At 48.4% G+C, this 121896-nt stretch overlaps 2 protein-coding genes across 7 annotated transcripts; both read right to left on the minus strand.

Moving 5' to 3' along the window:
* Window positions 1-20677: 20677 nt before the first annotated feature.
* On the minus strand, window positions 20678-33453 carry LOC134983612 (zinc finger protein OZF-like). Of its 4 annotated transcripts, none has more exons than XM_063949285.1 (5): window positions 33277-33453; window positions 31892-32029; window positions 29987-30175; window positions 25514-25604; window positions 20678-21910 (listed from the first exon to the last, which is right to left on the minus strand). In XM_063949285.1, the coding sequence occupies exons 2-5, from the start codon at window positions 31967-31969 to the stop codon at window positions 20850-20852; spliced, it is 1419 nt and encodes a 472-aa protein (XP_063805355.1). In that variant the 5' UTR covers window positions 31970-32029; window positions 33277-33453; the 3' UTR covers window positions 20678-20849. The 4 variants fall into 4 exon arrangements, with proteins under 4 accessions (XP_063805355.1, XP_063805354.1, XP_063805357.1 ...); XM_063949284.1 differs by having other exon boundaries at window positions 31892-32032; XM_063949287.1 differs by lacking the exon at window positions 33277-33453 and adding an exon at window positions 32289-33234.
* Window positions 33454-54933: 21480 nt separating this feature from the next.
* Window positions 54934-120312, minus strand: LOC134983613 (oocyte zinc finger protein XlCOF8.4-like). 3 transcript variants are annotated; one of them, XM_063949290.1, is made up of 6 exons: window positions 120198-120312; window positions 112282-112446; window positions 111407-111710; window positions 92332-92387; window positions 92086-92197; window positions 54934-56471 (listed from the first exon to the last, which is right to left on the minus strand). In XM_063949290.1, exons 2-6 carry the CDS (start codon window positions 112357-112359, stop codon window positions 55663-55665), a joined length of 1359 nt encoding a protein of 452 aa, XP_063805360.1. In that variant the 5' UTR covers window positions 112360-112446; window positions 120198-120312; the 3' UTR covers window positions 54934-55662. The 3 variants fall into 3 exon arrangements, with proteins under 3 accessions (XP_063805360.1, XP_063805358.1, XP_063805359.1); XM_063949288.1 differs by having other exon boundaries at window positions 54934-56474; window positions 120198-120310; XM_063949289.1 differs by lacking the exon at window positions 120198-120312 and adding an exon at window positions 119940-120009 and having other exon boundaries at window positions 54934-56474.
* Between the last annotated feature and the right edge of the window lie 1584 nt (window positions 120313-121896).

Consider the following 121896-nt stretch of genomic DNA (forward strand, 5'->3'; position numbering starts at 1 on the left):
ACAACGGGTGTCCATTTTGATTCATTCCAAAATCCCATTTACACTGCACTCGATTCACACGGACAACGACGGCGGCTATATTATTTTGACGGGCACACTGGGACATGTGGAATGCACGATTGCCCCTGTTTATGCCCCTAATACTGGACAACCCTCTTTCGTCAACTCTTTTTTCGCAGACTTAACGAAAGTCAGAGAAGGTTATTTATAACTAGGGGGGGGGGGGGACTTTAACACCGTCCCGGACGCCTCCCTAGATAAATCTTCTGGCCCGTCCCGTCCTCAGAACGACTCGCATTCCTTAAATAAACATGTCCGTGAATCTGGCCTCTTTGATGTCTGGCGGGCCCTCAACCCAACAGCTAAAGATTACACCTTTTTCTCAATCCTGCACCAATCATACTCCCGAATCGATCTCTTTTTCTGCGGCACATTAGTCTTGAAACGCATAACGGATTCCTCTATTATCACCAACCCCTATCATTACAGCCACCTTTGACATTCTCGACACCCCGACAACCCGCCCCAACTGGCGATTAAATGAGACACTTTTGAAGATCCCTAAATTTCAAGAAAGGATTAGTCAAGCCATCGCTGACTATTTTTCCTCTTGTACCCCACTGATCTGGGAAGCTCACAAGGCTGTTATTAGAGGCCACATCATTTTTTTTTGCTCAGTATTTACTACTGAAAGAGAGGGGAAGGGGCCACAGTTAAGTTGCAGGGATATTCAGGAAAATGAAACAAGTACATTTACAGAGGAGAAGGTCCTAACAGAACTCTCAAAGCTGAAAGTGGACAAATCTATGGGGCCAGATGGGATACATCCAAGGATATTAAAAGAACTTAAAGAGGTGCTGGTAGCACCATTGACAGAATTATTCAACCAGTCATTAGCTACAGGAGAAATTCCAGGGGACTGGAAAAGAGTAAACGTAGTCCCACTGCACAAAAGAGGAAGAAAGGAAGAGGCAAACAACTACAGGCCAGTGAGTCTTACATCAGTAGTAGGGAAATTGATGGAAACACTCTTAAAAGAAAGAGTTGTAGATTATCTCAAATCCGGCAATTTACTGGATCCCAAACAGCATGGATTCACTGGGGGGAGATCATGTCAAACAAATCTTATTGACTTTTTTGATTGCGTGACTAAAGTGATAGATAAAGGTGGAACCATGGATATAGCTTATCTAGACTTTAGTAAGGCTTTTGACACAGTTCCACATCGCAGACTGCTAAATAAACTTGAAAGTTTGGGATTGGATATTAGGATTATTGAATGGATAACATCTTGGTTGAAGGATAGAAAACAGAGAGTTGTGGTAAATGGAGTGCATTCACAGGAGGAGATGTTACCAGTGGAGTACCCCAGGGATCTGTACTTGGACCAGTGCTTTTTAATATCTTTATTGGTGACATTACAAATGGCATTAAAGGGAAAGTATGCCTTTTTGCAGATGACACAAAGGTATGCAGCAGGGTAGACACACCAGGTGGGGTAAAACAAATGATTGAGGATCTAGGTAGACTAGAGGAATGGTCAAGAGTCTGGCAATTACAGTTTAATGCCAAAAAATGCAAAATCATGCACTTGGGTCTCAAAAATCCTAAAGCTAAATACAGTATTAATGGCACTATACTGGAAACTACTGAGGAGGAAAGGGATCTAGGAGTCACTATTTCAGATGACTTAAAAGCAGGTAAGCAATGTAACAAGGCAATGAGGAAGGCTAATCAGATGCTTGGCTGCATTGGGAGAGGAATCAGCAGCAGAAAGAAAGAAGTAATAATGCCACTGTATAGGTCATTGGTACGGCCTCATCTAGAATACTGTATTCAGTTCTGGAGGCCATATCTTCAAAAGGATATTAATACATTAGAAACTGTACAAAGGAGGGCAACTAAAATGGTGCATGGCCTATATCACAAAACATACCCAGAAAGACTAAGAAATCTCAATATGTATAGTTTGGAGCAGAGAAGGGAAAGGGGGGACATGATAGAAACTTTCAAATATATGAAGGGTTTTAACAAAGTCCAGGAGGGAAACATTCTCCAAATGAAGAGAAGCAATAGGACACGAGGACATGCACTGAGACTGGAGGGGGGGAGGTTCAGGGGAAATTTGCGGAAAAATTATTTCACAGAAAGGGTAGTGGACAAGTGGAATAGCCTCCCATCAGAGGTGGTAGAGGCTAAGACAGTAGAGCAATTTAAACATGCATGGGATAGACATAAGGATATCCTTACAAAGAAATAAGGATCAAATAAGGTTAGTGATAAAAAAAATAAAAAAAAATAAGGGGCAGACTAGATGGGCCAAGTGGTTCTTATCTGCCGACAAATTCTATATTAGCTACGCGTCATACAGGAACAGGGAAGACAAGCAGAAACTATCGTCCCTTACAGATGAGGTACACAACCTGGAATCCCTACATAAGCAAAGGCCCTCCCGCTCTCTCTACACACAACTCACTTCCACCAGGGCAGCGCTGAAAGCCTTGCTGGCCAAAAAAACTGAGTGCTCACTCCGCTGGCTAAGACAAAAATTCTACAAAAAAAGCAATAAAGCTGATACGCTGTTGGCCAGCAGACTGAGAGCCCGGAAGGCACTCACTGCCATTACGGCCATTAAGGACAACAATGGCTCCCTCCAGTACAATCCAGCCTCTATTAATTCTCTTTTCAAGGCTTACTACGAGCGGCTTTACAATTTACCTGACCCCTCAACTTCTCTGGCGCCGACTCATCCCACGATCCCTGATTATTTAGCATCCTCTGACATACCCTGCATCGACTCAAATACCTCTTCAGACCTTGATAAACCTATTGCCCCCAAGGAAATTGCTCTTGCCATCAAATCTCAGAAGCTGTCCAAAGCCCCAGGCCCAGACGGCTTCCCGATTTCCTATTACAAAACTTTTCAACCTGCGCTACTCCCCCACCTCACAACAGAATTCAATCTTATACTAGAAGGGTCTCCCTACCACTCCCACACAACTAAGGCTGTTATTACAGTGATCCCAAAACCCGATAAGGACCCCCAATTTATCTCTAACTACCGTCCTATATCACTTCTGAACTCTGACTTTAAAATCTTCGCTAAAGTGTTGGCATGGCCCATAGACTGAACCCTATTTTCCCCTCGCTCATACACCTTGACCAGGTGGGCTTTCAAAGTAAAATTTTCCAGGCTATTCAGGCATTATACCAAAATCCCTCAGCGTCGGTACACTCTAACGGCTTGTTGTCAGACACCTTTAAAATCTCAAATGGAACCCGCCAGGGTTGTCCACTATCTTCTCTCATATTCGCACTTGTCATCGAGCCCCTCGCAAGATGCATCCGTGCTAATCCCGGTATCTCCGGGATCTGTGTCAATAGCGCCCAATACACCATATCCCTTTTTGCCGCCGATATCCTTTTGACTTTGACAAACCCAACTATTTCTCTCCCGAACCTCTTCCGAGAACTATTTATGGCAACCTTTCGGGATACAAGATTAATTAAGACCTTTCCCTACACATCCCTAAACCTACAAAATCCCAACTGTAAAGGAATTTTAATTTCAATTGGCGCAAACATTCGCTCAAATATCTTGGGGTCTTCATTACTAACTCCTACAGTTCTCTCTACTGAGCTAACTATCCCCCGCTAATTGCTTCTATTCTTAAGGATATCCGTCAATGGGAATCATACTTCCTCTCTTGGGTGGGACGTATCAATGCAATAAAAATGATCGCCCTCCCCAAACTCCTATACTTATTCCAGACGCTTCCGATCTCGATCCCTCTCCAGACTCTTACTACCCTCCAATCTTCTCTATGTAAATTTATCTGGAACCATAAGAAACCAAGACTAAGACGAGATATCTTAGCTAAACATTCTCAGAATGGCAGTCTAAGCCTCCCCATCCTCCGGCGATATTACGACGCAACTAGGTTGAGCCAAATGATCCAATAGATTAAGGAAAAGGGGTTTTTTTTTGCCCTGAGGAAGCGAGTGTGAAACGTGCACGTTGGCGTTTCGGAGCGGCGGTAGCACGCCAGCTCGTTCACTATGTGTCAAAGTTTAATAAGTTAAAACGATCCGCAAACATGCGTGTGTGTGGGAGAATCAATGTAATTTAAGAGTACTAAGATATAGAATGCACTACACAGAAGGGATTGAGAATTAAGGCTGTAAAGCGGGTTTAGGCAACCTAGGAGCGGCGTGAGCACGCCAGCTCGTGGAGAGGGTGTAAAACAGGATTGATATAGTTTATTATAATTCACAAATGAATAGCGGTATCCTCCAGCTTGGTCGAGATTGTATGACTTAATTGACTGCAATGGGGAGAGCCCGCATATGGTAATGCGAGATAGTGAACTATTTATATCTATCAGAAGCGTACCCGTGCTAACGCTGATAAGAAATAAATGTATGACATGCACTACTGAACAAGCTATTTCTGAAGAAACAATATATAAAGTATAATTAAGGAATAGAAATACAGTTGTGACGAGTGTCCGCTGTTACAATGCTCATGAAACATTGTTCCTTTGTGAGACTCCCAAGTTAAATCCATGAGAGAGAGACGTTTTTTAGGATTATTAATCCAAGTGTATTTTGCTGATCATTATATCATATGAAAGGACTGAGCACTAAAATATTAAAACGGGATTGGGCGATTTAGGAGCTGCGTGAGTATGTCAGCCCATGAAGAGGGTGCAAAACGGGATTGACACAGTTCATAATAATTAATTAATTATACCATCTGTTCAACAGGGGTATCTTCTAGCTGGGTCACAGAGACTGTATGACCCTAAATTGATATAGTGAATCATTCATATTAGTCAGAATTGTACCCCTATAAAACTATATAAACGCCAGAATTGCACCGTTGATATGTGAAATATGAGTGCATCCCGCAGTAATATGTCAGTCTAATATGATAATGCAAACGCCAGAATTGCTCCTTCAAAGAATATAAGCTCATTCTGGAGCAATACGCTAGTTTATAAAAAATATATATTTTCCATATAACGGCTGGAAGTTTCACTAGAAAATTGTTTCACGTATTAAGTGCCAACGCTGATGCAATAATAACGTGATACATCAGCATATGTGCATGTCATGCATTATTGATCAAGCTATTCCTGATGAGCATTACATAAGGCACAATTAAGGAATAGGGACATAGATGTGACAAGTGTTTGCTGCTATAATGTACAATAAACATTGTTTTTTAGTGAGATCCTTACGTTAAATCTAAGAGAGAGAGCCGTATTTCAGGCATATTTATTTAAGTGTGTTTTGCTGAATAAAACTAATATTTCATACAGTCTTATCCTGTGTAGTGCATAGGGTAATCACAAATCAGAATTGAGATTATTGATATGCTTATATCCCGAAGTACTATATTGGTACAATAGATAGTTCCAATTCAAATTCCTTTCTAACAATCTACAAAATAAATAGATACAGTGTACAACTTATTTCTGTCTAATGATAAGAAGTAACTATAGTTGCAATCCTGGTATTGGCAACAGAATAGTGGTTTAAAAACTATACTATAAGAATTATCAGCCAACTCCACTTTTAACTATATGAGGGTTTAATAATAAAATTACACTGTATCATTTATGGGATTAATGACAGATCTATTGTATCTTAATACACCCTATATGATTAGTTAACCCTAAATAGGGATCTAATTCAATTAAAATACATTAAGGAAATGATCACACACACATAACAACTTTATAAATAAAGACACACAAGAGTACTTAAAAAAATTTTTTTTATTCATATGGTCTGTAAGTGTTTGTCTTATAATTTTTCACACCATTGGGCGATTTTAACTGTATGTTAATAAAAGTTACATTTTAATTATACTTACCTTTCCTTCTAAAGTGCGCCAACAAAGAGACAATCCTTTCCTTTCTATTGTTTTGAGCCAAATGATCGCCTGGCATGCTCCAAAACACACTAAACGGTGGGTAGACCTGGAAAGTGATCTCCTGGGAATCCCGTTGATTTCATACTTACCTTGGCTCTCTAGCAAGCTACGCCCACAACCCCGCCACCCTTCACCCACAATAGGATTGACACTCAGCCATTAGCAGAAATTGAACAAAAAAACTAAAACTGTCCACTCATCCCTCCCCTCTGACCCGCATCTGGTGTAATTCAACATTTCCCCTGGGGCTCTCCTCCCAAATGACCCGCCCCTAAGATTTCTGCAGGCGTCACCAGAATTCACCACTTCACTGGGACACATGCCATTAAATCATTTTCTGATTTACAAAACACATATAATCTACCCAACTCTCTGTTATACCAATATCTTCAAATCCGTCACTTCATTTCCTGTCTTCGTCTATCCTTTCCATTGCCGGTTCCCTCCCCTCTCGAGAGATTCTGCATATATAACTCAACTGATAAGGGCGCTATTTCTTTTCTCTACAAATCTATCCTCATCCCTGAATCTCCCTCTCTTGAGCCGCACAAGCTAGCATGGGAGGCGGATTTCGGGCAAAACTTTGACGGGGAGGGGTGGAGCGCAATTCGTTCCGCAATTTCACACTGCTCCATCAGCGTAGCGATTCGTGAAAACTCGTACAAAATATATTTGAGATGGTACTTGGTACCGGATCGGCTACACAGGATCTATCCGGATATCTCCGACCTTTGCTGGAGGAACTGTGGCCATGTGGGTACCTTTTACGACGTCTGGTGGACCTGCCCGGTAATCGTTAAGTATTGGGCGATGGTCCGCACACTCTTCTTTCAACTAATTGATTTGCCCGCACCTCTCTCTCCTGCTAACCTTCTTCTCTGCGCCCCGCCCGACGCTATTTCTAAAGATTCGGAAAAATTGATCCTTTTTATCTCCTGTGCAGCTAAATATCAAATAGCGTGTAATTGGAAGTTTCTTCACTCCCCCCATCACCCGGCTCCATAGCAGCACAGGCAAACATGGACGAGATCGTCAATATTGGCCTGCACGCACAAGCGACAGGGCACCAGCGGTGAACGAGAGCGGGGCCGCGCATCGTTCATCGCAGGTGCCTCCACACTGAAAAATATGAACGGTATCTCGTTCATTAATGAACGAGATCGTTCATATCTTTCACTAATATCGCCCAGTGTGTAGGGCCCATAATTTTCAATGGATTGACTCGAAATGTCACTTAGTAAGGAGAAACGGGCTGATAAATTCTTTTCCATATGGTTACCTCAGGTGAAATCTCTCCCCACATCCCTAAAAAACACCTTGCGAAATGCTATATCATTAACTTCCTGGTACAATCTTGAAATGCTCGCAACTGGCGCTCGACCTTTCTAACCTACTCTGGTTTCGAAATATACGCCTCTTTCAGAATTTTATACTGATGTTTAGGTTTTATGTATATTTTTGCTTGACCCATACAACATTGTACAGGCTCATCGTAAAATTCTTTCCTATTACTGTAGTCCTGCTAATGTTTGAAATTCGAATAGATTTTCAATGTAAAAATGTCTTGACGACTTTGTTTTGTAAACGTGCAGTTGTTCAATAAAATATTGTTTAAAATGTTTTTTATTGTGAAACGTCATATCTATAAGCAGTATTGCACACTGAAGTCATCATCTTCACTTCCTTCACGATCCCATTATAGAGCTAAACAGTGGCCACTGGAGATGCATGATCTTCTATGACTACAAGAGTGGTCTGTGACAGCAGGAGAGTTTTGACCAACTGCAAACTACTTTTGGGCAGAAAGAATAATCCCGAACCACTGTGTTTTAGAGGTTTGCAGAATCTGTTTGTGGGAGATGGTCCCTGGAAGACAAGGAGCGCTGCAGCCAAAGCCGTCTTAACAACAGTGTGGGCCCCTGGGCACAGCAATGCACTGGGGCCTCTACCCATCCTCCAGTGGCAGATTTGATGTCCCACGGGTGGTAGGGGGTGTACAGCTACTGGGGGCAAATAAAGAGGGGGCACAGCTACTGGGGGCAAATCAACTGGGGGGCACAGCTACTGGGAGCATAACTGGCCACGCCCTCCACTATGAAGCCTCCCCCCCAGCACACTAAAGGTTTTGCCACGGGGGGGGGGGGGGGGGGGGGCGCCAATGGAAACTCTCGCCCTGGGCGCCACAAGGGGTAGAACCGGCCTTGGTACTATCTTCCGCCCAGCATATAGGACCTAGAGCAGTAATTTCTGCTAATTACTCCTTTACTGCACAGATGGGGAGGGAGGAAGAACACTAAACTGTAGAAGGTGGCATTGGGCTCAATGAAGGAGCCCTGGTACATGACTTCCATGGTGGTATGGGGTGTTTAAAATGTAACGGAAGGGTCGATAGTGGAGTGGGCTTAATATTCAGAATTTTCTGTTGTGAGAGCAGCTTGCATCATACGTTCATGGAATAAGATTTCTTAGCTTTGAATGGGATAAAAAATAAGAGAGTCTCACCTGTCAGGAGGTACTGGGGACTTGGGGATCAGAGTTCAGTAACCAGAGCAATCCACCAACAAATATATAAAACTGCATATTAGGCGTGTGGAGCTGGAGCAGGTACCAGCTGCTTGAAGGCTGATATGTCTGGTTCTGGGCATAGTAGAGACAAGCTGCCAGTGTCCACCGAAAGGGGAGAGTCACAGATTTTGAAATATACCCACATAAATACAGAGCCTGAGATATCTGGCTGGGAAGAGCAATTAACAGGCTTGGATGGGGACCACTGCTTTGAAGTCGGATATCTTTGGTCAGAGGCGTCACTAGCAGAGCCGGATTAAGGGGGGGGCCCAGGGGATACGTACCCCGGGCCCCCCTTTCCAAAAGGGCCCCCTGCTACACCGCAGATCGGATCTCTCTTCCAATCCGATCTGCGGTGCTGTGCTCCGCTCCCCGGCTCCCTTAGAACAGATTGACATGCGGACGAGCGTACGCATGTCAATCTGCGGTCTCCTCTCCCTCCCTGCTGTGTTGGAGGTACACTGAGCGCATCGCGCGTCTCTCCTGTGTCCCTCCCTGGCTCTCCCCCAGCCGGTTTAAGGAAGTGCCGCTCGTGAGCTCTGATTGGCTCACGAACCGGCACTTCATGTATGAGACCAGCCGGGGGAGAGCCAGGGAGGGACACAGGAGAGATGCGTGATGCGCTCAGTGTCCCTCCAACTCATGGGGGGGGGGGGGGAGCAGGCACTGGGGGCATATACCTGGCACTGTGGGGGGCAGATCTGGCACTGGGGGGCAGATGTGGGGGGCAGATCTGGCACTGGGGGGCATATACCTGGCACTGTGGGGGGGAAGATCTGGCACTGGGGGCATATACCTGGCACTGTGGGCGGCAGATCTGGCACTGGGGGCATATACCTGGCACTGTGGGGGGCAGATCTGGCACTGGGTTTCAAGCAAAACAAGAGTAGCCCTAGACCTACTTACCCTTTGCGACGGATCCAGCGATGTAGGTCCTGTATTTGACGTCAGACATCCGCCCTCAAAAAGCCTGGACACACCTGCGTACGCTGGACCACTCCCGGAAAACGGTCAGTTGATGCCCCCAACACTCCTTCCTCCTGTCAATCTTCTTGCGGTCACCGCTGCAACCGCTTTCCTCATCATTGCCCGGCGACGGCAACACCGCGCATGCGCAGTTCCGACCTGATCGCACCACTGCGAGGAAGTGCAGCGTCCAATCAGGTCGGAATGACCCCCTATATTCCCTACCACATATACATGAACACACATTCACACTAGGGTTTATTTTTGGTTGGAAGCCAATTAACCTGCCAGTATATTTTTGGATTGTGGGAAGATACAGGAGAACCTGATGAAAACCCACGCAAGCACAGGGAGAATATACAAACTCCACACAGTTAGGACCGTGGTGGGAATTGAACACACGACCTCTGTGCTGTTAGGCAGTAATGCTAACCATTACACCATCCGTGCTGCATCTTGTATCCATATTACAAGGAGGCCAACAAAGCCTGCAAATACGTAAAAAGCCAGATCCACATTAAAAATAAAAAACACTGAAAAAGCCAAATCCACATAAAATATATTGCAAAAGGTAGATCCACATTAACAAAAAAATACTTAAAAAACCAGATCCACATGAACAAAAAAAATCTTGTAAAAGCCAGATGCACTTAAAAAAATGAACAGTTACAGTACTGTACTCACCACTGGCTGAAGACTTATTGTTATGCGGGTCCCTCACCGTGGAGCTCACAGACGGGCAGGCTGCGGGAGACCAAGCAACAGGAACGCGAAGCTGCAATGCATTAGGCTATCGGGATGGTGATAACCAGGCAGAGCTGTGGGCGGCCAGGAGCCATTTTTAATGTGGCGCCTATTTGCGAACCAATAAGAGCTCGCAGTCCGGCACTGCTCCTAAAAAGCTGCCGGTCCACGAGCTTAGAATGGCTGGAGGTCGGCGCCTCATTTGAAGGGTTATCAGTCAGCGCTATTATCCATAGCTGCCCATCCCCTGCCTGACCGGTTGTGTCTATGTTCCCTTCATGATCAGGACTAGGAAGTGACAGCAGATAATTTCTGCCCTTCAAGCACCTAAAATGTTTTATCCATTTCTCCGTTAATTTGAGGTTATTTAATTTTATGTATGCACCATTGGACCCTCGCGGCCTCGCTTCGCTCGCCACGCTTCAGGTTCGGTGTCTCGCTCCGCTTCGCTCGCCACGCTTCAGTCTCGGTGTATCTCTCCGCTTCGCTCGCCGCGCTTCAGGCTCGGTGTCTCGATCCGCTTCACTCGTCACAGGTAACTATTCCAAATAGTTTGTGACATGGACCCAGGGGGTTATGGGAAAGGTCCTCTCCACGAAGGGTAACTAGACACTACCCTGCCTGACCGCATGCCAGCCCCTTTCTCACCACGTTCCCAGCCACCTCCTCGAGGTGTTCCCAGCCCAGGTCGCCAGGCACCAATACCTGGTCGCCATGGCGTCTTGGTCCCCAGAATTTTTCATGCCATGCAATACACACTTATAAAATATAATCTAATTGACCTTTTAATATTCAAATAAACATTTATTGAACTGCATTTAGTAGATCAGATTATCAGTATTAATGTACAGCAGTCACATAGACTGCACAGGACTCAGGAGCTTACAGTTACATCAACTTACTTAGCTCCAGATGAACAGACAGGCCAGCCCTTCCCCTGCTGCTTCTTGAGGGTGTGAGCTGCGCCGCAGGACACAGCTACTCCCAGTCTCAGTTTGTCCCGCAGAGTCCCCGCCCGCTCCTCCCAGCCAGAAGCCACTGCAGTGCAGAGAGAGAGAGAGACTCGCGAGATGATGTCATCATCTCGCGAGTGTTCTCCGTCCATAGCTCCACAGCGGCGGCTGCAAGACACTCAGTCAGTGTGACCGAGATGCAGTGCAGTGCCAGACAGACCCCAGTGACAATAACCCCGGCGGCGGCGGCGCACCTGTAGCACGCTGTCCGCAGCACGGGGGTGTTTGTTTAGCAGTTAAACATAGCGGGTGACGGGCGTGACTGCGGCCCGCTATAGGAGGAGGGGGTGCAGATGGGAGAGCGGCTCTATTTGGTGTCATCCCATTGAAGGGTGACACCAGGGTGCGGGCCGCACCCCCCAAATAACGCCACTGTCTCTGGTTCCCTATGGACGATTTTCAAAAATCTGGTACCTCTGGAAAGAGGGGACCCTCAGCTATCAGCCAAGTGCCTTTATCCTCCTGGAGCCTTGGGCAAGAGCCCATTGAGCCCATACGAAAAGACGGCCCTGGCTGCAGCTGACCTGTATCCGCCATCACATGATAAAGTTGCTGGCGTGTGGGCTATAGTTGAGGTGGACGCCAAGGTGACTATTGCCCAGTTAGAGAAGGAGATAGGCATCTCATCGGGATACATCCGCTTAATACTCCACGAAAAGTTTGGCCTGCGCAGTTTCTGCACGTTGGGTGTCCCATCAACTAACTCAAGAGCAAGAAGGAAGCTCGGGTAACTTGGTGTGGCAACATGTTGGCTAGTTTGATGGTGGTCACTCAAATTTTATCTGGGAGATCATCAGTGGCGATGATTCCCGGATCCACAGTTTTGACCACAAGACCACACAACAGATAACCCAGTGGACCCCAGTTGGAGGTGTGCCACCACAGAGGTTCTGATGTGAGTGCAGAGTGGTCAAGGAGATGGTGGCTATTTTTATGGCCAAGACTGGTCATGTAGCTACCATATCACTCGTGCAGCAGCCCACCGTTATTGGTGAGTGGTATACAAACCACTGCCGGCCTCTAGTGCTGAAAGCCATTTCCAGGCACTGTCCAAGAACTCGCACTCATGGTGTCGTTCTCCATCACGACAATGCACATGCCTACAAGCCCAGGAAAGTGGTGGATTTTGTGGCCCATGAACACATCGAGGAGCTTGGTCATCCGCCGTACCGTCCAGATCTGGCCCCCTGTGACTTCTTTGTGTTCCCATAAACGAAGCGCAAGATGTGTGGAATTTGTTTTGAGTCACCGGAAGCTGCAGTGGAGACTTTCAACCAGCATGTAGAAGACATACCTTCTTCGGACTGGTCCAGCTGCTTCACCATGTGGTTTAAACGCATTCAACTTTGCATAGACTCCACTGATGAATACCCCATAGCTCCCGGGAACTGACACAGATAAGATGAGAGCTGCCATCACTGGACATCCACAGCAAGTAACATATATCAAGCCCAGCTCCATCACTTGCCCACAGACAGAGATAGCTGAAGCCGCGCCTCCACCCCCCCTACCTCAGGCCGTGAACATCTCCGCTTTGCTTGCATACTGCTATCAGGCTACCTTCCACTTGCCTGCACCTCTTGTCATCTGTCTGTTGCCCCTCCCCAATAGATTGTTAGCTCTTCAGAGCAGGGCCCTCTTTCCTCTTGTTATCTAAGCCCTCGTCTCAGCATATTTCACTCACAGCTCTCCCCTACTCAACGACCATCTTTATCCTGCTGGTAAAGGCTCATCTCCATCTATAACCACCAGCCTCTAGTAGTACGATGAGCACTCCATCAATACTTACATCTTAGCTGTATTATGTCCTGAGAATATGTGGTGCTCTATGTTACCTGTATTTCTGTTATTTATTTACTGTAATGCAATGTTTTGTCCCCTGTACTGTCCTTTGTACGGCGCTGCGAAACACATGTGGCGCCTTATAAATAAAATGTAATAATAATAATAATAATAGCTGTTCCAAAGTCCTTAACCCATCACACTACCTATGGTGGAGTATGAACTGCTTATGATGCACCCAGTATATTTCACCAGAGTACTCGAGTACACTGTTGGTCTTCACAGCCTAACATTACAGAAGAAGGACATTATGGCAAGAGCTGGGATGCTGGCCATATTGGTGATAAAGGATAACTCATCATGGCATATCCTCTTGCCCAGTACAATAGTTTTCATTTATAGTCACTGACTGTAGTGATACTGCTTTATTTTAAAATGTGAAGCTTTTGTTCCTAAATGTCACCAGGTGGGTTCTTTAGGGACTATTACACTCTCCATCACATCCCCCTACAGAGCAATGGTCATCTTAGCTCTTCAATGCACCTAGTTTGCCAGGCAAACATAGAAGTTAAATCGGGTTCTAGCCTAAGACTTGGCCAGTCACCAATTACGGGCCGGAAGTGTCTGTCAAACGTGGGGCCGCTCTCAACCAAAAAGACACTGATGGACCCTTCTCCGCAGGGTACCTGCTGCCATAACATCGGGGAGTCCAGCAGACGCCCACCCATAAGCAAGAACCTAATCCAGCAAGGTAGTGTTATGGAAGCCACACTTCCGTGGGAATTGCACCATATTTATAATATTAAGCCCAGCCATCTGGTCCCTGTTCTATCTTCTACCACGTACAGGTTGACTAGGAGTCACTCATCCAGTTGGGTTGGACCAGAACTGTGCCTGTATGTGGATACTGAAGTCTCAGACTTTGCTTTCTCAGTGGACATGTTTGAAAGTTGGCGGACACTGAGAGTGGTCGCTGCCTTGCTGGCAGAGGAGGGTAGAAGGTACATTATCACAGTAAAAGCAACCAAGATATGTGTACGTCACAACGGCTACATCAGTGACCATGTGACTCCAACGCAAATTGGCGTCACAAGCAGGAATCCTGTGAGCTGGCCAGTCTGTGCTGGACATCTGCTGCCTGATGTAGAGTATAACATAGCAGACACACTAACTGCTTACATACCATCAGTAGGAAGGGGGTTCCAGCGCAATCAGAAACATCCAATGATTGTCACCACTATCAGTGCAGTTTCTGCACCAAGGGTCAACGCATCCACTGGAAAAGCGCCTCCGGCCTGCGTATGTAGCTTCTGTTTCCAAGGCTATGATGGACGCATGCCTCTGGACATGCCCTTACTGTACCTGGCTTATGTTTGCCTGCATCCCCGTGACGTCTTCTGCCCAGAAACGCCCATTTTATACGTCCAGCTCCGCTTGGCTACCCCATGCTGCAGAATTGTGCTGCTCCCTTGGTCTATGTAAGAATACTGGACATTACATATATATATATATATACTAGGTGCTTCATCGCGCCTTACGGGCGCTCTTCACACCGTCGCAAGGGGCTATGCCCCCTTAACTCTTGCATGCCTTTCTGGGGTTCAATATTTGTATTATATGAAGTATTACCTGCATTCCTTTGTTAGTGGTTAAATATTGCACAATGAAAGGGCGTGCGATGGTGAAGGAGGCGCAGCCCCTTGTGACACCGTGAACAGCACCTGCAGGCACGATGTACAGAATGTAGCGGGTGCGGGGGGGACTGCGGAAGGGGGAGGATGTCTGTAGATGCTGCAGGTGGAGGGGGGCGGAAGCGGGGGGGCGGAAGCGGGGGGGGGGGCCGGATGGGGAAGGGTCGGCAGGTGCTGCGGGTGGGGGAGGGGCAGAGGAGTGGGGGGTGCAGATGGGGGAGGGGTCCGGTGGCACTGCAGGTGGGGGAGGGGCAGGGGTGCCACGGGTGGGAGAGGGGCAGGTGTGGGGATGTTGCAGATGGGTGAAGGGTTCCGGAGGTGCTGTGGGATGGGAAGGGGCGGGGGTGCCGGGGGTGGGGTAGGGGTCCGCAGGTGCCGTGGGTAGGGGAGGGGCAGGTACGGGTGGTGCGATGGATGGGGAAGGAGGTCCGGAGGTGCTGCAGGTGGTGGAAGGGCAGGTACAGGGGTGCCATGGGTGGGGGAGGGGTGTCTGCAGATGCTGCGGGTGGAGGGGGGCAGGTGTGGGGGGAGAAATATATGGGGGTGGATGGTGGAGGAGGTCTGGAGGTGCTGTGGGTGGTTAAGGAGCGGAGGAGTGGGAGCCGCGGGTGGTGTAGGGGGTCTGGAGGCACAGCGTGTGGGGGAGGGGTGGAGTGCCGCATGTGGTGGAGGGAAAGGTGAGGAGGTGTGGTTTATTGGGGTAGGGTCTGGAGGCGCTGCGGGTACTGTACCTGCCAAAAAGGTAGTTGGAGGGTATGCAGTAACAGGGACAGGGTCAGAACAGGGGTGACGGGGCGAGGACAGGGGTGACAGGGTCAGAACAGGAGTGATGGGGTCAGGACAGGGGCGACGGGGCCAGGACAGAAATGACAGGGACAGGATAGGGGTGACAGGGCCAAGGTAGGGGCGACAGGACCAGGACAGGGGTGACAGGGCCAGTATAGGGTTGACAGGGCAAGCACAGGGGTGACAGGGCCAGGATAAGGGTGAAAGGGCCAGGATAAGGGTGAAAGGGCCAGGATAAGGGTGACAGTGCAAGGCCAGGGGTGACAGAGCAAGGCCAGGGGTGACAGGGACATGACAGAACACAGGGCACGGGAGAGATTGGTATTAGGGACAGAACAGTGGTGACAGACAGATGTGTATTACCGGAGTCACTGCTGCTGGCTGCTGCTGTTCCACTCCAACCTGTTGGGATCTGCTGCTGGTGGAGACTTGGCATGGCTGACTCTCTTAGGCTGGAGTCCTGCTTCCTCTGCCCGCCCGCATCCCTCCCCCCACTCCTCAGTCACACACCGCTGACCTCGCGCAGCTGCCGGGCACTGTGGTAAGGGGAGACTGGGAGTGATTGGTTAGCCCCCAGGAGACGCTGCGGCTGGAGGGAGGAGGGGGACATAGCATGCACGTGGCACGGACCTCGTGGCTGCCAGGCACTGTGGTAAGGGGAGACTGGCAGTGACTGGTTAGCTCCCAGGAGACACTGCGGCTGGAGGGAGGAGGGGGTCGGAGCCTGCAAACAGCTCGGACTTCTGCAGCGCTACCCGCCGGCTAAAGTGTGTGAAGGAGCTGGGCGCACCTCACTGCGAGTGGCAGCGCTGCAGCTAACGGTGGGGTTGCCGAGGCTGGAGATAACAGAGGCAGTACGGAACCTGCATAGCGGCAGGTACCCCACAAAACTGCAGCTAAGAAGTGTGGAGTGTGCCAGAAAGTGAGCCTCCTCCGCACCATAGAGATCCTGCTGAGTTTGCCGATATGGGGGGTCAAGCACACAGTGAGCCGGTGCCCATCTGTCTTTACGGCATACCCCCTCACACACCCCCATACCTCCCAACTGTCCCGGTTTTCGCTGGACAGTCCCATTTTTGGGGGTCTGTCCCGCTGTCCCACCCGGGGGTCGCAGTGTCCCGCGGTGGGGGGGGGGGGGGGGGGCAGTTGGAAAGCTCCTGTACTCGCTGTTCTACTTAGCAGAGCAGCGGTGAATGGTGGAGACGGAGAGGGGGCATTAGGGGGTACGGATTAAAGGTGGGTTCCAGCAGCAGAGCCGGATTAAGGGGGGGGGGCAGGGGGTACGTACCGTTGGCCCCACAGTTTTAGGGGGCCCCCCGGCTGGAATAGCTCTGTCCCAGCTCTGAAACTCCCCTGTCCTGCCAGCAGCAGCTGCAGCATTGTGCTACAGTCAGCGCACGCTGCTGCATATTGGCAGGTCTGCGGTGTTGCAGGGAGGCAGCAGTCTCCCTGCTTTCTTCTGCCTGTGCGGGTGTGTAGGGGGAAGCGACCACCTCCTCTGGATTTACCCCTAGCTGAGGGGCCAAAATTCCAGTAAAAAAAAAAAAAAATCAGGAATTTGCATATGTGGGCGTGGCCTCGCGGGCGCAATTAGGCCACGCCCCCAACCCCACAGTAGGCACAGCAATGAGATAGGGCTACCCTGTCTCAAGTGCCCTGGCCCCCCCACACTCATAATCAGCCCCTGGGGGCATGCCAGCAGCTCACAGAGCGCTGGGCATGCTCCCTCACTGACGAAAACGGGGACCCTCCTGTGAAGCCACGCCCCCTTTTCGCTTGTGTGTCCCTCCTTCAGCCTGAAGAAAGCTGGGAGGTATACACCCATGCCTGTGCCATGCCCATACCATCTGCTTCTGCTCCTGGTCTCCTATAGATTTGCCCAGACCTGTGATTCATTTGACTAACTCCGCCCAGTGTTGTGACTCCGCCCAGCGTTAGCATAATATGCATGATCTGACCGCCGGTCAACGTGCCGATGATGGTACACGGCAGCGGAATACCGGCGGGGAAGGGGCGAGCGCAAGAAGCTCCATGCGGGGGTTCATACACACATACAGGGTAAAAACAAAACACTGCTACACACTAAGTAACCACATCCCCTAATTTGTATAGCCATCACTCCTTACCACTTGTTGTCAGGTCATGTGTCTCTCACCCCAGTGACCATGAAGTATGGACATATACTAATACGTCAGGTGGAACGCAGCGTGCAGACCGGAACTGTGCATATATTACAGGTGGAGCAGACTCCAGTGCCCTTTTTGTTTAGTGTTATTGCCTCATATACTGTATAACACATATGGAGCAGACTATGGTGTCTCCTGCCTGTATAATGTTATTCCCTCGTACACGGTATAATACATATGGAGCAGACTCTGGTGTCTCCTGCCTGTATAATGTTATTTCCTCATATACGGTATACTACACATGGAGCAGACTCTGGTGTCTCCTGCCTCTATGCGTTATTCCCTCATACACAGTATAATACACATGGAGCAGACTCTGGTGTCTCCTGCCTGTATAATGTTATTTCCTCATATACGGTATAATACACATGGAGCAGACTCTGGTGTCTCCTGCCTCTATGCGTTATGCCCTCATACACAGTATAATACACATGGAGCAGACTATGGTGTCTCCTGCCTGTATAATATTATTCCCTTATATACAGTATAATACATATGGAGCAGACTCTGGTGTCTCCTGTCTGTGTAATGTTATTTTATCATATGCTGTATAATACACATGGAGCAGACTCTGGTGTCTCCTGCCTGTATGCGTTATTCCCTCATACACAGTATAATACATATGGAGTAGACTCTGGTGTCTCCTGCCTGTATAATGTTATTCCCTCATATACGATATAATACATATGGAGTAGACTCTGGTGTCTCCTGTCTGTATAATGTTATTTTATCATACGCTGTATAATACATATGTAGCAGACTCTGGTGTCTCCTGCCTGTATAATGTTATTTTATCATACATGGTATAATACCTATGGAGCAGACTGGTGTTTCCTGTCTCTCTAATGTTATTCCCTCATACACGGTGTAATACATATGGAGTAGACTCTGGTGTCTCCTGCCTGTATAATGTTATTCCCTCATATACGATATAATACATATGGAGTAGACTCTGGTGTTTCCTGTCTGTATAATGTTATTTTATCATACGCTGTATAATACATATGGAGCAGACTCTGGTGTCTCCTGCCTGTATAATGGCCCTCATTCCGAGTTGATCGCTCGCAAGGCGATTTTAGCAGAGTTACACACGCTAAGCCGCCGCCTACTGGGAGTGAATCTTAGCTTCTTAAAATTGCGACCGAAGTATGCGCAATAGTGCGATCACAAACGACTTAGCAGTTTTAGAGTAGCTTCAGACTTACTCTGCCTGTGCGATCAGTTCAGTGTTTTTCGTTCCTGGTTGACGTCATAAACACACCCAGCGTTCGCCCAGGCACTCCCACCGTTTCTCCGGCCACTCCTGCGTTTTTTCCGGAAACGGTAGCGTTTTCAGCTACACGCCCATAAAACGCCGTGCTTCCGCCCAGTAACACCCATTTCCTGTCAATCACAATGCGATCGCCGGAGCGATGAAAAAGCCGTGAGTAAAATTACTTTTATCATAGCAAAATTACTTGGCGCAGTCGCAGTGCGAACATTGCGCATGCGCACTAAGCGGATTCTCACTGCGATGCGATGAAAAACACCGAGCGAACAACTCGGAATGAGGGCCATTGTTATTTTATCATACATGGTATAATACCTATGGAGCAGACTGGTGTCTGTCTGTGTAATGTTATTTTATCATATGCTGTATAATACATATGAAGTAGACTCTGGTGTCTACTGTCTGTGTAATATTATTCCCTCATACGCAGTATAATACATATGGAGCAGACTCTGTGTCTCCTGTCTGTGTCACGTTATACCCTCATACACAGTATTATACATATGGAGCACACTCTGGTGTCTACTGTCTGTAATGTTATTCCCTCATTCCTGATATAATACATATGGAGCAGACTCTGGTATCTCCTGTCGGCGTAATGTTATTCCCTTATACATTGTATTATGCAGATGGAGCAGACTCTGGTGTCTCCTGCCTGTATAATGTTATTCCCTCATACGCAGTATAATACATATGGAGCAGACTCTGGTGTCTCCTGCATGTATAATGTTATTCCCTCATACCCGGTATAATACATATGGAGCAGACTCCGGTGTCTCCTGTCTCTCTAATGTTATTCCCTCATACGCAGTATAATACGTATAACAGCCGACTTTGGAGTCTCCTGTCTGTGTCACGTTATACCCTGAAACACGGTATTATACATATGGAGCAGACTCTGGTGTCTCCTGTCTGTGTCACGTTATACCCTCATACACGGTATAATACATATGGAGCAGACTCTGGTATCTCCTGTCGGCGTAATGTTATTCCCTTATACATTGTATTATGCAGATGGAGCAGACTCTGGTGTTTTCTGTCTTTGTAATGTTATTTCCTCATACACGGTATAATATATATGGAGCAGACTCCGGTGTCCCCGCCCTGTCTATATAATGTTATTTCCTCATACACTGTAAAATACATATGGAGCAGACCCCAGTGTCCTGTCTCTGTAATGTTATTTTGTAGGCACTCCAAGCCCGGGGCCTGTGTTGTTGGATGCAGACCACCTGGACTCATCTGACAGCCAATCTGAGTAAGCTCCTTCCTCTGCGGACTGGCAAACAAAAACCTGTGAGTGCACTTACGCCTCGATGAACGCGCAGTCAATTGGATTGACCTCTATGAGCGCCCTTTTCTCTTTATCGTGTACAGATTTGTGTTAGATAAATATAACACCAGTCGGCTTCACCCTTATATTATATACCCAATACATTATAGCAGGACGTCAGAGCCTGCTCAGTTAGTAATAGAATAACAGGGCACACCTGTATAACAGATCACCAGAGCCTGCTCCACCTGTAATACATTCAATAACTTGATACCAGTCTGTTCCATCTGTAATATAACAATAGGCTACCAGAGTCTGCTCCTCCTTTATTCTAACAAGACAGGGGCTCCGAAGAGGCCTATTCATCAATATTTGCGGCTTATTCCCAGAAAACACCCATTTTCCGGCGGGCTTGTAACGGCAAATATTTAGTAAAATTGCGGCAGCAGAGTTAACACTGTCAGGATAACATTATTACTTTAATAATATTAATACCAAAAACAGACTAGTACAACAAAAATACACAAGGTGCCAACTGAAAGCATTTCCATCCAGGTAAAGATGCTGAAAGATATATCGGAGGGTCCCGATAATAGGAGTTCATCGTCCAGGACAGGAGATACAACCAGTCCTCACCGGTGGTGATGGGTGTGGATCCTCTGATGTCTAACGATGTCGGATTTCAGCTTGAAGCATTTCCCACAGTAGGAGCAGATGAACGGCTTGGCGCCGGTGTGAATGGTTTGATGTTTAAATAGAATGGATCTCTGCGTAAAACATTTCCCACAATCGGAACAGGCAAACGGTTTCTCCCCAGTGTGAATCCTCTGATGGTCGAGCAGGCTGGCTTTCTGGGTGAAACACTTCCCACAGTCCGAGCAGGCGAACGGCCTCTCCCCCTTGTGAATGCGCTGATGCGCCACCAGATTGGGTTTATGTGTGAAGCAGGACCCGCACTCCGAACAAATAAAGGGCTTCTCCCCGGTGTGGATTCGCTGGTGTTTGACCAGGTCCGGCTTGCGTATGAAACATTTGCCGCAATCGGAGCAGGTGAAAGGCTTTTCGCCGCTGTGGATTCGCTGGTGCTTACTGAGGTCCGACTTCCGGGTGAAGCATTTGCCGCAGTCGGCGCAGGCGAAGGGCTTCTCGCGGGTGTGGAATTTCTGGTGTGCCACCAGAGTTGACTTCTGGGTAAAACATTTCCCGCACTCGGAGCAGGAATAGGGCTTCTCGTTGGTGTGGATCCGTTGGTGCACCACCAGGTCGGATTTCTGCGTAAAACATTTCCCACACACGAAGCAGGGAAAAGGTTTCTCCCCGGTGTGGATCCTCTGATGGCGAATGAGCGTGGCTTTCTGTGCAAAGCTTTTCCCACATGTACAGCATGGAAACTGCTTCTCCGCCGTGTGACTGTTCTGCTGTGATATAACACTGACATTATGGGCAAAGCACTTATCATAGTCGGGGCATGGAAAGAATGTCCCACCTATAGTATCTGTACTATGCGTCACCATATCTGGTTTATCAGAACACTCCTCCGGATTAGAGGGATCAGGTGATGTCGTGGCAGTGTGATGTTCTGGACGTATCTCTTGATCAACGGTGGTCCCTGCTGGAGGACCTTGCAAGACGGGGTTATCTTCTATTTCACAGCCAGGTCTCTCTGTGGTATTCCATTGCTGGTGCTCATGACCTGCAAATACAGTAACGGTATAAAGTGAGAGACATATATTGGAGAAAAAGATGGATGAGGTGCACGCTACATTTTTTAGAAACAAGGAATGTTCTGTTTTTACTGAAATTGTGCCTCTTCTAGATGGGCGTCTTTGATTTATAATGGACAGAGGACCCCGGAGCTGGGGTGGTGAGCGAGGTGAGGAATATTACCGCAGGGTGGTGAGGGAGGCGGTATTACAGCGTGTATGGATGCTGACGGTCACCATCTCAGCCCTTACACATTCACAATCATGGATGTACACCCGGGAAGGAGTTTAAATCGGCATTTGCATAAGCTCGCAAAAACCACCATCGGCCGGCTGCATGACCTATGGGGTCACGCAAGGCTTCCGCTGCAGTCCCTACATAGAGCTCATGAAAGCTCATTCTTCTGACAGAGACCTTGGCATTGGCCCGCCCGAAAATCAGAGGCAACACGCCTCCGTTTTGGGAAACGGCGGTCGTCACTCAATCACTGATAGTTTGCAGATGTAGTGCGTCCAATGACGCAGGACCTGTACTGCACATGCACTATACGGGTCCAGTACGTGAGCCGCAATACTGTCGGGCCCTGCATCAGCTTATTGTTTACTCTGGGAGTAACTTGTTGTCCTGTTTCCAATTATCTCACTGTCCGTACAGACGTTCCAGTTATTCTACCGTCTCTCTCACTGTCCGTACAGACGTTCCAGTTATTCTACCATCTCTCTCACCATGCGTACAAACATTCCAGTTATTCTACCGTCTCTCTCACCATCCGTACAGACGTTCCAGTTATTCTACCACCTCTCTCACTGTCCGTACAAGCGTTCCAGTTATTCTACCGTCTCTCTCACCATCTGTACAGACGTTCCAATTAATCTAGCGTCTCTCTCAGCGTCCATACAGACATTCTAGTTATTCTACCGTCTCTCTCACCGTCCATACAGACGTTCCAGTTATTCTACCACCTCTCTCACTGTCCGTACAAGCGTTCCAGTTATTCTACCGTCTCTCTCACCATCTGTACAGACGTTCCAATTAATCTAGCGTCTCTCTCAGCGTCCATACAGACATTCTAGTTATTCTACCGTCTCTCTCACCGTCCGTACAGACGTTCCAGTTATTCTACCGTCTCTCTCACCGTCCGTACAGACGTTCCAATTATTCTAGCGTCTCTCTCAGCGTCCGTACAGACGTTCCAGTTATTCTACCACCTCTCTCACCGTCCGTACAGACGTTGCAGTTAAAGACAGAAAGAAAGACAGAAAGAAAGAGAAAAAGAAAGAGAGAGAAAGAGAAAAAGAAAGAGAGAGAAAGAGAAAAAGAAAGAGAGAGAGAGAGAGAGAGAGAGAGAGAGAGAGAGAGAGAGAGAAAGAGAAAAAGAAAGAGAGAGAGAGAGAGAGAGAGAGAGAGAGAGAAAGAGAGAAAAAGAAAGAGAGAGAGAGAGAAAGAGAGAAAAAGAAAGAGAGAGAGAGAGAAAGAAAGAAAGAGAGAGAAAGAGAAAGAGAAAAAGAAAGAGAGAGAAAGAGAAAAAGAAAGAGAGAGAGAAAGAGAAAAAGAAAGAGAAAAAGAAAGAGAGAGAGAGAGAGAGAGAGAGAGAGAGAAAGAAAGAAAGAAAGAAAGAAAGAAAGAAAGAAAGAAAGAAAGAAAGAAAGAAAGAAAGAAAGAAAGAAAGAAAGAAAGAAAGAAAAAAAGAGAAAGAGAAAGAAAGAGCAAGGAAAGAAAGTTCTAAACTAAATAGAACATTTATAAAACACTGATGGTTTCTTAGGTGTTTCGCTAAAACACTAGTAATATGAACACGCCATATGTTGAGTTACCTCAGCCCGTCCCCTGCTCCTCCTCTCCCCCACTATAAGTACCCTGTGTGCCAGAGCAGTGGTCCTCTTCTCCCGGTGGTCAGTGCCTTTGTGACGGTGGGAGCTGTGTGTGTGGGTAGGGGGTGGAGGATTGCGGTGGGAGGGGGTTCAACGACTGCGCACAGCAGGAATGGGACACATAACCATCAATTTTTATGAAGATAACTACAGGGATTGGGCCGCTCGGGGCACAGTAATGACAGGGATTGGGCCGCTCTGGGCACACTAATGACAGGGATTGGGCCGCTCTGGGCACACTAATGACAGGGATTGGGTCGCTCTGGGCACACTAATGACAGGGATTGGGCCGCTCGGGGCACAGTAATGACAGGGATTGGGCAGCTCGGGGCACACTAATGACAGGGATTGGGTCGCTCTGGGCACACTAATGACAGGGATTGGGCCGCTCTGGGCACACTAATGACAGGGATTGGGCCGCTCTGGGCACACTAATGAAAGGGATTGGGCCGCTCGGGGCACACTAATGACAGGGATTGGGCCGCTCTGGGCACACTAATGACAGGGATTGGGCCGCTCGGGGCACACTAATGACAGGGATTGGGCCGCTCTGGGCACACTAATGACAGGAATTGGGCCGCTCTGGGCACACTAATGACAGGGATTGGGCCGCTCTGGGCACACTAATGACAGGGACTGGGACGCTCCAGGCACACTTATGACAGGGATTGGGCCGCTCCGGGCACACTAATGACAGGGATTGGGCCGCTCTGGGCACACTAATGACAGGGACTGGGACGCTCCGGGCACACTAATGAAAGGGATTGGGCCGCTCGGGGCACACTAATGACAGGGATTGGGCCGCTCTGGGCACACTAATGACAGGGATTGGGCCGCTCGGGGCACACTAATGACAGGGATTGGGCCGCTCTGGGCACACTAATGACAGGGATTGGGCCGCTCTGGGCATACTAATGACGGGGATTGGGCCGCTCTGGGCACACTAATGACAGGGATTGGGCCGCTCGGGGCACACTAATGACAGGGATTGGGCCGCTCTGGGCACACTAATGACAGGGATTGGGCCGCTCGGGGCACACTAATGACAGGGATTGGGCCGCTCTGGGCACACTAATGACAGGGATTGGGCCGCTTGGGGCACACTAATGACAGGGATTGGGCCGCTCTGGGCACACTAATGACAGGGATTGGGCCGCTCGGGGCACACTAATGACAGGGATTGGGCCGCTCTGGGCACACTAATGACAGGGATTGGGCCGCTCTGGATACACTAATGACAGGGATTGGGCCGCTCGGGGCACACTAATGACAGGGATTGGGCCACTCTGGGCACACTAATGACAGGGATTGGGCCGCTCGGGGCACACTAATGACAGGGATTGGGCCGCTCTGGGCACACTAATGACAGGGATTGGGCCGCTCGGGGCACACTATTGACAGGGATTGGGCCGCTCTGGGCACACTAATGACAGGGATTGGGCCGCTCTGGGCACACTAATGACAGGAATTGGGCCGCTCTGGGCACACTAATGACAGGGATTGGGCCGCTCTGGGCACACTAATGACAGGGACTGGGACGCTCCAGGCACACTTATGACAGGGATTGGGCCGCTCTGGGCACACTAATGACAGGGATTGGGCCGCTCTGGGCACACTAATGACAGGGACTGGGACGCTCCGGGCACACTGACAGGCATATTAGTCTGCACTGACAGATGAGGGTGTAAAACTAGAGACTGCTGCACTTGATTATTACTCACCTGTGCTGATACCTGTAGGGATTTCCTCCTCCTTACACGGCTGATCACCCATCACACACGTCTGAACACTCGCTTCTCTCGAGTTTTCATCCTTAACGAAACACAAAAGAATTAAACTATATACATTCTGAGAATACCCGGTTTAATAAATGTAGGAAGGCAAATCAGATACATACTGCTTTATTGCATAGTCTTTCTTATATTGGCTCGATGTGCTTTTTTTTAATCACTACATTGACCTGGGTGTTCCCCGATTACTCGTAATGCGGTCAAAAGGCAGTACAGTGATGTAAAAGCAAAAGTTTGTGCCCCCTTCCTTTGAATTGCTAATAAAAAAAACATTATATGTGTTCCAATTTTTATTTTCACTTATATGGAACATGAAAAGCAAGATAAGAGAGGAGACAGAAGTACAGCAAGCACAGTGACTCGTGCCAAACGGGTTCACTACGGCTGGCCGGCGGTCGGGCTCCCGACGACCAGCATACCGGCGCCGGGAGCCCAACCGCCGGCTGACCGACAGTGTGGCGAGCGCAAATGAGCCCCTTGCGGGCTCGCCACGCTACGGGCACGGTGGCGCGCCACACTATTTTATTCTCCCTCTATGGGGGTCGTGGACCTTCATGAGGAAAAATAAGTGTAGGTATGCTGGCGGTCGGGCTCCCGGCGCCGGTATACTGAGCGCCGGGAGCCCGACCGCCGGCATACAGAAGACCACCTGTGCCGAACACCACCACACATAGTAACTGCAGTCTACCATCTCCCATCAGACTCTGTAAATCATGCCCGCAACAGCAGTTGTCATCACTAGTGGATGCACAGGATACATATACCAGAAGAGATAAAGGCCGAGTCTCCTGAGGCTGAATAAATCAGCATCAGGGAATAGTGTCCAAGATGAATCGGCTGCAGCATCAGACTCAATCAAATGTCAGCATCAGGGAGTAGTGTACAGGTCGAAAATGGCTGCAGCATCAGAATCAATCAAATTTCAGCATCACGGAATAGTGAACAGGATGAAACGGCTGCAGCATCAGACTCACTCAAATTTCAGCATCACGGAATAGTGTACAGGATGAAACGGCTGCAGCATCAGACTCAATCAAATGTCAGCATGAGGGCACAGGACGAAACGACTGCAGTATCAGACTCACTTAAATGTCAGCATCAGGGAAAAGTGTACAGGATGAAACGGCTGCAGCATCAGACTCAATCAAATGTCAGCATCAGAGAAAAGTGTACAGGATGAAACGACTGCAGCATCAGACTCACTCAAATGTCAGCATCAGGGAAAAGTGTACAGGATGAAACGGCTGCAGCATCAGACTCACTCAAATGTCAGCATCAGGGAATAGTGAACAGGATGAAACGGCTGCAGCATCAGACTCACTCAAATGTCAGCATCAGGGAAAAGTGTACAGGATGAAACGGCTGCAGCATCAGACTCACTCAAATGTCAGCATCAGGGAATAGTGTACAGGACGAAACAGCTGCTGCATCATATCAATCAAATGTCAGCATCAGGGAATAATGTACAGGACGAAACAGCTGCTGCATCAGACTCAATCAAATGTCAGCATCAGGGAATAGTGTACAGGATGAAACGGCTGCAGCATCAGACTCACTCAAATGTCAGCATCAGGGAAAAGTGTACAGGATGAAACGGCTGCAGCATCAGACTCACTCAAATGTCAGCATCAGGGAATAGTGAACAGGATAAAATGGCTGCAGCATCAGACTCACTCAAATGTCAGCATCAGGGAATAGTGTACAGGATGAAACGGCTGCAGCATCAAACTCAATCCAATGTCAGCATCAGGGAATAGTGTACAGGACGAAACAGCTGCTGCATCATATCAATCAAATGTCAGCATCAGGGAATAATGTACAGGACGAAACAGCTGCTGCATCAGACTCAATCAAATGTCAGCATCAGGGAATAGTGTACAGGATGAAACGGCTGCAGCATCAGACTCACTCAAATGTCAGCATCAGGGAAAAGTGTACAGGATGAAACAGCTGCAGCATCAGACTCACTCAAATGTCAGCATCAGGGAATAGTGAACAGGATGAAATGGTTGCAGCATCAGACTCACTCAAATGTCAGCATCAGGGAAAAGTGAACAGGATGAAACGGCTGCAGCATCATGCTCAATCAAATGTCAGCATCAGGGAATAGTGAACAGGATGAAACGGCTGCAGCATCAGACTCAATCAAATGTCAGCATCAGGGAATAGTGAACAGGATGAAACGGCTGCAGCATCAGACTCAATCAAATGTCAGCATCAGGGAATAGTGTACAGGACGAAACAGCTGCTGCATCATATCAATCAAATGTCAGCATCAGGGAATAATGTACAGGACGAAACAGCTGCTGCATCAGACTCAATCAAATGTCAGCATGAGGGCACAGGACGAAATGACTGCAGTATTAGAGTCACTCAAATGTCAGCATCAGGGAATAGTGTACAGGATGAAATTGCTGCAGAATCAGACTCAATCAAATGTCAGCATCAGGGAATAGTGTACAGGATGAAATGGCTCCAGAATCAGACTCAATTAAATGTCAGCATCAGGGAATAGTGTACAGGATGAAATGGCTCCAGAATCAGACTCAATTAAATGTCAGCATCAGGGAATAGTGTACAGGATGAAATGGCTCCAGAATCAGACTCAATTAAATGTCAGCATCAGGGAATAGTGTACAGGATGAAATGGCTCCAGAATCAGACTCAATTAAATGTCAGCATCAGGGAATAGTGTACAGGATGAAATGGCTCCAGAATCAGACTCAATTAAATGTCAGCATCAGGGAAAAGTGTACAGGATGAAACGACTGCAGCATCATATCAATCAAATGTCAGCATCAGGGAATAATGTACAGGACGAAAATGCTGCAGCATCAGCCTCAATCTGATCACATATAAAATGGAACAATGTACTAGACAACTCTATTATGGATTATTGATTTGAATATTGCCATATACTGTAGCAGCTCTTCTTAACAATATCCAATGGTTGACTATCATAAGATGTTCAGTGATCCAGGCTTATTAACCACTTAACTGGTTATATTTTTTCCAGAAATATCACCCCAAATATTTTTTTTTATTAGCAAACTCTGTAAATAACAGCCATTTAAACCCGATTCAGTATCATTTTATCAAGAACTACGCAGATATGGTATTAAAATTATACTGAATATAGGGTAAAAAGCTGATCTTTATACAAACTGATCAATTATTTTTTAAAAATCAACAATTTGGGGACATTTTTGGAAACGGTTTCATACAATTACAAAATAAAACATTTATGGTGTTTTTAGTTGGCTCCGAGAGAACAGTGGAGGCGGAGCAGCTGCAGAGCAGTCAGCCAATCCTGGTGGGTGATCCTATCAGGATCACATACTGTAGCCACCCCCGGCAAGCTCCTGTAGCCAGGAAAGAAGACACACAGAGAAAAGAGTGATGGGACATTCCATAGTAATGAGACCATCATTTAAATGCTCATGGAAGGGGGTGGGGGGTCGGAATAGACACTGACTGGCTCCGATCCCATTGGGCCCTGATATAGATTATTTTCCCACATAGTCCTCATACTTGTCTAAGCATTTTCTCCAACGGTACCCCGGCATAGATGAAATGAGTGTCAAGCACCTGAAGTCGGTTGCTCATGAATGATGTTGTGCACAGTGTCCACTGTGGTGGACGTGCTTGGCCAGCCGGATCGCTGCTCATCTTGAACGTCTGTCCTGCCATTATCAATGGCAGCACACCAAACCCAAACCTGTTCCCATGACATAACATTATCACCATACACCTTGACAAGTTGGCGATGAATTCCAGCTGCTGATGTGCCCTTTACACGCAGAAATCTGATCACACCACCCACCTCAAAGTGTGACCATGTTTCCACCAGCCCCACCATCTTACACCTGATGTTGGGACAGTATGACTGATATGAGGCACAGTCTAATGGCCATGAGGGACAGTTGTGGTCTATCTGCTCTGGCCTGGTGGGGAATTAGAAAGAAATAGAGAATATTACACGTGAGAGGTCTTGTTACCTTACTTATTGAAACACCCTCGTACAACGGTCAACTAATAGGACCTTGCTGAAGAGGTCACTGGGGAGAAAAACACACACTAATAGTTTGATAAACTATCCCATATGTCATTAAGCCCGTGCCTGCTGATGAAGAGACCAAAATACTGAACAAATGGTGTGTTTATGTAGATGGACTCCAAAATATTTGCAATGTGTCCTTTTAAAAGTGATGTGAGGGGCCGGTGATTCTCCTTCATCACGTCCTTGTACAGACCACTGTGTTCCTCTATATACTCCCACTCCTCCATGGAGAGATAGACGTGACGTCCTCACACCTTATAGGAACCTGACACACACAATGATACAGTCATCACCCAGACACATCCCCTGGTGTTAGTGTATAATGTCTCATTCCCAGCAGTCACCTCTCCAGTCAGTAGCTGAATGATCTTGTTGGTGAGTTCCAGGATCTTCTGGTCATTGTGCCTCTCATGTACCAGTGAGCGAGGTGGAGGCACTGTGATGGGGCTCTGGTTCTTGCTCAGTTCTCCTGACAGACGATGGCTACTACTTGGAATCAAGACCACAGTGGACTTCTTCACTACTGTGTAATCCTGTGTGTTAAGAGTAACATTAAAAAATACAACTATTCATAACAAATGTAATAAACTTTGTAGTAATAAACACATGTGATGTCACTGTTACCCTCTTAGAGTCCCTCACCTCCCCAGTAAGGACCCTGTGTTAGTAATAGAGATAAGAGCGATGTCACTGTGACACTCGCAGACCCCATCACCTCCCCAGTCAGGTCCCTGGGTTAGTTATAGAGATAAGAGTGACGTCACTGTGACACTCCCAGACCCCCTCACCTCCCCAGTCAGGTCTCTGTGTTAGTAATAGAGATAAGAGAGATGTCACTTTGACAACCCCATATTCCCTCACCTCCCCAGTCATGCCCCTGTATTAGTAATAGAGATAAGAGTGATGTCACTGTGACACTCCCAGACTCCCTCCTCACCTCTCCAGTCAGGTCCCCATGTTAGTAATAGAGATAAGAATGATGTTACTGTGACACTCCTAGACTCCCTCACCTCCCCAGTCAGTTCCCTGTGTTAGTAATAAAGATAAGAGTGACGTCACTGTGACACTTCCAGTCAGGTCCCTTTGTTAGTAATAGAGATAAGAGTGACGTCCCTGTGACACTTCCAGACTCCCTCACTTCCCCAGTCAGGTCCCTTTGTTAGTAATAGAGATAAGAGTGATGATACTGTGACACTCCTAGACTCCCTCACCTCCCCAGTCAGGTCCCTGTGTTAGTAATAAAGATAAGAGTGACGTCACTGTGACACTTCCAGTCAGGTCCCTTTGTTAGTAATAGAGATAAGAGTGACGTCCCTGTGACACTTCCAGACTCCCTCACTTCCCCAGTCAGGTCCCTTTGTTAGTAATAGAGATAAGAGTGATTTCACTGTGACACTCCCAGACTCCCTCACCACCCCAGTCAGATCCCTGTGTTTGTAATAGAGGTAAGAGTAATGTCACTGTGATACTGCAATAACCCCTCACCTCCCCAGTCACATCCCTGTATTAGTACTAGAGATGAGTGATGTCACTGTGAAACTCCCAGACTCCCTCACCTCCCCAGTCAGGTCCCTGTGTTAGTAATAGAGATAAGAGTGATGGCACTGTGACGCTCCCAGACTCCCTCACCTCCCCAGTCAGGTCCCTGTGTTAGTAATAGAGATAAGAGTGATGACACTGTGACGCTCCCAGACTTCCTCACCTCCCTAGTCAGGTCCCCATGTTAGTAATAGAGATAAGAGTGATATCACTGTGACACTCCCAGGCTCCCTCACCTCCCCAGCCAGGTCCCTGTGTTATACCCCTTTTCCACTAGCTCTAAAAACACGGGTAAATGCGCGGGGGCGCGCATTTACCCGTGTTTTTTCCTAGTGGAAATGGCATCCCCTGCAAATTCCCGGATCAAGTGATCCAGGAATCCTACCCGGGTAGCTTGCCGAGTTGAACACGTGTTCAACCCGGTAAGCTGTGTAGTGTGAACGAAAGCAGTGTTGCTCCCGTTCACAGTGTATGGAAGGGCGGCGCTGGGAAATCATGTGATCTCCCAGCACCGCCCCTGCCGCGTCAGCGTCACCAACCCGGCAATATGCCGGGTTGGTGAGCTGAGTGGAAAAGGGGTATAGAAGGGGGCTGTAGCTTGGGTCGCAGCCAAGTCAGGCTCCCGGCTGCGACCCGTGCTGCAAGTGTAAAAGGGGTATCAGTAATAGAGGTAAGAGTGATGTCACTGTGATACTGCAATAACCCCTCACCTCCCCAGTCAGTAGGTAGATGATCTCCAAGGTCAGGTTCAATATCTCTTCAGTCATGTAACTCCTCTCCTTGTCCATCCTTAGGACTCTGACTGGCTAAGATCCCGATGGGGGAGGGGGCAGAACCAGCTGTAATCACTACTGAAAAAAATAAAATCTAATGAGACATAAAATGTTGGAGCCAGACTTTCTGCTGATAATGCTAAATATAGAATATTAATTGAGACTTATAAATAAAGTTGATTATTTTCTGAAAACACAGCGTCATTCGTAACTCTCCTGAGTAGTTTTCATGTCTATTTCTGACTTTACATGTTCTTATATTTATGAAACATGAATGTTATTCAAGTTTGACAAAAAACAAACAAAAAAAAAAACGTGTGTTATGTATACTTACATTCTACTTTTCTTCTACTTAAATCATTTTTCAGGGTTATTCCTTAAAAATTACTTTAAACAAAAATGGAGAAGCTCAACGCCCCTGATGTCACACCCCTGATACACACTGATCCCTATACACAGGTCACACACTGATATCACACCCCTGATCCCTATACACAGGTCACACACTGATATCACACCCCTGATACACACTGATCCCTATACACAGGTCACACACCGATATCACACCCCTGATACACACTGATCCCTATACACAGGTCACACACCGATATCACACCCCTGATACACACTGATCCCTATACAAAGGTCACACTGATATCACACCCCTGATACACACTGATCCCTATACACAGGGCACACACTGATATCACACCCCTGATACACACTGATATCACACCCCTGATACACACTGATCCCTATACACAGGTCACACACTGATATCACTCCCCTGATACACACCGATCCCTATACACAGGTCACACACCGATATCACACCCCTGATACACACTGATCCCTATACACAGGTCACACACTGATATCACACCCCTGATACACACTGATCCCTATACACAGGTCACACACCGATATCACACCCGTGATACACACTGATCCCTATACACAGGTCACACACTGATATCACACCCCTGATACACACTGATCCCTATACACAGGTCACACACCGATATCACACCCGTGATACACACTGATCCCTATACACAGGTCACACACTGATTTCACACCACTGATACACACTGATCCCAATACACAGGTCACACACTGATATCACACCCCAACACACTGATTCCTATACACAGGTCACACTGATATCACACACCTGATACACACTGATTCCTATACACAGGTCACACACTGATATAACACACCTGATACACACTGATCCCTATACACAGGTCACACACTGATATCACACCCCTGATACACACTGATCCCTATACACAGGTCACACACAGCATAACACTGACCTGTTATATGCAGGTGTAGGGGGTCTGGGTGATGGGGTGTCTGTCAGGCTGGCAGATAGCGCTGTCTCCGTATCTTTGTTCTCCTCCTGCTGTCTCATTGAAACACTAGAGTTCCCCTATTCAAATGCACAGTATCTGTTTACCTGACGGCCATTTTTCCGAAGACCAACATTGCATTACAAACATACGACGTCTTTTCGAAAATGGCGCCTACACAGAAGACACCAAATAACCATATATTTCTCCTCTTTGATTTAATGCTGCAGACCGGGCAAAGATGAGCTACTATAAACAAGTCTGACAGCTTGTACGTCGTCGTCTAGGAGACATTATACGTAATATTATGGCCACACCATAATGGCCGCCAGATGGAGGCATAATATGTATACAATGCTTCTCTCCTGGGTGTTATAGGGAAACTAAAGCATACTTGCCCACCTGACCCTCTCCATGAGGGAGAAAATGCTCTGTTCCTGGACTTTCCTGGTAATGTATGATTGCCATCACCTGTGGTGAGCTAGTTAATTGATAAGAAAGGTGTTTCACCACAGGTGATGGCAATTCTACATTACCAGGAAAGTCCAGGAACAGAGCATTTTCTCCCTCATGGAGAGGGTCAGGTAGGCAAGTATGAACTAAAGTATTTATGACCTTGTGACTGACATGTATGTGGTATTATATATGTGTGTGAGGCAGGTGTTTGATTTATTCCTGCATTGTATATATTTGCCAAGTGTCCTTATATTTTCTACATGAATATGTCCCTATTTTATGTAATGCTGATGACCCCAGCAGGTGCAGCTCTCCCATTTCTGACTATATCATGTATAGCAGTACGTTTACCAATGATCTGGTTTCTGGAAGTAATTCTGTATTTATTAAATGCACAAAAATGGAACAAGCAAGTTGTGTCGACTTTGTGTCGACCATGTATGTGGCGACCTTCGTCATTTTGACCTTTTGAACTTGTCCTCGTGAACCGGTCAACCTTTTGTACTGTTGTTTGCATGTCGACCTTTTGACCGCGTTGGAGCTGGTACGTGAGAGGGGAGCAAGATATTTACAGCACTTTACATATTCTTAACGATTACCGAGAAATAGAATGAACATGATGTCTGTTCTTTACGGAACCCAGAGAACGACTTTGATAGGTACAGCAGGCAAAGAAAAAAATCTGACCCCAATAAAATCCACTATTTATTAGGATTTTTTTTTTTTAAAGAAAGGCTTCCAATATATTATTCTACTCGCTTATACCCCTTTTATACTCCTGTTATAACAAGCTTTTCACCCGGGTTATTGCCAGGTTATCCCAGGTCGCGGCGTGGTGTAAAATGGTTAACACGGGTGGCTTGCATGGTTGGTCCTGGGAAGAAAGCAAGGTTGGGTGGCAGGGCAAACGGGTAACCCAGGTCTTGCACCCAGGTCCCAGTCACATCATTGGGAGGTCCGCATTTCAAGCGCAAGGAGATGATGTCATCTCCAAGCACCGGCAGAACACGGGTGGAGTGTGAAAGGGACCGACTCAGGAATAACACGGATCGAAGGTGTTGAAGAAGTATTACTGTAGTAATTTTGCCATCAGCTGCATTGGTTGGAGGTATCTCTCCAGAAGGATATCCCGTAAGAAGCTCATTACTATGCTCCACCAAGGAACCTCGACATTCTATGGCAGCATTTCTGTAACACCTGCTATGGTATGAGATCCGCGTATACCACATGGGTCCGCCATTTTCTGTAACACCCCTATGGTAGATATCTACAGCTCACTATTATATCCTGTTTACAGGACAAGCTCAGTGGTCATTAATCCTGAGAAAGCACTGTAGACAAGAATAAGAAAAAGGCTATGGGCAGATTTAACAACGAGTGATATTCTTGTTATTACTCGTTGCTGACCTTTTCTTCTTCGGGTTCCATAGAGTTCCACAGGGATAACACCTGGGGTTATAAGTGGTAGGATCAGCTCCTGGCCACCATACAGTTAAGCCTTTTCAGATATCCCAAGATACCTTGGTCCCTCTCCCTATAACACCGCCTCCATGATCAGGCAGGTCAGTTATTTGTTGGTGCCAGCAGAAAGCTGGATGCACCTCTTACAGGGGGCTGATCTGGACTGCCTGGCCAGCAATCGGGGAGTAGATAAGAGGGTCCCGGGACCCACACTTAAACTGCGGTATTTGGTGCATGTCCCGGGAGACAGACGCCAGTGCTGGCAGTGGACATTGGCGCCGACCTGGGACTCCACTAGACCACCAGGGCATACAGGGGCACAGGTTTAATTTCAAAAGGGCCCCTTAAGTACCGGTGGTTGAAATGCCAGCAAAGGGGAAGGAGCGCCAGCTTGTGGCCCCTCCCCCAGCTTTCAGTGCCAGCCCACCGTGGACTTCCCGCCATTTAGCTGCAGCTCTACACCCTTCTCTCCTCAGAAACTCAGGCAGCCATATCTGAACAAGCCAGGTCTCTGGGAATACTGGATAAACGTCTCCAAGGATCCAGTTTAAGCACTTTTGCTGAACATTGTCACATACTGTATTATGGCTGCCTCGCCCTTGTTTATTATATTATTGTATGCGTGGGCGACTCTCTAAATTGCAGCTATGTCTAACAAAGCAAAAAGTCGCAAACAGCCAGACACCCCAGTATTACCGTCATGTAGATTGTGCTCCTCAGGTTTATCTGCACAGGATGAAGTAAAGGATGGGCTATGTGTAAACTGCTGCGCACCTCCTGACCAGTCTACATCCGCAGCACCTATCCAAGAGCTCCAATGGGGGGTCATTCTGACTCGTTCGCACGCAGCGGTTCTTCGCTGGGGTGCAAGCAGGCCGGAAATGCGCATGCTCGGCGGACGCATTGCGTACGCGCGGCGTTGCCTGGCAACGACTGTCACTGGGCAACGACAACGCCAGCGACAAATGTGATCGTAGCGGCGATCGCAAGAAGATGGACAGGCGGGAGGCGTTCCGGGACGGATACTCACCGTTTCCAGCCGTTTTCGGGGAGTGGTAAGAAAAACGCAGGTGTGTCCGGGTGAATGGAGGGCGGATGTCTGACGTCAAAGCCGGGACCTGCCTCGCTGGATCTGTCGCACAGGGTAAGTAGGTCTAGGGCTGGTCTTGTTTTGTGTGAAACTTTTTTAGCATAGCAGGGCTGCACAAGGGATCGCATCCCTGCTATGCTAAAATACACTCCCCCATAGGCGGAGATTAGTTGCTCGCACCACCAGCAAAAAGTTGCTACGTGCGATCAACTCGGAATGAGGGCACTGGGCTCTTTTCTGTCAGTTACTGGGTATTTTGGTGGATAGGCTAACTTCACCTATGAGACCTCCTATGTTGGCACGAGTTGTGTGACCGGTGGTCGGGATCCCGGCGGACTACACCCCGTTAGCACCACCTATTATTGTCCCTATTTCTAATCCACCTACGCCCTAGCAATACAAAAGATGTCACCTGGGACTACACCGTCCTCTAGATCCACTACTAGGACTCCTTCAACTCAGTCACCTGCTATGTCTGACTCAAACGAGTTGTCTGCTTAGGAAGGAGAGCACACCCAGTCACTGATTCCTGCGTAATTGATGAGGAAGCTTCCAACACTGTGGAGGTGACAGATTTAATAGAGGCTATTAGACATATAGTCCAACTGACAGAGGATTAACCTGAGCTGGTTGCCAAAAAAAATGATGTTTTTAATAGAGATGAGCGCCTGAAATTTTTCGGGTTTTGTGTTTTGGTTTTGGGTTCGGTTCCGCGGACGTGTTTTGGTTTCGACCGCGTTTTGGCAAAACCTCACCGAATTTTTTTTGTCGGATTCGGGTGTGTTTTGGATTCGGGTGTTTTTTTCAAAAAACACTAAAAAACAGCTTAAATCATAGAATTTGGGGGTCATTTTGATCCCAAAGTATTATTAACCTCAAAAACCATAATTTACACTCATTTTCAGTCTATTCTGAATACCTCACACCTCACAATATTATTTTTAGTCCTAAAATTTGCACCGAGGTCGCTGTGTGAGTAAGATAAGCGACCCTAGTGGCCGACACAAACACCGTGCCCATCTAGGAGTGGCACTGCAGTGTCACGCAGGATGGCCCTTCCAAAAAACCCTCCCCAAACAGCACATGACGCAAAGAAAAAAAGAGGCGCAATGAGGTAGCTGTGTGAGTAAGATTAGCGACCCTAGTGGCCGACACAAACACCGGGCCCATCTAGGAGTGGCACTGCAGTGTCACGCAGGATGTCCCTTCCAAAAAACCCTCCCCAAACAGCACATGACGCAAAGAAAAAAAGAGGCGCAATGAGGTAGCTGTGTGAGTAAGATTAGCGACCCTAGTGGCCGACACAAACACCGGGCCCATCTAGGAGTGGCACTGCAGTGTCACGCAGGATGTCCCTTCCAAAAAACCCTCCCCAAACAGCACATGACGCAAAGAAAAAAAGAGGCGCAATGAGGTAGCTGTGTGAGTAAGATTAGCGACCCTAGTGGCCGACACAAACACCGGGCCCATCTAGGAGTGGCACTGCAGTGTCACGCAGGATGTCCCTTCCAAAAAACCCTCCCCAAACAGCACATGACGCAAAGAAAAAGAAAAGAAAAAAGAGGTGCAAGATGGAATTGTCCTTGGGCCCTCCCACCCACCCTTATGTTGTATAAACAGGACATGCACACTTTAACCAACCCATCATTTCAGTGACAGGGTCTGCCACACGACTGTGACTGAAATGACGGGTTGGTTTGGACCCCCACCAAAAAAGAAGCAATTAATCTCTCCTTGCACAAACTGGCTCTACAGAGGCAAGATGTCCACCTCATCATCATCCTCCGATATATCACCGTGTACATCCCCCTCCTCACAGATTATCAATTCGTCCCCACTGGAATCCACCATCTCAGCTCCCTGTGTACTTTGTGGAGGCAATTGCTGCTGGTCAATGTCTCCGCGGAGGAATTGATTATAATTCATTTTAATGAACATCATCTTCTCCACATTTTCTGGATGTAACCTCGTACGCCGATTGCCGACAAGGTGAGCGGCGGCACTAAACACTCTTTCGGAGTACACACTTGTGGGAGGGCAACTTAGGTAGAATAAAGCCAGTTTGTGCAAGGGCCTCCAAATTGCCTCTTTTTCCTGCCAGTATAAGTACGGACTGTGTGACGTGCCTACTTGGATGCGGTCACTCATATAATCCTCCACCATTCTATCAATGTTGAGAGAATCATATGCAGTGACAGTAGACGACATGTCCGTAATGGTTGTCAGGTCCTTCAGTCCGGACCAGATGTCAGCATCAGCAGTCGCTCCAGACTGCCCTGCATCACCGCCAGCGGGTGGGCTCGGAATTCTGAGCCTTTTCCTCGCACCCCCAGTTGCGGGAGAATGTGAAGGAGGAGATGTTGTTGACAGGTCGCGTTCCGCTTGACTTGACAATTTTCTCACCAGCAGGTCTTTCAACCCCAGCAGACTTGTGTCTGCCGGAAAGAGAGATCCAAGGTAGGCTTTAAATCTAGGATCGAGCACGGTGGCCAAAATGTAGTGCTCTGATTTCAACAGATTGACCACCCGTGAATCCTTGTTAAGCGAATTAAGGGCTCCATCCACAAGTCCCACATGCCTAGCGGAATCGCTCCGTGTTAGCTCCTCCTTCAATGTCTCCAGCTTCTTCTGCAAAAGCCTGATGAGGGGAATGACCTGACTCAGGCTGGCAGTGTCTGAACTGACTTCACGTGTGGCAAGTTCAAAGGGCATCAGAACCTTGCACAATGTTGAAATCATTCTCCACTGCGCTTGAGACAGGTGCATTCCACCTCCTATATCGTGCTCAATTGTATAGGCTTGAATGGCCTTTTGCTGCTCCTCCAACCTCTGAAGCATATAGAGGGTTGAATTCCACCTCGTTACCACTTCTTGCTTCAGATGATGGCAGGGCAGGTTCAGTAGTTTTTGGTGGTGCTCCAGTCTTCTGTACGTGGTGCCTGTACGCCGAAAGTGTCCCGCAATTCTTCTGGCCACCGACAGCATCTCTTGCACGCCCCTGTCGTTTTTTAAAAAATTCTGCACCACCAAATTCAAGGTATGTGCAAAACATGGGACGTGCTGGAATTTGCCCATATTTAATGCACACACAATATTGCTGGCGTTGTCCGATGCCACAAATCCACAGGAGAGTCCAATTGGGGTAAGCCATTCCGCGATGATCTTCCTCAGTTGCCGTAAGAGGTTTTCAGCTGTGTGCGTATTCTGGAAACCGGTGATACAAAGCGTAGCCTGCCTAGGAAAGAGTTGGCGTTTGCGAGATGCTGCTACTGGTGCCGCCGCTGCTGTTCTTGCGGCGGGAGTCCATACATCTACCCAGTGGGCTGTCACAGTCATATAGTCCTGACCCTGCCCTGCTCCACTTGTCCACATGTCCGTGGTTAAGTGGACATTGGGTACAACTGCATTTTTTAGGACACTGGTGAGTCTTTTTCTGACGTCCGTGTACATTCTCGGTATCGCCTGCCTAGAGAAGTGGAACCTAGATGGTATTTGGTAACGGGGGCACACTGCCTCAATAAATTGTCTAGTTCCCTGTGAACTAACGGCGGATACCGGACGCACGTCTAACACCAACATAGTTGTCAAGGCCTCAGTTATCCGCTTTGCAGCAGGATGACTGCTGTGATATTTCATCTTCCTCGCAAAGGACTGTTGAACAGTCAATTGCTTACTGGAAGTAGTACAAGTGGGCTTACGACTTCCCCTCTGGGATGACCATCGACTCCCAGCAGCAACAACAGCAGCGCCAGCAGCAGTAGGCGTTACACGCAAGGATGCATCGGAGGAATCCCAGGCAGGAGAGGAATCGTCAGAATTGCCAGTGACATGGCCTGCAGGACTATTGGCATTCCTGGGGAAGGAGGAAATTGACACTGAGGGAGTTGGTGGGGTGGTTTGCGTGAGCTTGGTTACAAGAGGAAGGGATTTACTGGTCAGTGGACTGCTTCCGCTGTAACCCAAAGTTTTTGAACTTGTCACTGACTTATTATGAATGCGCTGCAGGTGACGTATAAGGGAGGATGTTCCGAGGTGGTTAACGTCCTTACCCCTACTTATTACAGCTTGACAAAGGGAACACACGGCTTGACACCTGTTGTCCGCATTTCTGTTGAAATACCTCCACACCGAAGAGCTGATTTTTTTGGTATTTTCACCTGGCATGTCAACGGCCATATTCCTCCCACGGACAACAGGTGTCTCCCCGGGTGCCTGACTTAAACAAACCACCTCACCATCAGAATCCTCCTGGTCAATTTCCTCCCCAGCGCCAGCAACACCCATATCCTCCTCATCCTGGTGTACTTCAACACTGACATCTTCAATCTGACTATCAGGAACTGGACTGCGGGTGCTCCTTCCAGCACTTGCAGGGGGCGTGCAAATGGTGGAAGGCGCATGCTCTTCACGTCCAGTGTTGGGAAGGTCAGGCATCGCAACCGACACAATTGGACTCTCCTTGTGGATTTGGGATTTCGAAGAATGCACAGTTCTTTGCTGTGCTGCTTTTGCCAGCTTGAGTCTTTTCATTTTTCTAGCGAGAGGCTGAGTGCTTCCATCCTCATGTGAAGCTGAACCACTAGCCATGAACATAGGCCAGGGCCTCAGCCGTTCCTTGCCACTCCGTGTCGTAAATGGCATATTGGCAAGTTTACGCTTCTCCTCCGACAATTTTATTTTAGGTTTTGGAGTCCTTTTTTTTCTGATATTTGGTGTTTTGGATTTGACATGCTCTGTACTATGACATTGGGCATCGGCCTTGGCAGACGACGTTGCTGGCATTTCATCGTCTCGGCCATGACTAGTGGCAGCAGCTTCAGCACGAGGTGGAAGTGGATCTTGATCTTTCCCTAATTTTGGAACCTCAACATTTTTGTTCTCCATATTTTAATAGGCACAACTAAAAGGCACCTCAGGTAAACAATGGAGATGGATACTAGTATACAATTATGGACTGCCTGCCGAGTGCAGACACAGAGGTAGCCACAGCCGTGAACTACCGTACTGTACTGTGTCTGCAGCTAATATAGACTGGTTGATAAAGAGAAGATGTCTATGTAACTATGTATGTATAAAGAAGACTGAAAAAAAACCACGGTTAGGTGGTATACAATTATGGACGGACTGCCTGCCGAGTGCAGACACAGAGGTAGCCACAGCCGTGAACTACCGTACTGTACTGTGTCTGCAGCTAATATAGACTGGTTGATAAAGAGAAGATGTCTATGTAACTATGTATGTATAAAGAAGACTGAAAAAAAACCACGGTTAGGTGGTATACAATTATGGACGGACTGCCTGCCGAGTGCAGACACAGAGGTAGCCACAGCCGTGAACTACCGTACTGTACTGTGTCTGCAGCTAATATAGACTGGTTGATAAAGAGAAGATGTCTATGTAACTATGTATGTATAAAGAAGAATGAAAAAAAACCACGGTTAGGTGGTATACAATTATGGACGGACTGCCTGCCGAGTGCAGACACAGAGGTAGCCACAGCCGTGAACTACCGTACTGTACTGTGTCTGCAGCTAATATAGACTGGTTGATAAAGAGAAGATGTCTATGTAACTATGTATGTATAAAGAAGACTGAAAAAAAACCACGGTTAGGTGGTATACAATTATGGACGGACTGCCTGCCGAGTGCAGACACAGAGGTAGCCACAGCCGTGAACTACCATACTGTACTGTGTCTGCAGCTAATATAGACTGGTTGATAAAGAGAAGATGTCTATGTAACTATGTATGTATAAAGAAGACTGAAAAAAAACCACAGTTAGGTGGTATACAATTATGGACGGACTGCCTGCCGAGTGCAGACACAGAGGTAGCCACAGCCGTGAACTACCGTACTGTACTGTGTCTGCAGCTAATATAGACTGGTTGATAAAGAGAAGATGTCTATGTAACTATGTATGTATAAAGAAGAATGAAAAAAAACCACGGTTAGGTGGTATACAATTATGGACGGACTGCCTGCCGAGTGCAGACACAGAGGTAGCCACAGCCGTGAACTACCGTACTGTACTGTGTCTGCAGCTAATATAGACTGGTTGATAAAGAGAAGATGTCTATGTAACTATGTATGTATAAAGAAGAATGAAAAAAAAACACGGTTAGGTGGTATTACAATTATGGACGGACTGCCTGCCGAGTGCAGAGACACAGAGGTAGCCACAGCCGTGAACTACCGTACTGTGTCTGCTGCGACTGGATGATAAATGATATAAAAAATATATATATATCACTACTGCAGCCGGACAGGTATATATTATATATTATATAATGACGGACCTGCTGGACACTGTCTGTCAGCAGAATGAGTTTTATTTTTATAGAATAAAAAAAACAACAACACACAAGTGAAGTCACACGACGAGTGTTTAACTTTTTCAGGCAATCACAATATAAGTATACTACTAACTATACTGGTGGTCAGTGTGGTCAGGTCACTGGTCAGTCACACTGGCAGTGGCACTCCTGCAGCAAAAGTGTGCACTGTTTAATTTTAATATAATATTATGTACTCCTGGCTCCTGCTATAACCTATAACTGGCACTGCAGTGCTCCCCAGTCTCCCCCACAATTATAAGCTGTGTGAGCTGAGCAGTCAGACAGATATATAATATATAGATAGATGATGCAGCACACTGGCCTGAGCCTGAGCAGTGCACTGCACACAGATATGGTATGTGACTGAGTCACTGTGTGTATCGCTTTTTTCAGGCAGAGAACGGATATATTAAATAAACTGCACTGTCTGGTGGTCACTCACTATATAATATATTATGTACTCCTGGCTCCTGCTATAACCTATAACTGGCACTGCAGTAGTGCTCCCCAGTCTCCCCCACAATTATAAGCTGTGTGAGCTGAGCAGTCAGACAGATATATATAATATATATAGATAATAGATGATGCAGCACACTGGCCTGAGCCTGAGCAGTGCACACAGATATGGTATGTGACTGAGTCACTGTGTGTATCGCTTTTTTCAGGCAGAGAACGGATTATAAACTGCACTGTCCTCACTAGTAAACTCTCTCCACTCAGTCTCTACACTTCTACAGTAACAGTACTCCTCCTAGTCAGCTCCAGTAAATCTCTCTCAGTCTCTTATAATCAAAATGGAGAGGACGCCAGCCACGTCCTCTCCCTATCAATCTCAATGCACGTGTGAAAATGGCGGCGACGCGCGGCTCCTTATATAGAATCCGAGTCTCGCGAGAATCCGACAGCGTCATGATGACGTTCGGGCGCGCTCGGGTTAACCGAGCAAGGCGGGAGGATCCGAGTCTGCTCGGATCCGTGGAAAAAACCATGAAGTTCTGGCGGGTTCGGATTCAGAGAAACCGAACCCGCTCATCTCTAGTTTTTAAGTGACAAAAGATTAATAAAAGAAGAGTTATGGTAGATTTACCTATGTTAACGCTCTTTCTGCGGAGTACATAGGGTCCACAGGAAAACACCAGGGGTGTAGTGGTGGATCAGGAATCTGGGCACTAAACAGTTAAAGCTTTAGCTGTCTCAAGATGCACGGCTTCCCTCCTCTATAACCCCGCCTCCAGACAAAGGCAACTCAGTTTTGTTAACCAGTCCAATGCAGGAAGCAGGAAGGAGAGAAGAAAGATGTGAGGCACACAAGAACATATTCTCACAGACAGGAGAAGCAACCAGGGGCCAATGCCGTACAAACCCAGAGAGGACAGGGATGTCAGGGTGGGCGTCCTGTGGACCCTATTTACTTTGCAGAAAGATAGTTAACAAAGATAAGTCTACCATAATTCTTCTTTTCTGTAGCAGGGTACATAGGGTTTCCATAGGGAAATATCGGGGATGTCCTAAAGCAGGATTTTCACGCGCCTGAGGATAAAAGAATCCGACGTCCAAAGGTAGCATATTGGGAGGCAAATGTATCAAAGGCATAAAACCTAAAGGCCCGTACACACTGGCCGATATACCGGCCGTTCTCTTGAACGGCCGATATATCGCGGGTCCGTCGGCCAGTGTGTACGGCCGATACGTCTGTGAACTCCGTCGTTCACAGACGTATCGCGTCGGCCCCGCAGCACAGATGACGCCCAATATATCTAACGATATATTGGCGCGTCGCTGTGTGTGTACGGACGGTCGGCCGACGGTGATTGACAGCTGAACTGGGCGCATGACGTCAGTCCCCGATGGATCGGGCAGTGTGTATGCACAGGACACTGCCCGATCCGCCCATAGATATATCTGCCGATCAATTCATCTTCCAGTGAGTACCCACCTTTAGGAACGTGTACCGAAGACCATGTAGCTGCCTTGCACAATTGTTCGGCGGACGCCCCACAGCGTGCCGCCAAAAAGGTTCTACAGACCGAGTAGAATGGGCAAAGATCAAAGCAGGAACTGAAGATCAGCCCGAGTGTAAGCTTGTGCAATCACCATTCTAATCCATCTAGCCAGCATCCGCTTATTAATAGGCCAGCCACATTTGTGAAATCCAAAAAGGGCATCAGAACAGCTAATGGAGGCAGTACGGTCCACATAGACACGTAGAGCCCTAACCACATCCAAAGAACGATCTTTAGCCGACAAGTCAGGAGAGATGAAGGCCAAAATCACAATCTCTTGGTTAAGATGAAAAGAGGAAACCACCTTAGGGAGGTAACCAGGTCTAGTTCGGAGAACTGCTATGACATGGTGGAAAAATCAAAAGGGAAGTACGACAGGACAATGAACCTACATCCGAAACTCTCCTTGCAGAGGCAGTAGGTAGAGAACCTTGACCATGAGCCAATTGAGGTTCACAGATTCAAGAGGTTTGATAGGGGGCTTCCTGAAGAGTCTCCAACACAACAGACAGATCCCATAGCATCAACGGAGGGACAGAGGGGGGGTTGAATGCAAATAATTCCCTGAAGGAACGTGTACATCAGGAATGGAAGCAATCTTGCGTTGGAACCATACAGACAAGGCAGAAATGTGTACCTTGAGAGAGGCAAGACGAAGGCCTAGGTCTAAACCTCTTTAAAGAAAAGCCAGAATTCTGGAAGTCCTGAACTTAGTGGCATCATAACGTTTAGCAGTGCACCAAGCAAAGTAAGCATGCCACACTCTATAGTGTACGGGCAGAGGCCGGTTTCTGGGCCTTCAGCATAGTCTGAGTGACCGCATCGGAAAAACCTTTGGTCCTTAGAAGTGAAGCTTCAAGAGCAACTCCGTCAAAGACAGCTGGGGCAGGTTTGGATGAAGACAAGGGCCCTGATGCAGAAGGTCCCGTCGCTGAAGAAGTAGAAGGGGTTGCTCTGAACCAGTGACATCTGGGCCATGCTGGAGTGACTAGAATTAGTTTTCCTCCTTCTTGTTTGAACTTACGAAGAACTCATGGCAGAAGTGACACTGGAGGGAAAATTTTAGGCAGATGATAGGTCCAATACATCCACGAACGCTACCTGAAGATCCCTGGTTTGAGCTCCAAAGACCGGAACCTTGTGATTGTGTCGAGAGGCCATGAGATCCACGTCTGGGAGACTCCATGGGGGGAATTCAAATGTTTGAAAAGTCGGTTGGGTGTCTGTTTTTTCCTGTCTATTACATAGGAAAAAAACAGACACCCAACTGACTTTTCAAACAATTGAATTCCACCACATCTGTCTACCAGGAATTGAAAGACCTCAGGATAAAGAGCCCACTTTCTTGTGTGAACATACTGCCAACTGAAGAAGTCTGCTTCCCAGTTGAGTAAAACCGGGATGAATACCGCCGATATGGCCTGTATATAGCGTTCAGGCCAATGTAGAATTTTGGACACTTCCTTCATTGCCAGGTGGCTGCGAGTGCCGCATTGATGGTTAATATATGGCACCGTGGTGGCATTGTCTGACTAAACCTGGGCTGTTGTGTAGAACAGGCTGAGCCAGAGTCAATGCATTGAATACTGCTCTCAACTCCAGAACATTGATTGGAAGGTCCAACGTTCCTGAAATGAGTGCTGCTCTGTCACCGCTCCGCAGCCGCGAAGACTGGCATCCGTTGTTAGAAGGACCCAGTTGGGGATCCAGAAGGGATTGCTGGTCCTGAAACCACCAGGTCAGCGACAGCCGAACCCCCGGAGTCAAGGAGATCATTTGAGATCTGATCTGATGAGGTAAGCCATTCCATTTGGAGAGGATCAAACTTTGTAGAGGGCGAGAATGAAATTGAGCGTATTCGATCATGTCGAAGGACGACACCATCAAACTGAGAATTTGCATAGCCGAGTGTACAAACACCCGAGGACGTTGAAAAAAAGTGACTTATCTTGTCCTGCAGTTTCAGATCTCTGTCTGGCGCCAAATATAGTCTTTGACTGTGGGTATCCAGAAGAGCCCCTAGGTGTACCATGCTTTGAGGCGGAACCAGGGAGGGCTTTGTCCAATTTATCAGCCAACCATGGGCTTGTAGGAAGGTTGATGGGGGTGATGGAGCTGCAGCGTTGAAGTAACATTGACTTACAGCACTGCCAGCCCTACAGAAAAATAGTAACTAAAAAATAAAAAGCTTTCAGGGCTGAGTTGCCTGTGCCTGGAGGCGGGGTTATAGAGGAGAGAAGCTGTGCATCTTGTGACAGCTAAAGTTTTAACTGTTTGGTGTCCGAACTCCTGATCCACCCCTACACCCCCCAATGTTTTCCAGTGGAACCATATGTATCCAGCTGCAGAAATCTGAGTTTCCTCATTTGGATCATCTCATGGAAATTAGACAGGAACCCTGGAAAACTCTGGGTAAAAAGTTTCCGGTGTCTAAATGATTAGCATCCCGTTACCCTGTTCTAACAGAGGAGTGTGCTAAGTGGGAGGCTCCTCCTCCAGGGGATTCGCATATTGCACATATAGTTAAGATGTCCATTCTACCTGTCATTGAAAGAGCCAACCGAAAGACAAATTGAAAATTGCCTTAAGTCTATTTTTTCTCTCACCAGTGCTGTAAATAGACCTACTGTGGCTGCTTCCTGGGCTGCTAAAGCCACTGAATCATGGTTACAGGCCATAGAGGAGGAATTACCCTCCAACATATCTGAGGACTGCATGTCATTCTTGGCCCTCATTAGGCAGGCAGCTGCTTACATTCATCAGGCCCTATCTGATGCTGGAGTATTGTCAGTAAAGGCGTCCACCACCTCAGTACTGGCACGGCGAATTCTTTGGCTGTGTATCTGGAAAGCTGACCTTGATTCCAAGAAAATTTCTTCCTTTTGCAGTTGAGATGTTAATCGGGGCTAAAATGGACAAAATTGTCACTGCTGTGGCTGCAGCTAAAATAGCCTTTCTCCCGTCTGTACCTACACCACGGGTTAGGCGCTCAACTTTTTGCTCCTTTCGTCCCCATGGCAAAACGAAAGGACAGGCTTTCCCCAGACAGACATCCAGCGCATAGCCTAAGCCCAAGTCCAAGCAATCCTGGGCTGCTCTTCAACCTTCAGCAAAGCCTGACAAGCCTGCAGCCTGATGGGGCGGGCCTCCCCTTGGAGGCCGGGTCTTCACTTTGCGCATGTCTGGACTCTGACCTCTTCAGATGCCTGGTTGCAAGAAGTTGTCTCTCACGGTTCTTCCCTCGGACCCCCAAAAGGCTCTCATTCTACAATCACTCCTGCACTCTTCTTCCTCCCTATTTCTAATGCCCAAGCCCAACGGGTCATGCTGACCTATCCTCAGCCTCAAATCTCTCAACAGATATGTCAAGGTTCCCAAATCCTGCATGGAGACCCTTCGATTCATAGTCCAGGGGACTTTATAATATACCTGGGTATACTAGATGCGTATCTGCATATCGTTATTTCTCCTTCACATCAATAATAACTGCGTTTTGCTATGTGGAACCACCATTATCAATTCTGGGTGCTGATGTTTGGGCTAATTACAGCGCACAGAATTTTTACAAACTTTATGTCAGTCATGGCAGACTACTTCCCTACGTGGATGACTTACTGCTCCTAGCTACTTCACAAGAAGTCTTGCACCAACATCTTCAAATCACAATGACCTTCCTTCAAAATCATCAATCGAAAACGCACAGCACCGATCAGGTCTGAATTACCCCCAATATCTCAAAGCTTCAGGACAGAGTTCGCAAGCTGCTCCAGCCTCACCGAGTGTCCATTTACTCAGCCATGCAAGACCTCGAACTGATGGTCTCAACCTGGTGGAATACGCTTAGTTTCATTCTCGTTCTCTACAACAACTGACCCTGGTCAAGTGGAACAGCCAGCTTCATCTGATCAGTTCACAAATAATGACTCTCACTCCAGAAGTTTGCTGGTCTCTCACCTGGTGGCTCCACAAAACCAACCTAGACAAAGACGTCCCTTTTAGATCCCAGACTGGGTACTCCTCATCACGGATGCCAGCCTCCGTGGTTGGGGGCAGTGACTGAACAGCAGTTGTTTCAGGGGTTTTGGATGCAGTTGGGGTTTCGTCTCCCAATCAATGTCCTGGAACTACGAGCTGTCTACAAACCTTTAACTCTGGTGCAAAGCATCCTTCAAGACAAACCTGTTCATATTCAATCCGACAGTGCCATGGCTGTAGCTTATCTAAATCACCAGGGCGGCATACGCAGTCAGATGGCAGTGCAGGAAGTGGACTGAACATCATCTTCCAGCCATCTTCACTGTCAACTGGGAAGCAGACTTCCTCAGTCACCAGGATCTTCACACGGGAGAATGGTCCCTACATCCTAAAGTTTTTCAACTTCCAGTGGACAAGTGGGATCTCCCAGATGTAAAACTAATGGTCTCTCTTCACAACCACAAGGTTCCTGTATATGGATCCCGATCCCAGGATCCGCAAGAAGCATTCGTGGACATCCTCTCAGTCAAGTGGACCTTCCGTCTCATGTACATTTTTCCTCCAGTATCCCTTCTTCCAAGGTTTCTACAGAAATTCAAACAGGCAACCTTATTATAGTGGCCCAGACGTCATTGGTTCTACGACCTCCAGTGTCTTTTATATTAAGTGGTGTCCATATTAAGGGTGAAAGCCTTTTTTCTCCTGGTTGTGCAAACTATGCTTATAGCTCGAAAGCTGGCCTCAGCCCGTCTCTATCATAGGGTGTGGCATGCCTACTTCCAGTGGTGTAATTTCAAGTCCTATGACCCTGCTGCCTTCTGGATATCCAGGATTCTTGCCTTCCTTCGATGGGGATTGAGCCTCGTCCTTCGTCTGGCTTCTCTCAAAGTGCATATTTCTGCTTTTCCCGTATGGTTTCAACGCAGGATTGCGCCGCTTCCGGATGTTTGCATCTTCCTCCAGGGTGCACATAGGGTCCAGACGCCCTATGTCCCTCCAGTGGCTCTGTGGGATCTGTCTGTGGTTCTGGACGTTCAACAGTCTCCTTTTGAACCTTTGGACTTAGTTGATCTGAAATGGTTAACTGCAAAAACTTAATTCCTTCTGGTCATTGCATCTGCCAGACGTTTATCAGATTTGGGCGCTCTTTCCTGTCGCCCTCCTTTCCTGATTCTTAATCCGGAAAGGACTGTACTTCATACTCGACTGGGTTACCTGCCTAAGGTGGTCTCCTGTTTCCACTTGAATGAAGAAAATAAGAATTTACTCACCGATAATTCTATTTCTCGTAGTCCGTAGTGGATGCTGGGGACTCCGTAAGGACCATGGGAATAGCGGCTCCGCAGGAGACTGGGCACAAATAGAAAGCTTTAGGACTACCTGGTGTGCACTGGCTCCTCCCCCTATGACCCTCCTCCAAGCCTCAGTTAGGATACTGTGCCCGGAAGAGCAGACACAATAAGGAAGGATTTTGAATCCCGGGTAAGACTCATACCAGCCACACCAATCACACCGTATAACTTGTGATATGAAACCCAGTTAACAGCGTGATAACAGAGGAGCCTCTGAATAGATGGCTCACAACAATAACCCGATTAGTTAACAATAACTATGTACAAGTATTGCAGACAATCCGCACTTGGGATGGGCGCCCAGCATCCACTACTGACTACGAGAAATAGAATTATCGGTGAGTAAATTCTTATTTTCTCTGACGTCCTAGTGGATGCTGGGGACTCCGTAAGGACCATGGGGATTATATCAAAGCTCCCAAACGGGCGGGAGAGTGCGGATGACTCTGCAGCACCGAATGAGAGAACTCAAGGTCCTCCTCAGCCAGAGTGTCAAATTTGTAGAATTTTACAAAGGTATTTGACCCTGACCAAGTAGCAGCTCGGCAAAGTTGTAAAAAAGAGCCCACCTTCCTTGTGGAGTGGGCTTTTACAGATTTTGGCTGTGGCAGGCCTGCCACAGAATGTGCAAGCTGAATTATACTACAAATCCAGCGCGCAATAGTCTGCTTAGAAGCAGGAGCACCCAGCTTGTTGGGTGCGTACAGGATAAACAGCGAGTCAGATTTTCTGACTCCAGCCGTCCTGGAAACATATTTTCAGGGCCCTGACAACGTCCAGCAACTTGGAGTCCTCCAAGTCCCTAGTAGCCGCAGGCACCACAATAGGCTGGTTCAGGTGAAACGCTGAAACCACCTTAGGGAGAAACTGAGGACGAGTCCTCAATTCCGCCCTGTCCGAATGGAAAATCAGATAAGGGCTTTTACAGGATAAAGCCGCCAATTCCGACACGCGCCTGGCCGAAGCCAGGGCCAACAGCATGACCACTTTCCACGTGAGATATTTTAAATCCATAGATTTAAATGGTTCAAACCAATGTGATTTTAGGAACCCCAAAACTACATTGAGATCCCAAGGTGCCACTGGAGGCACAAAAGGAGGCTGTATATGCAGCACTCCCTTGACAAACGTCTGAACTTCAGGAACTGAAGCCAGTTCTTTCTGGAAGAAAATCGACAGGGCCGAAATCTGAACCTTAATGGATCCCAATTTGAGGCCCATAGACACTCCTGTTTGCAGGAAATGCAGGAATCGACCCAGTTGAAATTCCTCCGTTGGGGCCTTCCTGGCCTCGCACCACGCGACATATTTTCGCCAAATGCGGTGATAATGCTTTGCGGTTACATCCTTTCTGGCTTTTATCAAAGTAAGGGTGACTTCCACTGGAATGCCTTTTTCCTTCCGGATCCGGCGTTCAACCGCCATGCCGTCAAACGCAGCCGCGGTAAGTCTTGGAACAGACAGGGTCCCTGCTGGAGCAGGTCCCTTCTTAGAGGCAGAGGCCACGGGTCCTCTGTGAGCATCTCTTGAAGTTCCGGGTACCAAGTCCTTCTTGGCCAATCCGGAGCCACGAGTATAGTTCTTACTCCTCTCCGTCTTATAATTCTCAGTACCTTGGGTATGAGAGGCAGAGGAGGGAACACATAAACCGACTGGTACACCCACGGCGTTACCAGAGCGTCCACAGCTATCGCCTGAGGGTCCCTTGACCTGGCACAATATCTTTTTAGTTTTTTGTTGAGGCGGGACGCCATCATGTCCACCTTTGGTTTTTCCCAACGGTCTACAATCATGTGGAAGACTTCCGGGTGAAGTCCCCACTCTCCCGGGTGGAGGTCGTGTCTGCTGAGGAAGTCTGCTTCCCAGTTGTCCACTCCCGGAATAAACACTGCTGACAGTGCTATCACATGATGTTCCGCCCATCGGAGAATCCTTGCAGCTTGTGCCATCGCCCTCCTGCTTATTGTGCCGCCCTGTCTGTTTACGTGGGCGACCGCCGTGATGTTGTCCGACTGGATCAACACCGGCTGGTCTTGAAGCAGAGGTCTCGCTTGGCTTAGGGCATTGTAAATGGCCCTTAGCTCCAGGATATTTATGTGAAGTGAAGTCTCCAGGTTTGACCACAATCCCTGGACATTTCTTCCCTGTGTGACTGCTCCCCAGCCTTGTATCTGCCATCTGAGGTAGCGGGCGTTTTAGAGCCCCTGATGGCCTGAGAAGCCGGCTGTCCCATGTCGTCAAACTTCTTATGTAAAGAGTTGACACTTTCACGTAATTCCTTCCATAAGCCCATCCACTCAGGTGTCGACCCCGTAGGGGGTGACATCGCAACTACAGGCAATTGCTCCGCCTCCACATCATTTTCCTCTTCATACATGTCGACACAGCCGTACCGACACACAGCACACACACCGGGAATGCTCTGATAGAGGACAGGACCCCACCTAGCCCTTTGGAGAGACAGAGGAAGAGTATGCCAGCACACACCAGAGCGCTATATATACACAGGGATATCACTGTATAAAGTGTTTTCCCCTATAGCTGCTGATATAATGAATACTGCGCCTAAATAGTGCCCCCCCCTCTCTTTTTTACCCTTTTCTGTAGTGCAGGACTGCAGGGGAGAGTCAGGGAGACGTCCTTCCAGCGGAGCTGTGAGGGAAAATGGCGCCAGTGTGCTGAGGGAGATAGCTCCGCCCCCTTTTCGGCTGACTTTTCTCCCGCTTTTATGGAAAATCTGGCAGGGGTTAATGTACATCCATATAGCCCTGGGGACTATATGTGATGTATTTTTGCCAGCCAAGGTGTTAATATTGCTGCTCAGGGCGCTCCCTCCCAGTGCCCTGCACCCATCAGTGACCGCAGTGTGAGGTGTGCATGAGGAGCAATGGCGCACAGCTGCAGTGCTGTGCGCTACCTTGATGAAGACTGATGTCTTCTGCAGCCGATTTTCTGGACCTCTTCTTGCTTCTGGCTCTGTAAGGGGGCCGGCGGCGCGGCTCTGGGACCGGACTCCGAGGCTGGGCCTGTGTACGATCCCTCTGGAGCTAATGGTGTCCAGTAGCCTAAGAAGCCCAAGCTGGCTGCAAGCAGGCAGGTTCGCTTCTTCTCCCCTTAGTCCCTCGTAGCAGTGAGCCTGTTGCCAGCAAATAAAAAACCTAATTCTAACTTTCTTTCTAAGAAGCTCAGGAGAGCCCCCTAGATTGCACCCAGCTCGGCCGGGCACAAAAATCTAACTGAGGCTTGGAGGGTCATAGGGGGAGGAGCCTGTGCACACCAGGTAGTCCTAAAGCTTTCTATTTGTGCCCAGTCTCCTGCGGAGCCGCTATTCCCCATGGTCCTTACGGAGTCCCCAGCATCCACTAGGACGTCAGAGAAATTGGTGTTCCGGCCTTCGTCTCCACGGTTCTCTCGGCTGCAGAGCATTCTCTGGATGTGGTTCATGTTCTACATAGCTATGTAGATCGGACTTGTTCACTCCAGAGATCGGATTCCATCTTCATCCTCTATGGTTTTCACAAACGCGGTTGGCCAGTTAATAAACAGACTCTGGCCAGATGGATTAGAATGACTATTGCACAAGCATACTCTCAGGCTGGTCTTCCAATCTCAGCTGCAATCTCTGCTCATTCTACTCGGTCTGTGGGACCATGATGGGCGGCATGCCATGGAGCGTCCGGTGAATAATTGTGCAAGGCAGCTACGTCGTCTTCTATCCACACCTGAGGTTTTATGCCTTTGATACATTCGCCTACCCAGGATAATTTATTTGGACGCCAGAGTATACCATCTACTCAGGAGCGTCCCTACCCTTGAAGTAATGCTTTAGGACATCCCAATGATATTTTTGTGGAGCCTTATGGAACCCTAAGAAGAAAAGGAGAGTTATGGTAGACTTACTTTTGTTAACGTTCTTTCTCCGAGGTCCATAGGGTTCACAGGGCACCCAGCCTGATGCACCTGGTCTATATGGGATAGCGGCTTTGGTCACTGGTTCCCTTCTCCTGGTGTGTGTACCATGTCTTCCATCTCTCTTCATCTTCTTTGGCCTTGTTACTACAACTGACCTGTCTGAGCATGGAGGCGGGGTTATAGGGAGAAGGAACAATGCATTCTGGGACATCTAAAAAGGCTTAACTGTATGGTACCCAGTAGCTGATCCTACCAGAGCCGGATTAAGACCATGGGGGGCCCGGGGCACTTAAGAGAGTGGGGTCCCTAATAGAGAAGGTAGAAAAATAATAATAATAATATAATATATATATATATATTATATTTGCCTCCCCAAGCAGCACACCCCCTGCCACACCGCAGATCGGATCTCTCTTCCGATCTGATCTGCGGTGCTCCCCGATTCCCGTCCTCACTGCAGCAGCGGGCGCACAGACAGGACAGCTGAGCGACGGCTCAGCTGTCCAATAAAGTATGAATGAAGCAGCCTGCCGCTCAGTCATTGGCTGGGCACGCAGGCTGTTTCATTGATACATTATTGGACAGCTGAGACGTCGCTCAGCTCAGCTGTCCTGTCTGTGTGCAGCTGTGCAGTGAGGACGGGAGCCGGGGAGCACAGCACCGCAGATCGGATCGGAAGAGAGATCCGATCTGCGGTGTGGCAGGGGGCCCTTTTGGAAAGGGGGGCCCGGGGTACGTATCCCCCGGGCCCCCTCCTTAATTCGGCTCTGGATCCTACCACCTATAACCCCTGATGTTATCCCTGTGGACCCTATGGACTTCAAAGAAAGAGAGTTAACAAGGGTAATTCTACCATAACGCTCCTTTTCATCTGGTATCCTGCACTTTTGTGTGTACATTGGGCGTTACAAGCCCAAACCCCACTATCCACACATCACAGGGACTCTTCTCCCCTCCCCTCCACCAGTTAAGTGACGGTTATCGTCCAATACGGAAATGATCACACAAATGCTTTGTTTTTTAAAGATTCATTCTTTTTTGTTTTATTATTTTTCAAAAATATAACAGTAAGCAAAATGACACACAATAGAACATGTACAACAAAATGGTTCCCAAACTTTCTGTAGAGTATCAAGTATTTTTTCGTGACACCCCTATTCCAAAAGTTTCTTATTCAGAAATTTCAGAAACAAAAATTAAGTACTGTAAATTAAGTTTATATGTCATCCTTAAGGTCAGTTACGTGGGGAGGGACAGGATTGGCTTCTGTTTGGCCACATATTTTTGATTGGTGCAATAACAGTGGATAAATATGTCCGTGTAAAGTAGGAGCCACATTCCAACAAGTGTATATCAAGAAAATGTTTCAGTAAATTGTCAACAGTTAACACGGCGACACTGATGAAATATCGACATGCTTACAGTGTCATCAATCTGTGATTCGGCTGTTCTGGATGTAAGTATCCTACTTGCAGTTTTGCACAATCTGTCACAACCTGCGGCTGCAGCTGTAAGTACACCCGTACCCCTAACGTCAGCATTTTGCAAGATGTTGGCATTCCATTTGTTATTTCAACAATGTTGACATCATAACTGACGATCGACATGCTGAACGCATTCCCATCGGAATAGCCCATTTCGGAGCACTGTATTAGGATCCACTTATTGGTGCTATAGCGAGGGGATTGCAATTGGAAAGATTTTAGGCTGAACCTAGTTTCTTTTTGCTGGATTTACTTTTGCATTAAATCAGTCTCGCCCAAATCTCACCTGTGTAAATGCGCGTGCACCACATCATGCTTAACCAGATGCGATTTCTGTCTGAAACATTTCCCGCATTCGGCACAAAAAAACGGTTTCTCGCCTGTGTGGATTCTCTGATGCTTGATGAGGACCGACCGGTGCGTAAAACATTTCCCACACTCCGTACAGGAAAACGGCTTCTCGCCGGTGTGAGTTCTCAGGTGTTTAACCAGGTGGATTTTCTGCGTAAAACATTTCCCGCACTCAGAGCACGAGAACGGCTTCTCACCCGTGTGAATCTTCTGATGTTTTATTAGAAACGACTTATCTCGGAAACATTTCCCGCACTCGGAGCAGGGAAAAGGTTTCTCGCCGGTGTGAATTTTCTGATGCCTTCTGAGAACGGATTTATTGAGAAAGCATTTCCCACACTCAGGACATGAAAATGACCGCTCTCCCGCGTGACTTCTCCGATGAATAAAGAGATGCGATCTGCGCGCAAAACATTTCTCACACTCTGAAAATGGAAAGAGGTTTGCACCGGCGTGGGTAGTGTGATGAGTGTTCTGTGTAAACCATTCCCCACACACAGAACATGGGACTATCTGATCACCACTAAGACCTGTGCTGTAAGTGACAATAGCGGAGATATCAGGGGAACACTCCTCGTAATGAGAGGGACCAGATGATGTATCTGCACTGGGAGGCACTGGATGTATATTGGCCGTGATGGAGTTTTCTCCTGTAGAGTCCTGCGTGATGTTATCTTCCTTTTCACAGTCTGCATAGAACACGAGATGATCCGCTGACATAGTCCTGCTATTATGTCCACCTGCTGGGAATAAAATACATATATTGAAATATGGACTATTTACCCAAAACAGGTTTATTTTTTTATGATTAAGACTGTACTGCCTCCAAATTACCCACCAATAGGTACATTCAGGCATAATCAATCAACTGCAGGGTTTACCTTGCAGCTAATTTATTGTGCCGCTTATGGAACACCTATTCAATGAATTAGCCTTTTCTCCAAGCGGTAATCACTGTGTTTCCCTGCGTGTTAACCCCCGCGGTGCTGCCTTTACTCACATACTTTTCCTCACAGTTCCTGAGATTGCAAGGAAAAATCCTGCCCCTAGGGATTAGCAAGTGGGGTTCCTGCTTCTAAATGTACTCGTAAACCCCTCAGCTAACTGAATGTGGCTTGTGATTAGAGGCAGTCACATAAGTCTAAGGGGTGTAGTCAATTAGTGCCGTTTTTTTCGGCTAGCCGAAAAAATGGCACTAATTGGACCCTAGGTATTCAATTGCATCCCTTTTTTCGTCCATGCCTTTTCATTTTTTCTTCTCTCGAATCGGCATGGGCGAAAACAGGCGAAAATGCCTGCAAATTCACCAAAACACGTGGATTGGCGGCAAATTCGGCGGTACACATGGTTTTCGCTGGTGCCGAATTTTCCGACCAGTCGAAAAATCGTCATGGGCATTGAATAGATTGAATGTAAATTCGACCTAAAAACGGTCGAAAAGTGCAGTTTTTTTCAAAAGTACCCTCTTATTTCTTTCCCCACATTTTCTTCTTTACAATGTGGTGAGAGGACTTGTGTCTCATCACAACTGCCCACATTTCTGTGGGATAAGCTCACTCCAAGGGAGAGTAAAACAAGACCTGCACATTCTGCACCTGCAATAGAAGTGTGGAACTCCAGGCTTTCTGGATTGCACAGCTCCAAGTAGAAAAAAAAAAATAAAAGTCTGGGTTTTCCAGCTCACCCAGTGCCAGCAGGAAGTCAGAAGCAGGAGAGGGGTTTAAAACTCCCATACACCCACTGCACTGATGCCTGTTAGAGACCAGTGAGTAGGCTGCAAGTTTTATAGTGCCATGGACTGTGGATGTTGGCTGTGTCGGGAGAGCATGGCGGATGGTGGCTGCAGGTTGTTGCAGCAGGATGACCATTAAGCACAGAGAGTGCTAAGATATTTACTTTTATGTTTGGACTTATTTTTGTATACACCTGTATTTCCGGGTCTAAGCCTGAGAATGTTATGATCAGTATCTGATGCCAGTAAAGACACCAGTAAACACCTGCTTACCGAGTTCTCATTTCCAGTACCAGTTTTACAAGAAGTACATACTATCAGGGTCAGACTGGCCCACAGGTGTGCAGGGGAAATCCCCGGTGGGTCCCACTGCCTGAGTCCCCCACCCTCTTTTACACGGGTCAGTAACTTGGTGGAACAGGATCATGGATGAACTTAGGTGCCAAGATAAGCCCTCCTGCCAATCAAAGTGTGTGGCCCTGACACACCCGTTTCCTCCTTTATTAAGGGCCGTGATCCTTACATGTCCTCTCTAATGGCCACACCCATTAAGACTGGGCCCTACCCTTTTATTCCTTGGTGGGCCCATCATGGCCCAGTCTACTCTCTCTGCGGGTTACTGTGATCTACTGTCCCTTTGGGAAAACCAGAGAAGATCCTAGAACAGTTCTCTGCCTGGAACCTCCACCAGATGACACTGATCTGCTGACTGATAATCCTTATTTTCCCTGTGCCTCAGAACTACCCCCCACTCTCCCCCCTTTAGCATGGTCTGTTTTCCCCAGTGTACACACTCTCCTACTCATCCCGACAGTCGCTACCTTGATCTTGACGTCTCCCAACATCAGTTCCTGATTATTGTAACTTTCCTTTTCTTTCTCAGACCACCCGCAATATCTTTTTACCACTCTGGGGCAGATTCAGAGGTGGACCATCATTCCACTGTCACGCAATTGTGCAATGTTATTCGATCTGTGCAGGAGCAGCACTGAGTATATGCAGATCTGGTCATGTGACGTCAGACGTTGGGTGAGTGACAGTCTGCAGCTGTTCGAGGGCGGGGAGAACAGGGGACGTGTGTTTTTTAAGCATTCTGCAGCCAGTGGGTGCATTCTTGGGCGCAGTGTCTCTAGCCCTGGCTGTGTAGTTTTGCTGGACACTGTCCAATGTTAGCGCTGTGGATCCAATGCTGTGTCTTAGCAACTTCATACAAATCCGGCAATCTTATCTCAACCAAGCTGCCTCGTGCCCGCAGAAATCTCAGTTCTATTAATTCTCAGACAAGTTCGCCCTACCTTCACCAACTTCTTTCCCAAATCTCCAATCCTGGTCTGACAGTACCCCATATTATCCATACTCCAGCTACTCTGTCTGCTTAGCGTCAATCATGACGTGAGGATGTTAAGAATCATGCATACTACTTTCAGAAATCACCCCTTAGCACAGAATGTCTCGTTTCTAAAGACAAACATACTGCTACTTACATCTGCCACCGAAATGCATGGCCAATGCCAAACAAATGCACTTCCAATCCCTCATCACCCCTGAACCTTCCAACCCCAAGCACTTATTTAATGTATATAAATATCACATCAATCCTCCTATTACCATCACCATCCAAGGTTGGGCCTTCACCGCCTAGAACAGGGGTGGACAGCCAGTCACAGGCAGAGTCAGAAAAGCTCTGTAGTGAAGGGCAAGAGCGTGCCAAAATTGGGGCGTGGCTTAGTTGGCACAATGCCACACCCCATTTTTGTGCGCACACCTTTAGGTATGACGTTTGTAGGAGTATGACCTTGTATCATAAACTCGTTTTAGTCATGTTGTACAGTGCAACATACATGTATGCCCCCAGTGCCAGACACACACATGCCCCCACAGTGCCAGACACACACATGTCCCCACAGTGCCAGACACACACATGTCCCCACAGTGCCAGACACACACATGTCCCCACAGTGCCAGACACACACACACACACATGTCCCCACAGTCCCCACACACACACACGTCCCCACAGTGCCACACACATGTCCCCACAGTGCCAGACACACACACATGTCCCCACAGTGCCAGACACACACATGTCCCCACAGTGCCAGACACACACACACATGTCCCCACAGTGCCAGACACACACACGTCCCCACAGTGCCAGACACACACACGTCCCCACAGTGCCAGACACACACACGTCCCCACAGTGCCAGACACACACACGTCCCCACAGTGCCAGACACACACACGTCCCCACAGTGCCAGACACACACACGTCCCCACAGTGCCAGACACACACACGTCCCCCACAGTGCCAGACACACACACGTCCCCCACAGTGCCAGACACACACACACGTCCCCACAGTGCCAGACACACACACACGTCCCCACAGTGCCAGACACACAAACGTCCCCACAGTGCCAGACACACACACACGTCCCCAAAGTGCCAGACACACACACACGTCCCCAAAGTGCCAGACACACACGTCCCCACCGTGCCAGACACACACACGTCCCCACTGTGCCAGACACACACGTCCCCACAGTGCCAGACGCACACATGTCCCAGTGCCAGACGCACACATGTCCCCACAGTGCCAGACACACACGTCCCCACAGTGCCAGACACACACATGTCCCCACAGTGCCAGATACACACATGTCCCCACAGTGCCTGATACATATATGCCCCCCAGTGCCAGATACACATGCCCCCATGGTGCCAGATATGCCCCCAGTGCCAGATACACATGCCCCCCACAGTGCCAGATATGCCCCCAGTGCCAGATACATATATGCCCCCAGTGCCTGATACATATATGTCCCACAGTGCCTGATACATATATGCCCCCCAGTGCCAGATACACATGCCCCCACGGTGCCAGATATGCCCCCAGTGCCAGAGACAGATATGCCCCCAGTGCCAGACACACACACGTCCCCACAGTGCCAGACACACACACGTCCCCACAGTGCCAGACACACACACGTCCCCACAGTGCCAGACACACACACGTCCCCCACAGTGCCAGACACACACACGTCCCCCACAGTGCCAGACACACACACACGTCCCCACAGTGCCAGACACACACACACGTCCCCCACAGTGCCAGACACACACACACGTCCCCCACAGTGCCAGACACACACACACGTCCCCCACAGTGCCAGACACACAAACGTCCCCACAGTGCCAGACACACACACACGTCCCCAAAGTGCCAGACACACACGTCCCCACCGTGCCAGACACACACACGTCCCCACTGTGCCAGACACACACGTCCCCACAGTGCCAGACGCACACATGTCCCAGTGCCAGACGCACACATGTCCCCACAGTGCCAGACAGACACATGTCCCCACAGTGCCAGACAGACACATGTCCCCACAGTGCCAGACAGACACATGTCCCCACAGTGCCATACACACACGTCCCCACAGTGCCAGACACACACATGTCCCCACAGTGCCAGATACACACATGTCCCCACAGTGCCTGATACATATATGCCCCCCAGTGCCAGATACACATGCCCCCATGGTGCCAGATATGCCCCCATGGTGCCAGATATGCCCCCAGTGCCAGATACACATGCCCCCCACAGTGCCAGATATGCCCCCAGTGCCAGATACATATATGCCCCCAGTGCCTGATACATATATGTCCCACAGTGCCTGATACATATATGCCCCCCAGTGCCAGATACACATGCCCCCACGGTGCCAGATATGCCCCCAGTGCCAGAGACAGATATGCCCCCAGTGCCAGATACACATGTCCCCATAGTGTCAGATATGCCCCCAGTGCCAGATACATATATGCCCCCAGTGCCAGATACAATTGTCCCCACAGTGCAGATATGCCCCCAGTGCAGATACATATATGCCCCCAGTGCCAGATACATATATGCCCCCCAGTGCCAGATACACATGCCCCCACGGTGCCAGATACACATGCCCCCACGGTGCCAGATACACATGCCCCCACAGTGCCAGATACATATATGCCCCCAGTGCCAGATACATATATGCCCCCAGTGCCAGATACATATATGCCCCCAGTGCCAGATACACATGTCCCCACAGTGTCAGATATGCCCCCAGTGCCAGATACATATATGCCCCCAGTGCCAGATACAGATATGCCCCAGTGCCAGATACACATGTCCCCACAGTGCCAGTGTGCTGCTCAACATGCTGATACTCTGAGGGGTGTTGAGTGCAACATGTGCCTCTCCTGCCCCTCGGTCTCCGGCGGTGGTGCGGGTATCTATCTTCAATTAGGTGACGGTCCGTGAGCCAATCAAAGCTCACAATCCCGCAGCCAATCAGGAGCCTTAGCTGCCGGTCTGCAGCTCTGATTGGCTCACGGGCCGGCGCCGAATTGAAGATAGACAACGCCGCCGGAGACTGAGGGGCAGGAGAGGCGCACGCTGCGCTCTCCTCCCCTCACAGTAGCAGTGCGGAAAGCAGCACTTGGGGGCAGGGGAGAGAGAAGTGTGTGTGTCGGGCAGCGGTGGCCGGGAGCTGACCGAGCCGCATGCGGAAGATGAAAGAGCCGCGGGTTGGCCACCGCTGGCCTAGAGTGTGGCCCCAGCCCACTGGGTCTTTCAGACATTCCATCTTAGATGTCCTTGAACAACGCCATCTTGTGACTGGCCAATAGAAGCTACCTACCTGGCATCTCTATTTCTATTGGCCAAACACCAATTAACCTGACCCCTCAAACTCACTGCCTGGGTGTCATACTTAGCTTAAACCTATACCAAGTTCCCGACATCCAACCTGCCAGCAGATCCTATAACATACATGGTAGAAACACAGTCACCCACATTGACAACTGCATTTTCCTTTGTACTGTTCTTCCCTTAACCAGGTTTTCACCTCCAAAAGTCATGTGCAAATCACCAGGAAAATGGCAGCTGCACCATTTGGTGATCTATGTCTGCAGTGCCGGCTGCGAAACGACTTTGCAGGGGAAAATAAAATTTTACTCACCGGTAAATCTATTTCTCGTAGTCCGTAGTGGATGCTGGGAACTCCGAAAGGACCATGGGGAATAGCGGCTCCGCAGGAGACTGGGCACAACTAAAGAAAGCTTTAGGTCACCTGGTGTGCACTGGCTCCTCCCACTATGACCCTCCTCCAAGCCTCAGTTAGGATACTGTGCCCGGAAGAGCTGACACAATAAGGAAGGATTTTGAATCCCGGGTAAGAATCATACCAGCCACACCAATCACACCGTATAACTCGTGATACTATACCCAGTTAACAGTATGAAAACACTGAGCCTCTCAACAGATGGCTCAACAATAACCCTTTTGTTAACAATAACTATGTACAAGTATTGCAGACAATCCGCACTTGGGATGGGCGCCCAGCATCCACTACGGACTACGAGAAATAGATTTACCGGTGAGTAAAATCTTATTTTCTCTAACGTCCTAGTGGATGCTGGGAACTCCGAAAGGACCATGGGGATTATACCAAAGCTCCCAAACGGGCGGGAGAGTACGGATGACTCTGCAGCACCGAATGAGAGAACTCAAGGTCCTCCTCAGCCAGGGTATCAAATTTGTAGAATTTTGCAAACGTGTTTGCCCCTGACCAAGTAGCAGCTCGGCAAAGTTGTAAAGCCGAGACCCCTCGGGCAGCCGCCCAAGATGAGCCCACCTTCCTTGTAGAATGGGCTTTTACTGATTTAGGATGCGGCAGTCCAACCGCAGAATGCGCCAACTGAATTGTGCTACAAATCCAGCGAGCAATAGTCTGCTTAGAAGCAGGAGCACCCAGTTTGTTGGGTGTATACAGGATAAATAGCGAGTCAGTTTTCCTGACTCTAGCCGTCCTGGAAACATAAATTTTCAAGGCCCTTGTCAGGTTCGGTCTGGTTTGTGTCCCCGGAGGGGGCGCTAGTGGGTCAGTGGAGGTAGGATGGAGGAAGAGAGGAGACTGGATTGGATTCCCGCGCATGTGCGCAATGTTATTTATTAACATAAAAGTTCACACAATAAGGCAGCAGAATAACGTGCAGGAATAAACAATAAAAAGTATGCAATGGAAATGGTGCAGCTTGGAAGCTGAGAGTCTATGGAAGGAATGGTAATAAATGTATAGCTACCTGGTAGCAGATGCAGGAGACTCAGGTGAATGTTCACAGTGCAGTTCGTTAGGCACAGGCAGCTAGCAAGCTGCTTCACAGATGAGGTGAAGGGATGCACCTGGAGAGAGTCTCTACTGCTGAGGCTGAAGCACACTGTGGTTGTAGATAGGTGTGGAGCCAAATACAGATGCAGGGCTTGCTGATGCTTGTAGTTCCACGGAGATGCAGGAGGATAACCAGGAACACAGGGGATCTGGAGACTGGAACACATGGAACCACTGGAGGCTGGAACACGGGGAACCACTGGAGGCTGGAACACGGGGAACCACTGGAGGCTGGAACACGGGGAACCACTGGATGCAGCAGGAGAGCTGGAGTGGTTGCTGGAACTTGTAGTTCCACAGGAACACAGGAACTTGCACACTGAATGTCGCAGGAAAGCTGGAGGGGTTGCTGGAACTTGTAGTTCCACAGGAACACAGGAACTTGCACACGGAATGTCGCAGGACAGCTGGAGGGGTTGCTGGAACTTGTAGTTCCACGGGAACACAGGAACAACTGGGAACTGGAACGGAACTGGAACAGCTGGGACCTGTTGTTCCACAGGTCTAATACACAAGGAACTCTCTGTAGACAGAGGATTGCAAACAGGAGCCGTCTGTTCACGGGATGTGACGTGTTGTCCAAGGCAATGTGAGAGAGCCACAAACTGGAAGTTATACCTCCTGCCCAGAAGTGATTGGACACAAACTGCAGGCAGAGATACTATCTGGATTAGGTGTCCAGATCAGCTGTGAGTTAGCTGAAGCATTCCAGGCTGCAGAGGACTGAAAACTAGAACTGGAACAGAACTGAACTGGTTAGGTGGAGCACGGAGAGCTGTGGGCTGCAGGAGACTGAAGACTGGAACAGAACTGAACTGCTGGGACCTGTAGTTCCACAGCAGTGATGCGATGGAAAATGCAGATTCCTGACAGTACCCCCCCTTTTATGGGTGGGCACCGAACACCCACGCTGGAACTTGGAGGAACCTTGAAAAAGAACTTAGGAAAACACAAAAGCAGAGGTCCTCAAAAGTCTTCCCAACTTTCATCTTCAGAAGACAGATTTTCCTCGTCAGAACAAGTAGACCATTCAGGGTCATTTGAGACAGAATTTACTTCCTGGGAAAAGGCATAGCTAGGAAGGATAGAACCTCCCATAATGTAACTTGAGTCTTCATCAACAAACTCACTTTCAGAGTCAGAGTCCAGGTCTAGTGTGGTCATGGGAGCCTTTTGTTTAGGAACAACAGAATCTGAGACAATCTGTGGACCAGTGAATTTGAAGCTATATGAGACATCAGGACTAGGGTTTACGGCAGCATAGCCAACACTTACGTCAACAGATGGTAGACTTTGAACTGGTTCTGGAGCTCTCCAATTCCTGTAATTCTTGAAATCTCTGATACGTTGATTCAACAGAACCTGTTCGTGTTTGGAAGGAGTTGAGTTGAAAAACTGAGAACTGGAAGACTGATCAGAAGACTGAGCAGATGTTGAATCTGGGGAGTCAATACTTTCAGAAGTGTTGCTGTAGGATGGAGACACGGGAGTATATGCAACTTTCAAATCTGAAGTCTGAGAACCTTGTCTTGACTTTACAGCTTGGAAATCTTTAATAGCTTGGTTTAATGTATCCTGATCTTGCACAGACAGAGATGTTGGAGAGGATTTAGCAGTAGACAAACTGTTGACAAATTGGCCAGAATGCCCAGATGACTCTGAATGCATAAACTTTGGAGCAAACTCCTGTTTTACGGCTTCGCAGAAAGCGGGAAGATCACTCAGTAACGGATCTTTAGATTCAATGAGAGGATTCGCCCAGTCCAGTGCTCTACCTTTGAAGAACAGGAGGAAGTATCTGATTGCATTGGCTGGAGAAATAGTCACTGAAGGTTCAGACTCAGTAAAAGCGAGGTATTGGCTTGCCACTGCACGAAACTGAGCATAGTCACCATCAAAGTAGACTGGAGCTTTTGTATCTGGTGGACACTTGGAAGGCTGAATGTCAGATGAAGTCTCGGAAGACAATGTAGGACACTTGAGAGTTGAGGACTGGAATAAGCATTCAAAAGCAGGAGTAGAATCAACTTGAAATGCTCGAGGGTGGAGAGAGGACGTCATCTCCTGGATTGACTGACGGGAATTCTCTGCTGAGGTTGACAGAACGCTAGAAGCTTCATCTTGGGGTGAGATGCGTAGAGCCTCCATCTGGGTTGAGGCAACTGCAATATCTGCAAGAACTGTAGACTCTGGACATAGCGACAGGAGTTGCTTACTTGAAACACTGGAGAGAACCACACCGGGTTCAGAGGAACTGGAATCGGCAGGAACCGACGACAACTTTGGACAAACGGATGGAACAGGGATTTGTCCAGGACTACTTGAATTGACTTGAACCGAAGGAGGCTGATCTGGACAGACGGATGGGACCGGATTGGGTCCAGAAAAGCTTGAACCGGCTGGAACCGGAGGAGTCTTCGGACTGACGGATAGGACCGGATTTGATCCGAAGAGACTGGAATCGGCTGGAACCGAAGGAGTCTTCGGACTGACGGATAGGACCGGATTTGATCCGAAGAGAGACTGGAATCGGCTGGAACCGAAGGAGTCCTCGGACTGACGGATAGGACCGGATTTGATCCGAGGATGCTGGAATCGGCTGGAACCGAAGGAGGTAGCTCAGCATTGGAAACAGAGCTACTCGGGCTGGCTGGAACCAGAGGAGACTGATCCGGACAGACGGATGGGACCGGATTGGGTCCGGAAGAGCTTGAAGCGACAGGAACTGGTGGAGTCCTCGGACTGACGGATAGGACCGGATTTGATCCGAGGATTCTGGAATCGGCTGGAACCGAAGGAGGTAGCTCAGCATTGGAGCCACTCAGGCTGGCTGGAACCAGTGGAGACTTTGGACCGACGGCTGGAACCGGGCTAGGTCCATTGACACTTGACTCTGTATAGACAGAATCCGGATGTTCTGATGATCCCTTTTGGAGTGGTACTGAGCTGGTAGCACTCTCTGAAGTTGGCAAACAAAAGTTCATGTCTGTATCTGTGACTTTAAGAATTCCTCCTGGGATCTTGGCCCTGGATTCCTCACTTGAGGCTGAAACTCCAAAGACCCCTCCTGGGGTTAATAGATCAGACACACTTCTTTGAGTTGCATGCCCGGATGCCACTTCTGGAACCTGAACATCAGATACCCCTACTGGGGTCACAACATCAGATGCCCCACCTGGGGCTGTAGACACAGACGCCCCTTCTCGGGCTGTAGGCACGGACGCCCCTTCTCGGGCTGTAGACACGGCTGCCCCTTCTCGGGCTGTAGGCATGGATGCCCCTTCTCGGGCTGTAGACATGGATGCCCCTTCTCGGGCTGTAGGCACGGACACCCCTTCTCGGGCTGTAGGCACAGACGCCCCTTCTCGGGCTGTAGGCACAGATGCCCCTTCTCGGGCTGTAGGCACAGATGCCCCTTCTCGGGCTGTAGGCACGGATGCCCCTTCTCGGGCTGTGGGCACAGACACTACTTTAGTTATGGGTAACATAGATAGTCTCTGTTGAATTCTGAACTTGGGATTGGGTCTATTTGTCACAGGACCCCAATCGTATACTTTTTGGACACTCCTGTCCCGGGTAAAGGAACTTGAAACTGTAGAGGATACGTTGGAAGGTTTGCAGGTGAAAACACTGTGATGCTGGAACCTGTCACCAACTTTTGAGTTACGGAAGGAACAGTCCTTAATAAGATGACTAGAACTCCCACAGTAAAAGCAGAGGTGAAGCTGCTTGCGATGCCGGCGTTCAGCTTCCGTGAGTTTGGAGCGCGGGTAGCTCTGGAATCTGCCCTCTCTCTGCATAGGAGAAGAGACTTTAGCTTGAAGAAAAGTTGACACGGAGGTCGCACTAGTCTCAATACTTTGAGCAGTACTCTTCACTGCGTTCAAAGCACCACCCAGGATTTCTGGCATCATTGGAATGATTTTTGTTAGGAGACTTTGAAGTTGTTCCAATAGATGATAAAGAGTGCTTATTGGCTCAGAGTTCACAGCAGACAACAAAGGAGTCTTGAAGCTTTCAAAGGAGGAAGTCGCTCTCTCTGGATAGTTAGCTGTGAAGGGACTGCCATAAGCAAGATCCATCCACAGGAACGGATTGTGCAGGGAAAGTTGAAATGACTGGAGCAGGAGTGACTTGAACAGGAACTGGAGAAACAACAGAACTTGGAAGGGATTGCTGCAAGGTATCCAAACGGATAGACATTCCCTGTAGAAACAGGATCATCTGCTGCTGCACAGCCTCTTGACCATCCAAACGGGAGACCAGATTTTGTAAGGCCCCTGACCCCACATTCTGACCACCATCCGAGTCCATGGGCCTTGGACAAACCTGTCAGGTTCGGTCTGGTTTGTGTCCCCGGAGGGGGCGCTAGTGGGTCAGTGGAGGTAGGATGGAGGAAGAGAGGAGACTGGATTGGATTCCCGCGCATGTGCGCAATGTTATTTATTAACATAAAAGTTCACACAATAAGGCAGCAGAATAACGTGCAGGAATAAACAATAAAAAGTATGCAATGGAAATGGTGCAGCTTGGAAGCTGAGAGTCTATGGAAGGAATGGTAATAAATGTATAGCTACCTGGTAGCAGATGCAGGAGACTCAGGTGAATGTTCACAGTGCAGTTCGTTAGGCACAGGCAGCTAGCAAGCTGCTTCACAGATGAGGTGAAGGGATGCACCTGGAGAGAGTCTCTACTGCTGAGGCTGAAGCACACTGTGGTTGTAGATAGGTGTGGAGCCAAATACAGATGCAGGGCTTGCTGATGCTTGTAGTTCCACGGAGATGCAGGAGGATAACCAGGAACACAGGGGATCTGGAGACTGGAACACATGGAACCACTGGAGGCTGGAACACGGGGAACCACTGGAGGCTGGAACACGGGGAACCACTGGAGGCTGGAACACGGGGAACCACTGGATGCAGCAGGAGAGCTGGAGTGGTTGCTGGAACTTGTAGTTCCACAGGAACACAGGAACTTGCACACTGAATGTCGCAGGAAAGCTGGAGGGGTTGCTGGAACTTGTAGTTCCACAGGAACACAGGAACTTGCACACGGAATGTCGCAGGACAGCTGGAGGGGTTGCTGGAACTTGTAGTTCCACGGGAACACAGGAACAACTGGGAACTGGAACGGAACTGGAACAGCTGGGACCTGTTGTTCCACAGGTCTAATACACAAGGAACTCTCTGTAGACAGAGGATTGCAAACAGGAGCCGTCTGTTCACGGGATGTGACGTGTTGTCCAAGGCAATGTGAGAGAGCCACAAACTGGAAGTTATACCTCCTGCCCAGAAGTGATTGGACACAAACTGCAGGCAGAGATACTATCTGGATTAGGTGTCCAGATCAGCTGTGAGTTAGCTGAAGCATTCCAGGCTGCAGAGGACTGAAAACTAGAACTGGAACAGAACTGAACTGGTTAGGTGGAGCACGGAGAGCTGTGGGCTGCAGGAGACTGAAGACTGGAACAGAACTGAACTGCTGGGACCTGTAGTTCCACAGCAGTGATGCGATGGAAAATGCAGATTCCTGACAGTACCCCCCCTTTTATGGGTGGGCACCGAACACCCACGCTGGAACTTGGAGGAACCTTGAAAAAGAACTTAGGAAAACACAAAAGCAGAGGTCCTCAAAAGTCTTCCCAACTTTCATCTTCAGAAGACAGATTTTCCTCGTCAGAACAAGTAGACCATTCAGGGTCATTTGAGACAGAATTTACTTCCTGGGAAAAGGCATAGCTAGGAAGGATAGAACCTCCCATAATGTAACTTGAGTCTTCATCAACAAACTCACTTTCAGAGTCAGAGTCCAGGTCTAGTGTGGTCATGGGAGCCTTTTGTTTAGGAACAACAGAATCTGAGACAATCTGTGGACCAGTGAATTTGAAGCTATATGAGACATCAGGACTAGGGTTTACGGCAGCATAGCCAACACTTACGTCAACAGATGGTAGACTTTGAACTGGTTCTGGAGCTCTCCAATTCCTGTAATTCTTGAAATCTCTGATACGTTGATTCAACAGAACCTGTTCGTGTTTGGAAGGAGTTGAGTTGAAAAACTGAGAACTGGAAGACTGATCAGAAGACTGAGCAGATGTTGAATCTGGGGAGTCAATACTTTCAGAAGTGTTGCTGTAGGATGGAGACACGGGAGTATATGCAACTTTCAAATCTGAAGTCTGAGAACCTTGTCTTGACTTTACAGCTTGGAAATCTTTAATAGCTTGGTTTAATGTATCCTGATCTTGCACAGACAGAGATGTTGGAGAGGATTTAGCAGTAGACAAACTGTTGACAAATTGGCCAGAATGCCCAGATGACTCTGAATGCATAAACTTTGGAGCAAACTCCTGTTTTACGGCTTCGCAGAAAGCGGGAAGATCACTCAGTAACGGATCTTTAGATTCAATGAGAGGATTCGCCCAGTCCAGTGCTCTACCTTTGAAGAACAGGAGGAAGTATCTGATTGCATTGGCTGGAGAAATAGTCACTGAAGGTTCAGACTCAGTAAAAGCGAGGTATTGGCTTGCCACTGCACGAAACTGAGCATAGTCACCATCAAAGTAGACTGGAGCTTTTGTATCTGGTGGACACTTGGAAGGCTGAATGTCAGATGAAGTCTCGGAAGACAATGTAGGACACTTGAGAGTTGAGGACTGGAATAAGCATTCAAAAGCAGGAGTAGAATCAACTTGAAATGCTCGAGGGTGGAGAGAGGACGTCATCTCCTGGATTGACTGACGGGAATTCTCTGCTGAGGTTGACAGAACGCTAGAAGCTTCATCTTGGGGTGAGATGCGTAGAGCCTCCATCTGGGTTGAGGCAACTGCAATATCTGCAAGAACTGTAGACTCTGGACATAGCGACAGGAGTTGCTTACTTGAAACACTGGAGAGAACCACACCGGGTTCAGAGGAACTGGAATCGGCAGGAACCGACGACAACTTTGGACAAACGGATGGAACAGGGATTTGTCCAGGACTACTTGAATTGACTTGAACCGAAGGAGGCTGATCTGGACAGACGGATGGGACCGGATTGGGTCCAGAAAAGCTTGAACCGGCTGGAACCGGAGGAGTCTTCGGACTGACGGATAGGACCGGATTTGATCCGAAGAGACTGGAATCGGCTGGAACCGAAGGAGTCTTCGGACTGACGGATAGGACCGGATTTGATCCGAAGAGACTGGAATCGGCTGGAACCGAAGGAGTCCTCGGACTGACGGATAGGACCGGATTTGATCCGAGGATGCTGGAATCGGCTGGAACCGAAGGAGGTAGCTCAGCATTGGAAACAGAGCTACTCGGGCTGGCTGGAACCAGAGGAGACTGATCCGGACAGACGGATGGGACCGGATTGGGTCCGGAAGAGCTTGAAGCGACAGGAACTGGTGGAGTCCTCGGACTGACGGATAGGATTTTTGTTAGGAGACTTTGAAGTTGTTCCAATAGATGATAAAGAGTGCTTATTGGCTCAGAGTTCACAGCAGACAACAAAGGAGTCTTGAAGCTTTCAAAGGAGGAAGTCGCTCTCTCTGGATAGTTAGCTGTGAAGGGACTGCCATAAGCAAGATCCATCCACAGGAACGGATTGTGCAGGGAAAGTTGAAATGACTGGAGCAGGAGTGACTTGAACAGGAACTGGAGAAACAACAGAACTTGGAAGGGATTGCTGCAAGGTATCCAAACGGATAGACATTCCCTGTAGAAACAGGATCATCTGCTGCTGCGCAGCCTCTTGACCATCCAAACGGGAGACCAGATTTTGTAAGGCCCCTGACCCCACATTCTGACCACCATCCGAGTCCATGGGCCTTGGACAAACCTGTCAGGTTCGGTCTGGTTTGTGTCCCCGGAGGGGGCGCTAGTGGGTCAGTGGAGGTAGGATGGAGGAAGAGAGGAGACTGGATTGGATTCCCGCGCATGTGCGCAATGTTATTTATTAACATAAAAGTTCACACAATAAGGCAGCAGAATAACGTGCAGGAATAAACAATAAAAAGTATGCAATGGAAATGGTGCAGCTTGGAAGCTGAGAGTCTATGGAAGGAATGGTAATAAATGTATAGCTACCTGGTAGCAGATGCAGGAGACTCAGGTGAATGTTCACAGTGCAGTTCGTTAGGCACAGGCAGCTAGCAAGCTGCTTCACAGATGAGGTGAAGGGATGCACCTGGAGAGAGTCTCTACTGCTGAGGCTGAAGCACACTGTGGTTGTAGATAGGTGTGGAGCCAAATACAGATGCAGGGGTTGCTGATGCTTGTAGTTCCACGGAGATGCAGGAGGATAACCAGGAACACAGGGGATCTGGAGACTGGAACACAGGGAACCACTGGAGGCTGGAACACGGGGAACCACTGGAGGCTGGAACACGGGGAACCACTGGAGGCTGGAACACGGGGAACCACTGGATGCAGCAGGAGAGCTGGAGTGGTTGCTGGAACTTGTAGTTCCACAGGAACTTGCACACTGAATGTCGCAGGAAAGCTGGAGTGGTTGCTGGAACTTGTAGTTCCACAGGAACACAGGAACTTGCACACGGAATGTCGCAGGAGAGCTGGAGGGGTTGCTGGAACTTGTAGTTCCACGGGAACACAGGAACAACTGGGAACTGGAACGGAACTGGAACAGCTGGGACCTGTTGTTCCACAGGTCTAATACACAAGGAACTCTCTGTAGACAGAGGATTGCAAACAGGAGCCGTCTGTTCACGGGATGTGACGTGTTGTCCAAGGCAATGTGAGAGAGCCACAAACTGGAAGTTATACCTCCTGCCCAGAAGTGATTGGACACAAACTGCAGGCAGAGATACTATCTGGATTAGGTGTCCAGATCAGCTGTGAGTTAGCTAAAGCATTCCAGGCTGCAGAGGACTGAAAACTAGAACTGGAACAGAACTGAACTGGTTAGGTGGAGCACGGAGAGCTGTGGGCTGCAGGAGACTGAAGACTGGAACAGAACTGAACTGCTGGGACCTGTAGTTCCACAGCAGTGATGCGATGGAAAATGCAGATTCCTGACAGCCCTGACTACGTCCAGTAACTTGGAATCCTCCAAGTCCCTAGTAGCCGCAGGCACTACAATAGGTTGGTTCAAGTGAAAGGCTGATACCACCTTAGGGAGAAACTGGGGACGAGTCCTCAATTCTGCCCTATCCATATGGAAAATCAGATAAGGGCTTTTATATGACAAAGCCGCCAATTCTAATACACGCCTGGCCGAAGCCAAGGCCAATAACATGACCACTTTCCACGTGAGATATTTTAGATCCACAGTTTTTAGTGGCTCAAACCAATGTGATTTTAGGAAACTCAACACCACGTTGAGATCCCAAGGTGCCACTGGAGGCACAAAAGGGGGCTGAATATGCAGCACTCCTTTTACAAATGTCTGAACTTCAGGTAGTGAAGCTAGTTCTTTTTGGAAGAAAATCGACAGAGCCGAGATCTGTACCTTAATGGAGCCTAATTTTAGGCCCATAGTCACTCCTGACTGTAGGAAGTGTAGAAATTGACCCAGCTGAAATTCCTCTGTTGGTGCCTTTCTGGCCTCACACCAAGCAACATATTTCCGCCATATGCGGTGATAATGTTTTGCAGTTACATCTTTCCTGGCTTTAATCAGCGTAGGAATAACTTCCTCCGGAATGCCCTTTTCCTTTAGGATCCGGCGTTCAACCGCCATGCCGTCAAACGCAGCCGCGGTAAGTCTTGAAACAGACAGGGCCCCTGCTGCAGCAGGTCCTGTCTGAGCGGCAGAGGCCATGGGTCCTCTGAAATCATCTCTTGAAGTTCCGGGTACCACGCTCATCTTGGCCAATCCGGAACCACGAGTATTGTTCTTACTCCTCGTTTTCTTATTATTCTCAGTACCTTTGGTATGAGAGGCAGAGGAGGGAACACATAAACTGACTGGTACACCCACGGTGTCACTAGAGCGTCCACAGCTATCGCCTGAGGGTCCCTTGACCTGGCGCAATATCTCTCAGTGTGAAGACTTCTGGATGAAGTCCCCACTCTCCCGGGTGGAGGTCGTGCCTGCTGAGAAAGTCTGCTTCCCAGTTGTCCACTCCCGGAATGAACACTGCTGACAGTGCTAGTACGTGATTTTCCGCCCATCGGAGGATCCTTGTGGCTTCTGCCATTGCCATCCTGCTTCTTGTGCCGCCCTGTCGGTTTACATGGGCGACTGCCGTGATGTTGTCTGATTGGATCAGTACCGGCTGGTGTAGAAGCAGGGGTTCTGCCTGACTTAGGGCATTGTAAATGGCCCTTAGTTCCAGAATATTTATGTGTAGGGAAGTCTCCTGACTCGACCATAGTCCTTGGACGTTTCTTCCCTGTGTGACTGCCCCCCAGCCTCGAAGGCTGGCATCCGTGGTCACCAGGACCCAGTCCTGTATGCCGAATCTGCGGCCCTCTAGAAGATGAGCACTCTGCAGCCACCTGTCACAACTGAGGGCCTGAGCTGACGGAAGGCAGCCTCAGTTGTAGGGGCTGAGATGTACCGGAACCTGGGAGGTTGTAACAGACCACTGGACATGTAAGTAACATGAAGAATAACCGCCCGAAGGCGTGACCACGACAACTTGAGTAAAAGTCAATGATACTTATTTATGACAAACTCCATGCATCACAGTAGCAGTAAAAAGAAACATAAAATCAGCAGAGAAATAATAATACAGTTCCTGGGTACTACAGGGTGGCAGGGGCCACAGAGCTCTGGTGGTATGAGACAGTTCTTATTATCTGCAAGTTGGAAAGTCCTTACCAGGCTCAACTGTAGCAATGAAGAAAGCCCAGGGTTGTACCAGCTGGTGTTCCAGGGAAAGCTGGACTGCTGAAGATAAAATGCTGCTGTGGGTACTGGTTAGAACCAGACAGATGTTGGCACGGAGTGGATACTGGCTGGAACCAGTTAAATAATAAATAAAGCTTGAGAGCGATGCAATATGGATGAAATGTAGAATTTGAGAGCGGAGAAATAATAATACCGGTGGAGAGTGGTAAACTGCAGAAAGGACACCGGCCCTTTAAGAGAAGCTGTACACTGCTGGAAGCTGGGCTGGAAGCAGGTGATGTTGTAGCTGGAAACAGGTGAGTCCGGAATGGATCGGAGAGTCAGGCTACACCGCAGATGGAATGCTGGTGCGGGTCTCTATAGCAGAAGTCTGGAGACAGGAGCTGGAACCTGGAAGACATTCACAGGAGAGAGACAAACTGGAACTAGGTTTGACAACCAAAGCACTGACGCCTTCCTTGCTCAGGCACAACCTATTTATACCTGCAGCAAGGAAGGCATTGGCTAGGCAATTATGCAAATAATAATACTGACAACAGATTGGTAGAAATGATCAGCTGACAGAATCCAAGATGGCTGCGCCCATGCAGACACCTGGAGGGAAGTTTGGTTTGTAATCCATGTGGTCTGGAAAACAGTAATGGCGGCACCGGCCACCGGAGACAGGAGACGCCAGGCTGACAGGTGCACATCCAACCACGCGGACACAGCGGAGGCCGCGGCTGACGTAATCGCCACTCTGAATGCAGAAGCTCAGGGACGGCGGCGGAGGCCGCGGGAGACGCCATGCCAGATGTATAAGGCGTTACTGTGACAGCGTCCAGAGAGACAGGAGAGGATGCGGGAATGTGCACATCAGGATAACAGATGGGATCCGGTCCTGGAGCGCTGAGCCAGCCTTAGGAGGCATCTGATGGGTAAGAAATGGCGTCCAGATACCCGGATCGTGACAGCACCCCCCCCTTTAGGAGTGGCCCCAGGACACTTCTTTGGCTTTTGAGGAAACTTGGAATGGAATCTCCGGACCAAGGCAGGAGCATGGACATCAGAAGCATTGGTCCATGAACGTTCCTCAGGGCCATAACCCTTCCAGTCAATAAGATACTGAAGTTGACCGTAACGGTGACGTGAGTCCAGGATCTTGGCCACTTCATACTCAACGCCTCGTTGAGTTTGGACTTTCGGAGTTGGAGGAAGTGAGGAATGAAACCGATTCAAGATTAGCGGTTTCAACAGGGAAACATGGAATGTCCTGGGTATTTTTAAGAAGGGAGGCAACTGGAGTCTGTAAGCAACAGGATTGATGACTTGATCAATTTTAAAAGGACCGATGTAGCGAGGTGCGAACTTCATACTGGGAACTCTTAACCTCAAATTCTTCGTGGTTAACCATACCCGATCACCCACCTTGAGAGCAGGAACTGCTCGACGCTTCTTATCCGCAAACTTCTTGTACCTGAACGATGCCTTGAGCAGAGCTGATCGTACGCTCTTCCAGATATTGGCAAACTGATGCAAGGTGATATCCACTGCGGGAACAGAAGTTGCTGGAAGCGGTTGGAACTCAGGGACTTTAGGGTGCAATCCAAAGTTGGTGAAGAATGGTGTTGAAGAAGATGAAGAATGATACTGGTTGTTATGACAGAACTCGGCCCAGGGAAGTAATTGAACCCAGTCATCTTGAGAGGAGGACACATAGATGCGGAGGAAGGACTCCAAGTCCTGATTCACCCTCTAAGTTTGACCATTGGTCTGAGGATGGTAAGCCGTGGAAAACTTTAGCTTGACTTGGAGGACTTGACATAAACTTCGCCAGAATTTGGCTGTGAATTGAACTCCTCGATCTGAGATAATTTCTTCTGGAAGACCGTGGAGTCGGAAGATCTCTTGTATGAATACTTGAGCCAACTTGGAAGCTGACGGAAGACCGGTGAGAGGAATGAAGTGTGCCATCTTGGTGAACCGGTCAACTACCACCCAGATGGTATTGAACTTGTTGCACATGGGCAAATCTGTAATAAAATCCATCGACAAATGGGTCCATGGTCGACGGGGAACAGATAGTGGAACCAGTTGCCCCGCAGGCGACTGGCGGGATACTTTATGTTGAGCACACTTTGGGCAAGATGCAATAAACTCCAAAACGTCCTTTTTCAGAGTTGGCCACCAATAGGACCTAGAGATAAACTCCAGGGTTTTTTGGATACCTGTATGTCCGGCAAAGCGGGAAGCATGGGCCCAATGCATGAGCTTCTTCCTTAGTGTCGGCTTCACAAAACTTTTCCCTGATGGGGGCGTAGAGTCCATCCCTACCGTGGAGAATGCCAACGGATTTATAATAGGATGCTTGTCTGAAAACTCTGACTCATTTTCTTGCTCCCATGAGCGGGAAAGGGCATCGGTCTTGCGATTCTGAGAGCCCGGACAGAACTGGAGTTTAAAGTCGAACCTGGAAAAGAAAAGTGCCCATCTGGCCTGACGAGGGTTGAGACATTGTGCGCCTTTTAGATATAGAAGGTTCTTGTGGTCTGTAAGTATGGTGATTGAATGAGAAGCTCCCTCCAACAGATATCTCCACTCCTCTAGAGCGAGCTTGATGGCTAGCAACTCCTGGTCGCCAATGGCATAATTGCGCTCCGCTGGGGAGAACTTCCGGGAGAAGAAACTGCAAGGATGTAAATGGCCATCTTTAGCCCTCTGAGATAACACCGCTCCTACTCCAACGGAGGAGGCATCCACCTCTAAGATGAAAGGAGAGTCGATGTCAGGCTGTTTCAGGACAGGCGCAGAGATGAACCTCTGTTTTAAAAGATGAAAAGCTTGCATGGCTTCTTCAGACCACTTGGACGGGTTAGCACCCTTCTTCGTGAAAGCAGTAATAGGCGCCACAATGGTGGAAAAGTCTCGTATAAACTTTCAGTAATAATTGGCGAACCCTAAGAACCTCTGGACCCCTTTGAGGGTTAAGGGTACCGGCCAATTCTGGATTGCTTGTAGTTTCTCAGGATCCATCTCTAGTCCGGAACCGGACACAATGTACCCTAGAAACGGAATGGACTTGACTTCAAAGACGCATTTCTCTAATTTGCAATAGAGATGATTGACACGGAGACGGGACAGAACCTCTTTTACCCAAAAACGATGTTCCTCTAAATCGTTGGCAAAAATGAGGATATCATCTAGATAGACCACGACATGACGGTATAGAATGTCTCTGAAGATCTCATTGACGAAATGCTGGAAGACAGCTGGAGCATTGCTCAATCCGAAGGGCATGACGAGGTACTCATAATGTCCGTCACGGGTGTTAAATGCGGTCTTCCACTCGTCACCCTCACGGATCCGGATGAGATTGTATGCACCTCTTAAGTCCAGCTTTGTAAAGATGGTAGCTCCGCTAACTCTGTCAAAGAGCTCAGTAATCAGGGGTAAAGGATAGCGGTTCTTGATGGTAATGTCGTTCAAACCCCTGTAGTCGATGCACGGCCGCAGACCACCATCTTTCTTCTTTACAAAAAAGAAGCCTGCGCCGGCTGGAGAAGAAGAAGGTCGTATGAACCCCTTTGCTAGGTTCTCTTTAATGTATTCCTCCATAGAATGCGTCTCGGGCAGAGACAACGGATAAGTTCGGCCTCGAGGTGGAACCTTCCCTGGAACGAGATCAATCGGGCAGTCCCATTCTCTATGAGGAGGAAGGATATCAGCAGAAGCTTTACTGAACACATCCGTGAAATCTTGATATGGAGGAGGTGGAACATCAGACGACCTGGGGGAGGAAGAACAGACAGGCAACACTTTAAACAAACATGTCTTAGTACAGGAGGAACCCCATGCCAGGATTTGCGTAGTCGTCCAATCAATTGTAGGATTGTGAAGACGGAGCCATGGAAGGCCCAGGACCACAGGATGTGTGGCTCTTGGAATCACTAAAAGTGAAATAAGTTCGGAATGAAGAACTCCCACTCTCAGACGAACTGGTAGAGTCTTTAGAGAAATAACTGTATCAAAAATTTTACTGCCATCCACGGCAGTTAAGGAAAAGGACGAAGGAAGTCTCTCGGTGGGTAGGGACCACCGTTTAACATAGGCTTCGGTAATAAAGTTCCCAGCTGCTCCGGAATCAAGGAGGGCAATGACGTTCTGATAACGTTGAGCAACTTGAAGCGAGACTGGGAGATTACAATCTTGAGGAGATGGAGAGGAGATCATTACTCCTAGCCGGCCCTCTCCTTGGCGAGCTAGGGTCTGGAGTCCCGGACGTTTGGGACAGACATTAATGGTGTGAGACGGAGCTGCACAATAAAGACAGAGAGACTCGGAGAGACGTCTTCGGCGCTCAGCAGGAGTTAAACGGGAACGGCCAATTTGCATGGGCTCATCTTTAGTTGGTGACAGTTGGCGAGGAGGAGGAGCAGAAGATCTTGGAGCAGATGATCTTCCACGCTCAGTTGCTCTCTCTCTGAAACGTAAGTCAACTTTCGTACAAAGTGAGATTAGCTCATCTAACTTGGAGGGTAAGTCTCTGGTAGCTAACTCATCTTTAATACACTCAGATAAACCATGCCAGAATGCAGCATACAGGGCCTCGTCGTTCCATGCCAGTTCGGATGCCAGGATCTGGAACTGTATAAGATATTGTCCTACAGTACGTGATCCCTGGCGTAAACGGAGAATCTCAGACGAAGCTGAAGTTACCCGGCCTGGCTCGTCGAAGATGCGCCTGAATGTTGACACGAATGCAGTGTAAGAAGATAGCAGGGTGTCGGACCTCTCCCATAACGGTGATGCCCAATTAAGGGCTGAGCCACTGAGAAGAGAGATGATGTAGGCAATTTTTGTACGGTCACTGGGAAAATTGCCAGGTTGTAGCTCAAACTGAATCTCACACTGGTTGAGAAATCCCCTGCAGAATTTTGGAGATCCGTCAAATTTTGCTGGCGTTGGAAGATGAAGACGTGGAGCAGAAACGGGTAAGGTGGGTGGGGTTATAGCTGGAGTCACTGTGGTTGACGCACCGGACGCGTCTGATCCACAGAGAGTTGTCTGAATCCCATCCAGCCGAGTAGAGAGATCCTGGAGACAGCGGATGATGTGGCCCTGTGCAGCCTCCTGATGTTCAAGTCGGGCTGCCAGTTCTTGCATCGGCCTGGCCGCTTGATCCTGGTCTCCGGCTGGATTCATTAGGTCAGTGCTTACTGTCACAACTGAGGGCCTGAGCTGTAGGGGCTGAGATGTACCGGAACCTGGGAGGTTGTATCAGACCCCTGGACATGTAAGTAACATGAAGAATAACCGCCCGAAGGCGTGACCACGACAACTTGAGTAAAAGTCAATGATATTTATTTATGACAAACTCCATGCATCACAGTAGCACAGTAGCAGTAAAAAGAAACATAAAATCAGCAGAGAAATAATAATACAGTTCCTGGGTACTACAGGGTGGCAGGGGCCACAGAGCTCTGGTGGTATGAGACAGTTCTTATTATCTGCAAGTTGGAAAGTCCTTACCAGGCTCAACTGTAGCAATGAAGAAAGCCCAGGGTTGTACCAGCTGGTGTTCCAGGGAAAGCTGGACTGCTGAAGATAAAATGCTGCTGTGGGTACTGGTTAGAACCAGACAGATGTTGGCACGGAGTGGATACTGGCTGGAACCAGTTAAATAATAAATAAAGCTTGAGAGCGATGCAATATGGATGAAATGTAGAATTTGAGAGCGGAGAAATAATAATACCGGTGGAGAGTGGTAAACTGCAGAAAGGACACCGGCCCTTTAAGAGAAGCTGTACACTGCTGGAAGCTGGGCTGGAAGCAGGTGATGTTGTAGCTGGAAACAGGTGAGTCCGGAATGGATCGGAGAGTCAGGCTACACCGCAGATGGAATGCTGGTGCGGGTCTCTATAGCAGAAGTCTGGAGACAGGAGCTGGAACCTGGAAGACATTCACAGGAGAGAGACAAACTGGAACTAGGTTTGACAACCAAAGCACTGACGCCTTCCTTGCTCAGGCACAACCTATTTATACCTGCAGCAAGGAAGGCATTGGCTAGGCAATTATGCAAATAATAATACTGACAACAGATTGGTAGAAATGATCAGCTGACAGAATCCAAGATGGCTGCGCCCATGCAGACACCTGGAGGGAAGTTTGGTTTGTAATCCATGTGGTCTGGAAAACAGTAATGGCGGCACCGGCCACCGGAGACAGGAGACGCCAGGCTGACAGGTGCACATCCAACCACGCGGACACAGCGGAGGCCGCGGCTGACGTAATCGCCACTCTGAATGCAGAAGCTCAGGGACGGCGGCGGAGGCCGCGGGAGACGCCATGCCAGATGTATAAGGCGTTACTGTGACAGCGTCCAGAGAGACAGGAGAGGATGCGGGAATGTGCACATCAGGATAACAGATGGGATCCGGTCCTGGAGCGCTGAGCCAGCCTTAGGAGGCATCTGATGGGTAAGAAATGGCGTCCAGATACCCGGATCGTGACACCACCACAGCAGAGACACCCTGGTTCTTGGAGACAGGGTTATTAGGCGATGCATCTGAAGATACGATCCGGACCATTGGTCCAACAGGTACCACTGAAAGATTCTGGCATGGAACCTGCCGAAAGGAATTGCTTCGTAAGAAGCCACCATCTTTCCCAGGACTCGCGTGCAGTGATGCACCGACACCTGTTTTGGTTTCAGGAGGTCTCTGACTAGAGATGACAGCTCCTTGGCTTTCTCCTCCGGGAGAAACACTTTTTTCTGGACTGTGTCCAGAATCATACCCAGGAACAGTAGACGTGTCGTCGGAACCAGCTGTGACTTTGGAATATTCAGAATCCAACCGTGCTGGTGTAGCACCTCCTGAGATAATGCTACTCCTACCAACAACTGCTCCCTGGATCTCGCCTTTATTAGGAGATCATCCAAGTACGGGATAATTAAAACTCCCTTTTTTCGAAGGCGTATCATAATTTCCGACATTACCTTTGTAAACACCTTCGGTGCCGTGGACAGTCCAAACGGCAGCGTCTGGAATTGGTAATGGCAATCCTGTACCACAAATCTGAGGTACTCCTGGTGAGTATGGTAAATGGGGACATGCAGGTAAGCATCCTTGATGTCCAGGGATACCATGTAATCCCCCTCGTCCAGGCTTGCAATAACCGCCCTGAGCGATTCTACCTTGAACTTGAATTTTTTTATGTATGTGTTCAAGGATTTCAAATTTAAAATGGGTCTTACCGAACCGTCCGGTTTCGGTACCACAAACAGTGTGGAATAGTAACCCCGTCCTTGTTGAAATAGGGGCACCTTGATTATCACCTGCTGGGAATACAGCTTGTGAATTGCCGCTAGCACAGCCTCCCTGTCTGAGGGAGTAATCGGCAAGGCAGATTTTAGGAACCGGTGGGGTGGAGACGCCTCGAATTCCAGTTTGTACCCCTGAGATACTATTTGAAGGATCCAGGGATCCACCTGTGAGCGAGCCCACTGATCGCTGACATTTTTGAGGCGGCCCCCCACCGTACCTGGCTCCGCCTGTGGAGCCACACCGTCATGCGGCGGACTTGGAAGACGCGGGGGAGGACTTTTGCTCCTGGGAACCTGCTGTTTGTTGCAGCCTTTTTCCCCTACCTCTGCCTCTGGACAGAAAGGACCCGCCTTTTCCTCGCCTGTTTTTCTGGGTCCGAAAGGACTGTACGTGATAAAACGGCGCCTTCTTAGGCTGTGAGGGAACATGGGGTAAAAATACTGACTTCCAAGCTGTTGCTGTGGAAACTAGGTCCGAGAGACCATCCCCGAATAACTCCTCACCCTTATAAGGAAAAACTTCCATGTGCCTTTTAGAATCTGCATCCCCTGACCACTGCCGAGTCCATAAGCCTCTCCTAGCAGAAATGGACAATGCACTTATTTTAGATGCCAGCCGGCAGATCTCCCTCTGTGCATCTCTCATGTATAAGACTGAGTCTTTAATATGCTCTATGGTTAGCAGAATAGTGTCCCTGTCTAGGGTGTCAATATTTTCTGACAGGGAATCTGACCACGCAGCGGCAGCACTGCACATCCATGCTGAAGCAATAGCTGGTCTAAGTATAATACCTGAGTGTGTATATACAGACTTCAGGATCGCCTCCTGCTTCCTATCTGCAGGCTCCTTGAGGGCGGCCGTATCCGGAGGCGGTAGTGCCACCTTTTTAGATAAACGTGTGAGCGCTTTATCCACCCTAGGAGGTGTTTCCCAACGTGCCCTATCCTCTGGCGGGAAAGGGAACGCCATTAGTAACTTTTTAGAGATTACCAATCTTTTATCGGGGAAAGCCCACGCTTCTTCACACACTTCATTTAATTCTTCCGATGGGGGAAAAAATAAGAATTTACTTACCGATAATTCTATTTCTCGTAGTCCGTAGTGGATGCTGGGACTCCGTAAGGACCATGGGGGGGAATAGCGGCTCCGCAGGAGACAGGGCACAAAAGTAAAAGATTTAGGATCAGGTGGTGTGCACTGGCTCCTCCCCCTATGACCCTCCTCCAAGCCTCAGTTAGGATACTGTGCCCGGACGAGCGTACATAATAAGGAAGGATTTTGAATCCCGGGTAAGACTCATACCAGCCACACCAATCACACCATACAACTTGTGATCTGAACCCAGTTAACAGTATGATAAAACGTAGGAGCCTCTGAAAAGATGGCTCACAACAATAAACAACCCGATTTTATTGTAACAATAACTATATACAAGTATTGCAGACAATCCGCACTTGGGATGGGCGCCCAGCATCCACTACGGACTACGAGAAATAGAATTATCGGTAAGTAAATTCTTATTTTCTCTGACGTCCTAAGTGGATGCTGGGACTCCGTAAGGACCATGGGGATTATACCAAAGCTCCCAAATGGGCGGGAGAGTGCGGATGACTCTGCAGCACCGAATGAGAGAACTCCAGGTCCTCCTCAGCCAGGGTATCAAATTTGTAGAATTTAGCAAACGTGTTTGCCCCTGACCAGGCAGCCGCCCAAGATGAACCCACTTTCCTTGTGGAATGGGCTTTAACAGATTTTGGCTGTGGCAGGCCTGCCACAGAATGTGCAAGCTGAATTGTACTACAAATCCAACGAGCAATCGTCTGCTTAGAAGCAGGAGCACCCAGCTTGTTGGGTGCATACAGGATAAACAGCGAGTCAGATTTTCTGACTCCAGCCGTCCTGGAAACATATATTTTCAGGGCCCTGACTACGTCCAGTAACTTGGAGTCCTCCAAGTCCCTAGTAGCCGCAGGTACCACAATAGGCTGATTCATGTGAAACGCTGAAACCACCTTAGGGAGAAATTGAGGACGAGTCCTCAATTCTGCCCTGTCTGAATGAAAAATTAGGTAAGGGCTTTTATATGATAAAGCCGCCAATTCAGAGACACGCCTGGCTGATGCCAGGGCTAACAGCATGACCACCTTCCATGTGAGATATCTTAATTCCACAGTGGTGAGTGGTTCAAACCAATGTGATTTTAGGAACCCTAAAACTACATTGAGATCCCAAGGTGCCACTGGAGGCACAAAAGGAGGCTGTATATGCAGCACCCCCTTGACAAACGTCTGAACTTCAGGCACTGAAGCCAGTTCTTTCTGGAAGAAGATCGAGAGGGCCGAAATTTGAACCTTAATGGATCCTAATTTTAGGCCCATAGACAGTCCTGCTTGCAGGAAATGTAGGAAACGACCCAGTTGAAATTCCTCCGTAGGGGCCTTCTTGGCCTCACACCACGCAACATATTTCCGCCAAATGCGGTGATAATGTTTTGCGGTTACATCCTTCCTGGCCTTGATCAGGGTAGGGATGACTTCATCTGGAATGCCTTTATCCTTCAAGATCCGGCGTTCAACCGCCATGCCGTCAAACGCAGCCGCGGTATGTCTTGGAACAGACAAGGTCCATGCTGGAGCAGGTTCTTTCTTAGAGGTAGAGGCCACGGGTCCTCCGTGAGCATCTCTTGCAGTTCCGGGTACCAAGTTCTTCTGGCCAATCCGGAGCCACGAGTATAGTTCTTACTCCTCTCCTTCTTATTATTCTCAGTACTTTGGGTATGAGAGGTAGAGGAGGGAACACATACACCGACCGGTACACCCACGGTGTTACCAGGGCGTCCACCGCTATTGCTTGAGGGTCCCTTGACCTGGCGCAATATCTGTCCAGTTTTTTGTTGAGACGGGACGCCATCATGTCCACCTTTGGTTTTTCCCAACGGTTTACAATCATGTGGAAGACTTCTGGGTGAAGTCCCCACTCTCCCGGGTGGAGGTCGTGCCTGCTGAGGAAGTCTGCTTCCCAGTTGTCCACTCCCGGAATGAACACTGCAGACAGTGCTATCACATGAATTTCCGCCCAGCGGAGAATCTTTGCAGTTTCTGCCATCGCCCTCCTGCTTCTTGTGCCGCCCTGTCTGTTTACGTGGGCGACCGCCGTGATGTTGTCCGACTGGATCAATACTGGTTGACCCTGAAGCAGAGGCCTGGCTTGACTTAGGGCATTGTAAATGGCCCTCAGTTCCAGGATATTTATGTGAAGAGACGTTTCCATGCTTGACCACAAGCCCTGGAAGTTTCTTCCCTGTGTGACTGCTCCCCAGCCTCTTAGGCTGGCATCCGTGGTCACCAGCATCCAATCCTGAATGCCGAATCTGCGGCCCTCTAGAAGATGAGCACTCTGTAACCACCACAGGAGCGACACCCTTGTCCTTGGAGATAGGGTTATCCGCTGATGCATCTGAAGATGCGATCCGGACCATTTTTCCAGCAGATCCCACTGAAAAGTTCTTGCATGGAATCTTCCGAATGGAATTGCTTCGTAAGCAGCCACCATTTTTCCCAAGACTCTCGTGCATTGATGCACTGACACTTGGCTTGGTTTTAGGAGGTTCCTGACTAGCTCGGATAACTCCCTGGCCTTCTCTTCCGGGAGAAACACCTTTTTCTGAACTGTGTCCAGAATCATTCCCAGGAACAGTAGACGTGTTGTTGGAATCAGCTGTGATTTTGGGATATTTAGAATCCACCCGTGCTGACGTAGCACTACCTGAGATAGTGCTACTCCGACCTCTAACTGTTCCCTGGACCTTGCTCTTATCAGGAGATCGTCCAAGTAAGGGATAATTAAGACGCCTTTTCTTCGAAGAAGAATCATCATTTCGGCCATTACCTTGGTAAAGACCCGGGGTGCCGTGGACAAGCCAAACGGCAACGTCTGAAACTGATAGTGACAGTTTTGTACCACAAACCTGAGGTAACCTTGGTGAGAAGGGAAGATTGGGACATGGAGATAAGTATCTTTGATGTCCAGAGATACCATATAGTCCCCTTCTTCCAGGTTCGCTATCACTGCTCTGAGTGACTCCATCTTGAATTTGAACCTTTTTATGTAAGTGTTCAAGGATTTTAGATTTAAAATCGGTCTCACCGAGCCGTCCGGCTTCGGTACCACAAACAGCGTGGAATAATACCCCTTTCCTTGTTGTAGGAGGGGTACCTTTATTATCACCTGCTGGGAATACAGCTTGTGAATAGCTTCCAATACCGCCTCCCTGTCGGAGGGAGACGTTGGTAGAGCAGACTTCAGGAACCGGCGAGGGGGAGAAGTCTCGAATTCCAATTTGTACCCCTGTGATACTACCTGTAGGATCCAGGGGTCCACTTGCGAGTGAGCCCACTGCGCGTTGAAATTTTTGAGACGGGCCCCCACCGTGCCTGAGTCCGCTTGTAAAGCCCCAGCGTCATGCTGAAGACTTGGCAGAAACGGGGGAGGGCTTCTGCTCCTGGGAAGAGGCTGCCTGGTGCAGTCTTTTGACTCTACCTCTGCCCCTGGGCAGAAATGAGTGGCCCTTTGCCCGCTTGTTCTTATGGGAACGAAAGGACTGAGTTTGAAAAGACGGTGTCTTTTTCTGCTGAGAGGTGACCTGGGGTAAAAAGGTGGATTTTCCAGCCGTTGCCGTGGCCACCAGGTCTGATAGACCGACCCCAAATAACCCCTCCCCTTTATACGGCAATACTTCCATATGTCGTTTGGAATCCGCATCACCTGACCACTGTCGCGTCCATAACGCTCTTCTGGCAGAAATGGACATCGCACTCACTCTTGATGCCAGGGTGCAAATATCCCTCTGTGCATCTCGCATATAAAGTAATGCATCCTTTAAATGCTCTATAGTTAATAATATACTGTCTCTATCCAGGGTATCAATATTTTCAGTCAGGGAATCCGACCAAGCCACTCCAGCGCTGCACATCCAGGCTGAGGCGATTGCTGGTCGCAGTATAACACCAGTATGTGTGTATATACCTTTTAGGATATTTTCCAGCTTTCTATCAGCTGGTTCTTTGAGGGCGGCCGTATCAGGAGACGGTAACGCCACTTGTTTTGATAAGCGTGTGAGCGCCTTATCTACCCTAGGGGGTGTTTCCCAACGTGCCCTAACCTCTGGCGGGAAAGGGTATAGTGCCAATAATTTGTTAGAAATCAGCAGTTTTTTATCGGGGGAAACCCACGCTTTATCACACACCTCATTTAATTCATCTGATTCAGGAAAAACTACTGGTAGTTTTTTCACACCCCACATAATACCCTTTTTTGTGGTACTTGTAGTGTCAGAAATGTTTAATGCCTCCTTCATTGCCGTGATCATGTAACGTGTGGCCCTACTGGACATTACGTTTGTCTCCTCACCGTCGACACTGGATTCAGTATCCGTGTCTGGGTCTGTGTCGACCATCTGAGGTAACGGGCGTTTTAGCGCCCCTGACGGAGTCTGAGACGCTTGAACAGGCACTAACTGATTTGCCGGCTGTCTCATGTCGTCAACAGTTTTTTGCAAAGTGCTGACATTGTCACGTAATTCTTTAAACACAACCATCCAGTCAGGTGTCGACTCCCTAGGGGGTGACATCACTAACACAGGCAATTGCTCTGCTTCCACATCATTTTCCTCCTCATACATGTCGACACAATCGTACCGACACCCAGCACACACACAGGGAATGCTCTGATAGAGGACAGGACCCCACTAGCCCTTTGGGGAGACAGAGGGAGAGTTTGCCAGCACACACCAAAGCGCTATAAACTGTATAGGGACAACCTTATAATAAGGGTCTATCCCTTATAGCTGCTTATATATATTTTTAGCCAAATAAGTGCCCCCCCTCTCTGTTTTACCCTGTTTCTGTAGTGCAGTGCAGGGGAGAGTCTGGGAGCCTTCCTACCAGCGGAGCTGTGTGGGAAAATGGTGCCGTGTGCTGAGGAGATAGGCCCCGCCCCCTTCTCTGCGGGCTCTTCTCCCGCTTTTATCTGGAAAACTGGCAGGGGTTAAATACATCCATATAGCCCAGGGGCTATATGTGATGTATTTTTTGCCATAGGAGGTATTTACATTGCTGCCCAGGGCGCCCCCCCCCCAGCGCCCTGCACCCTCAGTGACCGCAGTGTGAAGTGTGCTGGGAGCAATGGCGCACAGCTGCAGTGCTGTGCGCTACCTTAATGAAGACAGGAACGTCTTCTGCCGCCGATTTCTGGACCTCTTCACTCTTCAGCATCTGTAAGGGGGCCGGCGGCGCGGCTCCGGGACCCATCCAGGCTGGGCCTGTGATCGTCCCTCTGGAGCTAATGTCCAGTAGCCAAGAAGCCCAATCCACTCTGCACGCAGGTGAGTTCGCTTCTTCTCCCCTTAGTCCCGCGCTGCAGTGAGCCTGTTGCCAGCAGGACTCACTGAAAATAAAAAACCTATTTAAACTTTTACTTCTAAGCAGCTCAGGAGAGCCACCTAGCCTGCACCCTTCTCGTTCGGGCACAAAAATCTAACTGAGGCTTGGAGGAGGGTCATAGGGGGAGGAGCCAGTGCACACCACCTGATCCTAAAGCTTTTACTTTTGTGCCCTGTCTCCTGCGGAGCCGCTATTCCCCCATGGTCCTTACGGAGTCCCAGCATCCACTTAGGACGTCAGAGAAACTACGGGTAGTTTTTTCTCCCCAAACATAATACCCTTTTTAGTGGTACCTGGGTTTATATCAGAAATGTGTAACACCTCTTTCATTGCCTCAATCATGCAACGAATGGCCTTAGTGGACATTAGATTTGACTCATCGTCGTTGACACTGGTATCAGTATCCGTGTCGACATCTGCGTCTGCCATCTGAGGTAGCGGGCGTTTTAGAGCCCATTATGGCCTTTGAGACACCTAGGCAGGCACGAACTGAGAAGCCGGCTGTCCCGCATTTGGCATGTCGTCAAATTTTTTATGTAAGGAGTCGACACTTGCACGTAATTCCTTCCATAAGACCATCCACTCAGGTGTCTGCCCCGCAGGGGGTGACATCACTTCTATAGGCATCTGCTCCGCCTCCACATAATTTTCCTCATCAAACATGTCGACACAGCCGTACCGACACACCGCACACACACAGGGAATGCTCTTAAGAGAGGACAGGACCCCACAAAAGCCCTTTGGGGAGACAGAGTGAGAGTATGCCAGCACACACCAGAGCGCTATATAATGCAGGGACTAACTGAATTATGTCCCCTATAGCTGCTATTATATTTACTGCGCCTAAATTTAGTGCCCCCCTCTCTTTTTTACCCTTTTCTGTAGTGCAGACTGCAGGGGAGAGCCAGGGAGCTTACTTCCAGCGGAGCTGTGAGGGAGAAATGGCGCCAGTGTGCTGAGGGAGATAGCTCCTCCCCTTTTTCGCTGACTTTTCTCCCGCTTTTTAATGCATTCTGGCAGGGGTATTTATCACATATATAGCCTCTGGGGCTATATATTGTGATTGTTTTGCCAGCCAAGGTGTTTTTATTGCTGCTCAGGGCGCCCCCCCCCAGCGCCCTGCACCCTCAGTGACCGGAGTGTGAAGTGTGTATGAGGAGCAATGGCGCACAGCTGCAGTGCTGTGCGCTACCTTGGTGAAGACAGAAGTCTTCATGCCGCCGATTTTCCGGACCTTCTTGCTTCTGGCTCTGTAAGGGGGACGGCGGCGCGGCTCCGGGAACGAACACCAAGGACGGGCCTGCGGTCGATCCCTCTGGAGCTAATGGTGTCCAGTAGCCTAAGAAGCCCAAGCTACCACCAGTTAGGTAGGTTCGCTTCTTCTCCCCTTAGTCCCTCGCTGCAGTGAGTCTGTTGCCAGCAGATCTCACTGTAAAATAAAAAACCTAAATATACTTTCTTTCTAGAAGCTCAGGAGAGCCACTAGTGTGCATCCAGCTCAGCCGGGCACAAAAATCTAACTGAGGCTTGGATGAGGGTCATAGTGGGAGGAGCCAGTGCACACCAGGTGACCTAAAGCTTTCTTTAGTTGTGCCCAGTCTCCTGCGGAGCCGCTATTCCCCATGGTCCTTTCGGAGTTCCCAGCATCCACTAGGACGTTAGAGAAAGTATAATTATATGGGTGCAGGGTGTGCGAGGTGAGACTCCTTGGACCCAGGGGCCCATGTGCCCCGCACACCCCACAACCATTATGGATACAGCAATGGCCAGCTACCATTCTGGACAGGACTTCTCTCAAGATGCACCTTCCCTGTGGAATTTTCTCCCTTCTATAGTAACACGTTCCTTTAGCATTCAAACCCTCAAACATTCCCTAATAAATCACTACTCCAGGCATGTTTTACCGATGTAAGACATGGTCAGGGGGGGTCAGGGCAGGCAGGCTTCCATACAGTACAGGAGACTTCTGTGCCTTCAGTTAGAGTCCTGTCTTTTTACCAGGACTTGAAGTTCCAACTTCCTACACCACAGTCAGACATCTAATACATTGAACTGATTTCTTCTGCATGGAAAGCTCAGTAATTCTAACTATATGAAGCTAGTGTTGAGGTCAGGCTTAAAACCAATGCAGCTAAGTAGATCTATGTAGTGCGTGGCTGCACGCTACATAGATCTGCAGTGTTGTGGCTGCACGCTACATAGATCTGCAGTGTTGTGGCTGCACGCTACATAGATCTGCAGTGTTGTGGCTGCACGCTACATAGATCTGCAGTGTTGTGGCTGCACGCTACATAGATCTGCAGTGTTGTGGCTGCACGCTACATAGATCTGCAGTGTTGTGGCTGCACTCTACATAGATCTGCAGTGTTGTGGCTGCACTCTACATAGATCTGCAGTGTTGTGGCTGCACTCTACATAGATCTGCAGTGTTGTGGCTGCACGCTACATAGATCTGCAGTGTTGTGGCTGCACTCTACATAGATCTGCAGTGTTGTGGCTGCACGCTCCATAGATCTGCAGTGTTGTGGCTGCACGCTCCATAGATCTGCAGTGTTGTGGCTGCACGCTCCATAGATCTGCAGTGTTGTGGCTGCACGCTCCATAGATCTGCAGTGTTGTGGCTGCACGCTCCATAGATCTGCAGTGTTGTGGCTGCACGCTCCATAGATCTGCAGTGTTGTGGCTGCACGCTCCATAGATCTGCAGTGTTGTGGCTGCATGCTCCATAGATCTGCAGTGTTGTGGCTGCACGCTCCATAGATCTGCAGTGTTGTGGCTGCACTCTACATAGATCTACAAGGTGGGAAGCTGCTCAATCAGATTGTAATGTCACTCAGGTGCTAAAAGGGGAGGGGTAATTCTGTGTAGGAAAAAAAACTGTGTTCCCTAATGCACACAGAGTGAATAATATTACTATATAATAATCAGATAATACGGAGATCTTAGTTGCGTATATCTGCAGATATAGGGTTAAGCCCCCAGGCCGATCGACAAGGCTTCTCCGTCACTGGGGGTCCCTAATACTGGCTGCACGCTCCATAGATCTGCAGTGTTGTGGCTGCACGCTCCATAGATCTGCAGTGTTGTGGCTGCACGCTCCATAGATCTGCAGTGTTGTGGCTGCACGCTCCATAGATCTGCAGTGTTGTGGCTGCACGCTCCATAGATCTGCAGTGTTGTGGCTGCACGCTCCATAGATCTGCAGTCTTGTGGCTGCACGCTACATAGATCTGCAGTGTTGTGGCTGCACGCTACATAGATCTGCAGTGTTGTGGCTGCACGCTCCATAGATCTGCAGTGTTGTGGCTGCACGCTCCATAGATCTGCAGTATTGTGGCTGCACTCTACATAGATCTGCAGTGTTGTGGCTGCACGCTACATAGATCTGCAGTGTGTGGTTGCACGCTACATAGATCTGAAGTGTGTGGTTGCATGCTATACATGCCACATAGATCTGCAGTGTGTGGCTGCACTCTATATAGATCTGCAGTGTGTGGTTGCATGTTATATAGATCTGAAGTGTGTGGCTGCACTCTACGTAGATCTGCTTAGCTGCATTGGTTCAAAATAAACTATAACTAACTCCATATACTTAAAATTATTGGGCTTCCTATATAGAAGCAAATAGCTCCATGTGTTAGGTGTATGACTGTGGTGTATGAGGTTGAGAGATCAAGTCCCTTGTATGGCATGCTGAGAAACGTCTGTTTTAAAGACAGAGGGATTTAAATAAAAGTTATTAACGATAAGGAGCACACAGATCACACTATTACTGATATCTCACATGGTAAATGTATGCATATGGTGTAGGAGGTTTGATGTTCAAATCCCTTACTTGTAAAACCCTTCATGTGAATGACTCACCTGTGCTGATATCTGTACAGTATTCCACCTTCTTACACTGCTGATCCACCCTCAAATACGCATCTTCTTCTTCTCCCATATCTTCTACTTTGATAACAGTCAGGTCTCCAAACTAAATATTCCACAAAACAATAAGAATGACGCTTTATATAAGGTCTATCACTGTACAAGAGTAACACGGCTTCTCTACAGATCATTTAGTACAGGTTCACCTTGCTAATTGGGGAGACTGTATATGTTATCTACCTTATACTCCTGTGGATGGGGACATCCCTCGGAAGTATTTCCGTTACTGGACCCATCTGTAGGACACACATAAATAAAGCCATATTTTAATTTGGTGAGAACATTTGCACCGAACCACAGCAATCAATCAGGAATGACAATTTATCTGGCCAGTGCATGTTAGATTATAAAAGAGAGTGTCAGGAATCCGCATTCTCCATTGCATCACTTCCAGTGAACAGGCGTCTCCTGGCTTCAGTCCTCTGTTTTCAGAGTATTCCCTGTGAATTGGACCTGTGGAACTACAGGTCCCAGCAGTTCCAGTCTTCAGTCTCCTGCAGCCCACAGCTCACTGTGCTCCGCCTAACCAGTTCTATCGTTTGGTAATCACTGGTTTCAGCCAGCAGCCTGGAGTACACAGTGATTCTAGTTAACCAGCATTAACTCCCGGTGCACTACTGATCCCAGCCAGCAACCAGCAGTGCATTGCATTAACTGTCTACAGCAGGCTTTTTCAACCAGTGTGCCGTGGCACACTAGTGTGCCGCGACCGGTTGCAAGGTGTGCCGCGGAGCCAGAGCAGCTTCATGCACCTTCACCGTGAACTGTTGGCCCGGGCTCTTCTTAGATGATCAGTCGTGCTCCGGCTGTGACCTGTGCCTTGAAGACGCGGTGGTGTGATATCATAGGTCACGGCCGCCGCGTCTCACCACCCAGCCAGCCCACCTGCCTGCATACACATCTTCCAGTTCCCGCCTGCATACACAGCTTGCCTTGCCCACCCACATCCACACCTGCCCGACTGCCCACTGCTCAGTATTTGCAGCACTCCACTATGAACAATCCCCGCCACTGAGGGACAGGAAGGAGGACAGCTGACCGGTAGGGCCTAATATTCTTTATTTTTTTTCTCCTGTGGGGAACAATAGGATTTATGTGGGGAGAATAAGAATTTATGGATTTATGGGGGGAACAATGTGAATAATTTATGTGGGGAGCAATGTGATTGTTTTTTTCTGTGTAGGCCAATGTATGTGTGGATTTTTTTTTACTATGAGTGCCAGTGTGTGGTTTTTTTTTTTTTTTTTTTTTCTGTGGGGAACTGATGGTGTGCCTTGGCAATTTTAAAATATTGTTCGGTGTGCCGCGAGTAAAAAAAGGTTGAAAATCACTGGTCTACAGAATCATTCTCCCGGTTAATCACCATCTCCAGTTAATTCTCAGCTGATCTGGGCACCCAATCCTGGAGGGTGTGTTCTCACAGAGATTCATCCTATCATCACAGAGCAAGGTGTATAAACTCCAGTTCCTAGCTCATTAACATTACCTTGGACAATGAGTCACATTTGGTGTGTCAAGTCTCCAGTGGTTCCCCGTGTTCCAGCCTCCAGTGGTTCCCCGTGTTCCAGCCTCCAGTGGTTCCCCGTGTTCCAGTCTCCAGTGGTTCCTCTCATCATTTCATTCCATACATCATTCTGCATTTCTCCTGCTTGCTCCAGACTCCAGCCACAGTTCAACAGCAGTAAGAGACTCTCCTCAGGTGTTACCCTTTGTCTAATCTATGCACCTTGTTACCAGCATTCCATTCTGTGTATTGCATCCAGCACTTAAAAAACATGCTGAGTTAGGACTGTCTCCTGCCTGGGCCTTGCTTGACTAAAAGAACTTTTATGTTACAGAGACTGTGTGCTTCTTACAAATACCAAAGTTCTGTTTGCATCAACCACAGTTACCAGTGACCTTATATTTTTCAAACCCGTTTGCATTCAGTTATCAGGTTATCTTCATTCCTCATTTGTGTTATCAGAGACTTTATTTTGCTTTAAACCATTTGCATCCAGTTACCAAATTATTCTACGTTTGTTACCAGAGACTTTGCTTTGCTTGAAACCATTTGCATTCAGTCATCAAGTTATCTTCTATATTTGTGTTGCCAGAGACTTTTGATTTATTACCTTGGATTCAGTTACTGCTTATTATTTCATCTGTTACTGCCAGTTCTAAGTTATCATCCACTGCTATATCATTTCTCTGTGACTTTTATGTTTAATAAACCTCAGCGCAGGACTCTTTATGCAACCTCCACGTCTCATACGTCATTCCAACACTGACCCACTAGTGCCCCCTCCGGGAACAGACTAAATCTGAATCCTGACAACCTGACAGTTTGTCCAAGGCCCATGGACCCGGACGGTGGTCAGAGTGTGGGGTCAGGGTCACTCCAGAGTTTGGTATCACGACTCAATGGCTATGAGGCAGCACAACAACAAGTGATCCTGTTTCTTTTTTTTAAATTCAACAATTTTTATTGATATTTTCTTTTTTTGTACAAATTACAAATCAATAAAACAACTTAAACCTAAAGCATTGCTGTCGACAGTTATAATGAGCAACATATAAGGTATCATTCACAAGCATATGGTTATAAACAAAATCAGTTAGCATCTGGTATTAAACCTGGCAGCCACAACACTTCACCCATATACATATCTATACGCCTGTATCAATTCACATGCACTTATATATATATATACATATACATTCGCATACCCATTTACAGAAAAATATTAAAAAAAGTATAGAAGTATAGTTCTCCAGGGCCACCGTATGCGGTCATATCAAAATATAGGAAACGGTGTCCCGGGTGAGCCACATAGCACATACCTATATTGCGCCCGCTTCACAATTTCCTATGCTCGTCAGGTAACTTCTGGGTGATTAAGTTGGGGCTAAGCTTGCATCCGCAGCTATTGTTATGCAGGCGCCCCTAACATATGGTGATGACAACCATCTATCCCATATCGCGTAATATTTAGTAATGGCTTTCCTGGACACATAGACAAATTTTTCATGCGCCACTGTAGTATTCACTAAGGCAATCCATGAGTCAATATCTGGGCCATCAGGTGCCATCCACGATCGGGCTATAGAAACCTGTGCAAGAGCACACAAGTTGATAACGTAACGCCTGGAGGGGGCATCCAGCAACTCCTCATCCACCACCGCCAACACACATACAGGGGGGGTCAGCACATCCGCAGGTATACCAGTGGAGACCATAATCTTGAGTACATCCTGCCAGAAGGTATTAACTATCCTACAGGACCAAATCATGTGCCAGAAGGTGCCCCCATCTAGAGTACACTTGGGGCATTTAGAATCCATTCTTCCTCCGAATCTCATTAACCTCTCAGGGGTAATATAGACTCTATGTAAAACAAACAGATGCACCTGTTGGTAACGGACCGCTGTGGTCGCCAATCTAGAGGCACCCAGTGCATCTTCCCAGGTATCATTAGATATGGGCCCCAGATCATTTTCCCATTTAGATTTAAGAGAAAGAAGGGTCTCACAATGATAGGTACGTAATAGAGCCGAATAGAATATGGAGATAGCACAATTTTGAAGCTTATCAAATAGTTCCCTTACTGGTGTGTCCCGGAGCAGCAGGGGAGCGTTCGCAAATTGAGTTTGGCAAGCATGACGGAGTTGTAGATATCGATAAAAATAGAAGGTAGGAATATTGTAATTCTCCTGCAATTGTTGGAAAGACTTAAATACACCCATATGATACAATTGCCCAAGAGACTGCACTCCCCGGCTACTCCATACCTCCCTCATCTGTAACGATGCAAGCTCCCCAAGAGATTGTGCATAGGCTAGAGGCGTCTCCGGATCCCAACCCTCTCCATGTAGCAATTTATGCGCCTGTCTCCATACCATAATTGCTTGCTTGACAACTGGAAGATTAAGTAGCGATACATTGTCACTCAGCAGTAGTTGTAATGGGGTGCAGTTCCGATCTGTTATATAGAGAATTCGGGAGATTAATTCATCTCTACCAGGGTCATGTAACCACTTACTAATATGTACCATTTGTGCCGCTAAGTAATATAATCTGAATTTAGGGAGGCCCAGGCCTCCAGAGTCACGTGGGCGCGTGAGGGTATCTAATTTTATTCTGACTCGTCGTTTAGACCATACGATAGAGGACAGAAGACTATCTATTCTCCTAAAGGTTTTTAATGGGAGATATACAGGGGAGTGCTGTAGCGCATATAGCAACTTAGGCAGGGCCACCATTTTCACTAAATTAATTCTACCCGTTATAGTTAGAGGTAGAGTCCCCCAGACCGCAATACGGGAGTGCAAATAGTCCATGTGAGGTTTTATGTTTAGGGAAAAGTATTGAGAAGGATTATTTGTGACCCAGATTCCCAAGTACTTGAATGAGTCCACCCAGCGTAGAGGTAGGGTCACAGGCGGAGCCCCAGGACAAGTACCCTTAAAGGGCATTATGCAGGACTTATCCCAATTTATGGATAAGCCAGAATACCCGCCATAAGTGTCTATAATACGCAACACGTGCGGCATGGTATTGCAATAGTCTGATATGAACAGCAGAATATCATCCGCGTATAAAGCAATCTTGTCCGTGGTGGGGCCCACCCGGAACCCCCCCACCCGCAAGTCAGAACGCAGCAAGCACGCCAAGGGTTCCACTGCTAGAGCAAAAAGGATAGGGGATAGTGGGCAGCCCTGTCTTGTACCCCTAGCCAGAGGGAATGCAGAAGAAGTGAATCCATTTATCGAGACCCTGGCTGATGGTGCGGAGTAAAGTAACTTGACCCACCTTATAAAGCGTGGTCCTATACCGAAGCGGGCCATAGACCCCCACAAGAACGCCCACTCCACTGAATCAAAAGCTTTAGCAGCGTCGAGAGACACTATCACAGAAGTGTCGGCGTCCTCGCGAGGGGCCTGTAGGTGCGTAAACAAACGCCTAAGGTTAGTTAGAGTGGACCGCCCCGGTACGAAACCTGTCTGATCTGTGTGTATAATTTGGGTGATAACGGAGTTGAGTCTAAGTGCCAGGATCTTTGCTAACACCTTGATGTCAGTTGTAAGTAGCGAAATAGGTCTATATGAATCTACCCGCTCTGGGTTCTTATCCGGTTTCAATAGCACTATTATCAAAGCCTCAGTCATAGAATCCGGCAGCGACCCCAACTCCAACAGGTCATTGAACAGATCAAGTAATCTAGGGCCATAAAAATCAATATGTTTCTTATATAGCTCAATAGGAATTCCATCTAACCCTGGTGCCTTGCCTCCAGGAAATGATTTGATGGCTGTTTCAATCTCCGTCAATGACAAAGGGGAGTCCAGGAATTCAACCGCCACATTAGAGAGCGAAGGCAATGGTAAACCGACAAGATAATCATTTATTTCCGCCGAATCAGCCGACAGTCTCGTACTATACAGATTTTTATAATAAGCAACAAATTGGTCTGCTATTTCCGGGGTCTTTACATAAGTTACACCATCATCTCCGTCTATCGCAAGGACATTATTAGAGGGTCTATCTGCCGCCGCTAAATATGCTAGATAAGTACCAGGTCTATCGCCCGTAGCATAATAAGAGTGTTGGGCATACATCAAACGGTATTTGGCTTTATCAGATAGACAGCACCTCCATTTGGACTGCGCACGCAACCATGCGTCCTTGGAGGCATCCAACCCATCCTGCAAATATTGGATTTCTAGGGACCTACAGGAAGCCTCAAGTTCCATTTCTTGGCGTTTGTAGCCATTTTTTAAAGTAGCAATCCGTCTAATTAGGGAACCACGTATAAATGCTTTAAATGCGTCCCAGAGAATTGCTGGTCCAGCAGTACCCCCATTCAGCTCCAAAAACTCCCGCCAAGCAAGCTCAAGCTCCGCTCCAGTGCCCATCTGTGAAAGCCAAAATGAGTTGAGTTTCCAAAACAACTGTCCCCGGGCTCCCCCAGTATCCAAATTCAACAGTACTGGTGAGTGGTCAGAGATACCTCTAGTTGCGTACTGGATATCAACAATCTTGGGAACTAAACAGGGGGAGACCAGGGACATGTCTATCCTAGAAAATGAGGAGTAGATAGGGGAAAAGCAGGAGAACTGTCGAGCAGCTGGATGCCGCACCCTCCAGACGTCCACCAAACCCATACCCTCCACTAGCAGAGCAAAATTACCCGGACGTGGGCGAGGTACAGTAGTACTGGTGCTGAAGCTATCCACTCTATGATCCATGACATTATTAAAGTCCCCAGTGCAGACGGTGGGAGTATTGGGGTAAAGGGACATAAACTCAGCAGCCTTGCGTAAAACCTCCGGGGAGTACGGTGGAGGTATGTAAATAGCCAATAATAATAAAGACATGGAGTTTATTTGACATTTAAGAAAAACGTACCGTCTCCACTGGTCTACCTGGACCTGGTCTAAAACAAATGGGAGAGATCTTCGGATCAGAACGGAGACGCCCCTGGAATGGGAGGTATGAGTGGAATGATATAGCCACCCAATCCATGGCTTTTTAAGAGATAGAACTTTGGCTCCCTCCAGGTGCGTCTCCATAAGACAAACGACATCTGCGGAGTACTGCCTAATCTGCCGAAGCACCAGGGCCCTTTTAACTTTGTCATTAAGGCCTCGCACATTCCAGGATAAGATTTTTAGACTAGGTGATGCCATAATACATAATAGCACCAAGTGCTAGATGTGTCCACAACATTGAAAATATCTGAAATAGATAGAGGAGTAACCGCCTGCAAAAAATTTCTCTAAACATGTCGCCACAGCAATGCTTATAAAACAACCACCCAATAAATCCTCCCTTCTCCCCCATACACCCCCCCACCCTGTATACCGGCCCGAACTGTGGCATACCTAATCCCAAAAAAACCCCCTCCCCACAACTAAACAACTAGTAAAGAGGACAAAAAATACAGCGGTCGCAAGCAGGCGTTGCTCCCCCGCCATAACCTAACCCCCCCCAGGACCAGATAAGCACCCGACCTCCGACCATGTAAGGACCGGATATCAAGTGCAGCATTTAGTATATTACCAATAACAGCTGTATCGATGACCTAGTAGGAAAAAGTCAACAAACATTAATACATTAGCTGTATACACAAATACTCAATGACATAAATCACAGCCCAGCCAACGGACAGTTTCAACATTCAGTCATTTGACAGGGGGCGCCCTGCCGGGAACTGCCTGTCAAGCCACGTCGCCGCCTCCCGCGGGGTCAAGAAAAATTTAGTCTCTCCTCCTGCGACCACCCTCAACTTTGAAGGAAAAAGCATAGCATAAGGGAGATTAAGCTCCCGGAGACGTCTCTTAATTGGAAGGAACTGGGCTCTCTCCTTCTGGACGTCAACCGCAAAATCAGGAAATACAGAGATCCGGGTACCATTCCACTTAAGTGGGCCCTTGGTGCGTGCCAGGGTGAGTACCTTGTCCCGATCCTTGAAGTGGAGGAATTTAGCTATAAATGTACGGGGAGGGGCCCCCGGAGGCAACGGCCGCATAGGGATTCTATGTGCTCGTTCCACCGCGTAGTGTGATGTAAAAGCATCCGACCCAAAGAAATCTGTAAGCCATTTCTCCAAAAACTGCTCAGGTGCATCTCCCTCCTCCTTTTCCGGCAAGCCCACGAACCGAATGTTATTTCGTCTCAGGCGCCCCTCCATATCGGTCAATTTTTTCTGCACCTCCGACATCTGTGATTCAAGGGCAGTGGTGCGTCGGCCAAGCGGAGCCACAGTGTCTTCGACAGTAGAAATGCGGGTTTCCGCCTCCCCCACTCTCTCTCTAACTCGTTGTAGATCCTGATGAATCAAGGATAGATCTGATTGCACCTGGGTGATCTTTTCAGCCAGTCTGCCTTCGCTGGCATTTACTGCGTCCAGTACCCTTTGGAGAGCATCCTCTGAGGTCTCTGGAGGGCCGGAGCCCGCACTTGTAGCCGGGGAGGGGGGAGAGGATCCATCCCCCGCCCCCCTCGTTCTCTTATCTTGCGCGGGAGGGTTTCTAGCGTATTTTTCAAGCTTGGCCGCAGCCTGAGAAGTCTTCCCCATAGTATTCGTTATAGGCACCCCACAGGGAGTTGCAGCACTTATATGAGAGAGTTATGGTGAACCAAGCAGGTACGCCTCCAGACCGTACTAGAGTAGCAACTCAGGAGTTACACAATGGTAAATCAGCAGTCTCCAGCCGGATATATATAATGGAAAGAGAAGCAGGGGGTGGTGTAGGTATATATTTCTGAGCAGCAGGGTCAGAGCCTCCTGATGTGATGCCGCCTGACCGCCTGATGGAGCAGGGAGTTAAGCAGCGTCCCCCCAGATCAGAGCCGTGCAGTAAATATATATGGCCCCTACTGTAGGCTTCCAGGGAGGATAAGATTCGGGACGTTCAGCCAGGGATGTGCAGCAGGAGGATAGGGGGGAGGGGTACAGGTCAGCAACCAACCCAGGCGGGCCCCCACAGATTCACTGCCCCGTATCAACAAGTACCTGTCTTTCTTTTCCAGTCAGGATGGGTGAATGGTCAGGTCAGTGGGCGCAGCAGCCAGCAGCTTGGTGTGGTCAGAGCGGTCCTCCAGGCTCCCCAGAATGTTCCTGATGGTAGTGCAGCACAGCCCCACTCAAGGGTCTCGGATGGCTGCAGCGATCACGGGAGCCGCACTTCCGGTCCCCCAGGTCTGCGGCGGTGTATAATGGTGCAGTCAGGCTCAAGGGTGTCCCTGGTCGCCCCAGCAGGCAGACAGTGCGGCAGCCAAACTCCCCTCACTCCCTTCCCCAAAGGCGCGGTCAGCGGTGGAGAGCCGGAGCCGAACTTCCGGTTCTCAGGGCGGCACGGATATGTGGCGGTGTATTGCGTGCTGCGCTCCAGGCGCCACAGACCCCTCTCGCGTTCCCCAGCAGGCACTCCAGGACGGCGGGCGAGCGCTTCCTCTCCCCTCCACGAACACGCGGGTCTCAGCGGTGTACGGGAGCCGAACTTCCGGTCCGCGGTGAGCGCGCGGCGACGGCTTCAGCGCCGGGCAGGGCCCGCCGAGTGAGTAGGGCTGCAGGAGACAGAGGGAGCACGGGATCCGGTCCAAATTCACTCCATGGGGGTAGAGGGTGTTCATGCAGCGTTGGGTATAATATCAGACCCCGGGGGGGAATAAAGGATAGTATTTCAGGATGTAACGGCAGGAGAGCTGCACAGTTCAGGTGCTACTCCATGCTCGTCTAGGCCACGCCTCCACAAGTGATCCTGTTTCTACAGGGAATGTCTACCCGTTTGGATACCTTGCAGCAATCCCTTCCAAGTTCTGTTGATCTTCCTGTTCCAGTTCAAGTCACTCCTGCTCCAGTTATTCCAACTTCCTCTGCACAATTCGTTCCTGTAGGTGGACCTCGCTCAAGTCAGCCCTATGGTACACCCTTCACAACTGATTCTACTGAGAGGGCGGCTTCCTCCTTTGCAAATTTCAGGACTCCTCTGTCTTCTGCTGTAAAACCTGAACTTATAAGCACTCTTTGTTATTTATTGGAACAACTTCAAAGTCTGCTATCAAGAATCATTCCAATCATACCAGAAATCCTAGGTGGTGCTTTAAATACAGTGAAGAGTCCTGCTCAATGTATTGAGACTAGTGCAACCTCCGTGTCAAGCTTCCTACAAACTCAAGTCTCTCCTCCTATGCAGAGAGAGGGCAGATTCCAGAGCTACCCGCGCTCCAAAACTAACGGAAGCTGAACGCCGCCATCGCAAGCAGCTTCACCTCTGCTTTTACTGTGGGAGTTCTAGTCATCTTATTAAGGACTGTTCCTTCCGCAACTCAAAAGTTGGTGACAGGTCTCAACATCACAGAGTTTTCACCTGCAAACCTTCCAACGTATCCTCTACAGTTTCAAGTTCCTTTACCCCAGACAGAAGTGTCCAAAAAGTATACGATTGGGGTCCTGTGACAAATAGACCCAATCCCAAGTTCAGAAATCAACAGAGACTATCTATGTTACCCATAACTAAAGTAGTTTCTGTGCCTACAGCCCGAGAAGGGGCATCCGTGCCTACAGCCCGAGAAGGGGCATCCGTGCCTACAGCCCGAGAAGGGGCATCCGTGCCTACAGCCCGAGAAGGGGCATCCGTGCCTACAGCCCGAGAAGGGGCATCCGTGCCTACAGCCCGAGAAGGGGCATCCGTGCCTACAGCCCGAGAAGGGGCATCCGTGCCTACAGCCCGAGAAGGGGCATCCGTGCCTACAGCCCGAGAAGGGGCATCCGTGCCTACAGCCCGAGAAGGGGCATCCGTGCCTACAGCCCGAGAAGGGGCATCTGTGCCTACAGCCCCAGGTGGGGCATCTGATGTTCAGGTTCCAGAAGTGGCATCCGAGCATGCAGCTCAAAGAAGTGTGTCTGATCTATTAACCCCAGGAGGGGTCTTTGGAGTTTCAGCCTCAAGTGAGGAATCCAGGGCCAAGATCCCAGGAGGAATTCTTAAAGCCACAGATACAGACATGAACTTTTGTTTGCCAACTTCAGAGAGTGCTACCAGCTCAGTACCACTCCAAGAGGGATCATCAGAACATCCGGATTCTGTCTATACAGAGTCAAGTGTCAATGGACCTAGCCCGGTTCCAGCCGTCGGTCCAAAGTCTCCACTGGTTCCAGCCAGCCCGAGTAGCTCTGTTTCCAATGCTGAGCTACCTCCTTCGGTTCCAGCCGATTCCAGCATCCTCGGATCAAATCCGGTCCTATCTGTCACTCCGAGGACTCCTTCGGTTCCAGACGATTCCAGTCTCTTCATATCAAATCCGGTTCCAGCCGGTTCAAGCTTATCTGGACCCAATCCGGTCCCATCCGTCTGTCCAGATAAGCCTCCTCTGGTTCCAGCCAGCCTGAGTAGCTCTGTTTCCAATGCTGAGCTACCTTCTTCGGTTCCAGACGATTCCAGTAAGCCTCCTTCGGTTCCAGCCGATTCCAGTCTCTTCGGATCAAATCTGGTACTATCAGTCAGTCCGAAGACTCCTCCGATTCCAGCCAGTTCAAGCTTTTCTGGACCCAATCCGGTCCCATCCGTCTGTCCAGATCAGCCTCCTTCAGTTCAAGTCAAATCAAGTAGTCCTGTACAAATCCCGGATCCATCCATTTGTCTAAAGTTGCCATCGGTTCCTGCCGATTACAGTTCCTCTGAACCCGGTGTGGTTCTCTCCAGTGTTTCAAGTAAGCAACTCCTGTCGCTATGTCCAGAGTCTACAGTTCTTGCAGATATTGCAGTTGCCTCAACCCAGATGGAGGCTCTACGCATCTCACCCCAAGATGAAGCTTCTAGCGTTCTGTCAACCTCAGCAGAGAATTCCCGTCAGTCAATCCAGGAGATGACGTCCTCTCTCCACCCTCGAGCATTTCAAGTTGATTCTACTCCTGCTTCTGAATGCTTATTCCAGTCCTCAACTCTCAAGTGTCCTACATTGTCTTCCGAGACTTCAACTGACATTCAGCCTTCCAAGTGTCCACTAGATACGAAAGCTCCAGTCTACTTTGATGGTGACTATGCTCAGTTTCGTGCAGTGGCGAGCCAATACCTCGCTTTTACGGAGTCGGAATCTTCAGTGACTATTTCTCCAGCCAATGCAATCAGATACTTCCTCCTGTTCTTCAAAGGTAGAGCACTGGACTGGGCGAATCCTCTCATTGAATCTAAAGATCCGCTACTGAGTGATCTTCCCGCTTTCTGTGAAGCCGTAAAACAGGAGTTTGCTCCAAAGTTTATGCATTCAGAGTCATCTGGGCATTCTGGCCAATTTGTCAACAGTTTGTCTACTGCTAAATCCTCTCCAACATCTCTGTCTGTGCAAGATCAGGATACATTAGACCAAGCTATTAAAGATTTCCAAGCTGTAAAGTCAAGACAAGGTTCTCAGACTTCAGATTTGAAAGTTGCATATACTCCCGTGTCTCCATCCTACAGCAACACTTCTGAAAGTGAGTTTGTTGATGACGACTCAAGTTACTTTATGGGGGGTTCTATCCTTCCGAGCTATGCCTTCTCCCAGGAAGTAAATTCTGTCTCAAATGACCATGAATGGTCTACTTGTTCTGAAGATGAACGTTGGGAAGACTTTTGAGGACCTCTGCTTTTGTGTATTCCTAAGCTCTTTTTCAAGGATCCTCCAAGTTCCAGCGTGGGTGTTCGGTGCCCACCCATAAAAGAGGGGGTACTGTCAGGAATCCGCATTCTCCATTGCATCACTTCCAGTGAACAGGCGTCTCCTGGCTTCAGTCCTCTGTTTTCAGAGTATTCCCTGTGAATTGGACCTGTGGAACTACAGGTCCCAGCAGTTCCAGTCTTCAGTCTCCTGCAGCCCACAGCTCACTGTGCTCCGCCTAACCAGTTCTATCGTTTGGTAATCACTGGTTTCAGCCAGCAGCCTGGAGTACACAGTGATTCTAGTTAACCAGCATTAACTCCCGGTGCACTACTGATCCCAGCCAGCAACCAGCAGTGCATTGCATTAACTGTCTACAGAATCATTCTCCCGGTTAATCACCATCTCCAGTTAATTCTCAGCTGATCTGGGCACCCAATCCTGGAGGGTGTGTTCTCACAGAGATTCATCCTATCATCACAGAGCAAGGTGTATAAACTCCAGTTCCTAGCTCATTAACATTACCTTGGACAATGAGTCACATTTGGTGTGTCAAGCCTCCAGTGGTTCCCCGTGTTCCAGCCTCCAGTGGTTCCCCGTGTTCCAGCCTCCAGTGGTTCCCCGTGTTCCAGTCTCCAGTGGTTCCTCTCATCATTTCATTCCATGCATCATTCTGCATTTCTCCTGCTTGCTCCAGACTCCAGCCACAGTTCAACAGCAGTAAGAGACTCTCCTCAGGTGTTACCCTTTGCCTAATCTATGCACCTTGTTACCAGCATTCCATTCTGTGTATTGCATCCAGCACTTAAAAAACATGCTGAGTTAGGACTGTCTTCTGCCTGGGCCTTGCTTGACTAAAAGAACTTTTATGTTACAGAGACTGTGTGCTTCTTACACATACCAAAGTTCTGTTTGCATCAACCACAGTTACCAGTGACCTTATATTTTTCAAACCCGTTTGCATTCAGTTATCAGGTTATCTTCATTCCTCATTTGTGTTATCAGAGACTTTATTTTGCTTTAAACCATTTGCATCCAGTTACCAAATTATTCTACGTTTGTTACCAGAGACTTTGCTTTGCTTGAAACCATTTGCATTCAGTCATCAAGTTATCTTCTATATTTGTGTTGCCAGAGACTTTTGATTATTACCTTGGATTCAGTTACTGCTTATTATTTCATCTGTTACTGCCAGTTCTAAGTTATCATCCACTGCTATATCATTTCTCTGTGACTTTTATGTTTAATAAACCTCAGCGCAGGACTCTTTATGCAACCTCCACGTCTCATACGTCATTCCAACACTGACCCACTAGTGCCCCCTCCGGGAACAGACTAAATCTGAATCCTGACAACCTGACAGAGAGTGTCTGATTGGCTGCTGTATTTCAAGGCATTTTTTTTTATCAATGCAAAGCTAGCAAATGGTCTACAGTGTGCATATAATAGGATTTTAATTACCTACCGGTAAATCCTTTTTTCGTAGTCCGTAGAGGATACTGGGGTCCACAGTAGTACCATGGGGTATAGGGGGTCATTTCGAGTTGATTGCTTGCTAGCTACTTTTAGCAGCCGTACAAACGCATTGTCGCCACCCACGGGGGAGTGTATTTTCGCTTTGTAAGTGTGCGAACGCTGGTGCAGCAGAGCTCTGCAAAAATATTTTGTGCAGTTTCTTAGTAGTTTCTTACTCAGCCCTTGCGATCGCTTCAGCCTTTTTGGTGCCGGAATTGACGTCAGACACCCGCCCTTGCAAACGCTTGGACACGCCTGCGTTTTTCCAAACACTCCCTGAAAACGGTCAGTTGCCACCCACAAATGCCTTCATTCCTGTCAATCTCCTTGAGATCGGCTGTGCGAAAGGATTCTGCGTTAAATCCATTTTACAGCAACAATCTGCTTTGTATGACGCTTCTGCGCATTGCGGTGCATAAGCTTGCGCATTTATGGCATTTTTTAACCTGATCGCTGCGCAAATCGGCAGTGAGCGATCAACTCTGAATGACCGCCATAGACGGGTCCACTAGGAGCCATGGGTACTTAAGAAATGGATAGTGTGTGCTGGCTCCTCCCTCTATGCCCCTCCTACCAGACTCAGTCTAGGAAACTGTGCCCGAGGAGATGGACATACTTTGAGAGAAAGATATAAAAAGGATAGTGGTGAGATTCCGAACCAGCACACACAAACTAGAGGAAAGCCAAGCTAACCAAACTTTACACCAGGAACAGCAACCGCTGAAGCAACAATACTTAACCAAGTATCAGTGCAGGAAGAAATGAAGCGCTGGGCGGGCGTCCAGTATCCTCTACGGACTACGAGAAAAGGATTTACCGGTAGGTAATTAAAATCCTATTTTCTCTTGCGTCCTAGAGGATACTGGGGTCCACATTAGTACCATGGAGATGTACCAAAGCTCCCAAACCGGGTGGGAGAGTGCTGAGGTTCCTGCAGAACAGATTGACCAAACTGAGGGTCCTCCAAGGCCAAAGTATCGAACTTGTAGAACTTAGCAAACGTGTTCGAACCCGACCAAGTAGCTGCTCGGCAGAGCTGTAAAGCCGAGACACCCCGGGCAGCCGTCCAGGAAGAACCCACCAGACCTAGTAGAGCGGGCCTGTACAGATTTTGGAACCGGTAAACCTGTGGTTTAATAAGCATGCTGGATAGTGAGCCTGATCCAGTGTGCAATAGTCTGCTTTGAAGCAGGACACCCAATTTTATTGGGATCATAGAGAACAAAGGGGGTAATTCCAAGTTGATCGCAGCAGGAAATTTTTTAGCAGTTGGGCAAAATTATGTGCACTGCAGGTGGGGCAGATATAACATGTGCAGAGAGAGTTAGATTTGGGTGGGGTGTGTTCAATCTGCAATCTAAATTGCAGTGTAAAAATAAAGCAGACAGTATTTACCCTGCACAGAAACAAAATAACCCACCCAAATCTAACTCTTTCTGTACATGTTATATCTGCCCCCCCTGCACTGCACATGGTTTTGCCCAATTGCTATCAAAAATCCTGCTGCGATCAACTTGGAATTACCCCCAAACAGCGAGTCAGATTTTCTGTGACGAGCTGTCCGCCTCACATAGATCTACAAAGCCCTCACAACATCCAAGGACTTTGAAGTAGCAGAGGTGTCTGTAACCATCGGGACTACAATAGGTTGGTTGATATGAAATGCAGACACCACCTTTGGAAGAAATTGTTGACGAGTTCTGAGTTCAGCTCTATCTTCATGAAAAATCAAATAGGGGGTTTTGTGAGACAACGCCCCCAGCTCCAACACACGACTTGCAGAAGCCAAGGCTAACAGCGTGGCGGCCTTCCACATGAGAAACTTGACGTCAACGTCCTGTAAAGGCTCAAACCAATCCGATTGCAGGAACTGCAACACCACGTTGAGATCCCAAGGTGCCGTAGGAGGCACAAAGGGCAGTTGGATGTGCAGAACCCTATTCAAAAATGTCTGAACCTCAAGGAGAGAAGCCAATTGTTTCTGGAAGAAAATGTATAAGGCCGAAATCTGGACTTTTATGGAGCCTAAACGTAGGCCCACATCCACAACTGACCGCAGAAAAAGGAGAAAATGTCCCAATTGAAATTCCACCGCAGGAAATTTCCTGTTCTCACACCAAGAGACGTATTTTTTCCAAATATAGTGGTAATGTTTAGACGTTATCCCCTTTCTGGCGTGGATCAGGGTTGGAATAACTCTATCCGGGATCCCTTTCCGGGCCAGAATTTGAGGCTCAACTTCCATGCCGTCAAACATAGCCATGGTAAGTCTTGATAGACAAACAGCCCCTGTTGAAAAAGGTCCTTGCAAAAAGGTAGAGGCCACGGGTCCTCTAGGAGCATCTCCAGTAGATCCGCATACCTGGCCCTTCTTGGCCAGTCTGGAACAATGAGAATTGCTTGAACCTTTTCCCTTTTTATTCTTTTGAGAATCTTTGTGATCAGTGGGAGTGGTGGAAATACTTACACCATCTGGTAGACCCATGGAGTCACCAGAGCGTCCACCACCACTGCTTGCGGGTCCCTCGACCTGGAACAATACCGCTTGAGCCTCTTGTTGAAATGAGAGGCTATCATGTCGATTTGTGGCATTCCCCACAGACGTTTCAAGCACCCGAACACCTCCGGGTGAAGGCCCCACTCTCCTGGGTGTAGGTCGTGTCTGCTGAGGAAGTCTGCTTCCCAATTGTCTACTCCCGGAATGAAGATCACGGGCAACGCCACAGCGTGTCTTTCATCCAGAGGAGAATCCTTGTTACCTCTGCCACTGCTGCCCTGCTCTTCGTTCCACCTTGTCGGTTTATGTACGTTACTGCTGTCACATTGTCCGACTGAACCTGAATGGCTTGATCTTGAAGATGCGATGCCTGTAGAAGGGCGTTGTATATGGCCCTTAGTTCCAGAATGATGATTGGAAGAATGGCTTCCTGGAACTGTTCCCCTTGGGTGACTGCTCCCCAACCTCTGAGGCTTGCGTCTGTGGTTAGCAGAATACAATTTTGAATCCCGAACCGTCGGCCCTCGGTCAGGTGAGAAGTCTGAAGCCACCACAGAAGAGAAATCTTGGCTTTTGGTGACAGACAGATCCTCTGGTGCATGTGAAGATGCGATCCGGACCATTTGTCCAACAGATCCAGCTGGAATGGCCTTGCTGGAAGGGTCCATACTACAGCGCCTCATGAGCAGCTACCATCTTTCCCAGAAGGCAAATGCATAGATGCACCGAAGTCTGGGTTTGTCTTAGAACATTCCACACCATTGACTGGATCACCAATGCCCCAGGAACGGGAGCCTCAGTGTTGGTTCCAGATGAGATTTTGGTAGGTTCAAAATCCACCCGTGATCCTGGAGTAGCCGGGTTGAGAGGGCAATGTTGACTAACAACCTCTCCCTAGATGGTGCCTATCAGCTGATCATCCAGGTACGGTATTCTGTTCAGTCCCTGTTTGCGGAGGAGAAATATTATTTCTGCCATTACCTTGGTGAACACAGTCGGTGCCATAGAGAGGCCAAATGGCAGGGACTCGAACTGGTAGTGACAGTCCTGTAATGCAAACCTTAGATAAGCCTGATGAGGCGGCCAAATCGGAATATGAAGGTACGCATCCTTGATATCCATAGACACCAAGAATTCCCCCTCCTCCAGACCTGAGATCACCGCTCTCAGAGACTCCATCTTGAACTTAAACACCCGTAAGTACGGGTTTAACGACTTGAGGTCAAATGGACCTTACCGAACCATCCGGTTTTGGAACTACAAACAGGTTGGAATAATAGCCTTGGTTTTGCAGCTGAAGTGGAACTGGAACAATGGCCTGAGTCTGTACCCGTTTCAGAATTGCTTCCTGTAAGGTCATACTTGCTTCTTCAGAAGCTGGTAAGCCTGATTTGAAGAATCTGTGAGGTGGGAGTTCCTGAAACTCCAGTCTGTTGCCCTGGGCTATAAGATCTTTGACCCAGGGATCCTGGCATGACGTTGCCCATATGTGACTGAAGAATCTCAAATGGGCTCCCACCTGCTTGTCTTCCAGGCAGTGCGGACCACTGTCATGCTGAAGGCTTAGAGGAAGCAGAACCGGGGTTCTGTTCCTGTGAACCTGCAGTTGCTGGTTTTCTGGGTTTACCACTATTGCCTCTGAAGGCCGTAGAGGAACCTTGGATTTTGCTTTTAAATTTCGGTGTCCGAAAGGACTGCAGAGTTGGAGCAGTGTAGTATTTTATAGTCGGGGGAGCTGCGGAAGGAACCGTTTTGGGATCTGAAACTTCTTGTCAGGTTTCACCCAAGTTGCTTCAAATAGGGAATTTAACTCCTTAGATGTAGGGAAAGTAGCAGAGGATTTCTTTTTTACATTAAAATAAGATTCCTCATCTTCCCCTGCCACTTTGTCAGGGATCTGCAGGACATCTCTAATAGCTTCTATCAGGGCCTGTATTCCCTGTGACAGAGCTGCATCCCCCCCTCCCGAGTCTGATACATCATCATCATCATCGGTATCAGCCAGCATGATTTGGGCCAGAGTACATTCCTGTGGACAAATAGCAGGGGTCTGAGATGCTGGAATTACCACTGAATCTCTATTCATCAGGTCATCAAGAGATTGCCTTAAGTATTGGGTCTTCTTCTCACCTTGGAATAATTTTTTCAAAATATTTGAAATCATCCCTTTTAATGAATCTAACCATACTGGTTCAGATCAACTAGCCTGATAATGTGTACTATCCTGAGTACATGGCAGTGATCCTTCAGTTGAGAAAAACACTCTGCTGTGCATGATACACACTCCTTTGACATAATTAATGTGAAAGAAAAACACACACACACACACACACACGCAGACAGGAAAATAGGGTAAAACACAGTTAACCCACACAGATCCCTCTAGGGAGACACAGAGTATAATGGAGCCAGCCACACAGCGCCTCTATAGCTAAAGTACAAGTTTAGCTGGGTCGGAAACCAAGTACCCTTAGTAGGGTTTAGTACACCAAATATTGCTCCCCCCATTTGCTATGACCCCCTGGTACCGCTGAGGTGCTCTGGAGTCCTTGTGGAGGAGCTGCGCTTCCCTGCCAGTCTGCCTGGATATAGCTGCAGAGGGAAAATGGTGCTGGTGAGCTGCTGGATCCGCTCATAATGAAGCCCCGCCCCCTTAATGGCGAGCGGTCTTCACGTTTTTTTTATACAGGCCGAGGTAATTTCTGTTCTACAATGGAGAACAGGAGATCAGTGTCCTGTCAGCGGGGAACGGGACCATTAACCCTAGGGACGTTCTTTCCCCTAAGTCCCACGTAGCAGGCAGTCTGGTGCCAGCCAGACCTGCCTGAAAACAAGAAAAAAGAAACTAAATGCAGAAAACTCTTAAGAAGCTTCCCTAAGCATGACCGGCTCCTCCGGGCACATTTTCTAAACTGAGTCTGGTAGGAGGGGCACAGAGGAAGGAGCCAGCCCTCACTATCTTCTTCTAAAAGTGCCCATGGCTCCTAGTGGACCTGTCTATCCCCATGGTACTAATGTGGACCCCAGTGTCCTGTAAGACGTAAGAGAAACAATGTTTCCATGTGATTATAAGATAGTGTATCTAGTTCCATACATGATACATGAGATTCTCCTCTTACCCAGTGTTGTGAGATGCTGAGGATTCTCCATCATCACGTCCTTATACCGATTCCTGTGTCCTGCTATATACTCCCACTCCTCCATGTTTAATGTCCCATTCCCAGCAGTCACCTCTCCAGTCAGCAGCTGAATAATCTTGTTGGTGAGTTCCAGGATCTTCTGCTCATTGTGTCTCTCGTGTATAAGTAAGTGATTTGGAGACACCGGGAGGGAGCTCTGGGTTCTGCTCCACTCTTCTGAAACACGGGGATGGCTGTTGGGTGGCTCACACTCTCTTGAAGTCTTCTTCACTACTGTGTAATCCTGTAAATTAAGAAACCGTAAAAAATACATCAACAGCCAAAGCTATTCTCTGGACCCACTAGGGTACTGAACAGACTAACTGATGTCAGTACAATTTCCAGATTCTCTAAAGTCTTATTGAATAGATGATATAACTATGAAACACCCAGACTCTCTCACCTCCCCAGTCAGGTCCCTATGTTAGTAATAGAGATGAGTGACGTCACTGTGACACTCCCAGACTCCCTCACCTCCCCAGTCAGGTCCCTGTGTTAGTAATAAAGATAAGAGTGACGTCACTGTGACACTTCCAGTCAGGTCCCTTTGTTAGTAATAGAGATAAGAGTGACGTCCCTGTGACACTTCCAGACTCCCTCACTTCCCCAGTCAGGTCCCTGTGTTAGTAATAAAGATGAGTGATGACACTGACACTCCCAGACTCCCTCACCTCCCCAGTCAGATCCCTGTGTTAGTAATAGAGATAAGAGTGAAGTCACTGTGACACTCCCAGACTCCCTCACCTCCCCAGTCAGGTCCCTGTGTTAGTAATAAAGATGAGTGATGACACTGTGACACTCCCAGACTCCCTCACCTCCCCAGTCAGCAGGTAGATTATCTCTAGGGTGAGACTGAATATCATCTCAGCCACGTGACTCCTATTCTTCTCCATCCTCAGTGATCAGTGGGTGATACAGGTGCGGCGTTACCGTCACGTGACTTCTAGTGCAGACTCCCCAGTTCCTCACACCAGAATTGCCTAAGAAAAAATAAGATTTTAAACCTACCGGTAAATCTTTTTCTCCTAGTCCGTAGAGGATGCTGGGGATTCCGTAAGGACCATAGGTATAGACAGGCTCCGCAGGAGACATGGGCACTCTAAAGACTTTAGAATGGGTGTGCACTGGCACCTCCCTCTATGCCCCTCCTCCAGAGGAGACGGACAGTACGAGGAAAGGATATTTGTTAATCTAAGGGCAAGATTCATACCAGCCCACACCATCCAATATACGCAACCAGTTAACAGTATGAACAAAACAGCATCAGCCAAAGACTGATCTTAACTGTAACATAACCCTTATGTAAGCAACAACTATATACAAGCCTTGCAGAAATATGTCCGCACTGGGACGGGCGCCCAGCATCCTCTACGGACTAGGAGTAAAAGATTTATTGGTAGGTTTAAAATCTAATTTTCTCTTACGTCCTAGAGGATGCTGGGGACTCCGTAAGGACCATGGGGATTATACCAAAGCTCCAAACCAGGCGGGAGAGTGCGGATGACTCTGCAGCACCGATTGAGCAAACATGAGGTCCTCATCAGCCAGGGTATCAAACTTGTAGAATTTTGCAAAAGTGTTTGAACCCGACCAAGTAGCACATCTGCAAAGCTGTAACGCCGAGACGCCTCGGGCAGCCGCCCAAGAAGAGCCCACCTTCCTAGTGGAATGGGCCTTTACCGAATTTGGTAACGGCAATCCAGCCGTAGAATGAGCCTGCTGAATCGTGTTACAGATCCAGCGAGCAATAGTCTGCTTAGAAGCAGGAGCGCCAACCTTGTTGGCCGCATACAGGACAAACAGTGCCTCTGTTTTCCTAATCCGAGCCGTCCTGGCTACTTAAATTTTTAAGGCCCTGACTACATCCAGGGACTTGGAATCCTCCAAGTCTCCCATAGCCACCGGCACCACAATAGGTTGGTTCATATGAAACGATGAAACCACCTTAGGCAAAAATTGAGGACGCGTCCTCAACTCTGCTCTATCCACATGGAAAATCACATAGGAGCTTTTGTGAGACAAAGCCGCCAATTCGGACACCCGCCTTGCAGATGCCAAGGCCAACAACATGACCACCTTCCAAGTGAGAAATTTTAATTCAACTGTTTGAAGATGCTCAAACCAGTGAGATTTTAGGAACTGTAACACCACGTTAAGGTCCCAAGGTGCCACTGGGGGCACAAAAGGAGGCTGTATGTGCAGCACTCCCTTTACAAAAGTCTGGACTTCTGGGAGAGAAGCCAATTCCTTTTGAAAGAATATAGGTGGTCATTCCGAGTTGTTCGCTCTGTATTTTTCTTCGCATAGCATTGATTTTCCGCTTATTGCGCATGTGCAATGTTCGCACTGCGACTGCGCCAAGTAAATTTGCTATGCAGTTAGGTATTTTACTCACGGCTTTTTCTTCGTTCTGGTGATCAGAATGTGATTGACAGGAAGTGGGTGTTTCTGGGCGGAAACTGGCCGTTTTATGGGTGTGTGTGAAAAAACGCGGGAGTGGCTGGAGAAACGGGGGAGTGTCTGGGCGAACACTGGGTGTGTTTGTGACGTCAAACCAGGAACGACAAGCACTGAACTGATCGCAGATGCCGCGTAAGTCTGGAGCTACTCAGAAACTGCTAAGAGGTCTAATCGCAATATTGCGATTCCGTCGGTCGCAATTTTAAGAAGCTAAGATTCACTCCCAGTAGGCGGCGACTTAGCGTGTGCAAAGCTTCTAAAAGCAGCTTGCGAGCTAACAAATCGGAATGACCACCATAGACAGGGCCGAAATCTGTACCTTAATGGAGCCTAACTTCAGGCCCATATCCACTCCTGTCTGTAGAAAGTGGAGAAAACGGCCCAAGTGGAAATCTTTCCGTAGGAGCATTCTTGGCTTCACACCAAGATACATACTTCCTCCAGATACGGTGATAATGTTTCGCCGTCACCTCCTTCCTAGCCTTTATCAGAGTAGGGATGACTTCCTCCGGAATACCTTTCCCAGCTAGGATTCGGTGTTCAACCGCCATGCCGTCAAACGTAACCGCGGTAAGTCTTGGAATATGCAGGGCCCCTACTGCAACAGGTCCTCCCTGAGAGAAAGAGGCCATGGATCTTCTGTGAGCATCTCCTGAAGATCTGAATACCAGGCCCTTCAAGGCCAATCTGGAACAATGAGTATTGTCCAAACTCTTTTTCGTCTTATGATTCTCAATATTTTTGAGATGAGAGGAAAAGGAGGGAACACATAGACTGATTGAAACACCCACTGTATCACGAAGGCGTCTACCGCAACTGCCTGAGGGTCCCTTGACCTGGCACAATACCTCCGAATCTTCTTGTTGAGGTGTGACGCCATCATGTCTATTTGAGGAAGTCCCCAAAGACTTGTTATCTCTGCAAAAACTTCTTGATGAAGTCCCCACTCTCCTGGATGGAGATCGTGTCTGCTGAGGAAGTCTGCTTCCCAGTTGTCCACTCCCGGAATGAAGACTGCTGACAGAGCGCTTATGTGATTTTCCGCCCAGCGAAGAATCCTGGTGGCTTCCACCATTGCCACTCTGCTCCTTGTCCCGCCTTGGCGGTTTACATGAGCCACGGCTGTGACGTTGTCTGATTGAATCAGAACCGGTAGGTCGCAAAGAAGATTCTCCGCTTGTCGTAGGCCGTTGTATATGGCCCTTAATTCTAGAATGTTGATGTGTAGACAAGCCTCCTGGCTCGACCATAGTCCCTGAAAATGTCTTCCTTGTGTGACTGCTCCCCATCCTTGGAGGCTCGCGTCCGTGGTCCCCAGAACCCAGTCCTGAATGCCGAACCTGCGACCCTCTAGAAGGTGAGCACTCTGCAGCCACCACAGGAGAGACACCCTGGCCCTGGGGGACAGGCTTATTTTCTGATGAATTTGAAGATGGGACCCGGACCACTTGTCCAGAAGGTCCCACTGAAATGTCCTTGCATGAAACCTGCCGAAGGGGATCGCCTCGTAGGTCACCACCATTTTCCCATTACTCGAGTGCATTGATGAACTGACACTCTGTTCGGTTTTAACAGGTCTCTGACCATGTTCTGGAGTTCCTGGGCTTTTTCCATCGTGAGAAAAACCCTCTTTTGTTCCGTGTCCAGAATCATGCCTAAGAATGATAGCTGAGTCGTTGGAATCAACTGTGACTTTGGTAGATTTAGAATCCAGCCATGCTGCTGGAGCACTCTCAGGGAGAGCGACACACTTTTCAGCAACTGATCTCTTGATCTCGCTTTTATCAGGAGATCGTCCAAGTACGGGATATTTGTGACTCCCTGCCTGCGCAGGAGCACCATCATTTCCGCCATTACTTTGGGCTTTCCACGGCCCGAGGATTTTCACCAAACTGCAACGTCTGAAACTGGTAATGACAATCCTGTACAGCGAATCTCAGGTACGCCTGATGAGGGGGATATATGGGGACATGAAGGTTTGCATCCTTTATGTCTAGTGACACCATAAAATTCCCCCCTTCCAGGCTGGAGATAACTGCCCGGAGCGATTCCATCTTGAATTTGAACTTTTGCAAGTACAGGTTTAGGGATTTTAGATTTAGAATGGGTCTGACCGAGCCATCCGGTTTCGGAACCACAAACAGGGTTGAATAGTACCCCTTCCCTTTTGAAGTATGGGAACCATGACAATCACTTGCTGTTGACACAGCTTTTGAATTGCAGCTAAAGCTATCTCCCTTTCTGTGGGAGAAGCCGGTAAAGCCGATTTGAAAAATCGGCGCGGAGGCACCTCTTCGAATTCCAGATTGTAGCCCTGGGATACAATTTCCATCGCCCAAGGATCCACGTCTGACTGAACCCAGATGTGGCTGAAGAGTCGAATACGTGCCCCCACCGGCGCGGACTCCCTCAGTGGAGCCCCAGCGTCATGCGGTGGATTTAGTAGAAGCCGGGGAGGACTTCTGCTCCTGGGAACTAGCCGTGGCAGGCATTCTTTTCCCTTTTCCCTTACCTCTGGCGAGGAAGGAAGAGCCCCGACCTCTTCTGGATTTATGCGACCGAAAGGACTGCATCTGATATTGTGGTGTTTTCTTTTGCTGTGGTGGAACATAAGGCAAAAAAGTAGATTTACCCACGGTAGCTGTGAAAACTAAGTCCGCGAGACCCTCCCCAAATAACACCTCACCCTTGTAAGGCAAAACTTCCATATGCCTCTTTGAGTCGGCATCACCCGTCCATTGGCGGGTCCACAGGGCTCGCCTAGCAGAAATCGCCATGGCGTTGGCTACTGAACCTAGTAGCCCAACGTCTCTCTGAGCTTCTCTCATATATAAGACTGCGTCTTTAATGTGACCTAAGGTCAATAAAATTGGATCCCTATCTAGGGTATCAGCTGACAAGGTATCTGTCCAAGCTGCTACCGCACTACAAACCCAAGCCGATGCTATTGTCGGTCTGAGCAAAGCACCCGTATGTGAATAAATTGATTTTAAGGTAGTTTCCGTTCTGCGATCAGCAGGATCCTTAAGGGCCGCCGTGTCTGGAGACGGCAGCGCCACCTTCTTGGACAAGCGCGGTAAAGCCTTGTTCACCCTGGGCGAGGATTCCCACCGGTACTGTCCTGTGCAGGGGAAAGATACGCCATAAGATTTCTCTTGGGAGTCTGCAGTTTTTTGTCTGGAGTTTCCCAAGCTTTTTCAAATAACGCGTTCAGCTCATGAGATGGGGGAAAGGTTACCTCAGGTTTCTTTTCCTTAAAAATGCATACCCTCGTGTCAGGGACAAAGGGTTCATCTGTGATATGTAAAACATCTTTTATTGCAATAATCATTTAATAAATACTTTTGGCCACCCTTGGGTGTAACCTCGCATCATCGTAGTAGACACTGGAGTCAGAATCCGTGTCGGTATCAGTGTCTGCTACTTGGGACAGGGGACGTTTTTGAGACCCTGAAGGGCCCTGTGACACAGTCAAAGCCATTGACTGACTCCCTGTTTTATCCCTGGACTCTGCTTTGTCCAATCTCTTATGTAATAAAGCCACATTTGCATTTAAAACATTCCACATATCCAACCAATCAGGTGTCGGCGTTGCCGACGGAGACACCACAATCATCTGCTCCACCTCCTCCTTAGATGAGCCTTCCGCGTCAGACATGCCGACACACACGTACCGACACTCCCACACACTCAGGGATATATCTATATGGAGACAGTCCAAGGCCCTTTGGAGAGAGAGAGTATGCCAGCACACACCCAGCGCCACTGGACACTGGAATAAATCCCAGTTAGTATTCAGCGCTATATATATATATATATATATATATATATATATATATATATATATATATATATATATATATATATATATATATATATATATATACACACACTCACTGCACCAATAAAATGTGCCCCCCCCCCCTCTTTTTTGCCCTCTGTAACCTTGTTCAGCAGGGGAGAGTCCGGGAAGCCAGCTTCTCTGCAGTGTGCTGTGGAGAAAATGGCGCTGGTTAGTGCTGGTGGACCAAGCCCCGCCCCCTCACGGGCTTCGGTCCCGCTCAAATTATTTATACTGGCGGGGGTTTATTAATATACTGCCTCCGCAGGATCTCCTTTATATGCCCGTGTCCCTAGAGGTTTTTATTGCTGCCCAGGGCACTCCCCCTGCACCCTTACAGTGCCCGCTGTGTGCATCTGTGTGGGTGCAATGGCGCGCAGTGTTACCGCTGCGCGTTACCTCAGTGAAGATCTGAAGTCTTCTGACGCCTGTGAAGTCTTCTTTTCTTCTTAATACTCACCCGGCTTCTATCTTCCAGCTCTGTGAGGAGGACGGCGAGGGTGAGACCTGCGTTCCGACCCTCTGGAGCTAATGGTGTCCAGTAGCCTAAGAAGCAGAGCCTATCATTTAAGTAGGTCTGCTTCTCTCCCCTCAGTCCCACGAAGCAGGGAGCATGTTGCCAGCAGTGCTCCCTGAAAATAAAATACCTACCAAAAGTCTTTTACAGAGAAACTCAGTAGAGCTCCCCTGCAGTGCACCCAGTCTCCTCTGGGCACATAATCTAACTGAGGTCTGGAGGAGGGGCATACAGGGAGGAGCCAGTGCACACCCATTCCTAAGTTCTTTATAGTGCCCATGTCTCCTGCGGAGCCCGTCTATACCCCATGGTCCTTACAGAGTCCCCAGCATCCTCTAGGACGTAAGAGAAAATATAATAAACATCTCAGAGTACACATGTAACGTGGTCATATATAAGTGACCATTATATCTTCTTTTAACCCTCTAGCTCCTCTATTCTGGCTTCACAAGATCTGTAAATTCGCCCAGTGACTGCCCAGGTGATAGTGTGTGTTTCCTTATTTCTCACTGTATGATATGATTGTTATTACTATTAACCACAGAGTATGAGGAATGATCCTCCTCCGCTGAGTGTCAGTGGGGGGTCTAGAGGAATCAGCTACATGATCTAGTACACAATATAATGATAATTCTAATGGCTACAGTACAGTCACCTGATCCCTATACACAGGTCACACCCCTGATACACACTGTTCGCTATACACAGGTCATACACCGATATCACACCCCTGATCACTATACACAGGTCACACCCCTGATACACACTGTTCGTCTATACACAGGTCACACACTGATATCACACCCCTGATACACACTGATCCCCTATACACAGGTCACACACTGATATCACACCCCTGATACACACTGATCCCCTATACACAGGTCACACACCGATATCACACCCCTGATACACACTGATCCCTATACACAGGTCACACACCGATATCACACCCCTGATACACACTGATCCCTATACACAGGTCACACTAATATCACACACCTGATACACACTGATTCCTATACACAGGTCACACATTGATATCACACCTCTGATACACACTGATCTCTATACACAGGTCACACACTGATATCACACCCCTGATACACACTGATCTCTATACGCAGGTCACACACTGATATCACACATCTGATACACACTGATCCCTATACACAGGTCACACTGATATCACACCCCTGATACACACTGATCCCTATACACAGGTCACACACTGATATCACGCCCCTGATACACACTGATCCCTATACACAGGTCACACTGATATCACACCCCTGATACACACTGATCCCTATACACAGGTCACACACTGATCCCTATACACAGGTCACACACTGATATCACACACCTGATACACACTGATCTCTATACACAGGTCACACACTGATATCACACCCCTGATACACACTGATCCCTATACACAGGTCACACACTGATATCACACCCCTGATACACACTGATCCCTATACACAGGTCACACACTGATCCCTATACACAGGTCACACACTGATATCACACCCCTGATACACACTGATCCCTACACACAGGTCACACACTGATATCACACCCCTGATACACACTGATCCCTATACACAGGTCACACACTGATATCACACCCCTGATACACACTTACATACCTCCCAACATGACCCTCTCCATGAGGGACAGAATGCTCTACTCCTGGACTTCCCTCTTAATTTATGATTGCCATCACCTGTGCTGAAACACCTTTCTCGTCCATTAACCTGTTAAAAACAGGTGATGGCAATCATAAATTAAGAGGGAAGTGCAGAAGCAGAGCATTGTGTCCCTCCTGGAGAGGGTCATGTTGGGAGGTATGCACTTATCCCTATACACAGGTCACATAATGATATCACTCATGTGTTAATAATTACCTGTAATGTGGATATCTGGGTGATGGGGTGTGTAGCAGGGTCGCAGATGGAGGTTTCTGTGTTATCTTTGCTATCCTGGAGTCTCACTAATACACTAGAGTTCGTCTATTAAAATACAAAAGCTGCTTATTCGTCGGCCATTTTCTTGAAGACCAAGCTCGCCAGAGACTCATGCACTGCCACACATAAAATGGCGCCTTTACGGAAGACAGTTCTTTTTTTTTCTCAAAATGCTATATCCCTGTCTGACTCTGAAGTATAAAGCACGTCCTGTTATGTAGGGCAGCAGGGTTCTGTCACACACTGGCTGATGTGATTTCTGATACAATGTTTCTGCTGTTGTCCAGTGTGTTTTATATATATATATATATATATATATATATATATATATATATATATATATATATATATATATGATTTCTGTGTGACCAAATGTACCATAAATAAAGTAAAAATAAACTAAACATAAATGGAAAATGTTAGATTTATTTTAATTAGGCTGTAGGGCATACTTGCCTACCTGACCCTCTCCATGAGGGAGAAAATGCTCTGTTCCTGGACTTTCCTGGTAATGTATGATTGCCATCACCTGTGGTGAGCTAGGTAATTGATAAGAAAGGTGTTTCACCACAGGTGATGGCAATCATACATTACCAGGAAAGTCCAGGAACAGAGCATTTTCTCCCTCATGGAGAGGGTGTGGTAGGCAAGTGTGCTGTAGGGATTGGACTGATTTGGAGAGACTCTAAGGGGCCCTTTTATTCCTCTATTCCCGACAACAGCAGCAACCGCCATTACCAAGCGCCAGATTGCAAAACATTCCTGAGCATGCCCCTTCCCCAGCCCCCGTTCCTGTCATCTGAAGATGGCATTAGCCCATTGTAGGCTGTAGGCTACAGGCCACAAAAGACACCGGCAGAGGGTTCCTCCGGCTCCTCACTGATAATGGCCGCTGCGCATTCGTGGTCAGCGGGACCGCGCATGCCTAGGAGCCCCACTGCCACTCTGGGCACCCTGTCCCTGCCGTTGCGCCATAATACAGGTGCCTGATGTAATCCATTGGCGTTTCTATCATGGGTGCAATGTGTGAGGCGCACATGGGCCCCTGGCAGGGGCCCACATTGCACCCATATTTTAGTACTCCCCTCTCCGGGGTCCGGTGACGGGTGCTGCATCTGCTGCTATCGCGCAAAAAATCCCTTCCAAAATGGTCGCCACACATGCGCTGTTTGAATTTTGTCTTTGGAACATGGCAGGCGCCATGTTTACGGAGACCTGCGCATGCGCAGTAGGCTCTAGCACAGTGTCAGAGCCTATGGCGCTGTGGTGAAGAGGGGGGCCATCTGGAGTCTACACCCGGGCCCCCACCTCGCTTAAGACGCCCCTGGTGTAATCGCATACTGAAATGCACTGAGTATCCGATTAGTGATCAACAGACCCCTAAATATTTTATGTGAAGTCTGTGGCCAGATTACATTTTTTATTTCAGTGTGCATTTCCACCTAAAACTGGGATACCTATGTGTAAAGGACGAGATGCAGACATTATATCAACATTGTTGGAAAGCGATATAGAACATGTCAGCAACTGCTGTGTCGGCATGTTAAATATGCAACATTCTCAGAATGCTGGAGGAGCTTGCGGTTTGGGTTAGGCAGTAGGGGGAGGATTAGAGTTAGGCAGTAGTGGGGGTGGGGGG

The sequence above is a fragment of the Pseudophryne corroboree genome (genome assembly GCF_028390025.1).
Source record: "Pseudophryne corroboree isolate aPseCor3 chromosome 3 unlocalized genomic scaffold, aPseCor3.hap2 SUPER_3_unloc_2, whole genome shotgun sequence".
Lineage (NCBI taxonomy): Eukaryota > Metazoa > Chordata > Amphibia > Anura > Myobatrachidae > Pseudophryne > Pseudophryne corroboree.

Bases quoted from the DNA above. Each gene is read 5' to 3' on its own strand.
- LOC134983612 (XM_063949285.1), bottom strand. From the start codon at position 31,969: ATGGACAAGGAGAGGAGTTACATGACTGAAGAGATATTGAACCTGACC. The intron at 25,605-29,986 runs GTGACTGCTGGG...TGTTTCGTTAAG, and splicing joins TTCAGCTACTGACTGGAGAG to GATGAAAACTCGAGAGAAGC. The intron at 21,911-25,513 runs GTGAGTAATAAT...CTGTATTTGCAG, and splicing joins CCCTACAGGTATCAGCACAG to GTCATGAGCACCAGCAATGG.
- LOC134983613 (XM_063949288.1), bottom strand. From the start codon at position 112,359: ATGGAGAAGAATAGGAGTCACGTGGCTGAGATGATATTCAGTCTCACC. The intron at 111,711-112,281 runs GTGAGGGAGTCT...CTTAATTTACAG, and splicing joins TCTACCTGCTGACTGGGGAG to GATTACACAGTAGTGAAGAA. The intron at 92,388-111,406 runs GTAAGAGGAGAA...TGTGTCCTACAG, and splicing joins TCAGCATCTCACAACACTGG to ATGGGTCCAGTAACGGAAAT.